This window comes from Emys orbicularis, chromosome 9, assembly GCF_028017835.1.
Source record: "Emys orbicularis isolate rEmyOrb1 chromosome 9, rEmyOrb1.hap1, whole genome shotgun sequence".
In the NCBI taxonomy this organism is placed as follows: domain Eukaryota; kingdom Metazoa; phylum Chordata; order Testudines; family Emydidae; genus Emys; species Emys orbicularis.
In genome coordinates, this window is record NC_088691.1 from 104,392,299 (window position 1) to 104,535,536 (window position 143,238).

At 47.3% G+C, this 143,238-nt stretch overlaps 3 protein-coding genes across 3 annotated transcripts; 2 read left to right on the forward strand and 1 right to left on the reverse strand.

Annotated features, from left to right (window-relative positions):
* The first annotated feature begins 3,009 nt into the window (after nucleotides 1–3,009).
* Nucleotides 3,010–13,704, forward strand: CLDN16 (claudin 16). Its single transcript, XM_065411270.1, has 5 exons — nucleotides 3,010–3,123; nucleotides 8,872–8,974; nucleotides 11,457–11,621; nucleotides 12,613–12,804; nucleotides 13,565–13,704. The coding sequence occupies exons 1-5, from the start codon at nucleotides 3,010–3,012 to the stop codon at nucleotides 13,702–13,704; spliced, it is 714 nt and encodes a 237-aa protein (XP_065267342.1).
* Nucleotides 13,705–21,089: 7,385 nt separating this feature from the next.
* Nucleotides 21,090–26,103, reverse strand: TMEM207 (transmembrane protein 207). Its single transcript, XM_065410306.1, has 5 exons — nucleotides 26,029–26,103; nucleotides 24,161–24,198; nucleotides 23,643–23,687; nucleotides 22,545–22,687; nucleotides 21,090–21,238 (listed from the first exon to the last, which is right to left on the reverse strand). The coding sequence occupies exons 1-5, from the start codon at nucleotides 26,101–26,103 to the stop codon at nucleotides 21,090–21,092; spliced, it is 450 nt and encodes a 149-aa protein (XP_065266378.1).
* A 30,294-nt stretch (nucleotides 26,104–56,397) lies between these two features.
* On the forward strand, nucleotides 56,398–117,718 carry IL1RAP (interleukin 1 receptor accessory protein). The gene is made up of 11 exons (XM_065410988.1): nucleotides 56,398–56,421; nucleotides 78,552–78,619; nucleotides 86,864–87,149; nucleotides 87,915–88,107; nucleotides 91,733–91,898; nucleotides 92,976–93,047; nucleotides 95,319–95,448; nucleotides 97,330–97,478; nucleotides 101,332–101,481; nucleotides 102,128–102,271; nucleotides 117,036–117,718. The coding sequence occupies exons 2-11, from the start codon at nucleotides 78,553–78,555 to the stop codon at nucleotides 117,716–117,718; spliced, it is 2,040 nt and encodes a 679-aa protein (XP_065267060.1). The 5' UTR covers nucleotides 56,398–56,421; nucleotide 78,552.
* The last annotated feature ends 25,520 nt before the right edge of the window (nucleotides 117,719–143,238 follow it).

Consider the following 143,238-nt stretch of genomic DNA (forward strand, 5'->3'; position numbering starts at 1 on the left):
ACCTTCTTCTGGGCTATTCATGCTGCTTCGGTAGTCCTGGCTGGCCAGGCTTCCACAGTGACTGGGGCTGGGGAGCACTAAATCCACGGGCTGACCTAAATAGATCGCGTTTAAAGCACCAGCCGGAAGTCACAGAGTGCCTAGGGGAGCCAACGACGCTGGTAACTCAAGTCTCACTTTCCATGGCTAAGCAAGTGTTACTATGTAATAATTTCTGCTTAGGCCCGATGGGCGTAGTTTTTAAAGGCTGGTCTCCGTTTTTATACCTGGCTAATATACTTGTGAACTATGATGAGGGCCACACCAGCACCTGGAGAAATTGTGCATGCAGTTTTGCACCTGTCATCATTAATGGAGGCACGGTCACTTGCACATCTAAGTACCAGATTTGTAGGCACAATCAGGTATTTACACATCTACATGACATCATAAGTTGTGCATACAATGAATGGAAGCCTGATTTAAAATCAGGCCCTGTCTGTCTGTGGCATTTCTAGTACACTCATCACTGCAGGATCGAGGCACTATAAAGCACTTTCTATTTTCAGAGTGCTCCATTAACATCGGCCAATAACCTTTGTCACCATCCTGTGAGACAGGTAAGGATCATTATCTCCATCTGATATATGAGGGAATTGAGGCACAGAGAAGTTAAGTGATTTGCCCACGTCACACACAGAGTCAGTAGCAGAGCTGGAATTAGAGTTAAGGCATTCCAGGCTCCCAGCCATGTGTTTAATCTAACTGGAGATTTGCCCATCGTTAGAGAGTTTCCTAAGAGTCTCCAGCCCACCCCACAAATAAAAACGTTAGAGAAATGGGGATTTCTGCTTGTTTGTTCCTTTGAAAATATCAGGAATTCTAATCTTAATCTTCCTTGCTTTTACTGGAGGACTCATTGGAAGTCTCAGGCGAGGATGGTGAGTACAGACGAGTCTCATCTTACGCAGGGGTTCCGTTCCGTGGTTAGCGCGTAAAGCGAAAACCGCGTATAGTCAAAATTACATTGAGTTCAATGGCGGGCGGAATCGGCCGCACTACAGGTACAGTATTAAAATTGTTATTTTTCTCTTTTTTGTTGTTGTTTTTTTTTTTTTGCCGACCGCATAAAGCTGAAATCACGCATGTTAAATGCGTGTAAGATGCGACAGACCTGTACAGCTGATTGGGAAATTTTGACAAAACGTTTTTCTGAAAAATGCTGGTTCATCAAAATGGAAACTGTTTGCAGAAAAGGGTCCCTGCAGAAGAATTCTCTGACTTGAATGAATGTTAGAAACAAAAGTTCTGAAATCGCTGAAACATCCCATTTCCACAGGCTCAAAACGAAAAGTTTCCGTTTTTCAGTTCTTTTGAAATGTAATTTTATTTCTACCACAACTAGGTCAGAAATCAAAAAGAAAAATTTTGTAATTATTGAAACAAAACTTCAATTGAGCCGAACCGATTTTATTTTTTCAGCTTGTTGGCTTGTGAAAATTTTCAAACGTTTGACCTTTTGTCCTGATTCAGGAGGGGAAAGTTTTTGGAACCTCAAAAATTCTCACCGGCTGAGAAAACCATTTCCAGCCCCCACTGTGAGCATTCTGATCCCTTGAGTAACGTGGTGGCGAGTGAGGAACCTTGAACAAGCACATCTCTTCTCTCAATTGTCTGTTCAGGCGTGTGAGATTAAAAAGGGCTTGTCTACACTGTGGTGCAGTGTGGTCTAAGGCGGTGTGACTTGTAGAGTGTGCTAATGTGTAGCACTCTACCTGCCTGTGTAGACCATGCTGGTGTGAACTAAAAGGTACCAAGTGAGCATAACGTAATCCTGGTTGAAACTGAACTACATAAACATGAGCTAGGTACCTTCTAGTTCGCACCAGCACAGTCAGTTAGAGCTAGTGCACGCTGCCGTTCACATCTCCATTGTCTGGACTGCGCCACCGTGTAGACAAGCCTTAAATAAAAGGCAAATAATTTTTAACAGTCTGAATACAAATCACTTCCTTTCTCAAAGACTCAGGTTTAATGACACGCTTTCCCTCCTATCCAGATCGTACCAGCTGTCTATTCATCTATAGCATCCTTCAGGTAAAACAGGGTAGACAGGGCCTGAATTTCGAATGAAGATGATGAGCAGACAAAAAAAGCTTTTAGAAGAATTTAGCCCTTCCATCATATGGGTCTGAATTCAGATTGCGACCAACCTAGAGCCCACTGAACTTGGAGCCCACATTTTGATTTGACTCATTTGCAATGCCCAGCTCCAGATCTGAGTTCACCCAGGGAGGGGTGGTCTGTTCACGGGGAGGGGGCGGGAGGGGTGTGTGTCCATGTTGGGTTGTCTGGGCCTTTGTCTCTTCAATATTTCTTTCCTTTTAAAGGTAACAGATTTCCATACTGAATCAGATCACCAGTGCATCTAGTCTGACATCCTGCCTCCAGCAGAGACCCAGGGGTACCTGATGGTTCAAAGGAAGGTAAAACCTAGCCTGTTTTGTAAGTGCACCCCTATCAATTGCCTAGTGCTCTGGCACGGACAGAGAGAGAGAGGGGGGCAAATTCCTCCCTGATCTCTGGGAATTAAAAAAACTTCTATCCTGAAGCTTACATTTTGATTCCTCTTCTACCACTTCCCTAGCTCATAGACAAGCTGCAAATTGTACCAACCCTGACCATCATTCCAAGGAAGTTTTGGACTCTTTAATTGCCTGCGTGCACTTTCTGCATAACTTGAGTTGCTTTTTCCCAGCCATAGCGAGTTTTACCTGAACAAATCTGATTGGCTGCAAGGGCTCGGTTGCTTCGGATGACCTCTCAGACCCTCCTCCTTCGGTTGCAGCCGGTGTGTATTGTTCTCACAGCAACATTAAGTTTTGTACAGTTGAGCATTAGTGATTGTAAAAGAAAAGGGAACTTCACTCGCTTGATGGCCGTTGAAAGGCAGGAGCAGTGAACTGAGGCCCGGAGGCTCCCTGGGAGGTGGTGTTCTTTATGCCCTGGACGTGCTGAACGCTCGTTGGGATGAGGTATCTTCTCCAATATGTCGCGTGTTTCTTCGCCTTCTTCTCTGCTGGGTTTTTGATAGCAGCCACCTGGACAGACTGCTGGATGGTGAACGCTGACGACTCCCTGGAGGTAAGGTCGAGATGAGGGTGACCCACGCACTGCAATGGGAACGTTCCTTTGGAAACCAAAGGGGACGGTCATGCTTCTTGGGGACAGGCAACAAAAAGCCACATCATGAGAGCCCAGCAGACCAGCCTTTGGGAGGCTAAAACACCCGCTGGGGTGATGGGGATATGGTACAACCCGCTCAGAGGCAACATTGATATAGGGAACCTCCATCTATAGCGAAAGGCTGAGATAGTTTAATGAGCCAGTGGTAAATAGAATGGAATGGATTTCTCCATGAAAGACTGCCAAGTGCCACTGCAGTCTGATTTTTCTGTTTACCCGTCTATAAGCAAACAAGCTGCCAGGTTGCTCAGGAATCCTACAGACTGAGCCTGCCAAGAAAATGGAGAGAGCGTAGGCATTAGGTCCCTGGTAGCTCCCGCTAGCATCATTGTTCCGCTGTCTCTCATACTTTCCCCCTATTATCTTGGGTGAAAAGCAGCTAATGACTTTGGAGAGTGGTATTTGCTCTAGCAAATTGCTTACTGCGACAAACTTCACAGCCCAGAATCTGTTCTCAGCGTCAGCGGTGTAAATGCAGAATAACCCCATTGGCTTTAACAGCATTACTCTGGATTTGCACCAATGTAAGAGAGCACAATTTGGTCCTACATTTCCAGGCCACATGGATACCCTGGATTGGTCATCTTCTCCTTGCTTTGTGAATTCTATAGATCAGATTCTGTAGAATAAAGAAGCCAAAGTGTGTACCTCTGATCTGCATAAAGAACGAGGACTACTTGTAGCACCTTAGAGACCAACAAATTTATTTGGGCATAAGCTTTCGTGGGCTAAAACCCACTTCATCAGATGCATGGAATAGAAAATACAGTAGGAAGATATATATATACAGAGAACATGAAAAGACGGGGGTTGCCATACCAACTCTAATGAGGCAAATCAATTAAGGTGGGTTATTATCAGCAGGAGAAAAAAAACGTTTGTAGTGATAATCAGGATGGCCCATTTCAAACAGTTGACAAGAAGGTGTGAGTAACAGTAGGGGGAAAATTAGCATGGGGAAATAGGTTTCAGAGTGGTAGCCGTGACCCATCCACCCCTAGTCTTTATTCAAGCCTAATTTAATGGTGTCCAGTTTGCAAATTAATTCCAGTTCTGCAGTTTCTCGTTGGAGTCTGTTTTTGAAGTTTTTGTTGTTGAAGAATTGCGACTTTTAGGTCTGTAATTGAGTGGCTTTCTGATGAGACGCACCTATGGGGCTAGCAGAACTTCAGGGGGAATGCAGAGATTGGCTTTTAGTTCTGAGCCTCAGAAATCTCCCCGTTGACATTTACACAGATTAGCAGTCTAGAAAAAGGGCAACAAAAGTAAATCGCGAGTATCAAGGCAGCAGACTGACCTCCCTGCCTCCCACCACGCAGTCCCAAGCAGTCCCCTGGCCCCCAAACACTCACCACTTTCACAAGTACACAGTACCACACAGTTCTGCTATTGCTGCCTTTGAAACCCCCAGAATGGTCAAACCCTGCTGAAGGGCTGCAGTTTTTAAAACATATGTTCTCTAGAAAAGTCTGCGCTTTGCACAATTCACTCCCGGGCAGTCTTACAGACAGACTTTCTATCTACCACCTACTTGCTAATGTATGGAATCAGAGGGGTAACGCTGGCTGGGCACCACTGGCGCAGAGATCAGAATCTGGCTTTCAGATGCCACAGCAATAACCATGGTGTTAGGGCCCACCCAGAACAGTGAAAGGGAAAGATGGTTTTCCCCTAACAAGACAAACCCTAATAGTCTCATGGCCTAGGTACTATGGTGATTGGTGCTCAGAGATCTATCCTGTAGAAAGAAACAAAACGATAATGTTCAGCATGTCGAAGTATTAAGCTCAGATACATTTAAGGACTGATCCCCAGCAGGTGTAAACGGACGTCGTCCACCTATACCAAAGCTGGCCCTGGATTTTCAGTCTATCCTTTTAGCTCTTTTTTAAATGTATTGCAGGCAGAGGTGAGAAATCCGAAGTCATTGGAAGCTTTTTCTCTCCTTGCCTCTAGCAGCAGATGGCTTGAATATGACGGGGCTTGGAAAGTTTAAAAGACAACAGGGAGACACCAGAATCTAGCTGTTGACAGTAAAGCACCTAAACATATTGACTGCATCATAACTATTTGTGCCTCGCTATTCATTTTTCACAGACCTGAATTCATTCTGAATAAAACAATTCATATAAAGGTTCCAGCCCATGAACAAAAGGCTTTTTAACCTTGCCTTCACCCTCCGACCGGGTTTCACCTAAGTGCTCCATTAACGCGGAGTTGGGTTAATGGTAGCCACTATTCTCACATACCTGCCCTGAGCGTGAATACCAAACCACGCAGCAAAGTGCCCCCAGCATTAATACCTGATAGAACGAGCGGCTTAATTCCCCTAATGAGCTCATTGCCTCTCTAAATATGGGCATGCAGGTAAATGATCAATTGCCTGGGCACTCAGAAATTGACATTGCTCCTGGTTTCAGCAGGCGACAAAGAATTGTTCAATCAGCTTTCGGTTTGCAGGGAGAGGAGCTGCGTTTCCAGTAAGAATCCCTGAGCACTTTTTATTCGGGGCTGTTAGTTTGAGCCGGAGTTAGGTTTCCTTCGTTGTGTGCATCACTACGCACGCTGCTGGGTTGGGATAACAATACCCTAGAGCAAGGGTGCCCAAACTGAGTGCACGTACCACTGGGGGAACATCAGCTTGATATTCCCTCCATTCACTTCACAACCATCTGTTAAGAAAGTGGACCACGAACCAATGACATTTGGGAGCTTCTGGGCTAGAGGCACCGTTCACTTGGGATAAGTTTGAACAGGTCTCCGAACTCTCCCGGGCCTGGAAACTGCTTCAGAAAAAGCTCTCTCGGGGGACCTCATCCCTCTCTGGTTTCAGCCAGGTTAGAAATTATTATTAACATTTTTATTGTATTCTCTAACAGATCTTCTACCATATTCATGACCTTAGTATCTGAGAGCCTTCCAACCATGCATTCCATGACATCTGTCATGTGTTTGGGTCTCTCATCCTCTCCTTAGGCGGGAAAGTGTGTGTAGGGCAGTGGTTTGTGTTGTCATTTTAAAAATGCTCTCTAGAGCTAGAGACACGCATTGCTCTATGTTTATGTTACAGAAGACATGTCAGAAATACACCTGACAGGGGTAGCTGAAGGTGGAGAGTTTTAGATCCTGGGAAGTTCGTTCCACAGTCTTGGCACGGCTCCCAAGGAAGCTCTGACTTGGTGCCCAGATGAGCTTTATTCTGACGGTAGAAATTTCCATTGTGCCAGAGGAGTGGAGTTGTCGGCACAGAACTAGGGCCCCATTCTGCTAGGCATGGTGCAAACATATAAGGTGAACACAGCCTTTGCCCTGCAGACAGAGCCGTTTGCTTGCCATTCTCTTTATTATTCAGGGAGGCGCTCAGGGACTGTTGTGATGACAGCCATGTCAGTACCTAGAGAAATACAACCTAACTAACAAGCTGAAAAGACCGACGACACAGGAGAGGTCGGGGGAGAACAACATAGTGAAGGAGGTTAACAGAGTTACCCCAGCACACAACTGGTGTAGCGAAGGATGAAACAGGCCCGTTACAATAGCACGCCAATTAGCCCCATGCTCTCCTCAACTGAGCCAGGGTGAGATGGCTCATTCCGTACTGGCTCTGCAGCAGAGGTGGATCTGGGGACGAGCTCTGACTGAGGGGTGGGGAGTGGCCGTACAGGTACAGACAGGGAAGGCAGTGCAGAGGTAAGAGGCACCCTGGAAGAATGCGGGAAGACAGGAGCCTCTCCCATGGTGTTTTGGCCTTGCCATTGCTGTCTGAATGAATTCAGGGCCAGGATTGGGGGGCAACAGTCAAAACACACCAAGACACACAAAACTTTGACTGAGCGCTCTTGGGTTAGCAAAGGGCTCGGTTCAGATTTCAGGCCCAGGGTAGAGTTTTGCACATAGAGGCGTAGATTCTCCATGGAAGCTGGTGAGTCCTGAAGCCCTGCAGAGCTCTAGATTTGGAGTATAGATCTATCTGAAATCCTTCATTTTGAAGGCGACACTAAACTTGGGGGTGAGTGGGGGCGGTGTCTGACTGTAGGCGCTAGCTGTTCTCAGGAGGAGTTGGCTGAGTGGCAGCCTCGGTCTCTGCTGTTCTCTGCCTGTGGCACACAACAGGTTAACATCCTGAGGACTGAAATGCTTTAGTCTAACACAAGTTATTGGCCTATGACCTAATGGTCCCTTCTGGCCTTAAGCTCTCTGACGCTCTGACACTAGGTGGAATAGGAAATGGAATGTGTCTAAGTGTAAAGCATTGCGCTTGAGTATCAGTATACCCCTTCGAAGGGTAGCCTAATGGCCATGGCTTAGCTAATATGTTAGAGGGAAAGGACTGGCTGAACTGACAGAACCAACATTTAAACTGTCAGTCCAGTGTGTAATAGTAACGAAAACTAGTAAGGTATTGTCTTACGCCAAGAGGGATAGCTTATATACCCAGTCATAGATGTACAGAGTATTCTCTTTCAGTATAGTGTGGTATCATTTCCCCTAGCTCAAGAGATTACAAGTTGTGTAACATGTCCTATTAACTGGGTTGGTACCCGTTATTATCTGACTACATTTAAGGCTGATATTTGGTGCGTTCTGCCATCCAAAAAAGTAGATTTGTCTCATCATCCAAACAAGAGGTACTGTTCCTCTTTCCTACAGGGGTTACTCTTTTGTTAAATTAGGCTGGGATTTCTCTGGCAGCCGTAATGCAGACTTGAGTCCAAGGTAGCACACATGTTAGCCCTGCTATACGTACGAGCAATGCCAAGAATACACAAGAGGTGCTTAATTCCCGTTGGCATATTTACAGTGCTAACAAAAATATCTTCCGTGTTAGATTGACTTCTGGGGGGTTGGGTGGGAAGGCTCAGGGGGCTGGGAATCTGGGCGAGGGGGCATGAATGGTGAATGACCTCAACCCGAGTTATGGTCCCAGGGCAAAAAGGCAGACTGGGGGGAGCCGTCATGGCTGCTGGCCACCTTGTCCACACACTCAGGAGAGGACCTTAGTCCCTGGGGATGTCAGTTCAGCAGCTGTCCCTCCCACTAAGTTCACTTTGAAACAGGAAACCCCAAAGCATAAGCCATGGGATTTTTCCCCCTACCAAATTCCTGGTGGCTAGAGGTAAAATTATACGGGGCAGAATCGTCTTAATTTAAAACAATGTTCCCTCAGAACCAAGTTATACAGTGACTTTTCAGTTCCGAGTGACCTGAGTGCCAGGCATGTTGGTAACCACCAGCCTGGGGCCTGATTCTGGAAATGGCAAAACTCTTATTGTCATTAATTATTTGTATTGCTTTAGGACCTAGGCGTCCCAGGCCCAGACCAGGACCCCATTGTGCTAGGTGCTGTACAAACAGTCCCTGCCCCAAAGATCTTACAATCTAAGCGTAAGAGAAGAGACAACAGGGGGCTGCAGACAGGGGAGCACAAGAAAACGATGAGACAATACGGGTCAGCATGATAGGTAGTGGTCTCAGTACACTGAACACTTTCGCTTGAGCAATAGTCCAGTGATGAAGACCAGCCCCTGTGGAAGTCAATGGGAGTTTTGTCATTGACTTCGCTGGGCTAAAATGTCCCTCGCACTCCCTCCTCTGGCTCCTGCTGTTGCATTGGGGTGTGCTCACCCGCTGCTTTTTTACTTCTAGGTGAGCACAAAGTGCCGTGGCCTGTGGTGGGAATGCGTCACCAACGTGTTCGATGGGATTCAAACCTGTGACGAGTATGACTCTATATTTGCCGAGCACCCCTGTACGTATGCTTCAGATTTCAATCACAAACTGTGCAGGTAGAGAACATAGAATCATAGAACCATAGGGTTAGAAGGGTTCACAAGGGTCATCTAATCCAGGGGTTCTCAAACTGGGGGTTGCAAGCTTATTAAGGAGGGGGTTTGCGAGCTATCAGCCCCCAACGCATGCAGGGGGTTCGTGCTGTCAGCCCGAGCCCTTCAGAGCTGGGTGGCTGGAGAGCAGCGGCTGCTGGCCAGGCCACAGCTCTGAAGGCAGCACTGCTCCCAGCAGCAGCGCAGAAGTAAGGCATGGTATGCGGGGGCTCGTCACTTTTTGTGGGAGTGGAGATTGTCAAAGCCTGAAATATTTTCAAAGGGGATCCCAGCAAAAAATGTTTGAGAACCCCTGATCTAGTCTAACCCCCTGCCAAGATGCAGCATTTGTTACAGATGGCTATCCAGCCTCCTTTAGAAAACCTCTGGTGAAGGAGCTTCAAACATTCCCCTTTCCAAGGACAGATTTTGTATGGTAGGCTCCACAGGAGATTTTTATCATATTGCAAGATGTAAAACTGATTTGATACTCTTAGAAACCTGAAGGCTTAGGGCTTGTCTTCACTGCAAAGTGAATGAGTCAATGAAAAGGAGCTTGTAGTTGATGACTTAATTGAAAGACGTGCCAGAAAGCCACTCAGAGACCCAGAACATAGAATGTGGAGTCAGAAATACCCAGAGTTCATCTTAGTTAATTCAGTTCAAAGGTAAATTGATGCACCAAAATCTTCGGACCATGGTTCATTTCTCAAGGAATGTCCAGTACATATTTGTGATTGAAGAAAATCAGCAGATATCAACTTCCACCCATAGAAAAGATCATTCAGGGCCTTTCCTGGGTTGCCAAGGCTTTGTAATTCCTCCCTATATAACACAGATTAAGCACAACTGAGGTTTCTCCTTTCAATCCATCTCTGTTTCATTCTGGTTTTGAAATGAAACCTCAAGCCTTTGAGAAAAGATCCCTCACAGCAACTTTGAATCCCAAAGCACGTGGATAAATTCAACCCTGGAAGTATGAAGAAAATTGATTATTTTTGCAAAATATTTCATTTGGTTTTGTGGGTAAAATCCTAAATTCTCTCACCTTTTCACTTCCCTGTGGGGAAAAAAGGGACAGAATTGGGAATTTACCCACCAAAACAAAATTACATTTTTGGAATTTTTTGTATTATTTCCTTTTTAATTTTGAAAGTTTTGTTATTGAAAAAAAATCACAAAAAAGTTTGAATAAAACAAACTAAAAAAACCACCAAATTTATTTTGAAACATTTCAATGAGCCCTAGAGAATAGGCAGCCAGACGTTCTCTTCTGTTTGAATTTCTCTTTGGCCAAGATAGTATGATGACACCGTACACTGATCTAGATACTACCACCCACCCGTGCACACTGTAATAAATCCTCAAGGTAATATCCCCTTAAAATTACGGATGAGCCCAAACCAAATCCCTAGACCCAAATACACTTCTAGAAGCAGCTATTGATATTAATTATATCTTCTTGTCCATGCCCACGGCAGTGTAAAGTTGTTCCTTATTGGTATGTCCTTCATCATCTGCACTTGAATATTGCATGGCCTACATGAGTCACCGGTGCAGTAGTATTTCTTCATCTTCCAGTCATTCTTACCCTTGAAGTATCTATGGTTAGATTAGCCATAGTGCAGTGGGATTAATTGAGGATGTGTCACCAGTTGGGGGAAGAAGCCTTCTTTATTAATGTCCAGTATACAAACAAGACTACGGATAACTAGCATCAACTACGGGCCTGTCAACTACCGTCATCCAGGTGTGACATCAGTGGTGGGGCCTAACACTGTGATGCTATCCAAAAGATTTGGGGAGGAGGATAGCTCAGTGGTTTGAGCATTGGCCTACTAAACTCAGGGTTGTGAGTTCACTCCTTGAGGGGGCCACTTAGGAATCTGAAGCAAAAATTTGTCTGGGGATTGGACTAGATACTTCCTGAGGTCCCTTCCAACCCTGATATTCTAATCTATGATTTTTATGTGGGGGACTTAATCATTTTAGAGCGCTGCATAGCAGCCACTCTCTTTTGGGGATTAAATGTGGCTGGGAAGTGGCAGATGTCAGCTGATCACCAGGCCTAAGGTTTCATGCAATACCCCTTTCTGGAGAGATTCTGCTACCCCGGGTGCTTTGATTTCAATGGGCATGTCTGGTGAAGACGCTCTGTGACGATGGGAGCACGCTCTCCCGTCAGCGTAATTACTCCACTTCTGCGAGAGGCGGAAGCTATGTCACCGGTGCGGACAGCGCTTAGGTCGCTGTCACTTGTGTCACTTGGGGGTGTGTCTTTTTCACACCCCTGAGTGCCGTAAGTTACCTCGACTCACACGGTAGTGTAGACCTGCCCCTAGTTCTTTAGCTTTTAGGATCCTGGCTGTATCTCCTTGCTGCACCACAATCCCCTACCCTGTCCTGCAGTGAAGCTGGTGCTGACCAGAGCCATGATGATCACAGCAGACATCCTGGCGGGGTTTGGATTCGCTTTCCTGCTCCTGGGACTTGACTGTGTCAAATTCCTCACGGACGAGCCCACCATCAAGCTGCGCATCTGTCTCGTGTCTGGAGTTACGTTGCTCATAGCAGGTATTTGTTCAGTATGGTCACATGATCATGGATGGCCCGATTAAAAATAAATAATTAGTGCAAAGGAGTGTGAGTAGTTTAGTGGGCTGAGACACACGCTCTGTGAGAGGAAGCATGGTCCAATGGTTAGGCTGCTAGCCAGAGAATCAAATTCAATTCTCTACTATACCACTGACTTCCTTTGTGACCCTGGCAAGTTACTTAGCCTCTCTGTGCCTCAGTTTCCCATCTGTAAAATGGGGATAAGAGCACTGCCCTGCCTTAGCCTCACAACCGGGGTATTCTGAGGCTAACAACATTAGAGTGTGAGATTCTTAGACACTAGCGTGATGGGGGCCAGAGAAGTAACTAGGATAAATAGGTGCCAAGTTATAGCATTGGCTCACTATGGACAAAGTAACTTTATTTATTTGGATTTGCACCAATATTAAAAAAGCTCTCCCAATTTCACTTCCCTCACAGATATAAAGACTCTAATGCCAATTACTGGGAGGTTTATGAATACATGTGCTTATAACGTGCTCAGAGATCCGCTTCTGTATGGCCCGGTGCATATTAGAGCTAATCGAAAAGCACTTTGTGAACATTTTGTTGGCAATTTCCTCCGGATGTGTATCCAAATTCAAAATATGCCTGAAAAACATTGACATTCAAAAACTCCTGATCAGCTACAAGTTGATAAACAAGGGATGGTGGGGCAGGGGGGAATTGCATAGATATATAATCCCCCCTCCCCCCACCACACTTTTAAGTAGAGGTTTCAAAATTTGAAAGATGTCAACCAGCTAGAGTGTCCATCACACGTTTGAGCAAGCAAACCCATCGAGTATAAACTGCCCTTGAGTACACATGGGACCCGCCAGATGAAGTCAGCAGGAGCTAACGGGAGGGTTAGGAGATGGCAGAGTATACTCCAGGAATCGTATAGTCCCGGTAATCACTGTGACCTGTCTGACAGAACTCTCCGGTGCTCTTCTCTCCTGCCCTGCAGGCTTCCCAGGCCTTATTGGCTCAGTCTGGTACGCCCTCGGGGTGTACGTGGAGCGCTCCTCCCTGGTTTTGCACAATGTGTTTCTGGGCATCCAGTATAAGTTTGGCTGGTCTTGTTGGCTCGGAATGGCTGGGTCCCTGGGCTGCTTCTTATCTGGGGCTGTGCTCACCTGCTGCATGTATCTCTTCCGAGGTAAGACCCAACGGCATCAACTAAACACAGTCAAGACGGGTTAATAATCTCGTGGGAGCCCAGAGCGATAGAACGTTGCTTAGGGGGCATCTCTGGGGCAGAGAGGAGAGCTCAAGTCTGTGTGTCCATTAGACCCTTGAATTCACTGCTGAGAATACCAGTGTGGGTCTGACTGCTGGGCTGTGGATCCTAAGCCGCTTAGAACAGGACCAAGATTCTTCACACATTTCCTATAGCTCTCCAGCGGCCTGTCAGAGGCTATTACCTTAGGATCACTCCTGATCTGACTGCATTGGAGAATGTGGCGTTCAGAGATCACTCAGTACTTCATGTGCTCGCAGGAGATCTGCTGTGTTCTGTGTCTGGTTCCGTCCAACTGGCTGCGCCAAACAACAAGAGCTTCCCAGCACCCTGCCCAGGTGCTCTGTCTGGGAAGCTCAGTCCCTAAACGCCCAGTCCCCAATATCACAGAGCCTGTATAAAAAGCTTCATCTCCTATCCAGCATCATCATGGGTGATGGTTAAGTGTGCAGCAGTGTTTTGCCTGTAAAATGGGCATAGTAATACTTTACTCATCTTTGTGAAGGGCTTTGAGCTCCTCAGATGGAAGATGAGGTCTAAGTGTAAAGTGCAATGTTATTATTTACCTTATTAACAAATTGGAACCCTCATCGCACTGTATTCGGAGGACACTTTGCTGATGGAAATGGCTGGGTCATTGCTAATCAGATTTCCCTCTTTCTTTCCTTTTGCAACACAGATGTTGGCTCTGGGAGGTTCTATTCCCCTAATTCCTTGAGGAAGATGTATTCCCCAGCTGGAACGACTGTGGCAGACACCTACTATCCATCGTCTCAGACAGCGACTGCCAAAATGTACGCAATGGACACCAGAGTGTGAGGAACAGGAAATGAGGAGACTAGAGCTCTGCTTTTATTTTGAACTGCTTATCCAGAGGCCTGGCCTCCAGCGTCTGTGAGCGGGATGCTAAGTCGCGCCTCACAGATACGTGTAGAATGGCCTATATCGGGGGCTTGAAATAAAATCATCATCTTCAGCAACAAAGCAAGAAAGCAGCGGCCAGGAAGGATCAGGAAGGCAGGGCTCCCACTGGGTTGCATTCTGAGAGGTGCTAAACACCAGCTGAATTCCATTCATCTTGCTGTTCAGCCTCAGTCAGAATTTGGCCCATTGACTTCACTGTGAGTTGGAAGAAATCAGCTCTTTGCAGGAGTGGGCACCTACATGTTGTATAAAGAAACCAAAACAATAAGAGTGGGCGGGAAATCACAGAGCTAATCCGGGTGTGATAAGGTGCTGACAGACCAGGGGGACCACACATATGGACCTCAGCTGAGAGACGGCTGGGCCGCCAGGTCAACATCTGGAATCCATGAAGTCAGGACGTAGGCGTGTCCTCTCCTTGAGAGCAACAACAGAGCAGTACAGATGGGAACGGGCTGTCCTAACCTGCACTCTCCCCTGCTGTCTGTGCCTTAGGCTCGCCCACAAATCACCAGCTGGAGAAAACGCCGTACGCTCAGATGCATTCTGCCCTGCAAAATGCAAACCTCTTCACCAAATGTTGAGTAGCTGATCAGTCCATTTGGGATTCTCTATTGCCCAGCTCTGGAAATCCTAATTCAGTACTTAACCATTCCCTTCCCGAGTCAGACAAGGACAAATTGGGTGAGGATGCAGAATTGGCCTTGTCTCATGATGAATGGATTAACTAGGAGCTGATATAACCGACTGTAAAATCCCTTTGACCTGAACCCCCTTTAAATCAAAACACTTTCTTATCCAATTCAGAGCTATTTTACTGGGCATGAAATCTGCAGCCCTTATGTAGATCTTGGGTAGGCTAGAATGTAGGCCTTTTCCTCATTAGGAAAAAAAATCATGTTTTTGACAAATTAGCTAACACAAGTTAAAACCCCAGTGTAGACAGGGCAATTTTCAACACGTTTGCTGGTAGCCGCAGACCGTGGGTGGGAGTGTCAAGTTTAACGCACCCAGTTTAGCAAGTGTTAAGTCTACACTCCTTGTCTAGACGAGTTTTAGAACACATTAGCTGGCATATGTTAGCTATTGTGGTAGCAATGCATTTTTATCCCCATCTAGACAAGGTGCTAGGCACTTCCTGTTACTATTGGAATGGCTTTCTTGGATTCAAGGGACATGATGAGTGTCCTTTAGGTGTATAAATGCAGGTGCTTTATGGAAAAATATACACTGTTTGTAAATAACCTCTTTGATTAGTTTATTTCCTTCCCTGTAAATAGATACTGATTTCCGATTGCAGCACACCCAGTAAAATGGTCTTATAATAAAACAATTAAATCTGTATTACCCATGTTAGTCTGTAATATTTCACCCTCTTGTTACTTTCCTCAGCCTCAGTTAACCATGTAAATCATATACTTTGTTGTGACATCTTACGATTAAACAGTTTGTTGATGCAGAGGTATGTATATATTTTTAAATATAGTGTTTCCCTCCCCCCCTGTTTTCATGAGTTATTTGCACCAAGCTCTGGTGATTTTATTAGAATGAGGATGTGGATCCAGAGAGCACAGTTGTACTTAAACATTTTAGAACTATAATAAAACGCACGCTGCGAAATGCATGTACTTTCCAATCCTGCAGGAATCGATTCTCCCATGGTGGTGGGAGGGGAGGAGAGGTGCTCAAGGGATAGTCCAGCTAGATCATGATCTGTGTGATATAGAGGACGTCCCTCCTGGAAATGAGGGGCAAAAGGCAGCAGCACAAATAGGCAGAGGCTTTAGGAAGAGATTGGATCTCTGATCGCTAACACTGGATCCCACTGCATATCACCGTCACTTGCTTTTCAAGATCTAGGAGCCTTTGCTGGGAGCTTTAGATGCATCCATGTTTTTTAACCTGTTCTTATTGTTTCCAAATGGCAAATGCTTCTGAAAAGAAAGTCCATACCGAAGGAGCATTCATACAGGCTGCTTTCTGCATCGATGAGTACCAAGAATGTGCAGAAGTATAAATGAGATTAGTTTGTATAACACAATGACTAAACAACAGGCCCGGGGTGCCCCACTTCTTTAAAGGGGAAACCAAAAGGCTTTTTACCTGTTAAGATTGCCAGGATATTGAGTTCTTCCTGCAGATGTTGACAGCATTTAATAATAGTGAACAAATATATAATAATCAATAATACCGCTTAGCACTGGGAGTGATTTTGTCTTCAAAGCTTCACAAGTATTAGGAAATTCAACCTCTTAACTGGCAGGTGAGTTCTATTGTCCCCATTTTACAGAGGGGAAAGCTGAGGCAGGTGGGTTAAGTGACTAGTCCAAGGCTACAGAAAAAAATCAGTGTCAGAACTGAAGATAGATCCCGGGTGCTCCTGGCTCTCAGTTTTATGTGCACATCAATAGACAACACCGCCCTTTTATAGATTCAAAGCACTATTAAGAGATACTTGAGCCCCTGTGCTGTGTGGAGCCAGCTGACTTCAATGGAGCTCTCTTTGGGTGGTACAAGTATCTGGTAGCAGGGGGCTCACGGCAGAATCACGGCCTTAGTTTCGACAGAAAGGAACCAAAGAAAAACATCTCCTGGCTTCTTTGCAGCTTGCAGCTCAACAGGCCTCCCGTAGGGCTAGATCCTACGGTGCTCAGCACTGTCAATGGGAGCTGAGGGCACTTTTCCAAGGGTATCCGATATGCACTTACAAGGTTGAGCCTGTACAGTACTTGGATTACTGTACAGTACTTCAGTTCATGTTGCGAAAAAGCTAGAAATCCTGACATCTAATGGCCCAGAGAAGAACAGCCACCTACGTCTGTCCTGCAAAATTGATTCCCCATCCTCTCCCTCTACCCAAAAGACACCATCAAACAAATCATTATAGACTATAAAACCGAGTCTTCGGATTGAGCTGGAAAACAGATCAATGAGCATTTCTGTTATTTCCTGGTTTTTTTACATGTTGCTTGTCATTCTTGATTGATTTGCAAAGTAAATGCAAAGTAATGCACATTGGAAAACATAATCCCAACTATACATATAAAATGATGGGGTCTAAATTAGCTGTTGCCACTCAAGAAAGAGATTTTGGAGTCATTGTGGATAGTTCTCTGAAAACATCCACTCAGTGTGCAGCGGCAGTCAAAAAAGCCAACAGAATGTTGGGAATCATTAAGAAAGGGATAGATAATAGGACAGAAAATATCATATTGCCTCTAGATAAATCCATGGTACGCTCACAGCTTGAATACTGCGTGCAGATGTGGTCGCCCCATCTCAAAAAAGATAGATTGGAATTGGAAAAGGTTCAGAAAAGGGCAACAAAAATGATTAGGGGTCTGGAACAGCTGCCGTATGGGGAGAGATTAATAAGATAATAATAATAAGGGCAGCGGGGTGCAGGGCTTCTCACCTGAAAGAGCAAGCAGTGCAACCCTTGCCAGAGAAGAACCAGGAGGCCAAATTCTACCCCCAAACTCCCTGATGCAGCTCCACTGACATTACTGGAGCTGCTGCCACAATCTCGCTCCCTTTGAAGTCAGCAGTAAAACGTCCCTTGCTGGCACTGACGCAGGATTGGGGCCTAGATTAATCAGACTGGGACTTTTCAGCTTGGAAAAGAGATGGCTAAGGGGGGATATGATAGAGATCTATAAAATCATGACTGGTGTGGAGAAAGTAAATAAGGAAGTGTTATTTACTCCTTCTCATAACACAAGAACTAGGGGTCACCAAATGAAATTAACAGGCAGCAGATTTAAAACAAACAAAAGGAAGTATTTTTTCACACAACACACAATCAACTTGTGGAACTCCTTGCCAGAGGATGTTGTGAAGGCCAAGACTATAACGGGGTTCAAAAAAGAACTAGCTAAGTTCATGGAGGATAGGTCCATCAATGGCTATTAGCCAGGATGGGCAGGGATGGTGTCCCTAGCCTCTGTTTGCCAGAAGCTGGGAATGGGCAACAGGGGATGGACCACTTGATGATTACCTGTTCTGTTCATTCCCTCTGGGTCACCTAGCACTGGCCACTGTCGGAAGACAGGACACTGAGCTAGATGGACCTTTGGTCTGACCCAGTCTGGCCGTTCTTATGTTCTTATTTTCTCTTTGGAAACATCCCCCCAACATGTCCAGTCTGTATTCGATTTTGCTCCATTTTGCATTAGATCCAAAAGGCCATTGTGGCGTTTCCATCCAATTTACTTTATTTATGACTTTATTATTCAATCCTTGAATGGAGTGATGAAGTGAAAGCCTCACTATGCAGCCTTCCTCATGCCACTCCTTCATTTGCGTCCTACTGGACCCCAGGCAATTAATCCTTCTACAGTTCGTTATTTATCCACTATCAAGACTTAGGGACAGCGGATCCCAAAGTCAACATATTCACCCCCTTATTGCCTCCCATGGTTTTGTCACATGATTTCCATTTCATTGCATTGTTAATGTGCAGCGGCGGCTATGTTAGCTGGAAGGCAGTTCTGGCGTGCCATCATTCATTCTCAGCACTATTACATCAGAAAGACAGGGATTTTTCAGCTGATAACTCTTGGAAACATAGCTCAGGCAAAAAGAAATCTCTTCCTGGGGGGCTGAGTGCTGCATGGGAACGTAAGGCACAAAGCAAAGCGACTGTTCTCTGGAGAGACCACCTAGGGAACTCAATCCACCCATGCTGATCTGGGACAGCTCCGAGGGGCCTGGGCCTGAGCGAAGGAGTACACCAGTGGAGCTGCTACTGGGTGGATCCACAACCCTAAATGCCTCCATGTAAGTAAGTAAGAGTAACAGTCATTCTTAAAAGAAAGCAACGGTCATTATCCCCATTTTACAGATGGGGAAACTTAGGCACAGGACAGTGACATGACCAAGGTAACACATCATTGCTGTGGCAGAGTGAGGAATAGACCCCAGGGGTGCTAGCTCTGAGCCCAGTGCCTTACCCATTACCCCACACTGCTTCTTGTGGGGCACGTAGAGATTCCAGCTATTACGACAAACCACTGGTCATAAGCGGTGTAGCTGTTCCACACCAATCTCACCGATGAGGAGGGAAATTCCTTACTGCTCAAACCCTCTTGGATCCATGCCCTGGTGTACTTTTCATGGGGACAAATGCTCAGCCCTCCCGCAATGTTACGCTGGTGGAAGGGGATAGATTGACAGCTCTGGAGAGGAAGGTCTTCCATTTCTGCACGGTACATGTACAGCATGGCGAGTGACAATGGCTACTTTCCCCATGCTTCAATACTCTGGTGGGAATTGAGCTCATCCTGGAGTGCATCCTGATCTGGCTTGAAGTTTGTAGGTTGCCAGTATGAGCAGATGTGTGTCTGTGCGTATGAGAAGTTATATACCCAGATCAGGCAGGGTAGAGTGTCAAAAACAACGTTACTGCGTTGAGTTTCCTTAGAGAGGCAAGGTGGGGGAGGGAATATATTTTTTTTTATTGGACCAACTTCTGTTGGCGAGAGAGACACGTTTCGAGCAACACAGAGCTCTTCTGCGGATGTGGGAAAGGAACTCCCAGCCTCAGAGCAAAATGCAAGTTTCCCGGTTCACTTCCCAGATGTCACCAGTATCCATCGGGTATTTGCCTCTGATGACCTTCCCCCTGTAGATAATCCAGTGAAGTAGAGACCAGTGTCAAGCATACCTGGCTCTTGTGGGCTGGGAATTTCACATCAGTGAGCCAGGCAAGGGCAGCAAGATACCATGGCCCAAGGCCTTCTCACCCCAAACATTCTCATTGAGCCCTTTAGCGGATGGACCTTCCCCCACAAACTGCTCCTGGCACCCCCATAGTGTTAAAGCAGGCTGCCTGGAGATATTGTGGTCACATATGTCATCTCACAATCATGAGATTCCCTTTGTCTCATTTTCTTTATCCCATAGCATTGTGGGGGTTATTACTGCAGATCAAGCATGCCTCTGAACACAATTGAATTAACCCATTTTATTTTTTGAATAACAAAAGCACCAAAATGTGAAACAAATCAAATTTTAAACCCCCGCAATAACACAGCAACCATAACCTGTTCTGTGTGGCAAGCTCAATTTTGATGTAACCAAAAAGCCCCTTAATCACTGTTGATAGTCTGTATCGCCCTCTGCTGGACGTTGGAGAGAAGAGTCACAATCTGTGAAATGAACGTGGATTACTGAATCTTGTGAATAAGGTATTCAAATGAGGGTGTATAATGAAAAACTGGACCCTCTTTGCTTGTTAGCATCTCCCGTAATATGACTAGAAGGTGACATTCAATGAAATGAAAAGCAGCAACATATTTAGAACCAAGTAAATAATAATAAGTCGATACAGCTTTATGCAGAATAAAATACAGACCACCTATGGAGTTCGCCGTGTTCGATTACTTATAAACTATTGTTATTTCTAAGCCCAAACCAGAATCTTGGATCTCAGCACTGGTGAGTTTAGGAAGTCAACAGGCCTGGAACGTGGCAATGGGAAAGCAGGCAGTGGTCTCAGAGGCTTCCTGGCCTTTGGGGCTGGGCCGGCACACAGAGCTGCAGTGCTGAGCGCCATTCCTTTCTGGTTCGGACAGATACTGAAGTGGAGACAGTCACAATATTAATACGGAAATCAAGAATATTTACGTCAACTGAAAATAACCAAAGCAACGTTTTACTTTGGTTCCGGTTGAACAGTCCATGGGTCATGCTTTCCCTCTGCCGCCTTTCAAGCTGCTGCATTTTGCACTGTCTGTATCTTTTAAACCGTACTACGCATTTCACGGGAGGCAAACAGTCTATCACTTACATGGGGCATATTCACATCACACTGCACAGTATAACAGTGTAACTCTAACGCTGCGTGGTGCCATGCTGGCTTGGTGCCAAATGACTGAAGCAAACCCATCAATTTCCAACTTGAGAAGCCGCTGCCTAGTCATTTCTTAGCCTTGGCTCCTGAGAGGCAGTGAGCTGTAAGCACATGGGAGGAATTAGGGTATTTAATAGGCTAAATGTTCAGGTTGAACCAAAAATGCTGGGTACAGACAGACCTAAACTTTGGAGGAGCCTGAAATTCAGATCCAGATCTTGAGCCTGTGGGGAAGGTGAAAACTTACTCTCTGCAGTGTAGTCCTTTGGAGTACAACGGAAAAGTGGGCATTATTCTATTTGCATTTTGTTTCCCCTTTTAATTTAAAAATAAAATATTTCCTCTGTCTCCTCTTCAGCCTCATGGCTGATTCTGTTCTCACACTGGTGTAGATCTGGAGTAACACGGGGAGGTATGAATCAGGCCCCTAGTATTTGCCTGCCTTCATAATATCCTCGTAGGAAGGAGGCAATCCAGTCCCCCTGGTGCCGACGCGCAGGACGGGAGAAGGGCACAGCTCTGAGTTTGGAGAGTGGGCGTGCACTCCGGAAAAGGCATATGGAGAAGCTTCACTTACTGGGAAGAGAAAAATGGAGCTTTTCTTGGTAACCATACGCCAGCCTTGAGGGAAACCACACATGGGGGACCGAGGTGACTGTGTGGGTGTGGGTGTGAGGGAGAAGGGACGATGATGATGACGTGAGAGCTATATTAGCTTGAGATATTGAAGTATCATGTGGTTCCAGTCACTTGAAAGAAAATTACAAGAGAAATCTGCCATGTACGTGCAGCAGCTGCATCTCAGGGCTCTGGGACCAGCTAACTATACATTGTGGGCTGGGAAGCTCTGAATTCAATCTGCCAACACTAGAGGAGTCAGGAGTTTGCTTTGGTGTGATTTCCCCAGAGAGCCTAGTGTTTGCTCCTACCCCCTGACCCAGAAAGCTACCAGGCTTTCCTCTTGGAGTATCAGGGCTCACGCACTCAGTCTGATGGGACATCCTTGGGGTTTCTTCTGAGGGGCGCTCATTTAAGATCTGATCCAATGCCTATTGAAGCTAATGGAGATACTCCGAGATACTCTAGAGGGGGGTCCTTTGAGCTCTTTAAGTTTGATTACCCTGTAAAGTTATTTTCCATACTGATTTTACAGAGATGATTTTTACCTTTTTCTTTAATTAAAAGCCTTCTTTTTAAGAACCTGATTGATTTCTCCTTGTCTTAAGATCCAAGGGGGTTTGGATCTGTATTCACCAGGAGTTGGTGAAAGGAAGGAGGGGGGAAGGGTCAAATTCTCCTTGTTTTTAAGATCCAAGGGGGTTTGGATCTGTATTCACCAGGAGTTGGTGAAAGGAAGGAGGGGGGAAGGGTCAATTTCTCCTTGTTTAAGATCCAAGGAGTTTGGATCTGTATTCACCAGGGAATTGGTGAAAAGTTTCTAAAAGCTTCCCAGGGTAGGGAATGGTGGCAGCGGACCAGAACTAAGCTGGTAGTTAAGCTTAGAAGTCCTCATGCAGGCCCCTACATTTGTACCCTAAAGTTCAAAGTGGGGATACAGCCTTGACATGCTGTATCCCCCTGGGTGCGTTGTGGGAGGGGCTGGGCCCAATTAACCCAGTGCCTATGTTCCATTGTGACAACATTCCAATGAATATGAGGCCTAATGATTGTTGTAAATGCCCCATGAGATGGACAGCTCTCCAGGAAGGAAGCCCACGGCAGTAACTCCCATCGAGGTGGGAGGCCAGATCACTGAATGGAACGCAGCATCACTTTACCTACCGAGTCAGTGAACTATGGCCCTGCCACTGAGTTTGGGTTGGACCGTACCGGAGCAGGTTTAGCGACAAGAAGCCCCGCAAAGATCGAGATGGAAACTAACCACCAAGAGAATCGGAGTCACTGAGCGCAAAGACGGCGAGCGTGCGCCGGGAGGGGAAGCTGCTCCGTCGTTTCAGCCAGCACTGCAGGCAGAAGAGAATCCCACAGGACAGGATCGTGGCCAGAAAGAACAAGATCAGCAACCTGAGGCAGAGACATAGACATGGGACGATCAACAGCAGGTGGCAACTGCAAAGGTTTCAGAAGTGAGAGGCAGGAGGGCAGGTTTGGGGGGAGTGAGAAGAGACCTGCTAACTAGGAGAAGGGCAACGTTGGTCTAATTATTGAAATTCTCTTGCACAAATCAAAACATTTTTGGCAAAACTTTTTTGGGGGGGAGGGTGGGGGAGGGGAGGGGGCAGTTTTTTGACCAGAGTTGCACAGACTGTTGCAGCCGATGGCCAAAGTCCCATCGGTTGCTCTTGTGCCTTGGATCAGGCCCTCCCAGCTGGCTGGCTTTTTCTGAAAATTCAGAATTTCTGCAAAAACACTTTTAATGACGAATTTTGACGTTTTTCCATTAAAAATGTTGAGCTGATCAGCTCTGCCGTCCGCAAACAGTGAAGGAGATAAGGAGAAATGATCCAGTCAGGGCAGAACACAAAATAATGGGTTGAAGCACAGAAAATTCAGGTGAAGTGTGAGGAGAAATGTTCCTTGCTATCAACTGCTCTCTCCATATCTATTAGAGCTAGGTGAAATGTTTCAGTCAAATAGTTTATTTGCTGAAAAATGCAGTTTCAGGTTGAATTTGGCAAATACAGTCAGTCAAATAAAAAATGAAAAAAATTAGAAAAAATCAAAACAGTACATTTCCACATATCCAAAATGAAACTTGGCAACTTTTTGTTTCAAAATGGCGTTTTATTTAGAAATTTAGCTAGAATTGTGTTTTTTTTTAAGGGCGAAAACACCCAAAAACATAAAAACAAAACAAAACCCACACCTCGCAAAACCAAAAACATTTTAATTTTGGTTCTACCCCAAAGTAAATTATTTTGAATTTCTTGGTTTGGTCAATTATTCACTCAGCTTTCCTGTCTATATATCAGTACAGACTTTTTTGCCAATTCTGTCTTTAGAATGGATCAGTACTTACCAGACATACCAGGCACTGAGGCTCTCCTCATTGTAATTAACACATCTAACAATTAAAGAAACAGACAATATGTTGGGACAGCGCTGAGCCCAGTGACAGGAAATCAGTTGAAGTGCCGTCCTTAAGTTGAGCGGTGGAAGAACCAGCACCATTAACGAATTTATAGTAGTACAACATTTAATTAATGGGATGTGTTTAAATGCAAATATGTATAACTGTTTTCCTTCAAATATATTGTACATCGCAATCGTTCTTTCTATGTTAACAAAACAACAAAATTATACATTATCATAAGAACCAGCTGGGTATCTCCCCTTTGTATCTCTCTCTTTCGGAAGAAAAATTAAGCTCAAACGGCCATTGTTAGCATGCTTGCTATCCCTTTTTATATTAATGGTATGAACATGGTACTCTTGTTTAGAGCATCTAGATTATTTTGTGTTTTCCGTACTTTGCATTGCCTGTAAAATTCCAAACACAAAATAAAACCAGTGGGAATGTGGAGAGTGAGTACTTACAGTTCATCAGGTTCACATTTCGGATCGGAGTCTGCTAACTGAAACACACATGTAAACCAGTCAGGGCAAACACAGTATCTTATTAATAGAATCCTTTTATATTTGAACTGAAAAGCACCTACAGACAAATTCAGGGCCTGATCTTGTGACTGTTACTTGTGTGAGCAGTCCCATTGAGTTTGTGTGCCTAACTAAGGAAGACTAACAGCCTTGATAAAGTTTCTTGGATTGGGCCCATAGTTTTTTCTGTTAATGGCCCGATCCAGCTCCTGTGGAAGTCAGCAGAAAGTCTGCCATCTAGTTTGATCAGATCCTTAGTTTTCTAATAAAAGCTGGGAGAAAAACATCCTGTTAAGATGTTTAGTGTTAACGGGTGAAGTATGTTTTTGCTAAGTGACATGCCAAAGTCCAAGAGCAAAGAGATACAAACAAGCATAAACAGAAATGTTTACAACACTGGCATTGATTTGTTATTCAACATTGGTTGCTGAACAGTGTCTGTGAATAATTGTTGGTGTGCAGCTCTTTTGCAAGACGTTCATTGTGAATGTTCAATATTTGTAATTTGAGTCGTTTTGGAATGTTTCTGTTCCATGACTGGAGGAATGTGCAGCTCTTAGAATCAGGTCTTTGTGAATCTTTGCAACTATGAATCTGAAAGTTGCTTTGGGGGAATATTTTATAACATTCATTTCAATCTGGCAAACATTCCTGCCACTAACTGCATTTTCCAGCTTATCTGTGGAAAGTGAACAAAACAGTTGATAAGCACAAGATGAATCAAATCCATTAAAAATCTCAAATGAATATCAGTGGAAATTTTGGGACATATTTTCCCAGCTCTGTTGCAGAAAACTTTAAATCAAATATCAAATTGCAGTAAAATAATGATACAGTATAAATAAAATGTGACAAATTAGATTCAGGTCCTAGATAAAAAATTATGTATAATTTGCAGATAATTACTATACTTCGTATTTCTTTTTACATGTGTCTGACAGGCATATAAATTTGTGTCCTCCTTTGAGTCAAAACCAAAAAGCTCTTTTGCATATAAGACAGATTTCTATTTGGACAGATCGCATATCACATTTCTAATGAGCAGGGATCAGTGTAAGAGCGATGTTGTACAACACCAGCAAAACCCCGAACAGCAATAAATCATCTGACAAGGCTATATAATGGGCCCAATCTGTCTGCATTGCCATTAACCCCGATGGGAGCAGAATGAGTCCCCAGGTATAACAAAAGGCTCTGTGTGTAACGAATCCTTCAGATAAAACATTATCTATGAAATTTCACGGATGATTTAAAATGAAATGGGAAACAGAAAGAGACTGAGAATTCAAAATGAACTTTTCCAGACGTGCCCTTTTCAAATTGCGCTCATCTGCCAAGTCTCACACACATGTGGGGCATCATTTTTTAATTGTTTGCCTCACTTCTGCCAATTATGAGGAGAGCAGGTGAAAAAAACTAAGACCGGATCATGTGTGGCTGTGAGTGCTTTTTATGGCTGAATGAACCCATGTAACTCAGTGTGAAGCCATCACTCCTTATGTTACTGACACACATAAATACCTGAATAACACTGTTGATAGACAGATAAACTGTCTTCAATGAAATCCTACTAATTCAGCTGGAGACATGCACTTTCTAATTTCAACAGCCATATATTGAATAAAAGGATTCATATACTAGAAGAAAAATATCAGTACATTAGATGGAATTGGTTGTGAAGATAAAATCCCAACTACTTGGCAGGTCTTTACAAATGTTGTTATTGCCAAGTTATCCCAAGAATAAAAACATGCTCAACAGAGCCCCAAAGTCAATCAAAGTCTGACCCCAGTAAAAGATTTTGTTACCTGGAATAATGTCAGACATAGGCCTCCAGTTTCTGAGATCAGCCAGGTGAGACACTGAGCTTTGGGTCTCCGCATTGCTAACAACAGAAACCCTTGCAAGGCTCTGTTTTATAGCTTCAGCTATAGGATCACATATGATCTGGGACTTTTACACATCCCTATAAATTGTCCTTTGAGCCATGGAATTCATTATCCAATGGGTCCTTGTGACTCCGGAATAATAGCCAGGGAATGAATGCCGCTTTGCATGAACACACTCAAATAGCCAGGGGTCCTAAATGAATATTAGTTTGAGGTCAGCACCTTGCAAATGTTCCGATCCTTTTGTAGCTTTCGAAAACTCCTGTTGCTAACACCTGGTTCCATATTAACATAACATTGTACATTTACCTAGACCTGCTGCAAATACAGGACTACATCCTGCAGGCCTAAGTCGCAGGAAGAGTCCTTACGCAAGTGATGCCGTTGACTTCAATGAGAGAGAGAGAGTAAGGATGTCTGGCTTACATCAACAGGGGAAAATCATGCTTGCCTGACTCACGCAAATAATTCCATCAGCTTCAGTGCATAAGCATAATAGAGTGACTAGGGTATGGCACGGAGGGCTTATTTTTGGATACATATTCTTCTTTTGTTTGTATGCTTTGGGCTTTGGAGGTTTTATCCTTGTTCCATTATTTTATCGCACATGATCTCAGAAGGGGCATGCATTTATTGGCTGTATGATATTTACTAAGCTGTATTTTAGCTGTGAGTTAGAGGGAAAGCATTTCCTTTAGGGCTGGATCCAAAGCTCACTGAAGTAAACTGAAAGATGTCCATTGACTTTGAAGGGCTTTGGATTGTGCCATTGATCTTTAATTTCTAACAGTGAAAGAAGCACTGAGAACTATTTCTTGAGCCTCTGGGGTTGTCATCTCCTTTCTCAGGGTGGATTCTGGCATAATTCCAAGTAGGAATAGGTGATCCAATTTGGATAAAAGTATAAAGCAACCCAAATCTGTGCCCATCCCTCAAGACAAAACCGAACCTTGAGAGTCAAATGTTTGGTTGAATGTTCTTCGTTGTCATGTGACTGGCATCATCCTGATCTGGTTTGAACATGGCAGTGCCAAATTAAATAGCTGGAGAAAGGATATTTCTGTGCTGTCTCCAGGCAGAGCTGAAGTGGGAAACACCCTACAGATATCATGAGAAAACCATTTTTTTGGTGAGATTTCAAACCCTCTTTTCCAGATCATAGAGGTTTGGTGAATTCAGGCAATGTAAGAATTGCATACTTATTATTATTACAATAAACCTCCACCCGGTCAGGGGTACATTGAGCCAGATGCTGTACGTACACATAGCTAGAGACACCACCTGCTTACAACCTAGACAGAGGAGGCAGTCAAAGTATGCCCATTTTACTGATAGGGAACTGAGGCAGAGAGAAAGAGAGAGAGAGAGAGACACTAAGGCTAGGTCTACACTACCCGCCTGAATCGGCGGGTAGAAATCGATCTCTCGGGGATCGACTTATCGCGTCTCGTCGGGACGCGACAATCAATCCCCGAATCGACGCGCTTACTCCACCAGCGGAGGTGGGAGTAAGCGCCGTCGACGGGGAGCCGCGGCGGTCGATTTTGCCGCCGTCCTCACAGCGGGGTAAGTCGGCTCTGATACGTCGAATTCAGCTACTGCGTATCTTAAATCGACCCCCCCCGTAGTGAAGACTTGCCCTAAGTAACTAACTCAAAGTCACAGGGAGTCTATAGCAAAGCTCAGAATCAAACCCCCATCAGCTGACTCGCAGGCCAATGCCTTAGCCATAAACTCATCTTTCCTTCATACCAGGACAGGACAGGGTCCAGTCTAGTCAGTGTCAGTAGCTGACAGTGGCCGATGCTAGCTACTTCAGAGGAAGACATAAGACTCACTTCAGTGTACCTAATACATAAGTAATGTTAAGATGGTTGAGTCTTCTTCAGCCTGTTCCTACCCAGTGCAGGTGGCTGCTATCTTCAGATGACACAGCCCAGTGGCACATTCTCCCTTCTGGTGTAGCAGGATCTATTAGCCATTCTGACGGGGCCGCTGATCTGACCACTGCAGAATGTAAATGCACACCGAAGAACCACAATTTATGCCCAGGGGAAAGTCATAGGACAGTAAACGCCTGAAGTTTGCAAGTTCCTTTAGACCCATGTTCTCAGGTGTCCTTCTCTGGCCTTGACAAATGCAGTCTTGCCCTGCTGGTATCCATTCAGAATGCTGCTGCAAATATCATTTTCTTTGCCTGTCTCTGTGCCCATGTCACCCCTCTCTTTGCATCCCTCCACTTTCTCCCCCTTCTCTATCACATCAAACATGACCTGCTTGTCTTCACTGTTGAGGCCCTTCATGGCCTAGCCCCACCCTACCTATTATCTCTCATTCAGTAGCGAGAGGTTGACTCTCACCTCCGGCCAGCCCATGATCCCAGCCTCCTTCCTCTTCCGGTTCAATTTTCAAACAATCAACTTCATGCTTTTTCCCATGCTATCCCTCACACTTGGGAGGAGCCCCCCATAAACATCCACAAAGCTACCTACTTGTCCTCTTTCAAAACCCTCCCTAAAACTCGCTTTTGCCATGATGCCCACAAAAAACTTGATAATAGTTAGACCACTGGTGTACTGAGACCAGAGCTGATCATGCCGACCAATATTGGTTCATTGTTTCCTTGTGCTCCTCCATCTGTCTGTAGCCATCTGTCGTCTCTTGCCTTATACTCAAACTAGGGCTCCTTGGCACTACAGTAGAATAATAAAATTGAGCATAGCATATTGTGCATGTAAAGCTGTGTGTATGAATGGCACCAATTTTTCAATTAATGTGCAGCACGTAAATTCATAGTATCATAGGACTGGAAGGGACCTCGAGGGGTCATCTAGTCCAGTCCCCGGCACTCATGACAGGACTAAGTATTATCTAGACCATCCCTGACAGGTGTTTGTCCAACCTGCTCTTAAAAATCCCCAATGATGGAAATTCCACAACCTCCCTAGGCAATTTATTCCAGTGGTCAACCACCCTGACAGTTAGAAAAATGTTCCTAATGTCCAACCTAAACCTCCCTTGCTGCAATGTAATCCCATTGCTTCTTGTCCTATCCTCAGAGGTTAAGGAGAACAGTTTTTCTCCCTCCTCCTTGTAACAACCTTTTATGTACTTGAAAACTGTTATCATGTCTCCTCTCAATCTTCTCTTTCCCAGACTAAACAAACCCAATTTTTTCAATCTTCCCTCATAGGTCGTTTTTTCTAGACCTTTAAGCATTTTTGTTGCTCTTCTCTGGACTTTCTCCAATTTGTCCACATCTTTCCTGAAATGTGGCGTCCAGAACTGGACACAATACTCCAGTTGAGGCCTAATTAGTGCAGAGTAGAGCGGAAGAATTACTTCTCGTGTCTCGTGTCTTACAACACTCCTGCTAATACATCCCAGAATGATGTTGCTTTTTTTGCAACAGCGTTACACTGTTGACTCATATTTAGCTTGTGATCCACTATGACCCCCAGATCCCTTTCCGCAATAATGTAACAATAATGTGAGCAAAAGGTATCTGGAAACCAAAGATCCATATGGCTTTGCTATCGATAGGTAAATGTTGCTTAGATACCAAGGATAGATGCATAGAATTGTTATTGTTATAGCATAGCTGGAAAACTCTTTGCACTTTAGCTTTGTTTGTAACAAAACAGCCAGCTCTGGTTTGTTCGACATTCATTACTAGATTGTCACTGAGGCTTACAGCCCATGACTGAAATGCACCATTAATTTCGGGCCTTGCAGATTTAACACAAAGGGTGTTGCTGGGAATGAGTTTTGCGATAATTTAAAGTTAAACATTAGGCAGTGATGCCATCATGCGCTGTAATGATTGACAAAGCTACGGTAATAGTCAGGTTTTTTCAGCTGAAGAGGTGTGCGGTTTCAATAACATTGGGCATGCAAAATCAATCCAGTTTTGTTAATTATTATTAAAGATTCTGATACGGATTCGGCTTCCTCAAAGTTTGGGCTGTTTGGATCTGATTTGAGCCCATCTCTACTTAAGGGCAAGCTTCTGCCCCGGCACTCTCAGGCCGGGATGTAGAGGAGCCAGGTTGTGGATGGAGTCCTGGGGAGGAATTCTTGCTGATTGAACCAGAGTTCCTTCTGGGGGCTTGTGGGGTGGGGATGCTGAAGTGGTATCTCTGCCATCTTCGTAGCAATGTGCTCTGAACAGCAGTATCTCTCATACATTGGAGGGGACATATGTATCAATCCATAGAAAAGGCTGAATAAGCCAGTGCTATTTGCGCAACTGTTTCTGTTCAGCTTTGTTAACTGACTTAATTGTCATATTCATTCCTGAGCTTTTCTCTAAAAAAATAAATCGAACTGCATAAAAATGTGTCCTCGGCATTGGTAGGAAAACCTTGTTACTTGTACAATTTCGACCTTCAAAGGAATCGTCCATCACTGAACTAATTTCAGATTTCTTCCTCTTGCAATTATTTCCCTGAAATTCCCTGCCTGCACTTCAGTAAGATACCATTATCAAGAACTCCAGTGCAGAACACACAGAATTGCTTCAATTAAGAGCTGCTCAATTTATCATCCCTGCCATGTCTCAAGATCCCTTATTGAAAAGTAAAAGAACGGTTTTCTGGGTTGATCTCCACCAATGCCCACCTTCCTACAGTCATAGGAAACTGACCGCATGGATACATCCATCTAATCCCAATGGATGATCCCCACTCACTGCTCTAGATGAAGTTCCCTGCCAGGACATCCTAGTATAGTGGTTCTCAAACTATGGCTCGTGTTGTCAGTCTGTGGGTCCCTTCCTGGTGCTTCTGCAACATGGGGCACATCTCAATCCCTTAATGGGGCACATCTCAATCCACCATGGACTGAGAGGTGGGAAGGTGAAGTGGGCCCATGAAAATCTCTCTTTTTTGCTTAAGGAGAGGTCCAGACACTGAAAAGCTAAAGAACTGCTGTTCTACAGAAAATTGCTTCCTGACCTCCATTTGTTGATCAATTGAAACCTGTGAATCTAAGCAACGGTCCCTGTACCAGTAGTAAGGGATCTAGGGCCCGAAACAAAAAATCAAGGCAAGCCTTGTTCCAGAGAGATCACTTGAAAATGAGCAGTAAGATTTCCAGCATAAGGGCCCAATCCTGCAAATATTCCTGGTAGAGGTCTTCCTACCATGAGCAACCCTATTGCAGTCAGTATTTTGCAGCATTGGGAGCCTAAACCCTTGGGTGTCCAGTGTTTTCTTGTCCTAGGGTTTCTCATGGAATCTCTCTCCTCTTTCCCTCCAAAAGCGCAATGTCTGCCCAATAAACCTTCAGCTCCACGGGCTTTTACTGATGACCAGGTTTTGTTTTCCTCTCTTCCGATCTGAATTGTGTCCCTCTCTCCACTTGGACTCTGGAGGCTGCCTTCGATGGGCTGTGGCCTATTGTTAGAAAGGGGCCTTTTCTGAATGACATCAGTTCACTTCCATCAAAACGACAACCCACTTTTTCCTAGGCACGGAAAGTTGTTGGTAGGTGACAAGGGCACCACCTACCGGGCAGCAAGAAATACTGCAACACCCAGCAGTCTGTGGCCATCCATTATCCCTTTTCTTAAAGGGCCTGGTCTTCACTACGGGAGGAAGATCTGCAAACCTGGAATTCACTGACACAGCTTCTTGGGAGGGGAGGAGGGAGTTTTTACATCCATCTCTCCTGCGTGGGGCAGACCCTCACGAGGGACGTTTGCCTGACATATAGGACCAGGAAGGGAGGTCTGTGAGATGGGTGGATGGACAGACACATTTAAGGTGCCACAAGTAAGGAAGACATTTATTCCCTCAGTTATTTAGCTAGTGTTAGGGAAAAACTTTTCCTTTATTTAATACTATTTTATCTCTAAACAATGTTCTGGTGTTATTCCCTACAGACAGGCATGTATTTTCCCTCCTGCCTTAGATTTTGTTATTAGTACATATAATTAAATTGGTTTTCCACCATACCTTCATGAACTTGTTATATCTGGCTAAGAGAGAAGTCAGAAAGGAATTGGTAGCCCAGTTTTGACTTGCCCTAAAACTTATGAAACATAAGTTGGACAGGGGTGAGGATAGGGGGTTCTACTCACCTCTGAACAACTTCAAGTATCCAAGAGGCTGACTAGAGGAAGGGACTGTCTCTTACGAGGCATATATACAGAATATAGCCCAACAGGGTCCTATTACAATAACCCTCAGAATAAAATCATAATGACAAATGGATTCTTTTTTCCAGAAGTCCATGGAAGCCTTCTTTCATCTCATACCATTTATCTCCTCACCAGTGGTGCTTGATGGTTAAGATGGATTCCTCCATTTTAAAAAAAATGATGTTGCATGATAGCTCATTATCATTGATTAGAACAGGAGTAAGTGCGCTGCACACTTCGGAACAGTAGAGAAAAGCAAAGGAGTCTGCCGGAGAACAAGATGGTGGAGCTGTTAAGCTAATGTGAGTTTGCTTGAATAAAGAGTCCGGGTCAATCTTGTTGATTCCTTGTGTACAACAGTCAAAATACAACCTACAACGGTGTCTTGTTTATCCCTGATCTTCTTCCAGAAGGACTATAGATAACTGTGGGACTTGCACTGTGACCCAGTCCTAGACTTCAGCCCCAAATCAGCCTTCGACACATCTCTGCATCTCGGCCCGTGCCTCAGATTTATGCACAAAGCCCTGATCTCGCTTGCTCTTGTTGGTTGGCAGCTACTTGCCAAGGGGTGTGCCTACTGCTGCAGTTCAGGCCAGGGCTACGCTATGGACTTCTGCCAGCAAAGCTAGGTCAGTCAGTGTGATGAGCTGTGATTTGTGACCAACATACTATTGCTGTGTTCACCGTAAGGGTGCTTTGATGGTAGAGAACATTGGTGTACTGGTAAAGTGCTCCTGATGTAGACCTGGCCTCATGTTAAGACAGACCAGAGTCCAGCTAGTTCTCTGAACTTTGGGCATAGCCAATATCTTCAGGCAAAGCCATTTATTGGTTGAGCAAAGTGAGGCCGTACATTCAACTGGATGGCATTTCTCGCTCTGGGTGTAATGTAATAACTTCTCAGCACTGCATCTGGTCAATCCCAACATTTCTAGGCATAAAAGGTTGTTACAAGGAGGAGGGAGAAAAATTGTTCTCCTTAAATCTGAGGATAGGACAAGAAGCAAGGGGCTTAAATTGCAGCAAGGGAGATTTAGGTTGGACATTAGGAAAAACTTCTCAACTGTCAGGGTGGTTAAACACTGGAATAAATTGCCCAGGGAGATTTTTAAGAGCAGGTTGGACAAACACCTGTCAGGGCTGGTCTAGATAATACATAGTCCTGCCTTGAGTGCAGAGGACTGGACTAGATGACCTCTCGAGGTCCCTTCCAGTCCTACACGCCTCTGATTCTATAACCCCCTGATTTTGATGAAAATTGGAAAAAACAAACGAGGCAAATGGGGGACACCCGGAGCCCCGGGTATCTGGATAGCAGACCCAGCAGCTTCAACTACCTCTGTAATTGTTGATGGCAGCCATTAACCCCTTCCAGGGTAACAACAGCCCCACATGGAAGCTCTGCCCCATCTCCCAAAGCAATTTAAAATTGTGACCCCTTGAAACACTTCTCTGCCAGACAGAAAGAACAGAACAGAGCAATGGGGGGAAGTGTGGAATGGGGGCACACACAGAGCCTCTAGTGGGGGTGGGGAAGTGGGGGACCCTGACATGGGGTGCATGGGGGAAAGGGGAATGAGGGGGCACACTGAACCACAGGCCGGGGGGGAGAATGGGGGATTCTGGCATGGGAAAGGGGGAACACAGAGCCCCTGGGTTGATGGAGGAGTTGTGGGGGTGCAGCGAGTCCCTGAAATAGAGGGGCATGGAGGCTGGGACACAGGAGGGGTTAGAGGAGTACAGGGAGCCCCCAGTGCCTCCAATGTGCAGAGCCTACCGGAGTTATGAAGTTTGTGTGTTCTTCTATCTGAACATTTTCAGAGCAGCATCACAGTCAGTTTTACTCCCATCCACATCTCCCTGGAGTTTTCCCCTCCCACCCTGATTTCTCTGTTACCTCTCTTCCAGCCTCAGCTTCCACAGCTCCATTCTCAGTGCCTGGGGTAGCCAAGCCAAGCATCTGCCCCCTGGACACCATCTCAGATGGCCCCTAAACCATTTGCGGTTACAAAATTGGATAACACAGCCCTGGGCCTACATGAGCAATGAAGTGTGCATGCAACCTCCTAGCACTGCATTCGTTACAGTCCGTTCACTTTGCTAAGGATCCTCATCAGTGGCTGCCAGTAGGTGACCAGGAAGTCAAAGATTCCAGTGCATCACCCACCTAAAGGAGGGTAAACAATTCTTCTGTAAGGGGACTGTTGCCCCCTTACTAACATTCAGTGGGGGTGTTTTGATTGGCTTGCTCCCAGTACTAAAAGGGGAAGGGTCGATGGCAAATCAGGAGCCTGAGACTGACAGTCCCCAGGAACAATGGGGAGAGGCCAATGCTCCAGATCAGCCTGATTGACAGGGCGGGCAGGCTAATCAGAGAATCAGGAGGCGAGGGAGGTCCCGTCCTCCGTGTGAGCTGGAATTGCCTGGGTCAGACTGAGTGGGGCCGAGCTAAGGAGAAAGCAGGGGCCCAAGCTGAGCTGGAGAGCAGAACCGTGCCAGATCCAGAGGGGCCAGAGCTGCAGCCCCAAAGCCAGAGCACAGCCAGGAGAGAGCAGGGGCCTGAGCTAAGTTGCTGGGAGCAGAGCTGCAGCCCCAAAGCAGAGTCACAGAAGCAGCCTGCAGAGCAGAGCTGCCCTGGGAGGAGAGCTGCAGCAACCAGAGCCAGAGAGGCCAGAGAAGCAGCCCAGGGAGCTGGAGGCAGAGCAGCAGCAGCAGCCGTGCTGAGGCAGAGTGGAGCTGGGGCTGGGGCTGGAGCAGTCCGGAGCTGGGTGCGGTGAGCAGCTGGGGAGAGTGAGGGGGACCCTGGCAGTGGGCCCAGCGCAGGGAGATACCTCAGCCAAGAGGCCTTGCAGGCCAGACTTGGAGGGGGATCGTAACCCTGACAGGGCGGGGGCGACGCTGGGAAGAAGGGTCCTGCCACCTAGAGCCTGAGAGCGTGTGGCCACCGCCAGAGCAAGTGTCCAACCCGCAGCGTCCCTGCAGCACAGCCAGGGCCTGAGAAGGAGGCCCGGGACCTACAAGGAACAGACTGAACTGCCCTGACGTTCCAGAGACACTGCTTGTGATATTCCCTGCCTCAGAGCAGGGTGATGTGTTTCCTTTAACCTTTTCCATTTTTCCTTATTCTTTTTTAAAAGTAATTGTTAATTAAATAATTTGTATTTGCTTTAAATTGTATAAAATGATCAGTGGGTCAGGGAGGTGCCCAGTGCAAAGAGAGTACCCCGGAGTGGGGACACCCTAGCCCCTGTCCTAGGTGACCACAGCAGGGTTGGGGGTCAAGCCCCCCAGGAATCCTGGGCCCAGCCTTGTCGGGGTTTACGAGGACTCTGCCAGACAGGAGAGTGGAAGGGGAGTCCTCAAGGGCAGGGAGGCCTCTGGGTAAAGGAAGTGGGAGCGAGGACTCGGATCCTTTCGTTAGCCCACTTCACCGGGGTAGTGCAGAAGCCAGGAAAGTTCCCCACAATAGCGGGACCATTCCCCCGCTTACATAATTGGCGTCACGAACAGGATCCTATCCACAGGGTCCATCCCATTGGTTTTCTGGTTAAGTTCTAGTAGCACGGTCCGGGCCTGGTTGAGCACCCTACCATGGCTGGAATTGAAGAACTACGAACCCAGTTTGCTGAACTTCAGCGCAGATTATCAGACCAAGCGGAGGCATTACAGCAAGCTAGAACTGAACAGAGAGAAGCCTTATCGCTGGCCAAGGCAGTAATAGACCAACAGACAGCAGAAGCTAAGAAACCCCCTACTATTTATATCCCACGGGAGCGGAAGGTCACGGAGTTTGGTGGCTTCCCGACTAGACCAGGAGACATTACAGTAGAGGAGTGGGTCAAGTCTGTGAAGGCAGCTCTGCGTGTGCTAAGAGTACCTGAAGAAGATCATGTGGACTTCATAGAGGAGCACCTCAAAGGCCAGGCCAAGGCCACAGTAAAGTTCATGGCAGTGGCAGACAAGAAAGATGTGGAAAAGGTATTTGAACTCCTCCTGAAAGTGTATGGAGACAAGGTACCTATTGGAACCCGACTAAAGGAGTTTTTTGAGAAAAAGCAGGAGCCTGGTGAAACTGTCCGGGCATACGCATATGACCTCCTGGAGAGAATGAGCAAAGTGGAGCGGCGAGACCCTCAGCGAGTTCCAGACCCAGATACGGTTCTGAAAGAGCAGTTGGTGCTGGGGCTCCGTGATGACTCCCTCCGACGTGAAATGAAAAGGAGGTTTAAAGAAGAGCCCAGTAAGAAGTTCCATGAACTCATGCAGGCTGCCATTATGTGGTCAGAAGAAGAGGAAGTTCCTGTGGCAGAGGCGGCCAAGCCTAACCCCCATACACGAAGAGGGGGCCTAGTGAATGCAGCTGCTGGGGAAAAGGCCCTGCCCCAAACAGAGCTAACATTGGAAAGCTTAAGTGAAGCTGTCCAAACACTGGCAGTCCAACAGGGGGAGATGATGAAAGTGATGACCAAGTTGATGAAAGAAAAAAATCCCATTAGTATGCCAAAGTATCCAAGGGCACCGGGATCCCGAAGAGCCCCACTGAAGGACGAGCTGGGAAGATACATTTGTTATACTTGTGAAAGGCCAGGACATACTAGCCGAGAATGTCCACTGAGAAGGAGAACAGAGTCCCAGGCATTCGAAACCAATGGGGCACCAGGAGCAAATGGTCCATCTACAGTAGAAGGCCAAGCAGTGGCAGAAGGATTCCTAGGCCTGTCCTTCGTGGAAAATCCCTCTGCATACAGTGTTGAGAGGAACGTGGGCAGTGCCAGCATATCTAGCGACTTCTGTAAGCGAGCATTTGGAGACTGTCTAACTGCTGAAGTATGTATAGCAGGGGTGAAGACCAGATGTTTGTTAGATACTGGCTCAGAAGTCACCACCATTACTGAGTCACATTTTCAAAAATATCTGAAGGACAAGGACCTGACCATGTACAGCACACGGTTTGTACGTCTAACAGCTGTTAATGGACTGGCAATCCCAGTGGTGGGGTGCCTTGAAGCAGACATAGAGTATATGGGCCAGACACTGCCAGGAAAATGCATCTTCATCCTGAAAGACAAAGCCTCAAAAGGGAGCCATATAGGAGAAGGAGTCCCAGGGATTTTAGGGATGAACATCATTAGTGAGCTGAAGGAGCTACTCTTACCAGGAAAAGGGACCAGGAGGATGAACTGTCACGAGCACTCTACGAAGAATGCTGTGCTGAGTAAAGTACTGGCTCGAGAGGAGAGGCAGAGTCTTTCCTTGGGCCCCACAAGGCATATGGGAAATGTTAAAGTGGGCAGAGAACGGAAGACCGTTATTCCTCCTTGGAGAGGGAAGATCCTTGACGAACACAGCTGTGTACCAGGAAATGAGCTGCAGGTGACGAGGGAGAAGGGAGGACGAGTTACCTTTCTTCAAGAAAGATGTGATGGGAGACTGCCAGTTCCAGTTCAAGCGGCACGCCAAGGGCTGATTCCTGCACATGTGGCTAACATAAGGGCGTTGCCAGAGAAACATCAAGAAGTCTTTTCTAAGGATGAGGTGACCAATTATGATGACCAGGTCAAAGGTCACCATGACAGGCTGAAGACAGCCTGGAAAGTTGCTCTCAGTACAACTAAAGACACGGCCCAAAGTAGGAAAAGGACTTATGTTAGCAAGTCCAGTGGGGCTCTCATCAGATCTGGTGACTGTGTACCAGTTCGTAGCCGTAGACGCCGGAGATGTAATAAAATACAGGACAAATGGAAGCCAAATCCCCCCACTGTGGTCACCCACAACAATCCCGAACTGCCAGTGTACACTAACCAGCCTGAACGAGGAGGTCCTGGGATAGTAGTACATAGGGACCAGTTGAAACATTGCACTCTTAGTCCAGACAGGGACCATAGGAGGCGTAGATCAGTACACCCCGAGAAGGCTGAAACCAATTGGGAAATGGTTCTAGTCCCACAAACCGAATACAGAGTGGGGCAAACCCAAACCCTAACAAGAATGGCCAGATCCTTCAAACTGACCCAGTATTACCCGAGGATAGGAAAATAGAAAATATGGGTAACGAACCGCCAGTCTTAAGAAGGTCCCAGAGGGCTAATAAGGGCATACTTCCTGTTAGATTTAAAAATAATTATGTTATTGGTTCTATGTAGTGTTTTAATGAATATTGTTATGTATGGTATTAAGAAGTAGATGTGGAATGTTAAATATGTTAAATGTTCTTTTGATAATTGTTAATGGGTTTTTAATATAAAATGATGTGGGTATATGTTGTTACTATGGGGCCCGGATGTACCGGTGTAAATATTGTGGATGTGGCAGTATTTTAGCAAGGGGGAATGTAAGGGGACTGTTGCCCCCTTACTAACATTCAGTGGGGGTGTTTTGATTGGCTTGCTCCCAGTACTAAAAGGGGAAGGGTCGATGGCAAATCAGGAGCCTGAGACTGACAGTCCCCAGGAACAATGGGGAGAGGCCAATGCTCCAGATGAGCCTGATTGACAGGGCGGGCAGGCTAATCAGAGGGTCAGGAGGCGAGGGAGGTCCCGTCCTCCGTGTGAGCTGGAATTGCCTGGGTCAGACTGAGTGGGGCCGAGCTAAGGAGAAAGCAGGGGCCCAAGCTGAGCTGGAGAGCAGAACCGTGCCAGATCCAGAGGGGCCAGAGCTGCAGCCCCAAAGCCAGAGCACAGCCAGGAGAGAGCAGGGGCCTGAGCTAAGTTGCTGGGAGCAGAGCTGCAGCCCCAAAGCAGAGTCACAGAAGCAGCCTGCAGAGCAGAGCTGCCCTGGGAGGAGAGCTGCAGCAACCAGAGCCAGAGAGGCCAGAGAAGCAGCCCAGGGAGCTGGAGGCAGAGCAGCAGCAGCAGCCGTGCTGAGGCAGAGTGGAGCTGGAGCTGGGGCTGGGGCTGGAGCAGTCCGGAGCTGGGTGCGGTGAGCAGCTGGGGAGAGTGAGGGGGACCCTGGCAGTGGGCCCAGCGCAGGGAGATACCTCAGCCAAGAGGCCTTGCAGGCCAGACTTGGAGGGGGATCGTAACCCTGACAGGGCGGGGGCGACGCTGGGAAGAAGGGTCCTGCCACCTAGAGCCTGAGAGCGTGTGGCCACCGCCCGAGCAAGTGTCCAACCCGCAGCGTCTCTGCAGCACAGCCAGGGCCTGAGAAGGAGGCCCGGGACCTACAAGGAACAGACTGTGAACTGCCCGGACGTGCCAGAGACACTGCTTGTGATATTCCCTGCCTCAGAGCAGGGTGATGTGTTTCCTTTAACCTTTTCCATTTTTCCTTATTCTTTTTTAAAAGTAATTGTTAATTAAATAATTTGTATTTGCTTTAAATTGTATAAAATGATCAGTGGGTCAGGGAGGTGCCCAGTGCAAAGAGAGTACCCCGGAGTGGGGACACCCTAGCCCCTGTCCTAGGTGACCACAGCAGGGTTGGGGGTCAAGCCCCCCAGGAATCCTGGGCCCAGCCTTGTCGGGGTTTACGAGGACTCTGCCAGACAGGAGAGTGGAAGGGGAGTCCTCAAGGGCAGGGAGGCCTCTGGGTAAAGGAAGTGGGAGCGAGGACTCGGATCCTTTCGTTAGCCCACTTCACCGGGGTAGTGCAGAAGCCAGGAAAGTTCCCCACAATAGCGGGACCATTCCCCCGCTTACACTTCCATATAGTGAAGAAAGCACTAAAGAGGTTCTCATGCATCATCACCATTATGAAGATTTTGAGGTCACATGAGGCCCTATATTACACTTGGACAATTCCATTGTTCTCCGATTTTGCCCTCCATGTCCCCTGGGCAGCCCCATTTGTTTGCTCGCGCTCCACGCCAGTGGCGGTAAAACTGGCAGAAAGCAGGGGTGAATCATTCAAGCCTTATGTCTGGTTCAGAGGAAAACCCAAGGAATTCTGTACATCAGGCAACATTAGCTATGTGTAAGGTGGATTTCTCCCTTGTACACTTTTTTTATACCCCACAAGTGCTTAGAACTAACAAGACAGCTACTTTCAACAAATAGCCAGCTATGGAAAGCTGGAATCTGTAATGGCACACTAACGGGATGTGTAACATTTTAGTACCTCCAAAAGTCTCCCGTGAGAGTTTGTAATGAAGTGTCCAAAATACCAGTTTGCAGAGAAACATCTGGCAAACAGATGTTACAGTGACGGAGGCCCTAAACATAGATCAATTGGCATGAGATCCTTCTTTCTGAATAGTTCATAGGGGAATACAGCTTTTACAAAAGCATCTTTCCAGTAACAGTCTATGGCATGTGTTTGTGAGTTTGGTATAGACTCTGCACTCCACTTTTGCAGGAGATAGAGACTCTTTGGCTTTACAGTTTTGCATTTGAGCTGGGTTGTGACAGGGTGATGCTAAGAGACTAAAGGAGGGGAAACGACGGGTTTTTTTTTTGGTCAAGCATCAGGAGGATAGGCCCATCAATGGCTAGTAACTGAGGCATGCAACAGTAAACTTGCAGCTTATTTCTGGCTAGGGTATTGGATGGAGACTCAGGAGAGCTGAGTTCAGTTCTCAGCTATGCCAGTGACTTCCTATCTGATCTTGGACAAATCAGCTGGTCTCTCTGTGGCGCACCTCCCCAGCGGTAAAGTGGGAATAAGAACCCTTCCTTTCTCCCACTCTGTTTAAAAGAGACATTCTCAAGGCAGGGACTGTCTCTCAGTATGTCTCTCCATAGGATGTAGCCCAATACTGGACCTCTTGGCATTACAGTAATGCAAAGAATTAGACCTAAAGCTCATGGAAATAAAGGCAGATTGAATGAAGGTGAAAAACTGAGGAGTGGGCCAGAAATCCAATCCATTAATCAACGGAGAGAATTTGTCCCCTTGAGGTTTTTAAAGTGAAATTGCAGCGAACAGGTGGCTAAAGGTCTGAAGCCTAAAACCATCTATTTCTGCTCAAACAGGGTCTTTTATTTTTAATCATTTTAAGTTGCACTGGTATTTGTATCTTTTCCCTGATTGCCCTTCTTTTACTGTGTTGCAAAGAGCTGAGATTTCCAGTTAAAAACTTAAATCACTTTTGTATTTTAATCCTCTGTAATTCCCAGAGCTGCTGGATGGAAAAAAGACAAGAGGAGAATAAATCACTTGCATTCCCCCCCCTGGTTTTGAGTTACTGGTAACATTGGACACCGCACGGGAGCTTTGGACTGAGGCATTAGAGTGAAATGGCACAGCCTGAAATGCATTTTCAAGTCAATTTCTTGGGCGGAATGCTGCAACATCTCCCGTCTGAGGGCCCATTGTCAGCTGACACAGGCACAGTGTATCAGAAGTCCCACAACCGCACGGCAATGGAGCGGCCAGTCTTTTGGCGCCCCCTGTAGGAACCCAAAACTAAACCTTGCTGCACCTTCCCTGCATCCTGAAATTAGGAGGAAGCCCTACTAAATTGGGCCTGGGCTTTTCAGAGGTTAATTTCCCAGCCAGGATGCAGAGGCAGCGGCCTCTGGCAGCTCTTTAGGAGCAGTTGAGAGCATTTAGGACCGACACCTTAAAAGAAAGGGAGCTTTGCTTCCAGACACCTGGCTTTTGCTAGAAGAACCGCCCATTGCTGACACAATTTGCAGCTGCCTCAGCCCTGAATGTGGTCTAACTGGCAGGGCAGCCCAGCACAAGCTGGGATTCGAGCCTCCAAGTTTATGGCTTCTGAAAACACAAACATATTTTTTAAAATAAAAGATTTCATAAGAACATAAGAACAGCCATACTAGGTCAGACCAAAGGTCCATCCAGCCGAGTATCCTGTCTTCCGACAGTGGCCAATGTCAGGTGCCCCAGAAGGAATGAACAAAACACCGCTGTGCCTGTGTCTCTTTGCTCAACACTGGCGAGATGAAGAAATCACGGGGGCACCGTGCGGTCCAGATAACTGTGTTGATGGGACATACACAACGTATATATGTAACCCACACACCTCCTGGGTGTGGTGTCTGTCCCATCAAGTGGCACCGAGACCACTTAGCGAGAGATTAATGAGTTTGCTCTACAGCCATATGGCTTTTAGCTCATGCATTGAGCTCCAGAGGTCCCAGGTTCAATCCTGCCCACCAACGACCAGGGTCTGTCAATGTTACATATGCACTGCTGCTCTGGGTGGGTACTGGTGGCTTCTAAAACACGGAACACAGTAAGTACCAGTAGAAGGCCACAAACTATTTAAAGGGATAGTACCCTGTTCCTATACACTACAACCATGGGGAGAGGCCTGTAGATAGAGAGCTAGGGGAAGAGAAAGAAAAAAACATATTTTGAAGTCTACCGGAGGGGCATGAAGGGTAAACAGAATCAATGTGAGGGAGCGCACGTAACTCACTGGCCAGGATGTGTTCTCCGTCCCGCTCTGGGCCGGACCCACAAGGAGTACAAGTCTGTTACAGCCCACATCTGGCTCGCAGATGAGGTAGGAAAAGCTGCTTCCAGGGAAGAACAATTCATTTTTCAGCCCATTGGAATTTATGAGCGGTGGCTCTTTATCACCCCGCTGTACTTAGCTGTGATGCACACATGTACTGCCATGCATCCTTGTTACTGAGAGCAGCATGTCTCCCTTTCTGTCCCCCACACTAGTCATTCATCCACCTCCCAGATCCTAACTCACCTTATTCCTGTGAGACTCCTTTGCTATCTTGTAACACCTTCCTTTGAGGCTCCCAACGTGTGTTACAGGCACCCCTCCTCTCCTCCCCACCCCCGGGCCTCTGAGGTGGGTAAGTATTAGTGTGGTCACTGTATGAGGTGGGAAACTGAAACACAGAGGTTAAGTGACTTGTCTGAAGTAGCTCCGCGTATGTCTACACTGCAATGAAAAACCCACAGCAGCGAGTCTCAGAGCCCGGGTCAACTGACTCTGGCTTGTGCTACAGGGCTAAAAACAGCAGTCTAGACATTTGAGCTTGGAGCTGGAGCTTGGGCTCTGAAACCAGCCAAGGGTGGGGGGTCCCAGAGCCCAGGCTCCAGCCCAAACCTGAATGTCCACACTGCTATTTGTAACCCCGTAGTGTTTGCCAGAAGCTGGGAATGGGCGACAGGGGATGGATCACTTGGTGATTACCTGTTCTGTTCATTCCCTCTGGGGCACCTGGCATTGGCCACTGTCGGAAGACAGGATACTGGGCTAGATGGACCTTTGATCTGACCCGTATGGCTGTTCTTATGAGCCCAAACCAGTTGACCCCGGTTCTGAGACTCACTGCTGTGTGTGTTTTTTTATTGCAGTGTAGACGTACCCTCGGTGGCAGAGATGGAATTAAAACCCAGGAGTCCTGATGCCCAGTCTCTACCCTAACCACTAGCACATGCTGCCTTGTGAAGGAAAACTTCATAGACGAGAATCTCTGGGGCCTGGAAATGACAGAGTCATTCAAAACTGTAACTGCTGGAAAGCTTAGCTCATACACACACACACACCCATGCACCCCCCCCACACATACCCACATACACCCACACCCACACACCCAACCCCCCCCCACACACACACCCCACATCCCCCCCCCCACCCACACCCACACGCACACCTACACACACACACACCACTTGGTATTTCTAAAGGCTCCCATCCGAGTTCTAATTTGTTCCTTATTCAAGTAAGCCCTGGTGTCAAACATAGCTACTAGGGGCCCAATCCTGCAATGCTGAGTTCCCATTGAAGAGAAGGAGAACAGAGGGCACTCGGTATTTTTCAGAGTCAGGGCCCAATTATTTTGTTCTGGCCTGGGCGCATACCAGGGCAGGAGGTCAGAGCCTGATCTGGCACCCACTGAAGTCAATGGGACTTCTGTCACTGACAATACCAGGAACAGGCTCGGGCCACAGTCCCCTACTGGAACAGAGTGTGAGCATCTTCGAATTTACTATTCTGTCTCCACTGGTAATTAGTTATTTACATAAAACTTTGGAGCATTTTAATTAGTTGCGCTAATTTAGAATTCACAGAAATTAAGCCATAAAAGTCTATTACATGCAACACTTATTCAAATGAAGCTTGAAATGGCACATGGTAATAGTCACAAATCTTCAGCTAACACATGGAGAAATCTGGAGAGCATAACTAGGCTTTGAATAATGCAGTTAAGTCATTGGCGCTCCTGCTACACCCGTGCGAGGTTCAGATGTCTGACCTATGGGAGGATGAACCTTTCAGACCCTAGGTCATCACTTCCCGGCCACCCGGGGTTGCAGTGACCATAGGTTGGTACCATCTGACACCTCTTTGGGGCCCCGTGTGAAGTGACTTAGTGGACACAGGTCATTTCCTGGAAGATGGCTCTCCGTGTTACAAGACCACCCTGGGACCATTAGGATAAGTAGGGGCATTGCCAGCAGATTGAAGGACGTGATCATTCCCCTCTATTCGACATTGGTGAGGCCTCATCTGGAGTGCTGTGTCCAGTTTTGGGCCCCACACTACAAGGAGGATATGGAAAAATTAGAAAGAGTCCAGGGGAGGGCAACAAAAATTATTAGGGGGCTGGAGTACATGACTTATGAGGAGAGGCTGAGGGAACTGGGATTGTTTAGTCTGCAGAAGAGAAGAATGAGGGGGGATTTGATAGCTGCTTTCAACTACCTGAAAGGGGGTTCCAAAGAGGATGGATCTGGAATGTTCTCAGTGGTACCAGATGACTGAACAAGGAGCAATGGTCTCAAGTTGCAGTGGGGGAGATTTAGGTTGGATATTAGGAAAAACTTTTTCACTAGGAGGGTGGTGAAGCACTGGAATGGGTTACCTAGGGAGGTGGTGGAATCTCCTTCCTTAGAGGTTTTTAAGGTCAGGCTTGACAAAGCCCTGGCTGGGATGATTTAGTTGGGGATTGGTCCTGCTTTGAGCAGGGGGTTGGACTAGATGACCTCCTGAGGTCCCTTCCAACCCTGAACTTCTATGATTCTATGATAGCAAGCAAGGGTGAGGCCCAGAGCCTCAAAGGTATTTAGGCTCCTAACTTCCCTTATTGAGGATCTGGGCCCAAATGATCATGGAGACTGACCTACCCAGAGGTTGGTCCTTTGAGGTCTTGCTTGGGGCGCTCTTGCATTGGACTTTGTGCCTGTTCTTTGGGTAGACAGCGAAAGACAACTCTTCAGTTTCCCAACTTTCCCCAGTCACCGGCACTACATTGAATTAAAGCGAAGTTGCAGGTGTGTGGCTAGACTGATAACTCAGTAAATCCATCTGTATACGATAGGTAGCTTGTTACAGAGTCTAAATTACACCATCCCTATTAATCCCCACATAGAGAAAAAGCCAAGGAAGCTAGATAATAGAGCAGACATTGCCATAAGATTTCATCTGCTGGGGAAAATTGCTTTCTGTATAAAATGCAGCATGTGGTGCCTCGTGGGGGTAAAAGGCTTGGTTCCACAAATCTGGAAATACCCAAGGCATACGTTTGCTTGGAAACAGATTTCTTTGGAAGAGAGGAAGAGAGTACGATACAGCATCATATCAAGCCCCGATAGTGTTATTCTTTCTGATCTACAGGCATGAGAAGAGCAAGAAGAAAGGGGACACTGGGATATATATGATACACTATCAACATAATTCACTGGTGCTGAAATTAACAGTGAGAGAAAACCCTACTTTAGTCCAGGATGAAATATCTGTTATATTCATGGATACACGGGAGACTCAGGAATATTTCTGCACAATTATCTTAAAATATATAGAACCATCTGAGAACAGAAATTATGGGCTAAAAACTGATTCATCCCATTAAAATCAATGGATGAATTTGGCTCAGCATATTAATTTGATGCTAAAAGCATGGCCCTTTTTTCAGACTGGTGGACTAAAACTCCTGAGCGGTAGTATTTTAAAAGCACAACTAGGGTTTGAGCTGCATAATTCCCAATGGGGTGTCATGCAGCTGTTCTCCCCACACACACACACCGATTTGGAAACGTAGGTTCTTCTCAGTGATAAGAGCAAGTAGGACCCCAAGAGATTGCAACTAGGACCAAAGGAATGAAAGAGAAATTCAGGATGATCCCCAGTTTCTTTGAAAATCCTCACCATTTAGAAGTAGCCACTAAATATTTTGGACGAATCATTTTCAGACTACAGGTTGTTCACTTCAACTGGTGTTCTGTGTTTCGTATCAAAACACATGGTATTGTTTCTGCTCCTTAACTGGACAACTGAAATCTTTGAATGAATAATAAATAATAATGAATAATAAGTACCACACAGCTATACCTCTCTCTATCAACATTTCTACAGTGCCAAGCACTGTAGACCATAAGCACAGCACATAGATTACAGAGAACAGCAAGATCTGCCCAGAGTTGTAATTCGCGCTACACTCCATGATGCAAAAATATTTTCATAAATACGTGGGGCTTTACTGAACACTTTTAATTCAGTTAAGTACTTAAACATGTTTAAGACCATCCATATTAAGGAAAGCACTAAAGCATGCGCTTAACTTTAAGTCCTATTGGACTTACGTGCTTTTCAGAATTAAGTGCCCCTCACAGTCTCAGCTCCATAAATTTCAGCCCACCCCTCATGGTACTTTTGATTCATGAAAATATTCTTGAATTAGGCTTTTTGCCTATTCGACCAGCTCTAATCATAAGCTGCACACGTTGCCTGCTGTCTTCATCAGTCAGTTGGCCAGGAAAGAAAAGATAATTACAGAACATTTGTTTGGTAATTGTCTAGTTCTATTTTGGAGTTTGTTTCTCATGCTAGCGAATGTGAATCCATTATGCCATTTACTAGGCTAGGAGTCAGGTGGAGGAACATTTTTAATCAGAGACTATTTTGGTTTGTATGAGAAATAACCCCGTAGTGCCATTAACGAAGATGTGTTAGTGGAAAAATCCCGCGGCTGAAAATAATGGACTAGGTAGTTTAACAGAGTTAAAAGCTCCAGAAAGAGGCTTTCTTCTTCAATAGCACAGGGGGTTCTTGTCGTTTATGAGGTGAATATTTGCAGATTTCCCCCACTCCCAAACACAGACGTCTAACTGTTTAATAGACTTAAAGGTTACTAGATGACATTAATTTTATCTCACCCTGATTTACTGTCACTTGCACAATGCAGAGCAGAACTTGTATATAGACATTTCTGTTGCTAAGTTTAATATTTTTAAACTCACTTAAATGCAAGCAAAATATTTCTGCGGTTCCCTCACAGATGTAGCAACTTGCATGGAACCTGGAGGGAGAAACACAGGTTGCAGGACAGAAGAGTTTGGAAGCAAGCCCAGAAAGGCAATCTGGATGTACGTGGCTAGAATGCTAGCTGCGGCTGGAGCACCTCTGTAAATAGTTGTAAATAAAGAGTCGGTTTAGTTTTAGAAACATGGAGTTCTTTCATGCTATTGCCCAGAACACGGTACACGAAACAACAGGGACTAGCACAACCCACTCATCCGCAGGGTCGGGAGCTGATCTGGGTATTCAGGTATCTGCTGCTCTGTGGACAAGAGCCGTTCTATGAGAATGGAGACTTTGCTCTACTTGGGCTCAGCACAGAGCGAACATGCCAGGATCATAGGGCTACGTGAGCGCAATCTTTCAATGTGCTGTATATGGTGTCTTCCATCACAAAATAATATATTAATTGATGGTACAAACAACATGTAGTGAAATCTATCTTATGTGGCCATCCAGTGGACCAGCAAATGGTCGTCACTTGCGGGAAGTAGTCTTCTAAGAAAAGGGGAATAGGCAATGTTTTTTTATTATACTTTGGGGTGGTCTTTTAAGACAGGAGGTTGCCTAGTCAGAGTGGGCTTCTGTAAAAAGTTCACTGCACATAAGCACATTAATTTGCTCACCACTGAAATGCAACCATCTCTGAGTGAAACACAGTAACTAGTTCAACAGCACACAGCAATACAGAACTAGAGGTTAGGACAGGAAGGGAAGGGAAGGTATCCATCAATGCCAGTGCTAAAGAAATGATGTATGGCCTACAGCTACATATAGCTCAAGGGATCTGATTAGTCTTCAGCTTGTACCACTGACAGTTCTTATGGACCATGCATCCCACTCTGAAAGCTGAAATGAAAACTGCAGCCAGCAGTCTCAGCCCAAGTGTCCACATCACAAAACCCACCATCGTCCCTGGTGCTAGCTAGCAGCCCTGCACGCACCCTCATCATGGAGAGAGACCAGTGATGTTTCTGGTCCATGGAGAATGAGCACTTCCTCATGCCTCTGGGGATGGCTCCTCAAGATCACTGTTAAAGTCATGTTAGCAGGGTGGTGTTGGGGAATCTTTCCCTGACGCCCCCTGTGCTGCATCTGGTCTGTGGATAAGCAGAGGACTTTGGCTTTTAGGGCTGTTAATTCAGGATCTTTCAACAGCACCAGATCCAGAGAAATTAAATTAAGTTAACTGCAAAAACTATAGAAGTCTCTCAGCACCCCCACTATAAAAATTGTTCCAGTTCCCCTGCATCTGGAGATCCACTTGCAAGTACAGGAGAGTTTCCTATAGAGGGTTCTGAGCAGTGAGGCTGCCAGCAATTCCAGCCAATTTCCCTCCACTTAATATTGGTCTAGTACATCAAGTTATACCCCCTTGGGCCACCATCCTGAGCAAACTTCCCTCAAAGGCCCTCCCTTGCAGTACTTGGAGAAAGTGATTGTTTAATCTAGCCATGCGTGGAGAGTTCTTTGATTGTTCTTCATATAAATTCAATACCTCCTCCAGTGACTTTTACTGCTGTTTGCTGAATCCCACCTCAATTAGTCCAAGTTTTTTCAATTTTCTCCCAAAGTTTCAAAGGCTTTTGTCCCTGAGAGGCTGATGATGTTAGTGCAGCTTTGCAAACATTTGCTTCCTCCTTTTTCCTTAACAGGCAAAGCAAATAGTCTTTGTTTTTTTTGCCTCTTCATTATCAGGATGGTAATGATGGGTCAACAAATTTGGGGCTTGATCCAACCACCATTAAAGTCCTTGGGAAGCCTGGGTGTTTAGGTTAGGGAATACTGGGGCTAACTTGGCACGGGTGACTTGTTAGACCAAAGTCTTTCCTAATGTAAATCCGCTGAGGTCAGTGGTGTTATAGCAGAATGAAGCTGGCTAGTCGCCTTTGTCTGATGGGCCCTTTTTTGTGGTGATGGTCGGCCATTCCTGAGAGAAAGGCTGGTCTTGTGGTTAAAGCTCTAGCCTAGGCCTCAAGAGAGCTGGCTTCAGTTTCTGACTCTGCCACAGTTTCTGTGTGACCGTGGGAAAATAAATTAAATCTCTTTGTGCTTCAGTTCTCCTTCTGTAGAATGTCAGTACTTTCCCTCATCTTCGGCCTGTCTGATCTGTTTAGGCTGTAAGCTGTTCAGGGCTGGGACTGTCTCTTACTATGGTCCTGTACTCCAAGTAAATAACAATACTCTGTCTGGAAATACACTGCTCTCTGAAATGTATGACAGCTGTGCCTTTGTGGAGAGAGGAGTTCTGCCCAGCCAAACATTTAATGCTAGTGTGAACTACTGGGGTAGCTCCAATGGCGTTACACTGGTTTACACTAGCTGAAGATCTGGCCTATTGACTTCAGTGGAGCTACTGATTTACCCCAGTGGTGGATCTAGTTGCTTATTGAAAATGTGCTGACATATAACCACAGGGTTCTAGATTTTCAGTTGTAATAAAACTGTGATATTAATATCAGAGCCCTGCTAAACCCAGGCTGCCTTACACAAATAGTGGGTAAGGTTTTCTGCAGCCTGTGAGTTTGTTTCTTTAGCTGTGTAACCTTTTAAGGGTTTTCCGAAAGCAATCCTTAACTCACTTACACACAAACTGTGAGTCTAAAGGTTAACAATTCCTTATTACTGCTGAAGGGAAATCAAAGACTTAAAAGTCCATTGTCAAAAGGATTTTTCTTTCATTTTTTTAGGGAAAACAATGAACTGCTATTGATTATAATAAACCTCTGGGATCTGCAAATAGAAATTTGTTCCTCTGTTAAATGTACAGTATATCTGTTTCCTCCATTGCATGACCACACTCATTTGTTATTTGTTATTGTTTCTGTATTGTTATTATGCAGGATGGTTGCTTCTAAGATCTGGGCCCCCAGTAGTTTTGTTTTTTAGAAAAAAGAGTATCAAAACACTTATTCTAAAAAAAAAAAAAAAAATACACAAAGAAATGCATGAGCTTTACAATCAAATAAGATAAAAGAAGTGGTATGTTATGTTTTGTGTCTACTAGCTATGTCAGTGTCCTTTAAATGGTGCCATCCTATTTAGGTGGTGTAGGCTGTCAGCATTGCTAACTGCTTTTCCTCCCTATAATGGGTAGCTAAAAACTGTGGCCTAGTACACCGGAGCAAGGTGATTTGTGGAGGCCTTCAAGCAACAATCCCAGGTTGCCACCCTATGGAATAGAATCTCACAGTAGGAGACCTACCAACATCACGGAGGAGGCTTTTATATGTTCTAACTTTGGGCAGGTCTACACTCTGGTGCGACATCGGCGCAGCTGACCGAAGGATAGCTAAAGTGATGCCAATTTTTTAAAAAGGCTCCAGAGGCGATCCCAGCAATTACAGGCTGACAAGTCTAACTTCAATACTAGGCAAATTGGTTGAAATTATAGTAAAGAACAGAATTGTCAGACACATAGATGAACACGATTGGTTGGGGAAGAGTCCAAATGGCTTTTGTAAAAGGAAATCATGCCTCACCAATCTACTAGAATTCTTTGAGGGGGATCAACAAGCATGTGGACAAGAGGGCTCCAGTGGATATAAATTTTCAGAAAGTCTTTGACAAAGTCTCTCACCAAAGACTCTTAAGCAAAATAAGCTGTCATAGGATAAGACTGAGGAAGACTGGTCCTCTCATGGATCAGTAACTGGTTAAAAGACAGGAAACAAAGGGTAGGAATAAATGGTCACTTTTCAGAATGGAGAGAAGTAAATAGTGGTGTCCCCCAGGGATCTGTACTGGGACCAGTGCTGTTCAACATATTCATAAATAATCTGGAAAAAGGCGTAAACAGTGAGGTGGCAAAATTTGCAGATGATACAAAACTACTCAAGATAGTTAAGTCCAAAGCAGACTGCAAAGAGTTACAAAGGGATCTCACAAAGCTGGGTGACTGGGCAACAAAATGGCAGATGAAATTCAATGTTGATAAATGCAAAGTAATGCACATTGGAAAACATAATCCCAATTTGATGGGGGTCTAAATTAGCTGTTTCCATTCAGGAAAGAGAGCTTGGTGTCATTATGGATAGTTCTCTGATAACAACCACTCAATGTGCAGTGGCAGACAAAAAAGCTAAGAGAATATTGGGAATCATTAGGAAAGCGATAAATAAGACAGAAAATATCATATTGCCTCTAGATAAATCCATGATATGCTCACATCTTAAATACTGCATGCAGATCTGGTTGCCCCGTCTCAAAAATATATATATTGGAATTGGAAAAGGTTCAGAAAATGGCATCAAAATGATTAGGGGTATGGAATGGCTTCCGTATGAGGATACATTAAGAAGACTGGTAGTTTTCATCTTGGAAAAGAGACGACTAATGGGGGATAGGTCCTGGGGGATAGGTCCACCAATGGCTATTAGCCAGGATGGGCAGGGATGGAAAACCATGCTCTGAAGTGTTCCTAGCCTCTGTTTACCAGAAGCTGGGAATGGACGACAGGGGATGGATCACTTGATGATTCCCTGTTCTGTTCATTCCCTCTGAGGCACCTGGCATTGGCCACTGTTGGAAGACAGGATACTGGGCTAGATGGACCTTGGGTCTGACCCAATATTGCCGTTCTTATGTTCTTAAGATGGGTTTAATTGAAAAGTCCAGATCAGACAACATTTACAACATCTGGTACATTTTAATTTCTGGTCTGGCTGGAAACAGAGTGGGGATCAGTTTTCCATGTGTTATTTTGGCAGAAAAATGGAATTAAAAATGCTTATATTGATGGATTTCATTGAAAATGTGAGTATGGGTGGTCAAAATTATTGGTGGACTGTGAAGATTTGATCCTTTAGATCTCAAATTTGAATGTGATCCAGATTGGTATGAATGGATTTGTATAATATGTGGGCAGTTAGGTGATATGACAGAGCAGCCTGGAGGGTGGAGTCCAATTCCTTCTTGGGAGGTATCCACATAATCAAACCTACCATTCACAACTGGACAGGAAGCGGAGAGCCAATGACTACTTAGACCATGGAGATTTACAGCAACTCTCCTCTTGCTCCTTGAGGACAAATATGGACCCAAATGGAACCACAGATCTGATCCTTCTCACTCTCAATTTTCTAGGGTCTCATGTTATGTCTCGAGTTGGAGTCAGAGTTAAACCCAGAAGTGGCCTGATTCCAGATCTGGTTTGAATGTGGCCCATGATGGCAGAAGTTGTCCAAAATCAGCTGACTTTGGGGCAGGGGAAAATCTAACAACGCTATGGCACATTGTAACATGAATCTGAGCCCTGAGTCTTCCGATAATCTGAGCCCCAGCCTCAGACTGACCCTAACTGGAACATGGCCTCATCTGCCTGCCCCTAGTTACAACACCTTGGGCAATAATGTATCCAACACCTTCATTTATAATTCCATAGACTATAATTTCATATATCTAGCATTTGCTTCCTGGATCAGGAGGGAGGAATAATGGATTAGGTGGGTACGAAGACAGTAACAAGCAAGAACATGTCTTCTGAGGATTATAAAACAGCCTTGGACTCACTGTGTCAGAATGATTGGATACAAAAAGAATGGGAAAACCATGTGCAGGAATCTTAAAGGATAGCCACAGAACAGGACAGGAACCACAAAACCAAGGTCTGGATCCTTAAAGATTCATGGAACTTCTCCCAACAGTTGCAGTACTAACCACAGTGTCTTGGATTAATTCCAGTGCCTTTTTTCTGCCTATTTAAATTCCCTCTGTGGTTTCATTTGGCTATGATATTCTTAACCCCATCATTCCTCACTGTTGCACAGTGTTCTTGCTGTTTGCTGCTAAACAGCTGCTGCACTTCAGCCTGAGTGAATAATAATAATAATAATAATAATTAATAGTAATTAACATCTTTTATACGGTTCCTTTCTTCCCAATCATTTCAAACTACGTATGCAATGAACTGCTCTTCATACTGAAGTGCAGTCACCTTTGGAGTGTAACCCCACTCCAAATAGCGCAACACTACCCAACAGCATAGGGCAGGGGGTGAAGAAGAACGGCAATATTAATTAATCCTCACAACATCCATGAGTCTAGGTGAGCAATATTAGCCCCATGTCATTAGTTGTTAGCATTTTTAATCTATAGACAGCAGCTATATGAAATGTTTGCTGTGAAACCACAACAGACTGGCCGGGTTTTGGATTTCAGTCCGAACCGGCTTTAACTTTGGATCATATTCCCGGAAAGCTTTGCTAATGTTCATGAGTCTTTCAAGTGAGCCTGATGTTGAATTGCATCAAGATCAGGGGGAAATTCTTCATGTTGCTGCTAAGGCCCAAGTAGTTTTGATGGAGTTCTAGCTGTAAGATTTCGGAGTTGTTTGAACCTCAGGGGTGTGTGTGTGTGTGTGTGTGTGTGTGTGAGAGAGAGAGAGAGAGAGAGAGCGAGAGAGAGAGAGCACGCAAATGTTATTATTACCGCAGATGAATGACTAGGCCCTGTACAAACCAAAGTAAAAGACAGTCCCTGCCTCGAGAACCTTGCAATCGAAGCAGACAATGGGAAGACGAGTGGGATACAACATAAAAACAAAGTGTTCAGGGTGATAATTGGACCTTGGCTTTTTAGTTCCATTTCCCCCCATGACCTCAGGACAGATGACACAGAGACAATGGAGGAGAGAGAGGGATAACCTCAAACTATGTATGTTATTTATATACATTTTTTATATGTGCATGAATCAGATCCCAAAGAAACTGTTCACATGAATGCCTGTCAAGTGGAAGCCCGGAGTTTTTCCTGGCTTGGATTTTAGACCCGCTTTCTACTGTAGGGTCACTTCACTGCAACAAAAACAATGAGGAGTCCAGTGGCCCCTTAAAGACTAACAGATTTATTTGGGCATAAGCTTATATAAATAAATCTTTAAAGTGCCACTGGACTCCTCCTTGTTTTTGTTGATACAGGGCTACCCCTCTGATACTTGGTTCACTGCAACAGTTACAGTTAGGAAAATAAATTCAGACAGTAGAGGGCGCCCTGGTCCTGATGTCATGTGCAAACCCATCATCTTCTACACAGGGCCCTCAAACCAGAGGGTCCTCTCAATTCAGGAGTAGGAAGAAAGCCTGTCCTTTATGTCTGTCTGCGGCATGTTCCCTTTGAAGAACTGCTTCCACCCACAGTTGAGAGACCTGCGATGGAGATCTCTGAATCACAGAGTTTCAACAAAGAGGCCATCTACCCCAGCAGGGCTATTGGGACTACTGTAGTCTGCAGTGTGCATGTGATACTTCTTTGCTGCAAAAAGAAGCCTCTCACAGAGCATGGTGGGTGAATTCATCCCAGAAGCTAACCCCCACTTCTCCTTTTCTCCTAGGGGGATGCATCCACCCTAATGTAAGGAATGTGAGCACACCGCCTGAAGGCATGACACCCCTCAACCCCCATTGGGGCAATACTGCAAGATTTCCCCAACTTTTGGGAATTAGTGTTCCCCTTGTGTTTAGTTACATGGGCCCAGCAGTTTGCAATGGGAGTCGGCAAAAATCTAGTAATTATAAAAGGGTGCATGACTTCTGAGTGTGCCCGTGAACCATGTGTAAAAGGCCAGGTGTGCTCATATTGCTCAGGTATTTGCATACTTGCCATTTATTAATCCATGGGCTGCTGTGAGTGAAGCTGAGGATGAGATGGGGTGGTTAGGGATGGCTCTGTTTTTATGGGACGGGTGGCACAGTGGTGGATGAAGCAGTGACCTCCACTGCCCACATGTCAATATTTCTGTTCATCTGCTGCTGGCAGGGCTGCAGAGGACAACATGCACTCTGGAGGAATTATGTTGGGGAAGTTCTCTGGTCTGTGTTCTACAGGAGGTCAGACTAGATGATCACAATGGGCCCTCCTGGCCTTGGAATCCATGAAATGGCAAAAGCAAGTAACTAACTTGCCTAGGTCTTTATTATAATCCTGACCTTTTCTTCAAGCGTCAGCTCTGGGAGAAGTCACCACGATCCTGGCTTCCCTACCCCCTCCGGCTCTGTTGCTGCAGTGAGAGACTGAGTCCCCCTAGCACGGCTCTACAGCCTCCAGCAGGCACGTCTGTCCCTCAACCCACCCGGGCCAGGGGAACCAGCTTGAGATGCCTGGCAGATCTGTGAAGCCTTCCTTATTTGCATTCATTTGAAGGCAGTTTAAAAGAATTGTGGGGACGGATTTTTTGCAGGGTGTTTTCAACAAGATACTTACACATAGTTCCAGCCCGACTTCTCCAGCTCTGTCACTCCAGATGGTTGAAGGGGTGTGTATGAGACAGGCAGGGGGCTAGGGATGAAGGGCCAGAGAACACAGCAGTCCCCCCCTTTCGCCCCCCCCATCCTTGATGCCTCAGCAGTGTTCTTCCCATTCTCCAGCTGTGTGAAGGCAAGACCATCGGGAGGGGCAGAATCCCCTCCCTGCTACGGAACAGCTGGAGCATCTGGAAGAGGAAAAAGTCTCCCTCTTTTATTATTTTTTGGAACATCGGGAAAGAAAGAATCCCCTCGCCTCCCCCACGCTGGCCCATCTGTAAGGACAGAATCTCCCTTCTTCTGCTGCACATCTGCCACATCTGGAAGGGCAGAACGACGCCTCTGGCGCTGCACATCTGGAAGGGAATGATCCCCCTGACCCCTCTCCCCTTTGCACAGGACAGAATTTCCCTTCTCGGGCTGTTCCAGAAGGGAACCATTCCCCGCACCCCTCCTCCCCTTTCCCGGCACATCTGGCAGGGCAGATTCCTGCCCCTCCCTCCCCGCGCACAGCTGGAGGGCTCGTCCCTGCTGCCGGGAAAGCTCCGCCCACCCCGCCGAGGGGAAGGAAACCCTCCTTCGTTTGCATAATAAGACGTCACTGGGGGAGGCCGGGCCAATCAGCCCCGCGGTGGGCGGAGTCTGGGCGGGGCGCTGGGCGGCGGGGAAGGCGCCGTAAGGAAAAGGGAAGAAGCCGCGGCACTCGGGCTGCTCTGCGTGCGGGACCCTCTGGCTGCGTGGCCCCTGGCGCCCCGGGGCAGGTGAGTGAGCCGGGCCGGGGGCTGGGGGCGGGCTGGCGCTGGGGCAGATGTGGGGTCCTGCAGCGCCAGATATGGGGTCCCGCAGCGCCAGATGTGGGGTCCTGTAGCGCCAGATGTGGAAGCGCAGCAGCAGCAGCTGTGGGTCCGGGCCCGGGCTCCGGATCGACTCCCCTTTGCTCAGCGGGGCATTGCGGGGAGCTGGGGGGCTCGTTTCCCCTCCCGATCCTCTCCGGGGCTGGTGTCGGGGAGCCCCCGTCCGTGACACCCCGGCTGCGAGCCCCGGGGAAGGCGGGCTGGGTTCCTTCTCGCCCTGGGCTGGTCCCTGGCGTGTAAACGGCCCCTGAGCGCTGCTGCCCGGCCATGGGCAGTCGCTCCGCTGCGCGAAGGGATGGCAGGCCTGTGTCCCACGCGATTTCGCGAACTTTCAGCCCTCTGCAGAAAACTTTGCAAACACGAAATGGGTGGGGGTTGGGTTTTTGTTGTTGTTTGTTAAATCTTAACCGTGTTTTTTTTTAAATCCTGCACAGTTTCTTTTTCTTTGTGTTCTAGCTCTGCCACAGATGTAGCCCTAGGTAAATCACTTAATCCCCCCGCCCAACCCCCGTGCCTCGTGCCTCAGTTTCCCAGTCCATAACATGGGGAAATTAATTCGACGTGGTGAAAAAAGGGACAAAGTAAATCACAAACACGGGCAAATTCGCACACACAGAAAGTCCCTTTATCTGAAAATTTTCAACCAACTCTAATATGTGAGCAGGAGGAGGGAGCAGAAAGGTTAAAAGGCTTAATTCATTTATGTTTATAATGTGTTTTGAGATCCTTAGATGAAAGGCATTGTAAGTCATCACTGTTATCATGAAATGGAGAGCCAGGTAAATAATGAGCTTTGTAATTTAATTTAATTTAATTGTTTTGTCTCAATAAATTTAAATACACCAGCTTTTCAGATCCCCAAGGTCACTTAGAATAGTAGAGATTAGGTGGAAAGGAAAGATGCACTAAACCGTGCAAGATAGATTTGATAGAGGACGCACCCAGTATTAAAATGATCATAGCGAAAAGGGCCACAAATTCACACCTCAGCTGCTTCCGCAGCACCTCCAGTATTCTCAGAAATGCAAACCGATTTGCTTTAATTCTCTCCTTTGGACTGAGGTGTGTGCAGGGAAATTGGACATGTTGATTCCTTGCCACGCGTCCAGTGGCACGGGGTGTAACTTTAATTTTCATCTGCACTTCAAGCAGAAGAGCCTTCAACAATGGCACTCTTCTGCTGTTCATGGGGAGAAGAAGGGGGTGAGGGTGGGTCATACTGAAGATAAAACATGAAAATAGAATGAAAAGGACATATCCGAACATGCAGCGTTCCCTCCTGTTTGGCAATACAGAAAACAATCTGAACCTGATTAGACGCTGGCAGCAGCCGGACCCTTTTCGCCATGTGTGCTTGTGGAGGTCAGCTGCTTGCAAATACAAAGCATTCTATAGCAGTATTTACAGAGAAAATGATGAAGTCTGGCTTGTTTTGTTGGAGCAGGGAGAAAGGCAGAGCTTGGGGACTACATCTTGTAAGCCCCGCAGTTCTGTGACCTATGTGGGTTTCACATGAGTTGATTAATAAACACCATCAGGGACTGTCTCTCACTATGTGTTTGTACAGTGTCTGGAAGAATGGGTCCCTGATTTTGAGGCCTGTAGGTGCTATTGTAATACAAAACACACACATACACACCTCTGTGGTCTTCCTGCTGGCCACTCTTTCGTGGTTCAGCTAGTGATGATGCGCTGGCAAAATGTTTTAAACGTCCTTTCCTATTTTAAATAATTGGCTTTATTTTCATTTATTTTGTCATTGCACCAACTGCTTCTTTTATTTCTGAGATCCCAGCACGCACCTGATCAGATGTAATTAAAGCCGTTAATTTTCCTGACAGTCTGTTTTTAACTCTGCTGCCTTCTTTGTGGTCCCCGGCTGGTCCCTGAGCAGAAGTCCCTGAACTTAGATTTACACCCAGAGAAGGCTTGCAACCTGAGGTCCAATATCATTTATTAACTGTACTATAGACAGTATAAAGAGCTATTTATAACAGGTTGCTCTTGGCAGCCCCAGAGTATTTGCGTATTTTATTGTCATGCACCTGGCAGAAAACATATCTAGCATGTGTATGGATGGAGCTGGGAGCCAGGGCATCACCTTGTCCAAGCAGCTTCGTGATTATGTTGTAGGGTGCTGTCACAGGCACCCTGCTTTCCTGTTCCCCACAGTGTATGTAGCTCTGGTGAGCAGTGAAAGATACAGCTGGCTGAGTGTTCTATAGGCTGCTCATGTGGAAATACCCACAGAGTTCCCCTCTGATATGGACTTATCTACCGGATTTGTCTGTTTTCTATGCCCCACTTGGGTAAGTGATTTTGCTCTGGCATAACATGGGAGAGGGGCTGGGCACGGGGCATTGGGGAGCAGTAGGCAGAGATGGGGAGGAGTGAGAATCGTACGTAGGAGGCTGGGTGGGATGTGGAGAACATGGTGTTGAGGCAGAAACAAGGGGCTGGGGGAGCGTGGGGGGGGGGGGGGGGAAGGATAGACCTTGGTGACTAGGACAAACTGAGGGGCAGCCTAGGGATGAGAGGGGTTTGGGGAACATCGGGGTAAAGGTTTGAATTGGAGGAGCGGGCAGTGACGGGTAGCTGGGGTGCATAAGGGTGAGAGGGCTCCAGGCTGGAAGGTGCATGAGGTGAGGAGGTAGGTAGGACTGGATGCATGAGGGTGAATGGAGAGCATAGAAGTGAGGGGACTCTGGGAGCTTGCCTAAGGGAGAAGAGGGGAGGCAAGGAGGTGATAGGCCACTTAGAGGCCTAGCGGGGGCCTGGGGATAAAGAGGAACCTAGGGGGCTGGGAGAGACACTGAGGCCAAGGAGTGCCCAGGTGAGCTGTAGGACCAGGGGAGGCTCAGCAGGCCGGGGATTGTCCCTTTCTGAAGCGCACACCCTAGAAGGTGGAGAAGAGAGAGAGATTTTGTCTGAACTGCACTCCGCAGGGCTGATCTTGCGAGGTGCTGTGGGCCTCCAACTAGGAGCCATGCAGTCAGCTTCTGCTGAAGTCCATCGGAGGCCCCAGCGCTGCCTCCTATTCCCTCCCATCTCTTATCATCCCCTTGAATTTTATTTCAGTCCTTGACAAGCAGAGGACGCTGCCGGCTGTCAAACCCTCTCTCCTTTTAACAGGATTCTGGGGTGGCACAGGCAGAATTTGCCCTGCAGAACGCTTATTACAGCTGATGACGTGTGAGAAGGAAAGAACCCAGCTTGTCTCGTAGAGCCCAAGCTGAGTTTTCAGGGCTGGTAGTTAGAGAAGCTGCAACCTGTGTGTGGATGTGTGTAAAATATGCCAGCCAACTGCTTCAGCCATGCTGGGCTGGTCTTTCCTTGACTCTTACAGTCAAGGTGAAGTGAAGTGCTTTAGAAAATAAAAATATATTTGCCTAAAAATACAAATGGCTCCATGTTAACAGTGAGCTGAAACACTTGCAGTGTTGAAGCTCTGAGTTCAAGACCTCCTTGGGGTGTCTTTCCCCCAGCACAGCTGGTGGTTTTCACCGACACTGAAAGCAGAGCGGAGAACTGCATCCTTGGACAGTCCTGCTTATTTAGCTGAGTTGGTAGCACCCTGTGGCTCACAGCCGGTGTTCCTTCCAGCAGTGCTGTCTCAGCAAGGTAGACCACATGCAGTGGCAGAAGGAAAGAATAGAGAGTTGTCATGTTTGCCACGCGTAAACTGACTTCTCTGTCCCTGCCAGTTCCAGGCCACCTGGGAATCTGGAAATTACTTGGAGGCAGAGCTCACGCGAATCCTTTTCCAACTGTGGAGCTGCCTGGCCTGTAACCCCAGCCCACTTCTCTTAGGGTGACCAGACAGCAAATGTGAAAAATCGGGACGGGTGGGAGGGCTAATAGGAACCTATATAAGAAAAAGACCCCAAAATCGGGACTGTCCCTATAAAATCGGGACATCTGGTCACCCTAACTTCTCTACAAGCTGCCATCAGCTGAAAGTAGCGTCATGAAATTAGGTTTCTGCTCGATTGACACCAAATATCCTCTTAATTTGGGCCTGAATTTAGGATTTTTTTCCCCAAAACATAAGGCTAATTTAATGTTTCTCTGAAAAAAGCCCATAACATTGCAGCATTCCCAGGAGGGACAAAACTTGAAACTGGAGAGACACGAAATCGAAGTGTCAGGTTTTGTTGTGTGACCGAGAAAGGCAGAAGTACAGGAAAAATAATGAAAAAGCAAATTGGCTTTTCGAAGAGTCTTCAGTTGTAGTAATCTAAGGTGTGGTCAGGACTGCAAGGACAGTTTGTTAAAAAAGAAATGTTTAATCTGTTACCGTCTCTTTAATTTAGATGCACAGTGTTTTCTTAAACTTGCTAGATTCCTTGTATTAGACAAATCAAAAAGCAAGACAGACAATTTTTGTCGTAGTCCTCGATTCTGCCGGCATTTATGCACGTGAGTAACTTTATGCATGTGAATAGTTCAATGGGACCATTCTTGTTTATAATTTACTCATGTGCATGAGTGACGGCACGACACTGGCCTTCATGCTTAGAGCTAACTGAATGTCACATTATTATTAATTATTATTATTAGGGCTGTCAAGCAATTAAAAAAATTAATCGTGATTAATCATGTGATTAATCGCACTCTTAAACAATAACAGAATACCATTTATTTAAATATTTTTGGATGTTTTCTATTTTTTCAAATGTATTGATTTCAATTACAACACAGAATACAAAGTGTACGGTGCTCACTTTATATTTATTGTTTATTACAAATATTTTCCCAGTAAAAAACAAAATAAATAGTATTTGTCAATTTATCTAATACAAGTACTGTAGGGCAATCTCTTTATCATGAAAGTTGAACGTACAAATGTAGAATTATGCACACAAAAAACTGCATTCAAAAAATAAAACAATGTAAAACTTTAGAGCCTACAAGTCCACTCAGTCCTACTTCAGCCAATCGCTCAGACAAGTTTGGTTACAATTTGCAGGAGATAATGCTGCCCGCTTCTTGTTTACAATGTCACCTGAAAGTGAGAACAGGCATTTGCATGACACTGTTGTAGCCAGCGTCACAAGATATTTACGTGCCAGATGCGCTAAATATTCATATGTCCCTTCATGCTTCAACCACCATTCCAGAGGACATGCGTCCATGCTGATGATGGGTTTTGCTCGATACAATCCAAAGCAGACCAACGTATGTTCATTTTCATCATCTGAGTCAGATGCCACCAGAAGAAGGTTGATTTTCTTTTTTGGTCATTCGGGTTCTGTAGTTTCTGCTTCAGAGTGTTGCTCTTTTAAGACTTCTGAAAGCATGCGCCACACCTCGTCCCTCTCCGATTTTGGACGGCACTTCAGATTCTTAAACCTGGGGTTGAGTGCTGTAGCGATCCTTAGAAATCTCACATTGAGACCTTCTTTGCGTTTTGTCAAATCTGCTGTGAAAGTGTTCTTAAAAAAAACGTTTGCTGGGTCATCATCCGAGGCTGGCAGAATGTGGGTAAAACAGAACAGGACACATACAATTCTCTCCCAAGGAGTTCAGTCACAAATTTAATTAACGCACTATTTTTTTAACAAGCATCATTAGCATGGAAGCATTTCCTCTGGAATGGTGGCCGAAGCATGAAGGGGCATACAAATGTTTAGTATATCTGGCACGTAAATACCTTGCAACGCCGGCTACAAAAGTTGCCATGCGAACACCTGTTCTCACTTTCAGGTGACATTGTAAATAAGAAGTGGGCAGCATTATCTCCTGTAAATGTAAACAAACTTGTTTGTCTTAGCGATTGGCTGAACAAGCAGTAGGACTGAGTGGACTTGTAGGCGCTAAAGATTTACATTGTTTTGTTTTTGAGTGCTGTTATGTAACAAAAAAAATCTACATTAGTAAGGTACACTTTCACAATAAAGCGATTGCACTACAGTACTTGTATGAGGTGAACTGAAAAATACTATTTCTTTTGTTTATTATTTTTACCGTGCAAATATTTGTACTAAAAATAATAATATAAAGTGAGCACTGTACACTTTGTATTCTGTGGTGTAATAGAAATCAATATATTTGAAAATGTAGAAAAACATCCAAAAATATTTAATAAATTTCAATTAGTATTCTGTTGTTTAACAGTGCGATTAATTGCGATTAATTTGTTTGAGTTAATCGCGTGAGTTAACTGCAACTAATCAGCAGCCCTAATATTATTATTATTATTTATTTGTTTTACCGTAGTGCCCAGGGGCCCTAGACATGGCCCATTGTGCTAGGTGCTATACAAACCCAGAACAAAAAGACACTACTTGCCCCAAACAGTTTACTGTCTAAGACAAGAGACAACAGATGGATATAGACTGAGGCGAGAGTACCAGGAAACAATGAGACAGTATTGGTCAGCATGATGCACATAACCTTATCTAGCTATATATTTATATCAGGGTTATTAAGAAGCACGCTACATTTTTCCTCAGAGAGATTTTACATTTGTTTTGCCTTTTTCTTTTTGTTTACACTTGTAGTTCTTTCTTTCTTCTTGATTGTTTTACCTTTGGTCCTAGGTCTAAATAATGACCTAATTGCTGTTAATTCCACCATAGGGGAATCAGATTTTTGAACGGGTAGAAATCATTTCTATCTGTTAGGTTAACACTAGTGGTTTAAGGTGTTACATTGTGACTTGGAACGAGGCCAAATGTTCTGTTGCTTGATTTAAGATTCTCATGGTGATATTTAATCTGGCTTTTTTAATCATTTAAGAAACCAAGAGGAATGTAGTTAGATTTACAAAATGCATTTGGGCATATGCTCAACATCCTTTTGAATAAAACCTAGCAGCTCAATCTTGCTCAGGCTGAAGTCAGTCGTTGTTTAGCTACTGAGAACAGGAACGAGCCCTTATTCCGGCAAAGGTTTTACTGAAAGACGTCTATTTTTTCAGAGCAATAAATTGCGTTTCTATTGCGCCCATCGGCTGGGGCTTCCCATGTGCCCAGCAAACCAGCCAGAGACAGTTTGTTCTAAGGAGAGTTGCTAAATAATTGTTGTTATTTAATCAGGATTTAAACCCGTGTTTTCAGTGGCGGGTAACCGGTGCATTCATCCATGACCCCACCACGGCCTACAGAACTAAGGGAATTAATTGAATATTTTGCACCTGCATGGTATTTGATAGCCTCACATCTCTAAGCACATTAAAAACATTGATTAAGATTCACACTTCCCCTGTGAGGTAGGAAGGTATTGTACTCCTTAGGTAGGTGGGGAAAATGTAGCATGGAAAGCTTATGGCCCAAATTCTCATGAGCTTCCGCTAATTTAGGGCATCTCAGTTTTGGGGGCCGAGTTTTGTAGACCCCTGACGCCCATTACCCAGTTTGAGTCACCAAGGTCCTGATTGTCAGAAGGGCTGACTACCGTGGGTGCTCTGTACCCAGGGCCGGCTCTACGTTTTTTGCCTCCCCAAGCGAAAAAAAAGAGCGCTGCCCCTCCGTAACAACTCCCCCCCGAGCGCCGCGCCACCGAAACACCCCCCCCGAGCACTGCGCCGTCGAAACACCCCCCCCGCTGAAACACCACCCTGAGCACCGCCCTGTGCCACCCTGCCGAAACGCCGCGCCGCCCTGCTGAAACACCCCCCCCCCCGAGTGCCGCCCTGCGCCGCCCTGCCGAAACACCCCCCCCGAGCGCCTCCCTGCACCACCCTGCCGAAACACCCCCCTGAGCGCCGTGCCGCCCTGCCGAAACACCCCCCCGAGCGCCGCTGAAACACCCCCCCGAGCGCCGCGCCGCCCTGCCCCGCCGAAACACCCCCCTGAGCGCCGCCCCGCCCCGCTGAAACACCCCCCCAAGTGACATATTGCCCCGCCCCACCAAAACACCATCCCCCTCGAGTGCTGCGCCGCCGAAACAAAAACAAACAAAAACCTTAAGCGCCGCCCGGCTGAACCAAAAACAACAAACCCCTCCCCCCCAGCTGCCCCGCCGAAACAAAACAAACAAAAAAACCCCGAGCGCCCCCCGCCACCCCAAGGTTGGCCGCCCCTTACAAGGTGCTGCCCCAAGCATGTGCTTGGTCGGCTGGTGCCTGGAGCCGGCCCTGTCTGTACCTCTGAAAGTCAGGGCTTAGATGTCTCACATTGGTCAACCAAAACTGGAGGAACCCTAAGTTAAGGGTCACTTTAGAAAACTTTTCCTAAGGGACATAGTCAAGGGCAAAGCAAATCATGTGCAGAGCTGGGAGCAGAACCCTAGCTCCTAGTCCCTTGCTCTGATTAGTACCACACTGCCAAAGGTAGGCACAGTGCAAAACCAAACAAAACCCCAACCAAACAGAAAGAATCCCGCCTCAGCCCACTTAGATTTGTCAGTGATTGCGGATAAAAAGCCCTGAGCTGCGTAGCAATCCTTTACCCCTAAGTCTAGGGCTTTGCAAGCAAATTGTAAATACAGATAAATGATTTATTTTCTTCCGAATGATCCCGCCCTTATTTACAAATGATTGCGATAAGGCAGGAAAATCTCTACACTGTTGCATAATTCGGTCAGGCTGGCAAAGATGTGGAGGTTGGTGCACGCTGAATAAGTACACGCTCTTGCACAAGGACTGTCTCTTGGCTCTCGAAACACTTGACTTTAGCCACCCTTGCTTGTTAAAGTTCAGCTAGAGGCAGGCGCCGGCAGGTGGGGCAGAACAGGGGTGTGGGGAATACCTTGGGGGTCTGTCTGACACTCAGACGCCTTCAGACCAATAACGTCCTCCTGCCAGAATGATGGGCTGCGCTGAGCCCGGGACCTTTCTCCCCTGCTGGTTCCCAGAAAATGCCCACCTAGCCCTTTCCTGCCCACCCACCTGCATTGTTGGGGGTGGGCTGGCAAAGCAGACTCGCTGCGCCCCCCACCCGATTCCGGGCGGGTGTCTTCAGAGAGGCGTGCAGCCTGCCTCCTCGCCCACCCCGCCAGCCGCAACGTCACTGCTGGAGTCCTCTGCGCTGTGTCTGAGAAGCCGCAGAGCATGCCGGGCGGGGGTGCGCACCGCCTTAGTGAGAGAGGCCAGGGTGTGGGCAGCTAGTCCGGGTGGCTGGGAGGGGTAGCCAAGGTGTGGGTGTGGGGAGAACAGCGCCAATGGGCAGCCCTTCGAGATCGTGGCTCAGTGTGAGTGGGGAGCCCGAGGCCTGTTCTGGGGAGGGTAGGAGCTCAGCCCAGCCATATTCATCTTTCCCTGTCCCCCAGTGAGAACCTCTCCCCCTTCCTGAAGCTCTGAGTCAGAGGAGCAGCCTGCAGCTCTCCTCCCGCGTCAGCTGGAGCCTGAGTCCCTGTGGAATTCATTAACCACATGCTGCCGACAGGGCCAGGCAGACCTGGGCTGGGAGCGCTGACTGGGCCAGGCTATGGGACTGTCCGTGTTTGGGGCAGGGACTGGCTTTTTGTGGGAGTGTGCAGCACCCAGGACAGAGTAAGAGTATGGGATGGGAGACGGAATCCACCCAGAGGGACTGGGAATTCCTAGCTCACCGAATGCAGCGTTCCTGCCACGTGGCAAACAGAGTGCGTCCGTCCCTACCGGGCTCCCTACGTTACAGAGAGTCCTAAGTGGTGGTTGCCAAAGGGGGTGAGCCTGTCGCTCCAGGGCCGCCGTCCTCCTCCTCTCTCGCTCCGTACTGAGATGGATACAGCTCAGCACCAGCGAATCATGCTGTGCAACTGGCCGTGGTTTTTCAGCCCCGCCGCTTAGCTCAGGGCCATAACAACATAAGGCAGTGAAATTCAAAGGAGCCCTTTCCATATCCACTGGGTGCACCAAACGGGTATTTGCTGATAAGCAGTGTCAAGGGGCGAAAGGGGAAATTCCGACTGTCTTTTTTGTGTGTGTGCATAGATCTTTCTAAAGGAATGCAGTGGCTGAGCAGTAAGGAGGCTGCGGGGTTTGGTTGTGGGCGGTGCAGATTTTACAGTAATAAAGCACCCACTTCCTGGCAGCTGGGACTTGAAAACCCCAGAAATAAGACACTTGGAACTGTGGAGGTTTTAGCCTGAAGTGGTTTGTCTGCCTTGTCCCTGTGCCTCGCAGCCTCTGGAAATGTCAGCAATGCATACATTACCTTTTGTTTGTCCTTCAGCTTGGGGGATAAATTCATTGACCTCCTGAAATCAATCATATTCTCCCTGAATAATAAATATTGATGATCATCACAGCATTCCGCGGCTACTTTGAGTTCCGTTCCAGCCCTCCCTGCTTGTAGGTGCAACATACCATGAGACACAGGTTCTCCTAGAAGGCTGCTCCCTAGATGCTTTCCATGGTATTTTAGGGTCCCTTTGTTTCAAGGTACATTTAATACTGCTGGTGAAGGGTGCCTAGTTGTGTCCTCTGGGCAGGTAAGTACAGGCACGGCCAGGACAAGTTTCCCATGCTTAGTGGTGTGCTGGGAATACCTCGGGGCCATCTGGAATCCCCCTTGTTAAAATCCTCCCAGCCAATTTAGGGAGCTCACCCCTCACCCCCTCCCGCCAGTGATCATCTGTCTTCAGGGCTCTTAAAAATATTTCTCAAGAGAGGATTTGTTTTGCCGTCATAATCCATCCATCCAGCAGACTTACCTGGCCACCATCACCATGGTATCTGAGAGCCTCACAATCTGTGTGGTGTTTGACCTCCCAACACCTGTCTAAGGTAGCACAGTGCTGTTATTCCCCATTCTGCAGATGGGGAACGGGCGCCCCGAGAGGCTAAGTGACTTACTCAAGGTCCCACAGGAAGTCTGTGCTGGAGAAAATCGAACACAGATCAGCGTCCTAACCATTCGGCCCTCCTTAGTGCATTAGATTGCATCACGTATCAGGTCTCTCCTTCACTCACCGCTTCCCATTAACATTGCTCAGTGCACTCAGTGTGTTTTTTCAGGAATAAAGTATAAACCTGGTCAGCAAAAATCCCACCCTCCGATGAGTTTGTTTCCCCACTGGTGTCTCCTCTTTCCCTTGTTACGATTATGAGCAGGTGGTTTTGTTTAAATGGCGGGAGGGAGGGGAATGAAAAGATTGCCCTGTCCCATACTTGGGCCCCTCAGCAATTTGCTTGGCCCTGCCCCCTTGCATGGGCTTCAACAGAGGCTAAGGGGGACCCTGCTTTGCAGGGACCCCTTGTTAAAATATTACCAGCATGTCACTGTCCCAACTGCCTCACCAGTGCTTCTCAGCCCTGACCTAGGCTGGATTTGAATTGGCTCCCAAGAGGTGAATGGGTCTTCTTTAGCTATTTATTTTCACTCTGGCTGAATTGCAAATGGCTATAGGGATTTTAAGAAAAATCAATATATAAATGACATCAAATCTGCCTTCTAGCAGAGACATAGGGCCCGATCCAAAACCCACCCGAGCCAATGGGAATCTTCAGTGGGAGTTGGAACAGACCCCAAGTTTGCAAAAGCTCGGTCCTAAAAGGAGGAATGTGTGAAACAAAGGATTATAACAGACGCAGCTTTAACAAGAGCTATTGCTGTCTTGTGTCTGCTATAAAATAAGGAAATTATAGACACACTCCAAAGAAAGATGGATACATGGTTTAAAAAAAAAAAAAGTCAGCCTTGCTTCTCAGCTAAGGTCTCAAACACTTGGGTTTTGTCTACACAGGGATTTTAGCCAGTGAGGCAGCTATGCTGCTGGTGCTGCAAATGCCTGGATGGTTTATACCAGTGCAGCTTTCATCAGGGTGTGCTGAAGTAATGGAAATCATGCTGCATGAGTGTAAACTGTGTCTGCTAGGGGTTGATACTGGTGTAGCTCCACTGTTGGCTCCCATCCCAGTGGAGAAGACGCCTGAGCTATTGAAAACGGTCTGTGTAGGCCTGGTTGCGGAGCTGGAGATGTAGCAACATGTGTGGGGTTTGGTGGTGATTGCACAGCAGAGGATGGGGAAAAAATGACACTTCATGGTTCTTGAAATGGGACATTGTGACACTGGGGAACTTTTCTTCGCCGATGTCTGGATGAGTGACTTGCTGGGTCAAAGGACGGACAGAGAATTGGAGAGATTTGTGAAGTGTCAACGTAGGGGGTAGGCAGGAGACAGGTTTCTGTCCCACCAGAATGTTTGAGATTTTAAAAAAGAATTCCTCTCCCAAATCAGGAAGAAAAAATGAATTATTGATTTTTATGCTAAATTTTCATGAACTGACAAACTGAAAAAAATTTCAGTTCAGGTCAATCAAAATGTTTTGTTCTGATAATTCCAAAATGTTTCATTTCAATTTATAAGAACATAAGAATGGCCATACTGGGTCGGATCAATGGTCCATCTAGCCCAGTGTCCTGTCATCCGACAGTGGCTGGTGCCAGGTGCTTCTGAAGGAGCAAACAGAACAGGGCAATTATCGAGTGATCCATCCCCTGTCGTCCAGTTCCAGTATCTGGCAGTCAGAGGCTTAGGGACACAGAGCATGGGGTTCATCCCTGACCACCTTGGCTAATAGCCATTGATGGACCTGTCCTCCATGTCCATGGATTTTGATCTGTTTTTTTTCTGTTTTTAATATTAAGTGAAATTTTGCAAAGAAAAGTCATTTTGAACCAGAAAACCAAAACTTTTCATTTGGAAAAATATCAAAATGTTCTGTTATGACAATTCTAAAACACTTTTTTTTCAACTGTATTGAGTTGGCAAATTCCTCAAAATTAGCTCTTTCCTACAGACAGTTCTGGTTTTGATAAATCGGTATTTTTGGTGGGGAGAAAAAAGTTTTGTTGAAAGGGGAGCCTAGACAGTGACATTTTTCAGACATCTTCACCGCCCCAGTAGGCTCCTCCCATTCCCTCCCCTCCATTGGACAGGGCACAGATTGGTCCTGCTGATAGTCCCCTTTTGTCTGAAAAAAGCCACTTCCTATTTCAAATCTGCTGATTGCAGAGATCTCCAGCAGGTGGGATTTAAATGTCATCACCCAGCCATGGCAATTTTCCTCATGCTGTAAACCACTAGTCACGGGATCTAGCCAGGAGCTTTCCTCAGCGAACATCTCCCGCGCACCAGCCGAGCTCCAGATACAAGCACTCTGTCCATTGGAGTGCTGCCTTGTCGCTTTGAAGATGTGGGTTGCTGTTGTGATCCCCTGCGTGATCTGTTTCTGTTTGTATGCCCGGGCCAGTCAAAGCCCATGCAGCTGGGAATCCTCCTTTTTTCACAGATTCCAAGGCCAGGAGGGACCGTTGTGATCATTTAGTCTGACTTCCTGTAGAACACAGTCCGGAGAATGTTCCCAACATAATTCCTAGGGCAGAGCTTTTAGAAAAACATCCAATCTTGAAATTGATCTGGGATAGAAAATCCACCACGACCCTTGGCAAATGGTTTCAATGGTTAATTACTATCACCATTAAAAATGTACGCCTTATTTGCAATTTGAATTCGTTTAGCTTCAACTTCCAACCATTGGTTCATTTTATACTGTTCTCTGCTAGATTGAAGAGCCCATTATTAAATATTTGTTCCCCATGTATGGGGCGGGAGGGGGGGATAGCTCAGTGGTTTGAGTATTGGCCTGCTAAACCGAGGGTTGTGAGTTCAATCCTTAAGGGGGCCATTTAGGGAACTGGGGTAAAAATCCACCTGGGGATTAGTCCTACTTTGAGCAGGGGGTTGGACTAGATAATCTCCTGGGGTCCCTTCCAACCCTATGATTCTATGTAGATACTTGTAGACTGTGATCAAATCATCCCTTAACCATTTCTTTAAGTGAAATTGATTGAGTTCCTGAGTCTATCACCGTAAGGCAGGTTTTCTAATCTTTTAATCAGTCTTTGGGCTCTTCTCTAAACCCTCTCCAATTTATCAACATCCTTCTTGAGTTGTGATGCCAGAACTGGACACAGTACTCCAGTTAAAATAACCTCTCTACTCCTACTCACGAGTCCCCTAGACATCCCAGGATCACATTCACTATTTTGGCCACTGTCACACCGGGAGCTCATATGTAGCTGATTATCCACCACAACCTCCAAATCTTTTTCAGAGTTCCCTGGATAGAGTCCCCCATCCTGCAAGCATGACAAAGAATGTATTCTTTGTTCCTAGATGTATACATTTAGCTGCATGAAAACACATGCACTTTGCTTGTGTCCCGCTTACTAAGCAATCCACATCCCTCCGAATCAGTGACCTGTCCTCTGCATTATGTACCGCTCCCCCAAGTTTTGTGACATGTGCCCTTCTTCACTCCCCCCACCTCCCATTTCTCCCAAAGTGTTGGATTACTTTGAATGCTGCTCCTGGTGTCAGGATCGGTTCCCTTCCCCAAAGAACAGCAAAACATTGTTTCCCTACCTGCTATTCACATCGGGGTTCATAGCGAAGGATTAACACTTTTCAAAACTGCAGGGCTTTAAGGTTATGGGAAGAAGAAGAAACAACCCTCCTTCTGCTCTGACATCCCTGATGCAGGCAGCATGCAAGAATGCGGAGCTCCAACTTGCCTTCCTGTCTGCTGCCAATCACCCGGGCCAAAGTAGAGTACTTCTGGAAGGCTTATGGGACCCTCTTGAGCCAATGCAACGTGTATCTTATTTTTATAGGGTTTATAATGAATATATAATACAGGGTTTGGAAAACATTTACCAAGCACCTACTAGCCAGAGGACTAAAGCTACTGGCCTACTGGAAAGAGCTGAAAGGCCTGGTATAAATGAAAGTAGTGTCTGACACAGTGTCCCCTGCAGAAGCAGCGATGGTATTACCTGGCCCAAGGCAGATTTCTTTCTAACTCCCAGTAGTTAGCGATTGGCTTAAGAGGAGGGTTTATATCTACTCTGTCTTGTGCCGGTTTCCTACCGGTGTAGCTCCAGTGACATCAGTGGAGTTATTCCTGACTCTCGCTGGCATATGTGGGATCCGAATTTTAATTTCTTGGGTGGGGAAAAGGGAGTCAATTTCTCTGCCTATTTTAGGTACTTCTATGGTCCTATTTCCATAGAATCTGAGTGCCTCACAATCTGTGATGTATTTCTTATAGCTAGGCAGGAGCTGGATTTTCCGTTTGATGGGAAATAGGACAAGTTCAAAATATTTTTCTGTTCTGAAACAAAAGCAAAAATTTCAAACTTGCCCATGAAATGAAATTCCCCCATGTTCAATGCAATCGAAATGTTTCACTCTGATTTTGACATTTAAAATAAAATAGAATGTAAAATGAAAGAATTTTTGAGACAAAAATTCCTGGCCACCTCTAGTATTTATCCTCCCATCGGCCCTGTGTAGCAGTGCTATTATCCCCATTGTACAGAGGGAAACTGAGGCACAGAGGTTAAGTGACTCACCCGGGGTCACACAGGAAGTCTGTGGCAAAGCAGGGAAATGAACTCATGTCTTCCAAATCCTACACTAGTTCCCTAAGCACTGTACCATCCTTTCAGTGGCGATAGGCAATTGTTTTGGGCCTTCATCAGGGCCTTTTATTCTTAACGTGTCGCTAGATCACTCTGTCTCGCTGCTTCTTCTATGTCACTGGTGACACGGGGCCAGATTCTGGGCTTAATTCGTGCCGGATGTAACTCCACTGGCTGTAGTATAGTCACAGCCGGGGTGGATTTGACCTTCAGGCGAGATGCATGTGTTTTTCTAAGGGCAGAATTCAGCCTACCTCGTTGGCCGGCATGACTGCCTCTGAGATTAGGGTACTCTGTGTGTAGTGGACTGGCCAGTGTATTCAGTATTGGATTGTTGTGGCAATTCCCCCTATTGCATTCTTAAAAGCTTCCTGCAAAGGGAGACTTTAATGAGCATACAGCTTCCCAGAGAGGGAAAGTTGGGGTCTGAAAACCCACAGCGCCTGCTATTGCTCATGCTCTCGGCACAGTCCCGTGTGACGTTAGGCTGCTCGGAAGAGCTCTCCGTGGAACGTGCAAACTCACCACACTAATGGTTTGCTTCCTGGGAGATGTGTGCGGAAACCCTGAGAAACTCGAACAAACGGCAGTGTCATTCAATGCCAAAATCGCCTCCGGAAGAGTGATCTGGTCCGAAAAAAACCACAGTAAGTCCCAGCTAAATGGAGCCCAGATGGTTTATGCTACAGTTATTCTCTTCATTGTTCGATCTACTCCTGCAGATATTGAAAAGCAAGAATGTGTCCTTAAGGGCTGAGGGGCCTTTTCCCAGCTTCCATTAGTGCATTTATCTTTTTCTTTGCAGCTGCTTTTGTTGACTGTCCCTTCCCCCCCCTCTTTGGTTCTCTTAGTTTCTTTGCTTTAATTATATTTTTTCTAGTATCCCTTGAATGCCAGGATAAAAAAATCCTAACTAAGCAACCAGCCATAGAATCGTAGGACTGGAAGGGACCTCGAGAGGTCATCTAGTCCAGTCCCCTGCACTCATGGCAGGACTAAGTATTATCTAGGCCATCCCTGACAGGTGTTTGTCCAACCTGCTCTTAAAAATCTCCAATAATGGAGATTCCACAACCTCCCTCGGCAATTTATTCCAGTGCTTAACCACCCTGACAGATAGGAACTTTTTCCTAGTGTCCAATCTAGGCCATCCTTGCTGTAATTTAAGCCCATTGCTTCTTGTCAGTCTTCAACCCTTGTCCTGTGCAAGGTGTGGGCCAGGTTCTCCAGAGGAGCTGAGCTCTGACTGGGTGTGTTATCTGTGAATGATCCGAGAAACCTCCTCTGATGAGGTGAAGAAAGGAATCCTTTCCTCCTCCCGCACAGCACTGTGCAGAGGCTGTGCCGGGCACTAGAAGCCATCCATCGGGGAAGGAATCTATGAAGTGATGGGTCTCTGGCCCTGCTGCCCCATTGCAGGGAGCCCCGGCGAGCACAGGGCATACACCCCTGTGTGCACCCCTCCAGAATTCTGGTCCCTCTGCAGTGAGCCAATTTCTATGGGAGACCTGAGAACCCAAGGGAGAAAGGGTCGTTTTGTCCTATGGGCAAACGATTGGAGCACAGGGTGGAGCCGTGAGAGCACCTAGCCTGCATCTATCACCCGTTTAGCTGGATCCTCCAGCCCAGTGCCTCCCTGGAGCCCTTCCAAGTACATCCAGGCAGTACAGGACAGAGCGAGCTGTCCTCCTGGTTGTCAGTCTCAGCAGGGAGGCCAGAGACTGAACCAGCCTCTCACCCCAAGAGGTCAGCTCCTTGCTGGCCTGGCTTGAGGTGCACTGGTGGGGACAGATAGTCGAGGGTGTGGGAGACCCGGGTTTAGTTCCCTGCTCTGCCCTCACCTCCCTGTGTGCCTTGTCTTTCTGTGCCTCATTTGCTCCACCTCCCAGGGGTGCCACGAGGATGAACGTATGAGGTTCTCAGATCCCACGGTGACGGGGGGCGGATAAGTACCATAGCGAGATAGGTGCATCCCAATGCTGCCCATTGTCTTCCTCCAGGGCTGCTTTCCCCAAGGACCGAATTCAAAGGGGAGAAATGAAAGCCGATAAAGGGATGGAACCAATTGCTCACCAAACTTGGCACACCGGCTCAATCCAGCTTGCTAGCTTTCCCACATCTGCAGTCCTCCTCTTGGGCTGAGAGCAAAGGCAGTGGGAGCTGAGAGTGCTCAGAGCTACTCAGCGCCTTGCAGGATTGATCCTGGAGAGAACTGCAGGGAGAAAGCAATGGGCAGACCCCGCTCCTGCCACTTGGAGGCTGTTATTTCCCCCCCTGAAGTGTCCCATTAACTTTAACCGCCGTCTCAGCTGGAGCACTTAGTGGGAAGTCTTTGAGGGGAGCTTTCATTCCATGTGCAGTAACGTGGCTTCGCCGCGAAAAGTAAAAACCTGTCAGGTCTTTAGAGGGGCTCAAGGACAGAGGCAGTGTAGTGGAAAATACAGCGTTGTTGTCCTTTAGAATGGGCGCAGGAGCTTTGGACAGAAAAAGCTGTCGTTACTTCTGATGGTATTTTTTGCCCTGGTGTTGGATACGTTGTAAAGCAGTGAGCGATTCTGGGTGGTGTACGAGAACTCCAGGTAACAATGCGTGTACAGAGAGCGGAGTAGCATCCTCCCGAATTTGCAGAACTCCCATTACCTTTAGTGGGGCAAGCTCCAGCAGTGTCGGCTTAGACTGGGCATTAGGGGCCTGTGCCATTGTTCCTAGGGGTCCGGCTCTTAATTGTGAGTGTGTCCTGCAAAGAAAGGCTCCCCTCCGTCACCCTGTGCTTGTTCAATGGCAGAGCAGCAGATGAGTCCCAGTCCAGGAATGGAGAAGTTGCTGTAATCTGACACGCTCTGTGTCTGTCTCCAATGATAAGATCTCCGGAGAGCCTGGAATGAACCAAACATTAATCAAACTGTTGCGCTGCTCCGGATAATGCAACTGGGAGGAAGTTGCAGAAACACTGGATTTCATACTAAAAAAAAAACAAAAACCATTGGGGCCAGTTTGTGGAGCCCTTAGGGGATGACCTTGCTCTTGGGAGTAGAGACCCATTGGCTTTAATGGGATTGTTTGGGGGAGCAAGTCCTCATCTGCACAGCTAAAGGATGCAAAAAAGAGCCCATTGAGATTATGGCTGAATTCATGTCACGATGGGCGAGGGTGTAGCAGCCCAGCTGATGGCAGTGGGCCAAACTCAGCCCTGGGGTAAGCAGGAGAAGCTCCCCTAAAGCCACTGATTGCACCTGCTTCCACCAAGGCTGACTTTGTCCTGTTTTGCATAAATGGGGAGGGAGTGGGTTCCATGAAAAGTAGGGAAGAGGGCTCATTTGTGGACTTATTTTGATGAGGAAACAGGGAAGACTTTGCTGCTCACAGAGTGGACTCTGCACACGCAAAAGAACACACAAGATGCTGTGATGTTTGTCATCGTCAGATCTGACAACAGCCGGGCGGTGCGAGAACTTTGCCCCCACTTCTGATTAAATGTATCGCCCTTCCCAGCTCCAGCCCTCTGTGCTGTCAGCTCTCTCTTCCCCACTGAGCAGTTGCGACCTCTCTCTTTCCTCCGTCTGACCGGCCTAAAAGAAGACAAATAAAGAGTTGTTTTATTGCCCGTGAGGGAGGCTGGCAGGTAGCAGAGCTGGTGTTTCTTTTTTAGCCCTGGAACTGTTCTGAATGACTCAGGCAGATATTTACGGGGCAGCAGTAATGCAGGATTAGGCTATCTGATGGCATTTCACTTTGGATGACAGAAATGCCACGAGAAGACCAGGTCTCTTCATTTTTATTGAGGCCTGGTAATTGGCTCCCAGAGGAAGAAAACAGCTCATGAAAAACAAACACAAATGTCAGGTCTCTACTGATCTCTAGTGCTCAGACTCTGGGGACAATCCTGGTACCTTCCAGCAGGAATTGGCTCCCTGCATGTTTAGAGACGGCCAACGAGAGATGAGAGTAGGACCTCATTTGTCATGAGTCCTCCCAATGCCTCCCCGGACTGGCTAGGGACCATCAGTGGGATCTTCGTGCTCTGTATCTCTGGAGCCAAGCACATTCAATGCAAACCTGCCTTATAGTGAAAGGTTTGAGAAGCTCAGTCTGTTTAATAAGAGAAGGTGAAGAGGTGATTGATCTTAGTGTTACATGGGGAGTCTTCTGAGAGTAGAAAGCTCTCTAGCGGATGAAGGCAGAACAAAATCCAATGGCTGGAAGTTGGAGCTAGATAATTTCAGGCTCGAGATAAGATGCATGTTTTTTTAACAGTGAGGGTAATTAACTCTTGGGACAATCTACTTAGGGATGTGGTGGAGTCTCCATCACTTGGAGTCTTTAACTGAAGATTGAATGTTTTTTTCTAAAATAAACATGCTCTAGCTCAACCACCAAGATATGGGCTAGATGCAGAAATTACTGGGTGAAATTCTCTGGCTTGTGTTCTACAGGAGGTCAGCTAGATGATCACAATGGGCCTTTCTGGTCTTGCAATCTATGGATCTTTGCTGTTTTTTCTGAGGGGCCGGAGATGGATAACCTTTCTTCCTCATCTCCCTCCTCATTCCTTCTGTGGGCAAAATGCATCTGATCCTACCTTCCCAACTCCACCTCCTGAGACCCGGAAGATGGCCCCTCTCCCAGGGGGGCAACAACCTTACACTCCTTGCCCCATCATCCTGCTTATTCCTTGCTAGCCCGCTTCCTGGTGTGACTGGCGCCCACCAACCTCCCTCCACTTAATCCAAAGTCAGGCGAGGTTTGGGGAGAAGCAGCAGGGTGGGAAGCGGGTGCTTTGGGGAAGCTTGCTGGGAAGAAGGAGGGGAGCGTTCCTGGGGCAGATGAGGGCGCTTGGTGGGAGAAGGGGTGGGCGGGGAGTCATCCCTCCAGGAGCCCCGACCTTAACACACATGAAAGTGGCTGCATCAGGGCTCATTGTTTAGATGAGGGTCCCTGTAGGCTCCTGCGGTTGTTCGTTAAGCGCTGTATAGAAGGCAGCGAAAGGCTGCGCGATTGCATCGCTTTGGTCTCCGTTATTAGCCAGTGGAGCAGTGCTCTTTGCCAGTACCATCCTGGCTAGGCAGCTTTGCATTCGCAGCCCGGCAGCTGCCTGCTGCCCTTTGCTTGGGACGGCAGAGAAGCGCAGGATTCTTGCCTATTTCCCTCTGCTGCTAGGAGAGGCTGGCCCAGCAGGGGGAAGCATCATGACAAATAATCTCAAATGCAGGTGCCGGAAGTTGGGTCCTTAAACCAGCGGTCCCCAACCTTTTTCATCTGGCGGGTGCCAGACGAGCCACGGAGGACGGTGGTGGTGGACGAGAGTCCACCGAGAAGCGACAACGTCAATAGGCGAATCGGCAGCATTTCGGCGGTGACGCCTCTGGACGATGCTGCTTCTCAGCGGCATTTCGGCGGATGCTCGTCCGCCGGCCAGTACGCGGGCGCACTTAGACACCCTGGCGGGCACCATGGTGCCCACGGGCACCGTGTTGGGGACCCCTGCCTTAAACCCATGACCTGGTTTGCAGAGTTGTTAAGCGCACACAGCTCCCACTGGTGACTGAACTTTTGCTGCCTTTGGGGCTCTGTGCTCCTAGAGATCGCCCCCACTGACACACACAGCTAATCAGCTTTCCCTTCGCCACTTCAATTGTCTGCCTGCCTTCCCGATCTCCTGGCACCAGGGATGTCGAATGAAGGCTTCAGTCCCACTAATTAGAGCATCTACTAAATGTAAGCTTTCATAACCTGCAGCTTCTATTCGGCATGCTGGGAAGGCCTGGAGCTGCAGGGAACTTTGCTTTTCAATGACCAAGAGGATTTGTGAGAGCAGAATGCCAAATGTCCGACGTATGTGTTGGCTCACATTCCTGTGCCCTGAAGCTGTAATGAATTGCACCAGATAGCGCCCAGGACTGGGGATCAAGAAACCCAGGTTCTAGACCTAGTTGTGGAGATGGGCTGATTTTAAAACATCTCCTGGAGTGACTGGACTGAGGGGTTCGGTCCTGGGATCTGGAGCCTTTAACTATTTATAGGTCACCGGTTCAAATCTGGAGTTGACCGAAAGCTGTTGCAATCACAGCCTAAGCCTCATTCCTAGGCGACCTGCCCACTAGATCTGGGTGAACTATTTGCATTCAACAATTTGTTTGTCAAATGTAGCCTTTCCTCCTTTGCAAATGATCAGCAAACAGACTTTGCAATGGTCAGATTGTAAAATGCGTTCATTACTCAGAATCATTAGATTAATGCTTTATGCAAACATATTGCATCAGTGGTTAGGCTGCGGGGTGCTCACTGTGACAATTGCCGAGTGATTGGTCACCTACGGGCAGGCTGCAGGGGTCCAGCACTGTGGCTTTGGAGCCAAAGCTCAAGAGATCTCTTGTTTCCCATGCTGTATGCTTGCAGTTGGCAGATGCCCATGGTATCTGTGCGTAGACGCAGCCTCTGAATGTTACACTGAGCTGAAATGGTTGAACTTGAGACCCGACTTCCACTTTCTAACTATGCTTTTGGGCTTAGGCGCCTCATGCTCCCATGGTGTCTCTATGCAAACTTTTTAAAAAGCCTTAAAATCAAATGCAGAGGTGCTGGAAGGTGCCAGAACAAAACTGCCAAGGACAAAACTTCCCGTCGGTGAGAAAAGAGTTTTGAAATAACTGGAACGTCTTTGTGTGTGTTTGTATTGACAGGATGAAGCTGTGCTGCCTCCTGCTGGTGACTTTATGGCTGTGCATGGCCACCCTCAGCAGCAGCTCAGGTAAGTGAGCTGTCAGATTTTGTTTTAGGAAATGGCAGGCAGTGTCTTAGGTTCCACTCTTCCAACTCAGGACAGGAAGCACAGACTCATCTCTGGGCCTTTGAACTCAGCAGGGATGGATTTATTGCTTTAAAATTGTTGTTGTTTTTATATTCCTGGATGCAATGGCCATCTGGGCATCGTGAAGCTTGTGTTTGCAAAACTCTTTCAAACACTCTGGTAACTAACATTATCCCATTTTACAGCTGGTAAAACAGAGACTCAGTATGGGGGGCGGTGGGCATGACTTGCCCGAGGTCACTTAGTGAGTCAGGCAGGGCCGGGAATTGAACCTGAGAATCTTTCCTTTCTGTTTGGATCCGGAACATGAGATTCTGGCCCTTGAAGTCTGACTCACGTCTCAGTCTTGGCTGCTGAGAATGGAACTTCTTGAATGGGCCAAGTTCGCATGCCAGCCTCATTGAGTCACGTTCCTAGCAGGAAATATGTTGTAATCCTCATGGGCCGTCTGGCTCGCATTCAGCTGGGCTGCTCATGAAGAGGGGGATTGTATCTGTATCGGCCCCAGGCTTCCTATCTGGGGCGAAGGAGAGATGTCGTGATTTACAGAAGGAAAACGGAAAGGGGCGGGGTGGGGGGGAACAAGCTCTAGCTTTATTAGGGAAAACCCATTAAAGAATGAACATTCCAGGCGGCCAGTGGAAGTTCGGTCTGTCCCTCGTGGGCATCGGCCTTGTTGCACCATTTACCGAGCCTGCGCTTGGATAATCCCCCCCTGAATCCCTAAGTGGGACCCCATCCCTTGCCCATTGGTGCTGTCCTGGCTCTGCTGGGTCCCGAGAGCCCCAAGCCCCCGGTGGGTGGGAAAGCGGGTCGGATTCACCCTTCCGTGCATTTCTCCCGTGGAATCAAAACTGCCCTGTCTACAATGTAGACAATCTCCCCTTCCATTTCGGGTAGGGTGCTGCTCCCTGGCAGTGCTCCAGAAAGCGTTACCGGAGCATTTCACGCCGCCGCTCGCTGCGGTGACAAATCTGGGAAGCCCAAGCCAGTCAGCAAAATCCAGTTCCCCGCAGTGCCGTGGTTTGTAGCTCCTGGCCTGTTGCCTCTGCAGGTGTTGCTGGATTGGTTTAGTTTTGTGTAATAAACCAAAGTTATAAGCTAGAGTGGCCGGGGTTACGCTTTGAGACCAGCCAGCAACGTCCATGTCTCACGTCTCTTTTGGGTGTTTTGTTTCTGTTCGACTCAGCCGTTGCTTAAAAACCTGTTAGACGCAGTTTGAGGTCCCATCGAGGTGTAACTGGATTTTGGCGGCCAGGGGCAGTAGTTGCAGTAGCCTTGTCAAAAGGTATAAGCTAAGCAGGGCTGCGCTTGCATGAGATGTCCATGGAAACCCCAGCATGCTGCAAGGAGCAGCCAATGCTCTTGCCTGGTGTCACGGGCACTGGGCTGTGTGAGACGGGAGCTTACAGAGAAGCTGTGGGAAAATGAGCATCCTGAGATCACCACATACCAGGTCAATGGAAAGAGCCCCCTGGGCTTTGGATCAACCCATTGCTCGTCCTGCGCAGGGAAAGGGTATCCTGGATTGTAGTCACGTTTGCTCTGCTCTTCCCCCTCCCCCAATTACTTTTCTGTTGTGCAGCTGCACGAATAGAGAGACCACGTGAGGGTGTGGTGTGGAGGTTTGCTGGGGAGCATCTCCCCTGTGCCATTTACCAGTATGTAGCAGGCACGGCAGTGGAACGGTCTTGGGCTGGAATGTGTGTACGAAGTTAGAATCATAAGACACAGTCGGTATGAGGGGAACAGGTAATTGCCCAGCTCCTGCTGTTTGTGTGAACGTACCCACCTTTGGCTGCTGGCGCGCACTACTGTATTCAGTCTGCCTTCTTTTCTTCCTCTGGAATTGTGACCCCAACCCTGCAATCTTGGCTTGGAGCGGAAGGTGGGGGATTTTTCGGTCATTACTACGTTCTACTTAATTGCCTTTCATGACCAACTTTTCTTGTCTCATTGATGCTGATTCTTTAGCAAGCTGAATGTGAACCTGGCTCTCTCCTCCCAGCTCAGTGTATTGCTGAGTCAAATCAGCTCTGCTTAAGATGGGAAGGCAGTGGCACCTAAAGATGGCAGGAAGCTGCTAAGTTGATAGTAGACCAGTGGTTTTCAACCTCTTTTCATTTGCAGACCCCTACAAAATGAAGGTGCAGACCCCTTTGGAAATCTTAGCCATAGTCTGTGGACCACAGATTGAAAACCACTGTAATAGAGTATTGCTCGCTGTTGCTTCTGAGATGGGTGTGCTGGAGGAAAGCGCAGATAAGATCGGATGAAGCTCGCTCTGGTGTCTGCTAGAGCAAAGCATCAGGCGCTTGTCTCCGTATCCACCAAGAAACAACCCACATCGCTGGCTTGCAGCCTGCTGTTATCGCGCAAACAAACACTTTGCAGGGAGGGCAGCTTTCCAAGGATTCAAGACAATTAAAAAGGATGCTTCTATTTGGCAATGGCGTAGTAGCAGATGCCAGCAGAGTAGATGGCTTGTCGCATAAGCAGCGCTTTGTAAGGCCATCTCCAAGATTTTAACTAGTGATGGACAAAACTGGGGGTGGGGTTGGTTTGGCAGAATTTCATTGGTTAGGAGTTTTGAAAAACAAAAAACTGAAAGGAACTGGCAAGGGCTTAGAGCTGGGTCCTACTTCTTTTGAACCACGAAAGTTTGAGGAAGTTGGGATAGAGGGTTCTGGATTTGGCATATCTGTAACTTAACCTGCTTTAAAGTCCTTCCCCTTACAGCAATTTACAAAAGAATGTACCCACTTAATAATCACATCTATTATAGCTCTGAGCGCTTTATAAAGGAGGTCAGCATTATTATCCCCATTTTACAAATGGGGAAACTGAGGCACTGATTGAGGAAGTGATTTGCCCAGGGTCACCCAGCCGGCCAGTTGCAGAGCCATGCCTAGAACCCAGGTCCCCAGAGTCTCAGTGCCCTAGCTCGTATCGTGTGTGTGTATATCTGTGTGTGCATGGGCGCTTCTGTTGGTGTGTTGTGCACGTGTGTGTGGAGGAGATGGTCTGTGTGTCCATAGGAGGCGTTCCTAATGGGGGAGTGGGGAGCATTGTGAACAAAACTGCAATGTTCCAGAATGTTTATTTTCTACTTTCCGGAGGTCGAGCGACACCGTTATTTTCCCTCCTTCCCCAGCACTTTCCTTTGTGCAGAGAGGAACCCAGCTTTGCTCAGCTTCTGAGCAGGGTCCCGGCTCCCTGCTAAGCCTCCTCACCCGTGATACAGCCAGGCTGAGCAAGGGGGCAGGTTTTTAAAGCAAGAGAGCAAAGATGATAATAAAAAAATCTGTCTGCATGCGAGGTTGGTGTTGTAACACCCACAGCCCGGGCCATTCAAAGTTAACTCCCCTCCCCCACCTGAGCTGCTTTTCCCCGTGCATCAGAGAAGAACTGTAGAAGAAGGGAGTCCTCCCTTCTCATCCTTTTCTCAAGGAACATTGAACACGTGCAGTGGCCTTAGAATGACCTTTGTCTCTGCTCTCCGGCCTCCTGGGTTGGTGGTGGATCAAGTTTGCCCACCTCCCTGCACCTCGCTTGCTCCCCGTCCCTTTCCCAGGCAGGGTTGTAAACCAGCCTCTCCCCTGGGGCCTGCAGCCGCTGAACACACTGGTGTTTACTGATGCTGGCTTTCCACGACCTGTCCCATCCCACTTCTCCTTTCCCCTTCGGCAGGCATTGTTCCTCTTGCTGACACATTGAGATAGGTTGGTGGTGTAGGGTGTTGGACTGGGACTCAGGAGAGCTGAGTCTAATTCCAGTCTCTATCATGAACACGCTGCGTGACCTTTGGCAAGTCGTGCAGTCTCTCGGGACCTGGGTTCCACCAGCTGTATAATGGGTATAACAACACGTAGCTCATCAACCCTTTGTCAATTCAGATTTTAACTCTTCAGGACCGGGACTGTCTCTTCCTGTGTGTTTGTACAACACCAGGCTCAATGGGGCTTCAGTCTCGAGACTGCAGCAGTACAAATTAATGCTAATAATAGTGACACTTGCATGCATAATTTTAAAATTAAATTGTATTGGCATCTCCAGAGTGAGTATCCATGGATTGTAACAGAGTTTCATCAGCTCTCTCTGTTAGGCATCTTTAATGTGCCCTTTGCTACAGTATCTGAGGGTCTGTCTACACAGCAAAGAAAAACTCGCGGCTGGCCCGTGCCAGCCCACTTGGGCTCGCGGGGCTCGGGTTGCAGGGCTGTTTCATAGCTGTGTAGACTCCCTGAGTTGCAGGGGCCTGCAGCCCAAGCCCAGAAGTCTACACAAGTCCTTCAAGCCACAGAGCGAATGCTAATTCCACCTAGCTTACCTCCGACAGGTCTAATTTGTGCAGGGAACGTTTCAGAGACAGGAAACTGCCTGTGCCTGGATTGTGAAAGCCAGAGCCCAAGGTAGTGTAAGCCCACGTGGCGTCAGTGGAGCTATGCCAGTTTAGGATTGCACCCTGAGTTCTGGACGGTTCTCTTGCACTGATCCCCGAAGCCCTCCTTGGTGTCGTTCTACTTTGTAGTATGTCTGGAGCTGAGCTATCCCGTCAGTATTTAGAATGAAATCCTTTGTGTTGTGGAAGGATATTCGCGGGACTTGAAATGTCCAGGGAAGGACGAAATGCCCTTGTCACCTGTTGAGACTGACATCGCCAACTGAAGTGTTATGGGCTTGCTGGCATCGGCAGTAAATACGTTTCTGAACTTCGAATGAAGCCTAACGGATTGGGGAGGGGGAGGAGTGCAGCAGGGAGCTGGCACACAAAACACTGCTGAATGCAAACACATCAAGATCAGTTTCCAGCACAGATTAAATCCCCCACATCCTGGGCAAATGATACAACCAGCTCTCTCCAAGCCTGACAAACCCAGCAGGTTCTGCATTGTTCTGCGACAGCAGCGCGCTAGTCACAGCAGCAAAGGGCATGATCAGCGTTGAGAAAAGAGCCACTGAACAGCTGAAGAGGAAGAAATGGCTTTTGTGTGTGTGAGAGATCACTTGTCCTCCTAGACAAAACCCAACCTCTCAGGCACAAGGCACCCACTATGGTAAATCTAAATCAGCCTGTGGGTATGGCCGCCTCAGCCAGGTAGGAGGGGGTAGAGGGGAGCTCGTCTCATGCCCTGAAAGGTTTATATGTCAGATGCAACACTTGCTTCTGCTGTCCAAGTTGAGATTGACGGTCCTTGGCTTTCCTTTCTGCGGTCTTGGGGCGTTTATCAAGATTTATGGAGCCAAGAGGGCTGGGGAGCAGTCAGCCTCTCTAAAGCCAGACCCCTGCTTTGTGGTGAATGGTGTAGCCGTTCTTTATCAGCATGGCCGCCTGCTGCATTTCGAGTTCGTTCACTGAGGTTTGCAGCCCGCCACCTTCTCCAAGTTGGGATTCCTCAGCGCGTCTTGACTCCTGAATCCGTGCAATGGACTCAGCAGTTGCTGGCCATTCCTTTCGTGACAGCCTTACTAAACAGTCAGGAAAATGTACCCAGCCCAGGTAACACCTCTCCTTGCCCACCGGTTACCAGAGTGATTGACAATCACGGAAAACCACAATTCTCTTTTACGTGGCCATCGACCAACACCAACCCCCCACCACACCATGGGTAGTGCTGACTTGGGAGCTCTTCCAAAGTACAAAGGATTGTTCAGGATTGCGGAGTTCATTGGCCTTGAGCCCAGAACTTCAGTATTGCCATTTTTACGTAGGTTTCTTTTCCCCTCTGGCCCTGCCATTTGAAGAAATAAAGCCGACTGACACTTACCCAGCCCAAGGGGACATAGTGAAGTCAGTGGCACATGGAGCGCAGGTGAGAACGAACCCCAGGGAGCCCTCATGTACAGTCCCCTGATCTAATCCCAAGACATCACTCCCTGTTCACAGAGGAAGGACAGCATTCCCTTCCCTTAATGGGAAGCAGAGGAAGGGATGAGGCTGTATGCTTTCTTTGTGAAAATAAATACCCATAAAGCAAATAGCAGTAAAGCTTCATCATGCATTTAGCAGGCAGTCACTGACTGAGCAGTCTGCTTTGTTAACAACTCTGAAGTCCTGACCTTGTATAAATCAAGTTGCTTGGACCTCATGCTTCTAAATAGCTTAGCAATGTATTGGTCACAGTTGGCCTTGTCCATGATGTATGTGTCCCATTCGGCTTTGAGCGTGATGCTGGTTAGCCAATGTTTTGGACTTACAGGATGAGGTTTTCAGTAGAACTCAGCATTGGCCTGACTCTGTTTCCAGAGAAGTCCCATAGGGGTTTTACCACAGGCTTCACTAGGAGCAGAGTTAGGCCAATGCTGAAAACACCAGCCAGAGAGTTTAAAGGGAAATAATTTTTAAAAATCTAGTTTCACTTTTCACTCTTTATGCCGTTTCGGGGGAGGGATAGCTCAGTGGTTTGAGCATTGGCCTGCTAAACCCAGGGTTGTGAGTTCAATCCTTGAGGGGGCCACTTGGGGATCTGGGGCAAAATCAGTACTTGGTCCTGCTAGTGAAGGCAGGGGGCTGGACTCGATGACCTTTCAAGGTCCCTTCCAGTTCTAGGAGATAGGATATCTCCATTAATTTATTTTTATTTATTTGCTATCTGCTCTCTGAAGAATGACATGACACCGCTCAGCTTGGCTTCCTGTTGACAGTCCATTTCACTAGGTTTCTCCTGCTAGTTTGGGTTTCTCACGTTCCCAGGGAATACACGTTCAGTTTTCATTGACATTTTTAGAATCACAGGAAAAACATTTCTATTCAGATTGGGCCAAATTCTTCAATTCTTACATTTAAGTAGCACTTCTTTATGCAGGCTAGTGTTGCTCAGTGCAAGGGTAGCGAAGTCTGTCCCGTTAGGTTGTGTTAGCCCCGCTCTTCACCTTGTTTGTTTTTAAATGTCAGTTTGGGGCCAGAATACTTTCCACTGTCCCTTTGAGGAGGAGGAGGATGTGCCAAAAGGGCCTGATCCCTGGCAGGCAATGGGAGACAGCAGGATTGGCCCAAAGAAAATAGGTCTGAGGACTCTGGTTTTCTGTCTAGCAAAGCTCCTCCATTCTCTGCACACATGAGAGGCTGTGGTAAATCCCCTTCCATGTGCACTGTCACGGTATCTGACGGCACTGCTGCATCTGACTCAGTTTTCTGTGTGACTCACTCTGGTTTTCTGGGTTAGCACAAGTAGGAGGCCTTGCACTCCCACCAGATAGCCCTGTTTTCCGTGTGTGTGCAGGGCCTGCCCGCTGAGGCAGGATGTGTTGTCACACCACTAGCCTCTCTCGGCTCGCAGAGGAGAATTAGGAAACACAGCGGTTAGCCAGCGCGGTGGCTTTGGGATTCACTTGTATTCCGTGTCCATTTTATTAAGGAGCTTCCATGCGGAGGCAAACACGGGGAAAAGAGATGCCTGTTAAAGAACAATTGACCTTTTGCCTGTGCTTTGTCTTTATTCCTTTGTTATTGACGAAGATGAATGTGGGTTTGCTCTGCAGCTTTCCTCCTCCCAGCCCAGCTTCTGCCCTCTGTCAGACCCTGCAGTGAGCCCCCCTTGATCCTGCTTTATGACGTGTGTGGCCATGGGAATGCATCTCAGGGCTCTGTGCCTTTTCCCATGCTGCTGCTTAGGTCTGGAGCACCCTCCCCAAAGAAGTACGCTGCGCCTCCTCCCATGCCAGGTCCTCCCGCTGTACCACCAGCAACCTTGCCCAGCCCCCATGTTTCCTTGCCTACGCTATAATAGAAACAGGTGTTTGTGTAGTTGGTGGCACAGTGCCACTGAATTCTGCAGCAACAGCCCCTAAGTCCTGCGGCAACGTTAACTGATTCTGCCACCAGGAAATACCCTACGGTCCTGGCCCCTGCTGCCCCACACAAACGCACACACAGCTGTGGCATAAAGTTCATCAAGGAGGCATTTTCAGGTAAGATTTCTCTCCATGCTGTCCGGGAAGCCTGGCTCTACCCACGCGAGTCTTGTGAGGTTGCCCTGGCAGGGACGCATATCTTGGGGAATTGTAGGAAGAACACCAAGAAGAAGCCAGGTTCCAGGTGCCCAGTATTCGGAAGGTAGCATCCCCAGCTCTGTCTCCAATGACGTCACTAGACATGTTGATTTCAGTGGGAGCAGGAACACGCGCTAAGCAGTTCTTTTCTGCTCACATGAAAGCTAAGGCATCTCTTCCTTCTGGCCCTAGAACGCTGTGATGACTGGGGAGTGGACACCATGAAACAAATCCAGGTCTACGACAGGGAACCAGCTAGGATCAAATGCCCGCTCTTCGAGGCCTTCTTAAAATACAACTACAGTACAGCCCATTCGGCTGGCTTAACCCTGATCTGGTACTGGATTGGGCAGGACCAGGACAAGGAGGAGCCAATCAACTTGCGTCTCCCAGACAATCGGATCAGTAAGGAAAAAGACACCCTTTGGTTCCGGCCTGCCCTTCTCAATGACACTGGGAATTATACCTGCATGCTCAGGTAAGCAGCGCAGTAGGCATCAGACTTTAGGGCACCCAAATGCCTTTTATATAACAAGAAAATTGTGTTGCCAGCTTAATATCTTACTGTCGGGTGATGGCCACTTACATAAGAATTAATGGTGAAAGAATGTGACAGTGACAAGAATTCTCAGTGCCAAGCCAATTTATATTATAATAATGCTTAGCACCTTGCAGACATTAATGCACATACCTCTCCGTGCTCACTGAGAGTGTCCATGGAGAGAATACTGGCAAAATCCACACGCCCTCTCCAGTAAGGCGCAATCTCTATATAGAAGTGGAGATAGCTTCAGAGGCAGGGTAATATGTCAACTGGATGCTAATTTGCCAAAGTTTCCTGACACCCCAAAAGAGTTCCAGGGAATTAAAAACAGCTCCGGGTGCAGGAGAAAATGAATGTAGCATCCCCAAAGCAACAGAGGAGATCTCAGTCTGTCTTCCTTTTTCACGTCTTAGCCCCGTTGTTTTCATGACGTTGGTAAAGGATGGTGCAGTACATGAGTTGTATTTGCATGGGGAAAACAGTCTTCAGGTTTTTCTAATGCACTGTGCGGCTGCTGTGTCTGTCTCAGTGTGTCTGTCTGGAGTTTTCCTACTTGCAAATACGACAATTCAAGCTGTATCTATCTCATTAGAGTCGTCATTTCTCTGACCCAAACTGTGACTTTTAATTTTATTTCATTCATAATGCCACATGTATAAACTAGACCACGCTAATCGCGTTTCCCTCCTTTGTGCTTAGAAACACAACCTATTGCAGCACGGTCGCGTTTCCCCTGGAGGTGGTTCAGAAAGACCAAGCTTCTTGCGTCAGCCAATCAATAAAACCCACCGAAGAGCTGTTCTATTTGGAGCATACTAACGAGAAGATCATTTGTCCGGATATTGATGGCTTTTATCCCCCCAGCGTAAAACCAACTGTCAACTGGTACAGGGTAAGAAAGGGAGTAGTGGGACTGTAGCCTGGGCCAGGCAGCGGGGTGCAGGGCTTCTCACCTGAAAGAGCAAGCTGTGCAACCCTTGCCATAGAAGAACCAGGAGGCCAAATTCTACCCCCAAACTCCCTGATGCAGCTCCACTGACATTACTGGAGCTGCTGCCACAATCTCGCTCCCTTGGAAGTCAGCAGTAAAACGTCCCTTGCTGGCACTGACGCAGGATTGGGGCCTAGATTAATCAGACTGGGACTTTTCAGCTTGGAAAAGAGATGACTAAGGGGGGATATGATAGAGGTCTATAAAATCATGACTGGTGTGGAGAAAGTAAAGAAGGAAGTGTTATTTACTCCTCCTCATAACACACGAACTAGTAGTCACCAAATGAAATTAACAGGCAGCAGGTTTAAAACAAACAAAAGGAAGTATTTCTTCACACAATGGACAGTCAACCTGTGGAATTCCTTGCCAGGGCATGTTGTGAAAGCCAAGACTATAACACAGTTCAAGAAAGAACTAGATAAATTCATAGAGGACAGGTCCATCAATGGCTATTAGCCAGGATGGGCAAGGATGGTGTCCCTAGCCTCTGTTTGCCAGAAGCTGGAAATGGGCAACAGGGGATGGATCACTTGATGATTACCTGTTCTGTTCATTCCCTCTGGGGCAGCCGGCATTGGCCACTGTCAGAAGACAGGACACTGGGCTAGATGGACTTTTAGTCTGACCCAGTCTGGCCGTTCTTATGTTCTAACAAGGAAGAGTTTAGCCGCAGGGTGGCCTTCTGGAGAGGGCAGTAGACCGGGACTCAGGAAATCTTGGTTCAGTTCCTGGGCTGTTGAATGACCTTGGGCAGGTCACATGCCCATTCTGTGCCTCAAGGTTTCCCCATCTATAAAATAGGGCTAGCCATACTGACCTCCTTTGTAAAGCGCCTGGACATCTACATCCCAATTATTACTATTAGGTGAAGAGGTTGGAAAGTGACGAGTGATTTTTGGGGGCCCGACTGGAGGCACCGCCTGAAAATTAGGCCCCTATCTGGTGTCTGCAGTTGGGTGCTCCTCACTTTTTAAAATCTTGATGTCTCCTTTGAGGTTTTCGAGATTCCGCTTGCCGTGGCTAGCGACAGGCATAGCAGTGTCCAGCTCTGTGCCTGGCAGGGCTAGGTGACACAGGGGTAAGAATGTTAGGGGCTGCATGCTAAGCCTGCGGGGAGAGAATCCCCTAGGTAGTCTCAGTGGAGATGCAGCCACACAGGGCTGGGAGGCTAAAATCGCTGATGTTTTGTACAGCGGTTTGAGATTCTTAGATGGAAGGTGCCGCAGGTGTGCAGCTCGCTGCTCCCTAACGACATTTGGGAATTAGTATATCTGGTCTAACTTCCTTTTGGGCCAAGAGGAATAGCTTCATTTTGGTGGTTTACAGGACTAATTTGTATCATCTATTGATGTTCAAATATTGACAATCAATTAGCAGAATGAAACGAAGAGCCCCACTTAAATCATTTTGCAGACAGCAAGCCGTAAAAGTCATTTTGCCTAGTAAAAGCCATTAACAATGGTATATTACCTCTGTCTTCAACTGTCACATTAAGATAAATCTGAGTTGGAAACGCACCATTCAGAAATAATCACTTGGAAAACATACAAATCTTTATCTTTTATGACAGTCAAGTTATCATCAGCATATTTAGAGGATATAAACCTTTCTGAAAAGGGGCCTGTAACTTGGCACTTGGGACAGGTTCCCTGCTTTTTCTGACAAAGAGGAAGGCTTATTAAGGTTCCTGTCCTGTGGATTTCTTTTGGTCAGTTGCTCATTTTGGGTCAAATCCTCAGCTGACATCAATCAGCGTAGTCTCATTGAGAGCAAAAGTGCTATGCCAGCTGCAGACGTGTCTGTGCAACTTGGTGTCAGTTTGTGAATAGAGTTAAGTTTAGTTCTTGTCCTTTTTTTTACTTCCGTATCTTTCTTTCTTCTGGGACCCTCACCCTTCCAGCATCTCAGCATCGCTAAGAGCTCTTTCTCTTATAGAACCTGATAAGTCAGAGATGGAATAAACCTACTAGGGTCATCTACTCCTTCGCCTTGCCTATTCAAGATTATTCCTTGCAGTACCTGCGCTCGCTGTCATAGAAAGAAGAAAAACCCAACACACGAAGGGGAGCAGTGGAGACAAAATTTTATTGAGGCAGTTTTGTTGGTGCCCGGATACTCCAGTGATTAAGAACATAAGAACATAAGTACGGCCGTACTGGGTTAGACCAAAGGTCCATCTAGCCCAATATCCTGTCTACCGACAGTGGCCAATGCCAGGTGCCCCAGAGGGAGTGAACCTAACAGGTAATGATCAAGTGATCTCTTTCCTGCCATCCATCTCCACCCTCTGACAAACAGAGGCTAGGGACACCATTCCTTACCCATTGTGGCTAATAGCCATTAATGGACTTAACCTCCATGAATTTATCCAGTTCTCTTTTAAACGCTGTTTTAGTCTTTTAAACGCTGTTATAGTCCTAATTAAAAGCATTGGAAGTGCAAAGGTGGTTAAGGTTTTACTTGCCAGCGTGTTCCATCACTTCTCTTGTAAACCTTTCCACAGCCCCATAGCTCTTGTTCTGGGACTTTTCCCCTAATCTCCAGCCAGAGGTTTTCCTTTTTAATTTCATCCCATTATACCCCTTGGTACTGAGCTAAATAATTCTTCTCCTTTCTTGGTGTTTGTACCCTCTGAATAACCTGTAGGTTGTTACGTCTCCCCTTTGTTTACTGCTTAGTTAAACTGTGTGCATTTATGCGCTGGTTTCCAGAGGTGCTGAGACCCGCAGATCCAGTTGGCTTTCGTGGGTGCTTTGAAAATCACAGCCTAAAAGAGCCTAATGGCCCAGGAGTTTAAGGGATGTTATGGCAGGAGACACTAGCAGGTGCTGTTACAGTCTCACCTGTTCGCTTTCTTACAGCGCGAGCAGCGTACAGTCCGAAGACATGCTGTATGGTTAGTTTTGTGATGTGGAATCTTTGGGGGAGCAGTTATAAACAGTAAGGGAGTTTGCTGTCTGTCTCAATCTCTCTAATTCTTGAGGCAGAGTTGCTCCCTGGGAACCAGGCATTGGCTGATATTTCTGAAAGAGGGGATTTGCCTGCAGGCTGTTTGTAGCATCCTCTGTTCCAGCACAGGTGCCTATAGTGTGAAAAAAGAAGTTAAACAAAGACAGTACCCATACTGCACATCAGTGATCTCTCCATCAATAGGAAACTGACCTGAAGAGCCCCAACAACTCATCCCGCTTGGAAGAGAGGCGAAGAGGAATTAGACATACAGTTCAATGGGAGCTGGGTGCCTGATTCCTTCCAGTTCCTATCCCAGCCTTAATCTTTCCTGAAAAGTAACTTGCTCCATCTGGGGAAACCGAGGCAAAGGGTGGACAAATGTCCCCCTCACCTTATTGGACTCATGAGATTTTGATGCTGTAGAACTTAGCCTTAGCCTGAATTGAATCAAAATCCAAATACTGCCTGCTAGGCTTATTCCAAGCAGAGATTTAGATTTGTATAGAGGGATTGAAAACAAGTTTCTGAATTTTTGTTCGAAAAATGTAAGTGTTTTGCTGTCTGCTTCTAGAACTGTGTGTTGGTGAAAGACTTCCACGACCGATTTCCCAATGGCCCAACACTCAACATTGGCATTGTCCGCGGTGCGTACGAAGGCAACTACACCTGCATTGTGAGCTACACGGAGAACGGAAGGACCTACAACCTCACCAGAAGCATAAGGATGAAGGTAGTAGGTAAGGAGGATAAAAAAACCATGCAGAATTGTAGCGGCAGAGATGAAAAGATCTGGAGAAGGCTCTTGCGGGCTCAATCAGTGACTATTGGTCCCATCTCTGACTCCTTGGCGTAAATGAATTAATTAATCTGCCACCACCAGGTGTGTATTTCGGTTTGCTGGGGTCAGCCTCCCCCGGCGTGTGAATGCCCAGGACACATCTCCGGCTGGGTGAGTAGTGCGAGTGAGGATGAGATGATCTGGGCTGGCCTCTGCTGGCATTGCCTCATCACGGTCTGTCTATGGTGATCTCAACTCACTATTAGAAACAGTGTCTCGTTTTTCCAGTGGCTGCTGTATGTTTCCTACCATCTCTCAGGCTGTATTTTAAAACTAGCAGGCTCATCTGTTCAGATTGTAGGATCTTCAGGGCAGAGGCTGTCTCTTCAGAGCTGCCTACTGTGTGCGTAGCACACACATGTGGTGCTATGCAAGTAACAAAGAATGCTCAGTCTAAGTGGCAGCAACCGCAATGCAGACCGTAAAGACCTGGTAGACACTAGAACGTGCTTGTGTCACGTGGTAACAGCTGTTCACGGAATGCATGGTAGGAGGAGAGAATACTGCTGGCAGGAAAAACCAGTTTTTGTTGTTGTTGTTTTTAAAGAGCAGCAGTAGAAAAATCTGTGGGATAGGCTGAACTGTAGGTAAAGGCCGAAGTGCCTAGATGGAGGTGATATTCCTCCGGACTGCAACTGGGCCCAGATCATCTATCCAGACAGCCCTATACTTGGGGGTTTTCAAAATCTGGATTGGGCACCAAGTTTTGTGACTGGGACCACTCTCTACTTAGATCAGCTTCTGCTCTTTGGGACATATGCACAATTCTTAGCAACTCCAGCGGGAGATGGGTACACACATCTGGGGGCTCAGGGAAGCAGGGGGTGAGTGACCCTAGTGTGCGGTCACAGAGGGTAGGGTATATGCAAATGGCTAGTTACTATAAAATAGTCTGAAATCATTCAATATCCTAACGAAGACTGATTGTGTTTTCAACTGGGACCCCGGGGTGGGGATTCTGTTTTCTGTTCTGCAGGGTCTCCAAACACGGCAATGCCACCGCAGATTCTCTCTCCAAATGCGAAAATAATCTACGAACTCGAAGCAGGTAAATCACAGCGGTAGCTGCCCACAGTGATGGGGAAGATTATCTTAAGCCATGTAATTAACAAGCACAGGGGTTCATTTCGGTTGCCTGCTTTCCCACGGCTCTCCTTCGCGTCTTTACTTGAAGAATATGGGGGCCAGGATTGCTTTGCAAGCAGCATGGGATCCTCTCTCTTTTCTGTCGCTTCCAAATTGCCGAAGCCCAATTATGGGACACGAGAACACAGCTTCAGGCAGTTCTTTGAGCAGACAGACTTACTGAAATAATAAACATGGAAATCAGGCTCCACCTGGTAGGAGCAGCTTCAGAAGCAGAGAAAGCACTGGAGAGAAGGGGGTAAAATGGGGCGCAGCTGGGGGCGTCCGTTCCTCAGAAGTGGCCAAGACAGGGATCTGCAGACATTCAGAGAACTTTCTACAGGTTTAACTGGACTTTCTCTGCCCCGTGCTGATTGTCTGGTTGTGCTAACCCTCCCCTCCCACAGTCTCCTTAGCTTATCTTCACTCCACACCTGCCCGTCTTCTCTCCTGCCCTCTCCCCCACCCCTTTCTTTCTATTTAGCCGATCTCCTCCTAAAATTATGCCCACCCTCACATAGTTCACTCTGCTGGTGTGTTTTCCCGCTTCCCCGGCCCTCTGCCTGTCTGGTCTCTTTAAATTGTTAGCTCTTCGGGGCAGGGACCGTCTGATACTCTGGGTTTGCACAGCTCCTAGCACATTCTTCGTTGATCGTTAGGCACGGACAGCTTCCGGGAGCTGCAGTATTACAAATAATAAATAAATAATAAACATGATTCATAACAAGGAGGAAGATCTTGTCCTGAAGGCACTGGATTTGGGCTCAGGAGATCTGGGTTCAGTCCCTGCTCTGCCACAGACTTCCTGTGGGACCTTGGGCAAGTCATTTACTCTCTCTCTGCCTCAGTTCCCCATCTGTAAAATGGAGACAATAGCCCCGTCTGGCCTCCCAGGGGTGTTGAGAATAAACCAATTATTGTGTGTGGGGAGGGACCCCACTGTCATGGGGTTTACTGACAGCTGGGGGTGCCTCCTCCTGGCCGCTCTGGGGACCAGCACCGTCCAGGGCTAGGGCCCCCCTTCTGCTGCTTGCTGCACATCCTACTGCTGCACTCTCTGTGACACCTGGCCCTCCGGCCAGGTCGCTGTGCACGCTTCCCCCTTAGGGGGTATCACAGTCTCTTCAAAGCCATCTTCCCAGTCACTGCCTAACTGGTGCCACTTCCACAGTGGCAGGTAGGGGAACCCGGGCCCACCCTCTACTCCGGGTTCCGGCTCAGGGACCCTCCACTCAGCAGCCACGGGCTGTTCCACCCTGGACCTTGCTGCCGTTTCCCTGAGCCCTTCCTTACCTTCCGGCTCTCCCCACTTCTCTGGGTTTGCCAGCCCCACAGCTCCCTGCTCCCAGGGAGTAACCGTAGGCTACTTGCCTCGGTAGCCCCAAACACACCTCCCTTTTCCCTGGCAGTAACTGCAGGCTGTTTCCCGCGGCCCCCTCTGTTATCAGCTTCCTGCCTTTATAAACCCAGCCCATTCCTTCTCTGGGCTTCCTCAGTCAGCCAGAGGATTACTTAAACCTCCTATTGCCCTCAGCTGTGGCCTGGCTGGTTGATTGGCCTCCTCCTTAGCCTACATGAACCCCTTCAGGGCAAGTATGGGGTGAACACCCCACCACAGGCGCTCACAATGTGGTGGTAGGAACCACTTAAGTACCTGGTTAGGGAGAGAGTTGTTTGTTTGTTTGTTTGTTTACTGTTTATTTGTAAAACAAAAGTGAAATATTCCCACTATTGCACGGTTATCAGACATTTGAAAATGTATTTTGGCCACATTCCTGGTAGTTTTTGTGTCTTTTGCTAGTTGCTCTTCAGAATCTTTTTTATTGACCTGCCTGATTATACTTTTACACTTGACTTGTCTGAGTTTATGCTCCTTTCTATTTCCCTCAGTAGGATTTGCCTTCCAGTTTTTAAAGGATGTCTTTTTATCTCTACCCGTCTCTTTCACTCTGTTGTTTAGCCGTGGTGGCATTTTTTTGGTCCTCTTCCTGTATTTTTTATTTGCAGTATACATTTAGTTTGAGCCTCTGTTATGGTGTTTTGAAAAAGCTTCCATGCAGCTTGCAGGCATTTCACTCTTGTGACTGTTCCTTTTCATTTCTATTTACACTCGGGCTATGAAAGGCCTTGGACAGTAGAAGCGATGCAAGGCTGCTGCTGCTACGTCCACTTCACCCTAATCCTCTGCTCCTAGGTGCCGAGCTGGTTCTGCCCTGCGAAGTTTACTTCACCTTTCTGAAGGACTCCCGAACGGAGCTTTGGTGGACGGTTGATGGAAAAAATACAGACGATATCACAGACCTGAAAATAAAAGTCTCCGAAAGGTAACGTTTCGTAACGTTCATTGCATAGCTTTTTCAGCCCTCTCCGCTAGCCGCACACGGGATCCCACAGAGAGAGGCCTGGGGTATTCAACAGCACTGCCCCTTTTGGCAACACCTGGAGCTCCCAATGGAAAAAGCCTGTTCAGGTTATTGGCAAGTCTCAAACTTTAGGAGCCAAGGGTCACTCGTTTCTTAGTGTTAGTCAGATCAAATCCCTTCAGGGTGCAGTGCGGCACCCGTGCGTAGTTATGATACTTAACCACGATCTGCTCATTGTTTGTCACCAAGTTTTCTTTCAAAAGAGACATTGTTAGGAGACTCCATAAGCTAATGAGAGCTCATCATTGGGAATAGCATCACAAACTGGCTAGTGTGTGCCACTGCCCTCTAAGGAACATAAGAACGGCCGTACTGGGTCAGACAGTCATCATTTTGTTCATAAGACTATTAATAAATATGATGGGTAGTAGAACCAATCCATAATTAGCTTGGAGATGAAACAGAATTCATTTGAAGATGAGCATTATCATCATTAGAATGCCATGTACATAAGAATGCAGGCCTTACTTACAGGATGGGGCACTCTCTCCTGGGAAGCAGCGACTCTGAAAAAGATTTGGGGGTCATGGTGGAGAATCAGCTGAACTTGAGCTCCCAGTGTGATGCTGTGGCCAAAAAAGCTCGTGTGATCCTGGGATGGAGGGCAGGGGGATATAAAGTAGCAGAGCGATTATTTTACATCTATTTGTTGCAGTAATGTGCAGCCACTGCTGGAATCGTGTGTCCAGTTCTGGTGCCCACAATTCAAGAAGGATGTTGATAAATTGCAGAGGGTTCAGAGAAGAGCCATGAGAATGATTAAAGGATTAGAAAACCTGCCTTACAGTGGTAGACTCAAAGAGCTCCATCTATTGAGTTTAACAAAGAGAAGGTTAAGGGGTGACTTGATGACAGTCTGTAAGTACCTACATGGGAGACAAATATTTAACAATGGGCTCTTCAATCTAGCAGAAAAAGGTAGAACATGATCCATTGGTTGGAAGTTGAAGCTAGACAAATTCAGACTGGAAATAAGGCATAATGTTTTAATAGCAAGAGTTATTAACCATTGGAACAGGGCTGTGGTGAATTCTCTGTCAATGACAATTTAAAAATTAAGATGGGGTGTTAGTCTAGAAGATCTGCTCTATAAATGATTTGGGGCAAGTTGTCTGACCTGCACTATACAAGAGGTCAGACTCAGTGACCACAACTCTCCCTCCTGGCTCTGGAATTTGTGAATCTATGACTAGGTGTTACAGTAGCACATAGGGGTTCCAACCAAGATTGGGGGTCCAGTGTGCTGGTTGTTGTACAGACACATATTGAAGGACAGTCCCTGTTTCAAAAAGAGTTTACAGACTAGACAGACAAAACGAAGTGGAGGAGAAAGGAAATCTTATTATCCCCATTTTAGAGATGGCTAATTGAGGCACAGAGAGACTAAATGACTTGCCCAGGGTCCCACAGAGAGTTTGTGATGAAGGTGGATACTGAACCCAGATCTCATGAGTCTTTGTCCAGTGCCTTATGGGAAGCCCACCCTTCCCCTCTAAAATGCCCCAGGACACCAGTTAAACAATCATATTTCGCACGCTGGCAATAAGCAAAAGTAATGCCAAGAAAATTAAACGAAACCAGTTCACAGAGCAACCAAAAGGTCAAACCGTTCTGCTGTAAACGTTCCTGTGAAAAATGAAGCAATTCCTAAATATGGGTGTGATTTTGCAAAAAAGAAAAGGCTGAATTGTGTGTGTGTGAGTGTATGTGTGTATATATATAAAAATCACAAACAGTGCAGCCAGCGTTAGCATGTGCAACCCTTTAACTTTTCTGTTCCAGCGTCGTTACTGACAACCTTGGACACAAGCAGGTCACAAAGATTCTGACCATTCCCAAGGTCACAGCCAAGGACTTGAAGCGGAACTACACCTGTCATGCCAGAAACACCAGAGGGGAGGTTCACCACGCGGCCCTGGTGAGAATGAAAGGTAATGGATTTGCTCAACCGCGGCTTAACGGATGCAGCAAGGCAAAAATCTTAGACGCATGGTCGAATGTGGAAGAAATTTCTTGGGGCAAGATGGGCCTTGGCTGAACGCGGTCATACAAGGGAATAGAGGGAGTAAATATTTCCTGCTCCCTCTGCTCCTGTGTAGCCTTCTTATTGCTACCCAGATTGCACTTCCGGCTATAGGGACGAGAGTGGAGGCTGCATGCCTGATATTCCCCACTGCGCTCAGGTGGGTGTGGAGAAAGATGGGGTGTGAAATCATGGTTCCAATCCCTCTAGGCACCAAGTGGAGCAGGGCCAAAGAGGCTAGTAAGTTGCACCCTGAAAGGAAGGAAGGGACGAACTCTCCCTCAAAGCAAGGGAGAATTCTGTCTGAGTCACGGTTCCTTGTTGGTGCCGCTTCTGGGGTGGCGCAGCGACTTGTCGCCCTTCCACGGGCTGAGCCTAAAGGCTCGATCTAGCCCTCGGGGAGCAGGGGCTCATGGCGTTCTGCCCCGAGGTGTTTTCCAGTTCAGGGGCCGGCACCAGGTTGTTACACTACGTCAGCGGTCAGACCCCTCTCGGAGGTGCCATCCAGTTGTTCTTTAGACATCTGTTATCTCCGTGGTGCATGGACACGGTTCCCATTTATCTCTGTACCGCGGGAGGAGAAGATGCATCCTGCAGCCGCCAGATCTGATGGCTTTTCTACGTTCATTTCTGCTGACCAAGCTGGGTTGTGTGGGAAGCTGCGGCCTTTTTTGTACTCTGTCTCTTCTTTTAAAGCTCGAGATCCCGGTCACTGAACTACATAAACCATTCTGCCCTAAATGATGGAAGAATATTTTCCTCCAACCCCGTGCCAAGCGGTACATGCAGTGGGTGCTGTCAGCACAGGATGGGGGAGCTTTTGCTGAGGCATGGCATTTCTGGACTGTGCACCAGGAAATCGAAAAAACCATGGGCTGATTAGACTTGCCGGTAGAGCTATGCACTGACCTCCCTTTGGAGCCTAGCAGTGGTCACTGTCCCAGGTGCTGTTCGGGCTCTTTTCCCTGCTTTAAACATGCCACCGCTTTGCAAGAGGGTCAGTGGAAACTCACCCTGGCATGAGCACACAGGTTCTTCCAACCGAAGCTGTTCACCCCTGTTAAACACAGTATTTTTAGTGTGGGGTGACCCAGGCCCTGTGCATCAGTAGAACAGGCCCGTGAGTCTGGATTTCACTTAAAGAAACAACTTTAGCCAATGTCAGATAACTGCCCTTCACTGGGAAATGCTAATCTGAGCATCCTCTCTGACCCTGGGGCCTCTTTGAAGAGAAAAGACGTTTGTGGTCTCTCATTATGGGTTTTCTGGCAGAGTGTCCCTGAGGCAGGTCACCACCTTACTGCTTCCCCGCCAGTGTGATCGGACAGACAGGAAATGCCTTTTGGACGTTGCTGGTGCTTGAAACCCTTCAAGGTCACGTTCCTTTGAGATGCCCAGAGGGAGACTAAACAGACCTCAGAGCATGAAACACTCCGCACCGTGCTCTGGTTTTGGTTCCTGCCTCGGTCACTGTGGGAGGGTGATCTAGGACTGCCAGGACTGTGGGCAAATTCCAGATAAAAAGTATAATTCGGAGACATTGACTTCGCAAGCCGACTTTTTCTAGAGCAGTTTCTCTCTTAACCTGAGAGGTATTTTTCCTGTTTCACACACCCATGTCACAGCAGCCAAAACCCTTTGTTCAGGCATGTCCGCACCAGGTTTCCTTAGCCAGGCAGACATTTCTGTTACCTCACTCACCTCAAGTGGGTGACAGCACTGTACAGAGACTGCCCGGCGGCACATCAGGAAAGACTGCTGTTTCTAAGAAGCTCCACCAGAGCGGAGTCTGCCCGGTTTAACTTATTTCAAATGCAAGATGCCAAAAAATAGACTTTTCCTGACTCAAGTCGAACAACTTTGTGGCTCCTACTCTCCATCTGTCAGCACGAGGCGTCGTCCTCTGGATTTCAAAGATCTTCATTAGCACGACGTTTGGCTCCTCATGTTCTACTCTGCTGCCGCCAGGGTTGCTGGGAGTTTAGACATGATTGACTCGAAGGAAGGCTTTCCTCACTAACGACTGCTTCACAGCTATTCTCCGCCCCTTTTCTTTATAGAATTGTCCACTCGCGACAATCTTTGTGTGTCTCTTCAGACAGGCGCCCCAGACAGAGCATGCAATTCATCAAGGCCAGAGTTTGGTTAGAGCCATCTATCTATCTGCCCACCTTAGGCTTTTCTCTAGCGGTCATCACTGTAGTGTCTATGCACTTACTTCTTGTCTCTGGATAGGAAAATGGAGATGCCTGGCAAGCTGACCCTTTGATTAGAAAACACAGCCATCCAGGACCTCACAGAACACTGTTTCTTGGCTGACTGATGCTTGACTGTCTGCAACTGTCTCTCTTTCCCTCCTGTCCACTTTGTCAGACCCCAGGAGAGTTGACTGGAAGCTTCTCTTTCTGTAGACAAGTTACTTATGTCCTCTTTTTTTCTTTCTGCTCCATTCCACAGCAGAGTGCAAGAACCAGCCAGGACCTCTGCAGGCTAAAGTCAACTAGCTGCAGACCATCACATCATGTCACTCGCGGCTCAAGCTGGCCAGGACCTAACCTCTCAGTACCATTTGCCTTATAAATGTTAACAAGTGGGCTTGTATTTCTTTTATGTTGGCTATGAAAAAATTTCCCCCTCTCCCTGCCACTGGTTTATATTCATTTCTGGCTCCTGGTTTTATTCTTCTTGGGATTGTCTCTTTCACGGTTCCGTGTATCTCTTGTACTGTTTGCTACCCATGGAGACTTGGTGGATTCTTTCAGTTTGTATATTCTCTTTCTGGTGGTTTGGTTTGTTCGCTAATAAAGCTCAGTTATATTCACGAGTTTTGTGATTCTTCTACTTACTGCTGATGGCTGTCTATCCAAACTGCCGCTGCACATGTCACTTAGTTCGGCTGTGCCCATTAAAAGAGCAGTATTTGCCTAGTGATGCCACACAGTTACCATGTTAATTCCTGTTCTAAGTATGAGGAAAAACAGGGGCATCTCAGATACTACTGTTAGCAAATGCTGGCTTCATGAGAGAGTCTGTCTTGCTTAGGACAAGTCATCTTACCTCTTTGGAAACATTTCAGTCTTTCCAGTGTTTTCTCAGAGCCTTCCTTCTGGTTCGTGACTAGAAACAGTCGGGGGATGCTACTGACATACTTGTTATCTCTTTGGGACAAGGCATGAGAGGAGCATAAGATGGTGGCCATGAGTTATTCCGCTCCAGGCTGGGGCTGTTGGTTACGGCCTGGCTTTCCCCGTATCCATGCGCCGATCACACCCACTGCACTTGCTACATGCTGTTTCCAAGGCTATGATTGTTCCTGAAAAGGCGGCTTTCACAATCGTACCCTCTGGGGCCAGCTTGAGCCTTTGGGCCCAGCCCAGAGTGAGGGCCATCCTGCAGCAGAAAGGAATTGTAACTCAGAGATTCCTCCCTGGCCTCTGTCTTGCTCCGGGAAGATGCGGGGAGTGACCCATCTTCAGTGTGTGTATGGGGAGCAGAACTGGCCCTTCAGTCATTTTGTCTCCCTTTCAATTGCCTCCTTCATGTTGCAACCGCCCAGCCTCCTAAAACTGCCCAGGGTGTGTGTGTGTGTGTGTGTGTGTTTTTATTTAGGCATTAGCCTTTGATGTCCTACAGAAACCTCCATTTACAGATGGGCTCACATTGTATTATGCCCTTCGGCTGCCTGTGATCCAGCCATGTGCCCATTAAAATGGAAGACCAGCGTATTCCATGAAAAAAGACCTGTCTGTTTTTAACCCCAGTTCTAGCTCCAAGGTACACTGTGGAACTGGCCTGCGGACTAGGATCCACCGTCTTGCTGGTGGTGATCCTGATCGTCGTCTACCACGTTTATTGGCTCGAAATGGTTCTCTTCTACCGGGCTCACTTTGGAACGGACGAAGCCATTCTAGGTAAGGGTTTCACAGAGTTACAGGGCCTGCTTCTTGCTGCCAGTCCCTTTGGTTCTGGAGATAACTTTGTGTCAGGCCATTTCTACCCCTCCAGAAGCAGGGTATCACTGACCCTAAATGTCCTTAACTGTTTTCCCTTTCGGCGTGAACGGAGTGCTCGCGAGAAGAGCCAGAGGCAGGGTCTAGGAGGGTATCCTTGCAGTAGGTGCGGCATGGCCGTGGTAGTGTAAGCTCTCCACACATTGCTTCATGGGACCGTCTCGAGGGACAGGGCTATGTTGTCCGGTCTCCGGCCTCTCTGCTAAGGGTGTGGAAAGAATGGTCTTCTGTCTCGAGCACAGAATCAGGCTTCTTATGTCACTCTGAGCTCATCCCCCAGGCACGCCGCACTGCTATTTCTTCCTATGGAGAACTGGGATGATAGTAGGTCCCTGGCTGGAATGGCGGGTTTGCTGCTGATCCCATGAATGTGTGCCAGGCGCTTTGAGTCTGGCCGAGGCTGGAGAAGCGCAGAGCCTTGTCTGGCGAGATGGCTCGTAGGTACAGGTCCCCGGCGTCTGTAAGACCGAGAGGCAGCAGGGGAGGCGGGGGCTGAATGGCGGAGGAAGGCACAGGCCGTAGCCAGTAACCGAAGTGTCTCTCTCAGACGGGAAGGAGTATGACATTTACGTGTCCTATGCCCGGAATGCCGAGGAGGAGGAGTTCGTGCTGCTAACCCTGCGTGGAGTCCTGGAGAATGAGTTTGGATACAAGCTGTGTATCTTCGACAGAGACAGCCTCCCCGGGGGAAGTGAGTATGTCCCGGGGGATGCCCGCCATTCATGCCCTTCCCCTTTAGTAGGTGGGAGGCCATGGTGATTGAGAGGAGGGTGAGAACAACCTGGCCTTTCATGTTACACTTTATTTCAAAGCAACGTCCCCCACGCCCTTAAACATCCCTCGGAGCAGATTCCGGCATCTTGCTTCACGGGATGTTGCAAACACTTGGAGCCAGTGTGCGGGGCACTGTCGTGGTCAAATGACAGTTGGTATTTTTCAATGCTCTTTCCAGGAGGAGTGCTGAACTGCGCTCTAAAAGCACCGCAAGGCAACCAGACCCCTATCCTTAAATAAAACTTCTGAACTGGCCTGAGGAGGAGAGGATAACGTTGGGGGGGGGGAGGGGGTGGACTGAGGAATAGGGGATTTATTGTACTAGCCCAGATCCGTAATCCATCCAGTGCATTACCACGTCACTGACCCTGGCTAGCACCCGCTGTGTCAGAGGAAGGTGCAGTAAACCCTGCTATAGCAGTGATGGGATGACCAGTCCTCAGGGAAAGTTTCCTACTAATCCCCATTAATTAGAGAGTAGCTCATACCCTGGAGCATGTCTATCCTTAGTAAATATCAGCATATTCATAACCCTGAATAGCAAATACTACATTTGTATTTTTGGGGGGCCCACCCATTACTGATGGACAGGGCCAAGGGACTCCACACCCGGGAGTGGCCAAATCCAGGACCCTCCTTGGATCAGTTGTACAAACCTGGGGTTGCAGAAGCAAAGATGCAAGAACAGCCCGTGCTCCAAATGCCCCATCTTCTGGGGAACCCCACATGGCTACAGGGCACAGAGGGTGCCAGTACCTCAGTAGGAGGCTAGATAAGGGCCACCGCCACTGAAGTCAATGGAAAGACTGCTCTTGATTTCAGTGGGCTTTGGGTGAGGGCCTGGCTGTGTCAGAACGTGTGCTGGTAAAAATCACTAGCTAGGGTGTTCCAAAGTAGAGGCTTGTGCACTCAGTTATCCCAAACCAGGAGTGACTCCCCTGGAGTCATACACCAGTCTGAGCAGCTGCAAGAGATCAGAATCAGACCCTGGGTCCTTTTGCTCTCCTAGTCCCATGCAGAGTCCGTTGACAAGGTGCTTGGGTGCCACCCCTTTGACAGATAAGCAAAGATGAATCACCAAGTGGGTGACCAGCCAAAGCCACTGGGTGGTTGGTCAATGCAAAGGCTGCACGAAGAGGCGAGCCGTACGCCAGCTTGTTTGTTTTCGCCAATGGTCAGGCTCTGGCAGATGCTCGGAAGGAGCAGGCTCCTGCAGCCAGCCCTGGATAGTTCAGTCCAGCAGCTGTTCACTCTCCGTTGTTCCCGTCTGCCTAGCTAAGGCCAGTGGTCAGTAGACGGAGGCCTTGCATCCCACAGGGTGTGAATGCTGAGAGAAAGGGGAAGGACCGTGGCTCCTCCTTCCTTCCACCCACTGACAATCCCAGGTGGGAGGAGGCTCAGGAGAACCATTTTTATGTCGCCAAACCATGGAGCCACAGAGCAGTTCCCACCAGGTGTTTGCACGGGTGTCACTTGACAGCATCATCTGGCCCTTTACGAAAACTTACAGTTTTACAGCAGGCTCCAATCCTGACTGGGGGCTTTGGGCACCGACTCAAAGTGAAAATAGCAGGTTAGTTCCGCCCCTGCCAAGCACCAGACAGCAGAGGGAGGGTTTGGTGAACACTGATGATTTAAGTTGTTTTGTTTTTTTCTAGGCTAAATCTTCAGGGTTTATTCTACTTCTTAACACAATTTTGAGGCAGCCGTGGGCTAAAAAGTGCAGTTCTGTGCTGCGAAGAGACTCTGTAAACTTGGCCTCTCCTTCCGCAGCAGATCTGCTCCCGGTGCCTGTTAGCAGTCAGATCAGCAAGTTGATATTTTTATGGTTTTCTGCTCCAGTTCACCTTGCAGAGCTGATGCTGCTCTGGGAGAGAGAGGTTCTGTCCCTTCTTGTGCATCAGCAGGATTGATTCATGAAGTTCCAGTCGTGTGTTGGCACAGGTGTCACTGGAAGGCATAGTTTAGCCTACCGTCTCTTTATTGCTGGTGGTGATGTACAAGAAGGAAAGAATCCAGCTTGGCTCTCAGATCCCAGGTAGGGTTTGCAGGGCTGGCAGTTAGACATAAAACGTATTTGCGGGCAGGTAAGTTGGAGTCCCTGAGAGGCGATACACTTGGAACCCCCAATGTCATTTTTGCAGTAAGCTCCAGGTAGAGCAGGTCATTAAGGGTGAGATGTGGCACAAAGCCAGAACTAAGGTCCCATGGCCCCAGAGTAGGAACAATGATGGCAGAAACAGGGTAGGCCTGTGTTGTTGGAACATGAATGGGAGGATCCTCACTCAATGAGGAAGGAAAGACGGGTAACAGAAAACGAAAGTACTTCACTTAGGAAGGAATAATCAACTGCATAAATACAAAATGGGAAACGACTGCCTAGGAAGGAGTATTGCAGAAAAGAATCTGGGGGTTATAGAGGATCACTGACTAAATATGAGTTAACAATGTAACACTGTTGCCAAAAAGGTGAACATCATTCTGGGATGTATTAGCAGGAGTGTTGCAAGCAAAACACGAGAAGTAATTCTTCTGCTCTATTTGGCGCTGATAAGACCTCAACTGGAGTATTGTGTCCAGTTCTGGGCACCACACTTCAGGAAAGATGTGGACAAATTGGAGAACGTCCAGAGGAGAGTAACAAAAATGATTAAAGGTCTAGAAAACCTGACCTCTGAGGGAGGACTGAAAAAATTGGGTTTGTTTAGCCTGGAGAAGAAAAGACTGAGGGGGGACATGATAACAGACTTCAACAAATACATAAAAGATTGTTATAAAGAGGAGGGTGATAAATTGTTCTCCTTAACCGCTGAGGATAGGACAAGAAGCAATGGGCTTAAATTGCAGCAAGGGAGGTTTAGGTTAGAAATTAGGAAAAAACTTCCTGTCAGGGTGGTTAAGCACTGGAATAAATTGTCTAGGGAGGTTGTGGAATCTCTGTCATTGGGGGTTCTTAAGATTAGACAAACACCTGTCAGGGATGGTCTAGATAATACTTAGTCCTGCCTCAGTGCAGAGAGCTGGACTAGACGACCTCTCGAAGTCCTGTCCAGTCCTACATTACTGTAATGAAGCCAAGCACGCATGGGGCAGAATGTTTCAAGAGCAGATTGGCTGGTTGCTTTAGGAAGTGCTTAACTGTTTCCTTTCCTTCTGGTGTTGGTCCCAGATGCCCATTAATTGACTACTCTCTTCCCTGCCTCGTTATGGTTCACGTCTCTGCTCGTTATGTTCCACAGCTATTTTATATCAGCAGGAAGGACAGCTCTGCGTCTGACCTACAGCTCCACTGTTCTGTTCTGGCCTGGCTCTCAAAGGGTGCTGGCTGCTGTGATTCTCTCATAACCCAGCAAATGCACATTTTCCTTGGGAACTAACTATAAATCGTTCTCTGCCTTTCACTCTGGTGTTCTCACCCCGCTTTCTCTCCATGTGCGATATCACCCACTCTGCTTCCTCGGGGACTGGTCCAGTTCAAAACAACAGAGCATCTTTCCTCTCAAAGGGTCCCAAAGCGCTTTCCAACCAGCGTGCACAGGGATTGCTTCATCCGCCTTGTGTGTGGAACCCAGGGGTTGTTTAGCACAGGACATGAGGAATATCTTGTCCCTATAAATTGCCTACAATGAAAAGGGCCATGGGAATTTCAAAGGCCGCTGGTGGTGAGTGTGTGAAGGTGGCATTTCCAGCAGCATGGTGCCCTCGCGCCGTACCAGAACTTCAGTTCAGCGTGACTCAGTGAGACAGTCATCTCTTGAGCTGGCCAAAAGTTATTCACACATTTCGGTACATGATTCAAATTATTTGGTGAATGTTTTTTACTGTTATTCAGCCAGCTCTAACCAGCATCTGCTGACTGGCCAGCACCACTCCCTGCAGCCCCTAGCCAATCCGTGGCACTCTTCCAGCGAAGAGTTGATACAGCCTTCCTCTCGTTGCCTTGTAAGATCTGGCAGGATCATATCTGAAGGTGGCAGGTCTGCAGGCAGACAGCGGTATCCTGCCCTCAGGGCAAGCCTGATCCTCTTCCTAAATTCTCTACAGAGAGAGAGAAGCAGCAGGGATCTGATTAAAAAAGATAAAGAGCTAAAGGAAATAAATCAGCCAAGTCCAGCACTACCGCTCAGCTGGGCACTGTGCTAAGAACTCCTGGGGGGGCAGAGCTTTCAGTCGAGCTCCGCCGTAATGTGGGTAATTGGCAGAGTAGCCGTCGCTTTGTGTCTGAGCGGCTGGGCTCTTCTGCTGCGTGTCCTTGCCCAAAAAGAAAAGCTCCTTGTTTACATCCCCCGGGGGGCATGGTGATGTCTGCCACCAAGCATCTGACCACAGCCATCACCAGGCGACTCTGGCCACGCCTCTGCCCTGTAGGAAGAAACGAATCTGGTGCTCGGGTCAAACAAGCATGGCCCCGAGCTGCACCGGCCTCTACGATGTGGCTCCAACCTCCTGTGCCACGCTCCGGAAGCAAAGACCATGAGAGTGCCATGGGGACGTGTGGAACAAGGAGTGCAGAAAAGGGCTCTCCTCACCCTCATGCTCCCTTGCAAAATGCACCGGCCACCTCCTCTGCCAAAGCAGGAGAATGTGCCCGAGAGGTAGTGACGCTCCATGTGTGAGCTCTAGTCCCCACCACACATCTGCCTCTCGCTGCCTCCGGCATGGACAGTGGAGTGGCTGGCATTGGTGCAGCCCGTCTCTTGGGGTGACCAGGGGAGCCAGATTTGCTAAACATAACTTCCTAGAATGAGAATCCACTAACTCCTGACAGGCCCCAGCGAATTCCTAAAGAAAGTGGGTCACCGGAATCTGCCTGCCATGCTGTGCCTGCAAGCGTACCTCTCTTTCTCTTGCTCTGCACGCTCACGTCTCTGCTTCTCTCCTGCCTGCCCATATCCCTTTGCTGTCGCTCCCTTCCAACCCGATCTAGGGACCCCTCGCCTTCAAGCCCAACCAGGGGCGCTTCCATACCCATCTGTGTGACGCAGGCTCACAGCAATGGTCAGCAGCTGCCGCCTTCTGGTTAGGTCCCCCAAGTGCCCGTCCCGGCCCACCTGGACAGCGGCGAGGTCATGTTCAGTTGCCGTGCCACATACGGCATTGCTGCTGCTCCCCCATCACACACTGCTGGGCTTCAACTCATCTACTTCTTAGGGAAACATGACAGGCCCTGAGATAGCTTTGGGCAGCTGGTACCTGCCCCAGAGCGTGCACCTGTGTGATAGGGAGAGGATTATGCTGTCCTTGATTACGAAGCAGAGGGAGATGGATTATCCCTCCAGTTCTGCTGGCAGGAGCGAATCAGACACCCTTGACGGCTCAGTGCCGTTACTTTCTTTTCCATTCTATTTTCTGCCCGTAAACTACGGAAGCTGCCGCTGCGAGATGCGCTTTCAGAAGGACTTTGCATTAATTTTGTGAAGGTGGCTAAGGCAAATCTGCTCGCTGCTGCTGGAAATCAAAGGCATCCGCTACCGTGTCACTGACTCTCACGGTGTCGCTTTAGAGACCCCACATTAAAAAGCCTGGTGCGGCTGAGGTCCCTGCATCTGGGAACACCGTGGTGGTGCCCTCGGTGTGGTGATGTGGGAGCCAGGCGCAGTAGCTTAATAATCGGTCCAGGAGAGTAGTTAGAACTCAGCAATTCAAAATTAAATTAACCCTCAGAACACCCCTGTGGGTGGATAATTACTATCCCCGTCTCACAGAGGGGGAAACTGAGGCAGGGGAGTGAAATGATTTACCCACAGGCCTGTCTGTGTGACAGCAGGATTAAACACAGATGGTCCCGGCTTCTCTTAGATCGCATCTCCGTCTAGCTGAGGTGACAGCATTGACCAGGTGGATGACACCCCGTGACAGCCGTGCTTTGCTCCATTAGATTGCGTGGCCTCCTTTTGTGTCCCATTTATAACTGGGATAAATCCAGGCCGGCCCAAAGCAGCCTCGCTGTCCACACGCGGCTGTCCCCCAGCGATGGAGACTATCACTGTAATGTGGCGCAATGGTGTTTACGTGGCACTGGCTCTGAGCGACCGCAGCCACGCTCTGCCCGTGGGGAGCCAGGCCATGTGGCTTGGAGAGAAGGGGTTGGGAGTGGGTAGCAGTTCCTTTGTGGATCAGAGAAGGCCCAGCTGCTGGGCAGGAGGGGGGTGCTGGCTGCTGGAGCGGAGGCCTGCCTGAAGTGGTTGGAATATCCCCATGCAGGTCTCACAGGGGGGCTCGACCTCTCAGGAGGGTCTGCTTTGCCGCAGTCGCTCAGCGGCGCGTTTGCCGCTGTCACTAACCAGCTCGGTGTCTTTCTCTCCCAGTTGTCACAGACGAAACTCTGAGCTTCATCCAGAAAAGCCGCCGCCTGCTCGTCGTGCTGAGCCCCAACTACGTCCTTCAGGGCACACAAGCCCTTCTGGAGCTCAAAGCCGGTCTGGAGAACATGGTCTCCCAGGGCAGCATCAGAGTCATCCTGGTCCAGTACAAAGCCATCAAGAAGAGCAAGGTGAAGGAGCTGAAGCGGGCCAAGACTGCGCTCACTGTCATTAAGTGGAAAGGCGAGAAGTCCAAGTACCCACGGGGCAGGTTCTGGAAGCAGCTGCAGGTGGAGATGCCACTGAAGAAGAAGACCAGGCGCGCTACCATCAGTGAGCAGGAGCTTTCCAATTCCTCCCTGCGAGATGTTTGATAGAGGAGGGGGTAGCGAGGCTGGGGATGGGACAAGAACGTGTCCTCTGAGGGTTTACAATGAAGAATTCCGTCTCGAGCATTTCAGAACGGCACTTCCCTACGGCGTTTCAAACTGCCCTGGTCAGAGAAGAGCTCACTGGCCACTGTTTCAAACGTGCCCCCTTTTATTTAGCTGGATAAGACTGATCAGCATTACATCCACTTTCAGGGGCTAAATATTTGCCATCCAGGAGGGGTGCAAGCACCTTTGGGGGAAGGGAGGCGTTTGCATGGGTCAGCATTCTCACTCTTGGGATCTGACCTGAGCTCTGCCCCTGTATTCTGGGACCTCGATCCCCCTTTCTCTCCTTATGACCTTTCATCCCTTCTGATTAGTGGCTCGTGGCGGTAGCCACTCCTCATAGAAGCACCGGGCCAGTTTGAACAAAGTCACCAGACTGGCTGTTATGCTTTCAGTAAGGATCCTTGGAGACGGGAGTGTCCACGTTGCTCATTCAGACACTCATGATTTCTGCTTCAGGATGGGACGTACACTACAATACATGTTCACACCTAGGACTCGGCTGGCCCGTACCGTTCCCAGATGTGTTCCCATGGGAACGACTCCCTTCAGGGACTTTACAAATGTGAAGCGATCGTCACAGAAATGTACTTATGTTTTGTTTTGAAGGTACTCTTGTGGTATTTGTTTTACAGCCCTTCTGGCAAAAGCTGGCCCAGCTCAGAAACTCATGGCAGTCTTCTGAGTTTCCAAGCCCCTGTGGTGCCCAATCCTCGGAATCGAGGGGAGTTTCTCCGTTAATACAGTGCCACAGATCCTGCCTTCACATGCACATGACCCTTATTCGTAGAACAAGCTCAGGGACTTCACAAGGGTTGCAGACGGCTCCGCTTTACTGCTGAAGAGTAGCGTCCCTGTTCAACCTATGCTGCTGGGCATTGGAAAACACTGTGGAAGGAGTTAAAGGAGACATTTTGTTTCAAAACCAAAACCCAAACCACCTCTCTCCAAGTTCTGCCCACATCTACATGCCCTTGGTACGTGAGTCAACCAGCACATCTGTTGGTGCCAGGCATGCTTGGGGTGGCACTTCGGAGAGCTCACATTCCACTGGGATGTCTGCACTTACTGCTCTCCCGGCTCAGAAGTGCAGCAGCGACAACATTGCTTGTATTTCACCGTATATAACAGGCAGACCTCAGCAGCTCTTGTTGAGACACCAGGGACTGACTCTGCACTAGGGTGACCAGATGTCCCGATTTTATAGGGACAGTCCTGATATTTGGGGGGTTTTCTTATATAGAAGACTATTACCCTCCACCCCCGTCCTGATTATTCACACTTGCTGTCTGGTCACCCTAGTCTGCACATACTTTCCAGATTTTCAGGGAAGGCTGAACGCCCCCTGCGCAGATTTTTAAGGAGTATGAAGCAATAAAGCATTTTTATTTATTCTCTTGTCCTGATTTTTGGTTTTGTAGATCCACCCTTTTTAGAACAACCGTTATGGAAGTGTATTTGCCAACCTATGTTTTGTTTCTGAATTCCCACTCTCTGAAGTGAGAAGCACCAAGGACACTAGCAGGGCTGGATGTGCAAGAAGCAGTGCGACGCACAAGGGGAGCGGGTCTGGGCCACGGGCACATGTCTGACCGGTCCTGACAAGTGTCTTTCATGGTCTTAATAGTGCCCGTTGGTGCTGGGCCCCAGTGCACCAGTCCTGCCTGCCTTCCAGCTGTTCCTTCATGCTCTCACTCTGCTCCCCCCGGTGACGTCAGTGGTAAAGCTCCCCTGTCATCAGTGGCAGCAGGGTTAAGCCAGGAGCTTTTGAAAATTCCACTCTGGGCTGCTTTACCCTGGATTAGACAGGAGGCAGCGGCACTGGCTGGAATAGGCAAGGGCTTGGCGTGCTAAGCCACTGTGCTGGAGTGTAAGCCTTTCCCATTGTCAGCTCGCTGGGGCAAGCATCTGTCTTATTACAGAGCCCAGCATCATGGGGCCTGGCTCTGGCTGGCGCTTTGAGACTCTGCTGTGATCGAAATGTTTAATATTAGAGGACAATCAGTTCTCAGGGCAGGTCAGCTCTGCCCTGCTTTCCTAGGGAAGGAGGATTGGTTTTTCCATGTGTCTGTAGATTTGTTAATCATTTACTAGTGTCCTAAAATTCTCTGCCTCCCTTGAGGCACCTAGATGTCTTGGGACATGAGGGCATTTTTGCTTTATTCTGGAATTGAGCGTTACTCCTGGCAAATGCATGTACATTGTTTGTGGCTAAGATTGTAACTCTTGGTTGACCTGTAACTCGCCCTGTCACCCGAGTAGCGTCAGGCTATCCGGAGCTGCTCACAAGCTTGAGTACCAGCCTCAGGGCAGATTGTGAAGAAATGGCACAAACCCCAAACTGGTTGTGAGTCCTATACCTAGATTTCACTAACCATCTATCTAGTGTGAACTCAAGCACTGTGACAGCCTTAACATGGAGTCACAGACAGTCCCCGTGGGCAATCCGATCTATCGTGCCACCTAGGTAAGCTTGTCCTTGTGATACGTGGTCCCTTACCCCCCAAAATCACAACAATATTCAGGTTACTCCCAGTCCCAAACGTCCAGTCACTGACCCCAGGTCAGTTGCACCCTATAGCTCACCAAAGCCAACACTGGTAGCCAATCCTATAATAAACAAACAAGATGTATTAAGTAAGAAAAGAAATGAGAGCTATTTCCAAGGTTAAAGCAGGTAACATACACACACAAATGGGTTCCGTCTTAGGTTCCAAAGGGGTAATAGAAGTTGCTGTAATATGCAAGTTCTATGTCCTTTAGGACTAACCCAGGCCAAGCCCTGGGGAACTCTTGATTAGGCTTAGAAATCTTTGCCCCTAAGAGTTCAAGCCGCACAGAGCTGGGGATTTTTATTCCCTTCCTCCCCGAGTTCAAATTGATGGGATGAGTTTACACGCAGGTCTCCTCTGCTGGGAGGGCGGGGAAAAGGGGCGAATGCAATTAATGTCTTTGTTCTTTGATGTTTCACAATGGCTCATTTGGTTTCAATGGGCCTTCTTGCAGAGCAGGGCAGGGCCTAACCCTTTCTGGAGGAAGCCAGCATTTTACATGAGTTAAAGCTCCTTTCCTGTTTGATGACTGACACAGCTAGAGGTTTACAACGCCAACACTTAATGTGACCTTATAACATGGGCTACAGATGTTAAGCGAGATTAATACATGCAGCATTCTACACATATTTCATAAAGTGTTAACACATTTTTATAAGTTTAATACCTATTTTAATAATCCTACCCCACAGCTGAGCCAGACGGGTTTCCAGCTCTGCATTCATCAGCGTTCAGTTGGGACCTAGGGGCCTTGGCATGAGCTGGCACCTGGTCTGCCAGCATCACAGCCCTGTGATGCCCATTGGTGAGACCGGGATGCACATTGTGGAGCCATTGTTAAAAAGAAACAGCTGGAATCTGTGCACTGTCCATCCAACTGGACAGGAATAGTTGTGCTGTGCTGGAGATACAGCCAAGGTCCCATTCCCGCAAAGCCTTTACGCACATACTTAGTTTTAAGCAAATGAATAGTCCTGGTGACTCCAAGTCCCGAGTGGCTTCCTGGAAGTCAACAGAACTGCTCATTTGCTTAGGATAAAGCAGGTATTTTGCTGTGCTGGGGCCGTCATCCACCGCTGGCTCTGCAGGAGGCAGTGTGGTTTCCTGCTGTCGTAAACTCCGTCTCCATGTTTTCACTTGTGATATAACCAGCACCTCACAGTTTATAAAACTTTGTAAAGCCAGGATTAACCTGTAATCAGGGCCGGCTCCAGGCACCAGCCCAGCAAGCAGGTGCTTGGGGCGGCCAAGGGGAAGGGGCGGCACATCGGGCTGTTCGGCGGCAATTCGGAGGCGGGTCCCTCTCGGAGGGAAGCACCTGCCACCGAATTACCGCCGAAGAAGAAAGCGGCGCGGTGGAGCTGCCGATCGCAATTGCGATTGCGGCTTTTTTTTTTTTTTCCCGCCGCTTGGGGCGGCAAAAACCCTGGAGCCGGTCCTGCCTGTAATGTGCATCGTTTTGTCCCATTTTTTCCTGCTGGGGCTTTGGAAACGTTAAGCATCTCCTTGCTATAAACGTAGGCAGAGTTATCTTCAAGCAGCTCTGACATCTGCATGCAGGATGGGAGGCCCCACATCACACTCCAAACACTTTTTGTTGTATTCTAAGTTGATTTAAAAAACAGCCTGCATGCATGAAATCTGAATGTCCCCACATCTCCCAGACATTAGCATCTTGCATCTCACCGCTGGCTTAGGTACCAGGAGATCCTTTGTTAATAGGCTGGTAGAGATTTATCTTAGGAAAGAAATCCCTGTGTTTAATTTTACTTGTCTGATTTAAAAAGTTTAAAAAAAAAATAATGGACCAGATCCTCCTCTGGTGTAAGTCAGCGTAACTCCATCAACATCAATGATTCAAGATGCTTGTGCCCATTCCCCGACAGGATTACCAAGAGGCAGGCAATCTCCATCAATTCAATGAAGAATAAAAGCATGCAAGTTACCATTGACGGCAATGAGAGCTGTTAGGCCAGCGTTTGGCTTTTTGAATGTCCCATGCGTAGGGCAGATGCTGGGGCCAGTCCCAAATAAGCCTATCCACTTATTTATGAATGGCATTTGGTTCCCAGTGCAGGATTTTAGCACAGCTCGTACCTTTAATTTGGTGCGTTCATCTGACTCCATGCTGTAACATTACATTAGTCAATAGATAGCTAAATGTAAAGTCCTTCATTTTATCTCACTGCGGAGGAGGACCGGTGAAGGGCATAAATCCACACCGTGTAGAGCTCAAGCATAGGAGTTTATTACACACAGTGCTGGCGGAATGTCACCTGGCTTATTAGGCTCAGAGACCCTGTCAATCAATTGATTACAATGGAATATATAGATTTTCCATGGGCGGGGGAAAGTGACGGGGTAGGCAGTTCCACACCCCGGGATAGGTTTTGCAGCAAGACAAGATAGCACATTAGCCAATGGTTAAAAGGTTACATAATGTCTCCGCCCATGGTCTCAAGTTAGCAAGTTAACATTTAATTAGTACTTTGATAAAATGTTATTAGTATAAAATATATATGTTGAATTCTGATTTGGGGTCCATAGGAATGGAGCAACTCCTTTGATTGTCCAACAGGTACATTCCTAGGGGTTAAAGCAAAGAAACAGTGAAAGTACATGACAGTACAGATTGTCTCCTTTATGTCTTAAGGCAGGGCATTGGTCCCTGGGAAGGGAGGTGGAAGGATGCCATATCTTTATACTGACGTGCCAACTTTTCATAAACTCAAGGTTGGATCTGTGGGAAGACTGTTTTCCTACAGGAGAAACACAATAGGAACAGGGATCCTTTGTTTAATTTGAAACATTGGATGAAACATAATTATTCAGTTATTGCTTCAACATCTGGCATTTCTACTGACCAAGCATATCTTAGCAAAGGCAATGTTGTCTTGTTTACCCCAGCTTTCTCTTAGCTAATCACTATTTGCTAGGCCTCTGGTCTCCAGACCAAACTCTGGACTTTGGGTCTGAAAAAGAGCTGGCACAATCCATATACCAGGTTGTTACATAAAATGCACATGGATTTTAACCTTTCAACTGGCTTTGCACACATTGGAATGGACTTTGCTTTCCATTTCATTTGCTGTTTTAAGGCCTTTTTCCATTCTACGTTTTCTCACTTTTGTGACGTATCAGTGTTGTTCGGTTATACATATATATATATATATATATATTACTTTTAAATAAAATGTTTATTTTCACTTTTGTATTTCAGTCTTTGCACGGTTCTCCTGAGTTTCATTTTACTCCATTTCTTCCTCAGCAAATATGTGTAGCCAAGGCGAAATGTTCTGTCCCGGTGGCAACATCTACTGTAAATAGAACCCTAGCGGGTGGAAGTCACCCCTGTGCAGAGACCCAGCATCATGAGGCCTAGGTACCACCTCAGTCACATGTATGCCATCCAAATAATGGTACCTATTCATGTTATAAATAGCACCCAAAGGCCCCAATCAGGGGCCCCCTTGTAGGGGCTGCGCGCACGCACACAAACACACACACACAAAGTCACTGCCCTGAAGAGCTTTCAGTCTAAAAAGACAAAAGGGAGATGGCATGGCTATTACCCCATTTTACAGATGGGGAAACTGAGGCACAGAGTAAGTGACATGCCCAAGGTCACCCAGGAAGTCTGTGTCAGAGCTAGGAATTCATCCTTAATCAAAGTCAACCTCTCCCTTAGGCGCTTATTCTCCCATCATCCATTTGTCTGGGAAGGCTTCTCATTCTGCTCAGGCTTACCTCTTTCCTATCTACATACTAGCAGGTTGTTGATGCACAAACTAGCCTTTCCAGACTGCTAGCCAAATGAATGCTTAGGTCACTAGACATACTCTAACTTTACAGCCTTTAAAGGGCTAATAGAAATGCGTCACTTTTAGATTCCTTTTGCACATAACTTTGGGGTGCTCTGCGGTGCACACAGATGCTACCTAAATGTGCAGGCACCAGACCAGAGACCTTCACAATGAAATCACTAGCGAGTAACATTTCCTGCCGGAAAAGCCAATCTCTGTCCTCCCCCCAGTCTGGTTCTGCATTGCACAGCTGAGACCAGACAAGCGTGTTAAAACTGCTGAATGATGCAGCAACGTAACCTTCCCGCGTGGCAGCTCCTAGACGTCAGGGATCTGAACAAGGGCGACGGAAGTTGCTGGGTTTGTTCTCCTGTGCAAAGGAAGCTCTTTATAGGGGATTTTTCTTCTTGTGTTTATTAAAGTTTTCCCTCCAGCACGCTCTGCCCCGGTCAAACACTACCAAGTCCCAGCTACCCTGTGCCAGATGCCATCACTCAGTGTGTGGCCAACCCTTCTGTGTTTATTACCATGAAAACCCAATGATGTCAATTAGGGTGAGTGAATTTGCTAAGTGGCACAGCCCTATTAATCCCCATCCTGTTCACTTGAAGCCATTAGTCACAACTGTTGCATTTATCAGCCACTAATACACTTTGTATAACCTGCATCATCTGAGCTATAGCCAGAAAGGCTAAGGCTGTTCCTTGGTTCAGTTCCATTTCAGTACTATTAATAGTAGTAAATACACGGGGCTTGTCTTCCACCTTTCCATCTCAGGAGCTCGCCTTACTGTACAAACTTTAATGAAGCCCTCTGCAAGGCAGGACTTTTATTATCCCCATTTTAGAGAAGGGTGAACTGAGACATAGAGGAGTCAAGGGCCAACATTTTCAAAGGTCTCTAATTTGGGATGCTTCAATTTTTGGATGTCCAATGTGAGACAAGAAGAGGTGGCTTTCTGGAGTTGGCAGGAAGCCCCCAATGATGTCCATTACAGGTGTAGCCTTCTGAAAAACAGGCTCTCGGAGCCAGATGAACTGTTTGCTTTCCTAGATTCCAAGCCAGAAGGGACCATTTTTGATCATCTAGTCTGACCTCCTGCAGAGAACAGGCCAGAGACCTGCCCCACACTAATTCCGAGATATCTTCTAGAAGACATTTGCATTGCTCTAGTGATGCAAAACAGCTGTAAACCCTATAGGCGGGTAATTCCCTACCTATCCCTTGGGGAGACTCTTGCTCCTTCCTGTGAAGTAGGTGCACCTGGCAGTGCTGGGGACAGAATGCTGGACCAGATCAAACACTGGTCTGACTTAGTATGGTTTGCTCCTAAATTCACTAGCAGCCTTGTAAAGAAAACATACCAGACAGACACAGAATCTGCCTGCCAACCCTCACCATGATGGGGATGCTGAAAAATCAGCTGTTGAGATTTGTTGTGGGCCGGGACCATGGGCAAGTAAAAGTTTGCTGGGCTGCACTAACCAATTTCTCTCTTCTCCAGCTGGGAAGGGCAATGCATGTGTCCAGTGAAATAGCCTCATTTGGCTTTGTTCTCCTCTCCCTCTCCCGCCCTTGCCTCTCTAGATACCACTGAGGCAGTTTTCGACTTCATTCAGCGAAGCCGGAGGATGATCGTGGTGCTGAGCCCCGATTACCTGACGGAGAAGAGCATCAGCTTGTTGGAGTTCAAGCTGGGCATCGTGTGCCAGAACGCCATCTCCACCAAGCTCATTGTGGTGGAGTACAGGCCGCTGCAGATCACCCATCCTGGCATTCTCCAGCTGAAGGAGTCCGTCTCCTTTGTGACATGGGACGGGGATAAATCCAAGCCATCTGGCTCCAAGTTCTGGAAGGCCTTACGCTTCGCCCTGCCCCTGAGGAGCCTGAGCTCTGGCTCGGGTTGGAACGAGAGCTGCTCCTCACAGTCAGACATCAGCCTGGATCCCGTCCAGAGGAGGAGGAGCAGGTTGAAAGGCCAGAGGGAACTGCAGAGCTCCAGAACGGGCGCTGCTGCTCAGAGCGGGGCGGCCCCAGAACCCAGGCCAAAGACCAAGCACCAAGCCAAGGAGTTCATGCCATGTCAGTGTTGCGTGACGTACTGTGACCATGGCGATAAACTCAGGCAGAAGAGCCCAGCCGTGCCCAAGTCCAAATGGGAGACTCACCTCTGCAAGCCGGTCTCGGGCGGAAACAGACTGGAGCCCCCGGCCGCACAGCTCTGCCAGTACACCGATGTGTCCAACAACAATGACGTCTGCGTTCTGTAGCCGAGTTCCCAGACCACAGCAGAGCCGCTGGGGATGCGAAGCGAATGGAGCAATGACGAGGGTTTTCGGGATTTCCCGGACTGGCTCCACTTCCTTGCACATGTCCTCATTCTTTTCCAGCCAAACGACGGCCATGCAGGAGGGCCGGAGTGATGTTACCAAATGTTCCACTCATTGGCATTTGAGATGGGAAAGACCATCTAGTCCCAAACTAATCTAGGGACCTCTGGGGCCTCACAGGGCATTCGTGGTTGGGTTGCTAAATAGATATAAAAAGACATTCAGTCTTTCCCTTATGTTGCTTTCCCCCATCAGCAGTTGCTGTAGTCGGCCCAGGGAGATGGGAGAGGGAAGAGTCCCTGTGAGGTGAATCGGAGGGGAGGTGTTGACTAAACAATCTCCTTATGAAGAGGTACAAAAGTGTGATGTGACCCCAGGCTTGACCCTCCACCTTTGAGTCAATTAAAGCTTCATTACTGATTTCCTTGTGGGCAGGATCCAACCCCAACTCCTGCCGAGGCCGGATTGGTCCTTTTCAGTGTTTCCTGTGGTGCTTTGTCATATCCTGGTTTAAAGGGACATGGTCACCGCTTTAAAAAATAACCCCCGAGACTCTGTAGGCCTTTTAGCGTGCCACTGGTCGAAGTCACCGTTAAGGTCATTGGAGCTGAAAGAGTGAAAAATAGTGTTCTCCAGACAACACTCTGGGGGTAGATTTTCAGAGGCACAGAGGGTGTGAGGTGCCCACCGCTCATTGTGCTTTCGAGAGTCTTCCCCTTTGTGCACAGGCCGTTTCAGTGGTGGCCCTGTCAGGCCAGTTCCCCCGTTGGTTGGGATGGGCCTTTCACACAGCCACTAACATTTAGAGACATGGGGTGGCCAGCCCCAAAAGAGGCGAGATAAGGCCTGAAACACACTTAAAAACCCCACTGTTGAAACGTCCTAGATTTCAAATGGACTGTGTCTCATTAAGTGATTCACGAAAAGAGCCCTTGATCACCTCCCTCGGGTCCGGCAGCAGTGTTTCCTGCTGTGCATCCTGAATTCCCTTTTCCTGTGCTTGGTTTCATCTCGACAGCCATTCCCCTCCCCCCAGGGCGGTTGCAAATACTACCACCTTCACCCCCTCAGCTGTCATTTGGTGTCACACATTGAGTTCTGGAGGCCTTTCCCTGGGAATTAATCCCTCCCCCAGCTCTTTAATCGGTCTGATTGCTTGTCTCTAAGTTAAGTGTGGCTGTTATTAATTTTTCTTCTGTGTGGGGGTATGCGTTGGGAATCTACTGTAGGAAGCGTGTGGCTACCAGCACAGAGGCTCGGTTGGGGTCAATGGACGCAGCTGCATTGATATAATTGAGTCAGTGCTGAGGGTCTGGCCTACATCTGCCTTCGATTAATACTGCCGACCCTCCCGTCATCTCTGAAAGTCAGATAGGTGGCATTCATTCCACAGCCTCTCCCCTGTGCCAAATCTTCTACCCTTTTCTCTGTCATTGAACATAACCCCCGGGGCTTTCCCATTACGATTCATGAGGAACTAAAAAACGTAGCGCACAGCTGAGGCAAACGTTAGGAGGAAATGGAGAAAGAACAACATGGTTGGGGAGGAATTCCAAATGAAACTTGAGTCTGAAATGAGCAGCCCTGTCTAGTGTGAAAATTCGAATATCCTCAAGGTCTCGCCCATCATTCCACCCACAGCAGAACTGTTTGTCCGTCTTTCTCCAGTACTGCATGACGCCAAGTTTTACATGACTCAAGCCAGGTTCATATAAAGTCACATCAACCTTGAGTGATTAAGTAGAGGAGGAGGAGTGAGGTTGTGTGTGGCAGGAGAGCTAGTAAACGGCATAGAGCTTCATTAAAAGGGAAGAAAACACACTAGCCTCCCCCGTCATGAACAGCTGGATGTGTCACCTCACTGTGGGGGAGTCTCACAGACCTGAAAATACAAGCGAAGAAATCCAAATATTTTGTAATCAATCATCGCCAGGAGCCGGTTGGGTTATTAATTGGAGGCACAGATCAGGTTTTACCAGAGAGCTCTGTCCTTGGGTGACCATGTTGTAAAGTGGTGAGTTATGTTAAGGACAGAGCTGCCGGTCAAATGTGTTGGAGAGGGTGGTAAAATTGTGAAGGGCTGTAAAAATGGCAAATTCAGTCCTTGCTAAGACAAACTCCCATCCCGCCAGGCAGGGAGGAGGTAAAATGCTAAGGGCCAAAACCTCAGATGGTGGAAATGGGCATGTAGCTCCACTGATTTCAGCAGAAGTGTGCCAGTTTATTCCAGCCAAAGAGCTGGCCTAATCTTTGATTATTTGCTATTATAACGACTGGGAGGAGAAGCCGAGTTTTGATATGTCACAAGAATGTGGACGTTCGTTTGTTGAAAATTGGTAACGCTTTGTGGCAGCTCGTGCTAATATGACTGGGATAGTTTCCTCTATCCAGTGTAGCTGCAGAGCTCCAGTGACTGAACCTTAGAATACAGTTAGGTTCATTCCCGATTGTGTGTCCCTCATCTTAATCCTTTTGGGGGGAAATTACTTCAGCACAGGATCCCAGCTCCTGGAGTCCTGTGATTTCTGTGGGAATCTTGGCTTTCATTTTAAAGAAAATTAGGGCTCTAGCCCTCATGCTTGTGTAGAAAAATGTAAAAACGTAATGCCTAACAGCTCCAAAAGCAGAAGGCAACTAAATGAGCCCCACATTTCTTTTTAAAAATCACATGAATTTTAAGGGTCTGCACCAGGGCTATGAATTGCATAAGGACTTGGGTGGGCCCTTTGCACAGGGGTGGATTCTACCCCATGAGAATAACAGTTAAACCATTTCACACTCCATCTGCTATTGGCAGGTGCAGACCTAACAATACAGTCATTGCTCTCCTCTTGGTAAAGATGCAGAGATATGCATAGACCTTTAGCGTGGTGATGGGGGTAGAAAAGGCACTTTCAGATCCATCCTTTTTTGACACATTTCTGGTATTAACATTAAAACTGACATTTTATAGAAACGCTTCAGTCTCGGCACAATGTTGTTGTCACCTTGGGCCTACTGTAGTATGTGGTATCTCACATGTGCGCGCACGCGCGCACACCCCTCCAGCAGAGCTGTCCAGTTACCACAATCAGCCAAAGTGAGTAGATCTTCCTCCTCAACTTGGGATCTGTGTACAGAATCTCCTGGTACAGTAAAACATTCAGACTCTATGGAGTTTTCCCCTGTACTGAGATTGCTGGATTGAAATGCTAATAAGTGTTTACTATACTGGAATAGATTGTTTGTTAGTTTCATCTAGACCAATATCTCCTGCCTCTGGCAAGGAGCAGCTGCTCATGCTCCAGAGGAAAACTTAAAGACATAATGCACAGAGCCTTTAGTACAATATTTATACAGACCGCTCCAGCCCCAGCTGCTGGTCAGATGATGTATTGAAGCATGAGGATTCCAAACAGAGCATGTTTCTAGGCGGGTCAGTGAAGGTGGAGGTTGGCCCACCCCTGCTTTTTTATTCTCTTCCTCCCTAGAGATCTGCTGAACTAATTGAAGCTCTGTGAAGCGCCGCAGTCTCCTTTCAATTTCACTCTGCTCCTCCAACTGCAGAGGGGGAAGGGACTTCTCATGTGCAGCAGGATGCAGAGAGCATCGGTGGGCCAAGGCAAAGACTTTGGGGCCCTTGTTCCTGTCTGGAACACACGCTGGGTGTTGTCAGCGCCTAAACTACACTTCAGCCATTTTAATCCTCAAGTTCCCAAATCTCACAATTGTGTTTTATAGGGGAAGCCTCAAGGAGGATACTCCAGTTAGGTTATCAAAGAGGAGATTAAGGCTGGATTACACTGGATTACAGGCTATAAATACCTGCATGGGGAACAGAAATTTGGTAACAGAGGGTTCTTCAATCTAGCAAAGTTATAATAAGAGTTAATGGCTGGAAGCTGAAGTGAGACAAATACACACTAGAAGTATTGTAAGCAAGACACGAAATAATTCTTCTGCTCTACTCCACACTGATACGGCCTCAACTGGAGTATTGTGTCCAGTTCTGGGTGCCACATTTCAGGAAAGATGTGGACAAATTGGAGAAAGTCCAGAAAAGAGCAACAAAAACGGTCTAGAAAACATGACCTATGAGGCAAGATTAAAAAAATTGGGTTTGTTTAGTCTGGAAAAGAGAAGACTGAGAGGGGACATGATAACAGTTTTCAAGTACCTAAAAGGTTGTTACAAGGAGGAAGGAGAAGAATTGTTCTTCTTAACCTCTGAGGACAGGACAAGAAGCAATGGGCTTAAATTGCAGCAAAGGAGGTTTAGGTTGGACATCAGGAAAAACTTCCTAACTGCCAGGATGGTTGAGCACTGGAATAAATTGCCTCGGGAGGTTGTGGAATCTCCATCATTGGAGACTTTTTAAGAGCAGGTTGGACAAACACCTGTCAGGGATGGGCTAGATAACACTTAGTCCTGCCTGAGTGCAGGGGACTGGACTAGATGACCTCTCGAGGTCCCTTCCAGTTCTATGATTCTATAAATAAGATGCACATTTTAAACAGTGAGGATAATTAGCTATTGGATCAGTTTACCAAGGATTGTGGAGGATTTTTGAAAAGATCCTGGACTTGAAGCAGGAATGAATTCAGGGAAGTCCCTCTGGCCTGTATTATACCAGAGGTCAGACTAGATGATCTAGCCTTAAAATCTATAAAACCCCCTGGGACACGTGTGTTAGGCATCCTCCACTTTTGTGTCTGTGGAGCGAGTGTCTGTTACCGTTCCACCTGTAGAGCCTGTCCCCTAAATTCAATCTCTAGTGACTCTCACTTTTAGCTCTGGAGGTCACCTGTTCAATCCCAGTATCAACTAAAATGCTGTCATCACAAAGACATGGGATTTCTCTTAATGAACTTGGGGGCAAATTGAGAAGGGACTCCAGGGACTGACTTTCAGAGGTCTTGAGCATCCCTGGCACCCATTCATACACTGTCAGGCCAGAGGGGGCTATCATGACCATCTCCTGTGTGCAAATATCCCCAAGCACTCTACACACTGGTGGTAAAACGCTGTACATATAGACTGGAGACAGATTTGGGATGTGACCGAGACAGACACAAAAAATCTGGAGATTTGCTTTGGCCCCATCACTTCTTATATCTCGCATTTACCCGTCAGTGAAATGCCGGCTCTTATCTATGGTACTTCTTTGGCTCCCACTCGCATAGTATCTGAGCATCTCACAGCCTTTAATGTGTTTGTCCTCTCAACACCCCTAGGAGGTAGGGAAGCATGTGCCAGGCAACGAACAAACACATGGTGAGAGACAGTCCCTGCTGTAAGAATCTCCATGCTTAGTCAGTGAGATCCCAGCCACCGGGACATTCAGTGGTTGGCTGTGGATGCCATGCTGACGGTGTGCTGGGCTAACATAGCTCTGTTTTCTCCCTGCCTTTCCTTCACGGTCCCTGGAGGGGTCAACACAACAGACACTCTTCAGCAGCAGCTTCATCATTTAACCGAAGCCCGAATGGGAGCATTTCTCTGCTGACAGCTCATTTCACATTTCATCAGTTAATAAATGGACTCGCTTTGGAATGTCCCTGTTATTTTCATGTCTCTGGGTAGCCACGTTTCTGGAGTACAGCAGCTGGCAGGCAGACAGCCCTGGTCCATTCTGGGATGGAGACGTGACTCTCTGTGCCAGGCTTGAATACTAATGCGGCACAGGGTCCAGTTTGGCTCCCTCTTCCTTCAAACCCACACCTTCCAGGAACACTGCCTCCCTCCTGATCCTCCCCAGCAGTCTCTCTGTACTGCCCCTTTCCTGAATTACTGATCCAGGTCTCGTTGGCTGTAAACTCTTTGAGGCCAACCCTTTGTATAGTGCTTGGACATTTACGGTGTTTTCTAAAAGCATTTGCCCCTTCAGTAGCAGTTTTTATGCAAGGATCTCCGAACATTTTATAGGGGTTAATGCCTTCAGCCCCACAACACCCTTGTGGTGTAGGAAAGCACCGATATCTCCATTTTACATGAGGCACAGAGAATGGCAGTGAATTGTCCAAGGTCACAGCAGAGCCAGGACTAGACCCCACGCCTCCCGACTTCCATTCCTGAGCTTGAACCACAAGGCCATCCTTCCTGTCAGTTTATGACTGGCATGGACAATAAATCACCCTTGGCACCTCTATATGCTTTGTCATCTACAGATCCCCACACTTTACAAAGGAAGGCAAATATCATTATCCCCATTTCATGGATGGGGAAACTGAGGCACAAAGAGTAGAAGTGACTCACCCAAGGACACATGGCAGGTCAGGGGCAGAGCTGGGACTAGCACCTGGAATTTCTGTTTCCTAGAGTAGTTGCTGTAGCTACTCGAATATACTGCTAATGCAGCCTGCCTTGGTGTCCCAGGGATACAACTGCCTCTGTATCTAACCTTGCTGGTAATAACACCATTGATCCCTTTCAATTCTCCTCCTCTGAGTCTGGTGTTTGGGCTTCCTCTTTAAATAGACTCTGACAATGCACTGGTAACAAAGCAGCATCTGGGGTTTCAGCTCGTCAAACGTTCCAGTATTTGACCGATATCCTAGGGACGTTTGGAGAGGTAAAAGCCTGGCGTGCTGACTTTAACACACTGGGCAAGGAGGAGAGCTTTGTGCAGGGAGCGTACTCAAATGACAGTGATGTGGGGGCTGCCCCGTCCTGAAACCACTAAACCCCGGATGTGTGAGCTACCTGCAGCAGGGCTGGTGAGCAGTCATCACTTCTATGAGAGCAATTCAATAGACGTGAGGATCGAGGTTTTAAAGGCCTTGTGGCAATGCATTGCCAAGTCCTGCAGCACAAGCATGTGCCAGTGGGATACTGCCTTCAAACCAATCCCATTGACTGCCCCAGCTTGGTGGTAGATTTCATATTGGAGCAGCTATGTGCAGATCACTCCTGCTGTAGATGGAAACCTGGGAGCTGTAGAGCAGTGGTTCTCATTTCTCACAGAGCTCTTCTAGGGGGTGCATCAACTCATCGAGACATTTGCCTAGTTCTACAACAGGCTACAGAAAAAGCAATAGCGAAGTCAGTAAAAACTAAAGTTCCATACAATGACTTGTTTGTATGGCTCTATAGACACTGAAATGTAAGTACAATATTGATATTCCAATTAATTTATTTTATAATTATATGGTAAAAATGAGAAAGTCAGCAATTTGTCAGTAATAGTGTGCTGGGACCCTTTTGTATTTTTATGTCTGATTTTGTAAGCAAGCGGTTTTTAAGAGAGGTGAAACTTGGGGGCACGCAAGACAAATTGAACTCCTGAAAGGGGTACAGTTCTCTGGAAAGGCTGAAAACCACTGCTGTAGGGAAACAGTAAGGATGCACTTTTGAGTAGAAGCAATTTTGTGAAGTAAAACCAATAAAGAACAATCCAAACCAATACCACAGATTGTAATACCCCTAAACTCAAACAGTGTGAGAGTGTTGGAATCCAAAACAGGATCTGGATTTGGGAGTGGCCCCACTTATAATGGGTCTAGCTCACTCCCAGATCAGATACCTCTGAATGTTGAGGGACTAGCGTTTCAAGGAGTGAATCAGCATTTTGAAGCTTTTAATAACTAGCTTTAAAAATAGCATTGGCAGGAATTAGTATTTCCAAATGGAGTTAAATGAACATTTTTCTTCCTTTCCAGAGATAAACAGTGTCAGAGAGAAAGGCTTATGCTCCATTATAAGCTATTAGTAAATCAGGCCTCCCCCAGGCACTTCTCCTTTCCCCTGGTCTATCATATTCCTCCCTATATTGTCCTTTCTCAGTTACCCCTGCTTTAGACCCCAGCCCTGTAATTAGACCCACCCCCAGAGAGCCCCACTGACTTCCCAGTGAACTATGAGTACGTGAGACAAGCCCATGAAGTGACCTTACTACTAAAGTGAAACACAAATGCTTCAGAACCCAGCATAAACCCTTTCCCACTTCTGACCTCACAGCCTCAGGTGAGTCTCTTTATACTCTACCCAATTAGTTAGCTCGTCAGTCAATTTACACTAATCAAATCAGCTGCAACCCTCCGGTGCAGCCCATCTGAAAAATAACCAAACATCCTCAAGCCAAATGGGCTCACAAATGCTTTAGGGGATTAGGTTCCCATCTACCACAACCCAGTCCTAATGAGCTGGTTACACTACAAAATGCATTCTTCCCTTGGGAAGTGGAAGGAGAAAATGAAGGTAATTGAGGATGGTTTTCCCCTGGGAAGTGGATCAAATTGTAACCACAGAACCAGGTCTGGAGAGAACGTCATGGCACATGCGGAGTACTATGTGCTTTTACAAGGATATGCACCAGTTACCCTGCTGGTGGACTCTTTATTCCACATCACTGTAGTATCTGAGGGCCTCATGATCTTAAGTGTAGGTACCCTCCCAATACCCCTGTGAGGTAAGGCAGTGCTGGTCTCTCCATTTTACAGATGGCAAACTGAGGCCTGGGGAGATACTAAGGGCCACATTTGTAAAGGTATTTAGGCACTTAATTCCCATTGGGAGATAGGTGCCTAAGTCACTTTAAAAATTTGGCCCTACGTGACATGCCCAGGGTTACCCAGGAAGTCTGTAGCAAAGCAGGGAAATGACTCATTATCTGGCATCAAGTGTCTTATCAGAGCTGGCACAGTATTATTCAGTGAATCTATATTGTTTGAATACCAGTGAAATTTGTCATATAAGATTGTCCACTAATACCTTTTTCCTGCTATTCCATCGGCTGTACCCATTATGTGCCAGCCCGGATGTTCCTGCTTTCCATTCCTTTCAACTGATTGAACATGCTTCCCATCTGTACAAAGAGCCGGATGTTTCTGGTATGCACCTTCCTAGATTTATCTGGAGATGGGGCTGATTCACAGAGTTCATCTCCACAATGCAACACTTCTGCAAAGCACAGAGTGGCTCGAGCTGGGTTTTTCTAGGTTAGCCCATTACAGAGAGAGGCCGGAGCTGGGGAGTTCACAGCCAGATCTGAACTTCAGTGGTGGGCGAGGGAGCCGGGATACAAGTCTCGATTTCAGGCCCACTGGACACAGAGGCCCAAGTTGTGTCCCTGAGATCTGTGACATCTACAACTCAGGGGCTTTCTGAGGCTGCTCTTGGTGGTGGTGATTAGAAGGCAGGATGTTGTGGGACCAGTTGGCACACCCATCCCCTAGTCCAGGGACCTGCCGAAGTCATGCCCAGAAGCACAAAGGCCAGGATCGTTGTGAGCTCATGGGCTGGCAGTAAGTGCTGCATCCTTCTTGCCAGGTGCAGATGGCAGACAGCGTTTCTGGCAGCTGTAGCTACTCAGCTACTTTGGTCTTAAGACCAAACTCTAAAACTCCCAGACTTACCGTTTGGAGTCAGACACCCCTCAGTGCTGGGTGATGCTAAGGTGGTGGCTAGCTCTCCAGAATGGTGTCCTCTTCCCAACAACCACCCCTCCGTCTTGCTCAAGTTTGGTTTCCAGCAGCTGCCTTTCATCCAGTTGCTGACCGTGGCCAGGCTCTGAGATCAGTGGGTGATGGTGCTGCATGTGGTATAAAGCGGGGTGTCATCCATGTATTGTTAGCATTCCAGTTAGTGACGTCTCATGGTGTCCTCCACTAGCTTCATCCAGATGGGTGATAGACTAGAGCAGGGGTAGGCAACCTATGGCACACGTGCCAAAGGCAGCACGCGAGCTGATTTTCAGTGACACTCACACTGCCTGGGTCCTGGCCACCGGTCTGGGGGGGCTCTGCAGTTTAATTTCATTTTAAATGAAGCTTCTTAAACATTTTAAAAGCCTTATTTACTTTACATACAACAATAGTTTAGTTATATATTATAGACTTATAGAAAGAGCCCTTCTAAAAACGTTAAAATGTATGACTGGCACGCGAAACCTTAAATCAGAGTGAATAAATGAAGACTCGGCACAGCACTTCTGAACGGTTGCCGACCCCTGGACTAGAGCCTTGGGACTCCACAGGTGAGAAGGCTAGTGGCAGAGGCGAAGTTGCATGTCCCTGCTCACTCTCAATGCAGCCCAAAAGGAAGGATTTCAGCCAAACCTCTGCTTTCCCATTAACCTTTGCTACATTTAGAAGCTAGACAAATTCAGACTGGAAACAAGCTGTACATTTTTAACCATGAAGGTAATTAACCATTGGAACAACTTACCCAGGGTTGTGGTGGATTCTCCATCGCCGACAGGTTTAAAATCAGGATGGGATATTTTTCGAAAAGACCTGCTCTAGGAATTATTTTGCGGAAGGTCTATGCAGGAGATCAGACTAGATGATCACAGTGATCCCTTCTGGCCTGGGAATCGCTGAGTCTTCCAGGTGGGACAATAATTGACTGTGATCCACGGTGTTGAATGCTGCAGATATCTACTAATATGAGGCCAGTTCGACACTACAAAGTTCAGCCAGCACAGTTGTGTCTGGTACGAGTGTGAAACCCCCCCCCCCCCCCCGCCCTTGGCGACATAGCCAGCAGAACTCCCAGCATAGACACAGCTATGTCCAGAGAAGAGGGCTTTCGTTGGCGTAGCAAACGTTCAAGTTGGTGGTGTTACCATCTCGGCTGAAGAACTCCTTCTCTCTGCGTATGCTGTATCTACACAAGGGGGTTATGCTGGGATAGGCTCTGTAGCGTACACATGGCCTGAGATTAGACAGTGTCCCCGTATTAACCGGCAAGAAGAGGTCAGCCTCAGTGAAAATGCCACTAGTGGTGAAAGTCTTGTTTCTCATCAAACATGTAGCAGTTTCCCCCGGAGAGGTGTCCATGCCTGGCCAGCAGGGGACACCATGGCGGCATTGGCAGAGCTCAGTCATAAAGGCAGAGGCTTTCACAGGTCCCGCTATGCAATATCTCCTTGCCGACCATTTCTCCTTGCCCCACCCATTCAGCAGCACCAGACTCACGCTCAATTTCTAAAAGAAAACAACACACCCTGTTATCCTGCTAAAGCCACACTTCTTAAAGGATTCATTTTTTTTGGACACGTTTTCTGGGCCGTTACGTTAACATTCATGCTGGGAGTCTCATGATATTCCTTCTATATGTAGGGCAGGCATGCTGTCCAAGCCCCCCTGCTCATCCCCCGCACACACACTTCAAACCTGACCAGTGTATCTCAAGAGAGTGGAAACTATTTGTTAAATATATTTGCCCAGAAATTATTTATAGCTTGTTCCTAATCAGCTGTAGGGAAGCACCACTCCACACTGCACAAAGACGTCCTTGTCCGAAGAAGTAAGCAATGAGCTTCGGCATGACCATTCACTTCCTCAGTGACCCCGGTGACCGTGGACCCAAATGGCCAGCAATCTGTAGCCTGGACCCTTTGACCATTACAGGACATCAAACAGGAGTGACAGAGTTAAGGGTTGGGTTCTGTCTCCTCAAAGTGTTGTCAGACAGGTGTAGAAAATATTGACCCATAACTCCATGGCATGACATTGTCCTATCATGGAGTCGGGATATAGGCAAGGCAGGTCTCCCCAACACAAATTCAGTTCAGGATTCATTTGTCTAATGTCCCTCAGATTTATCTTCCAAGTCATGTGTGAGAACCTCTGAAAACTCAGGGCTGTCCTACAGTATGGTGGTAACCTCATGGCTTAGTGTGAGCACCCACTCTCCTCGCTAGCCCCAGAACTGAGATGGGGTCACAAACACCCTGATGCCAGGAGGTGTAGATTCAGGAGTTCAGTCCAGGGGGATTCAGCTCATACTACAACTATTTCCAAATTCCTTCTCTGTATCTAGGTTTGGATTTCAAGCACCAACCTCCCTCAAAGTTCAGAGCTGTTGAGATCCAGGCTTTTGGGTTAGACCCATCACTACGCTACACTAGTCTCTTCCGTTAAGGGGGCTTTTCTCCCGAAGAAACCAGACGGCTTCCAGGAATATTGAGCATTAAGGGACTGTATTAAGGTTCAGTCTTCAGCACTGACAGCAGCTGCTGAAGGGAGACATAACATGGGCACATATGTATTCACACAAATATTCAAGAGTAGGGCTGGTCAAAAAAAAATCCATTAACACTTATTTTCAACACATAATTAGGTTTTCAACTGAACCAAACTTTGCACTGAAAGTGTCAAAAATATTTTGTCAGAAAACCAAAAATTTTCAGACAAAAACCATTTCCCCTTCTGGTCTTAGATAATTTTTGTCTAAAATATTTTGGTTTTGAGGTTTTTGGTTTTCTGAGGGGGGGGGGGGGAAACCCAGAAATTTTCCATTGAACTTTTCTACAAAAAAATTTTTTCTCCCCATTTTTGTTGATTTTTTCCATGGAGAAAGCCCCCGTTTTCTGACCAGCTCCTATTCAAGACACTGTCTTTACATAAGAATGGACATACTGTGTCAGACCAAAGGTCCATCTAGCTCAGTATCCTGTCTGCTGACAGTGGCCAATGCCAGGTGCCCCAGAGGGAATGAACAGAACAGGCAATCATCAAGTGATCTATCCCGTCGCCCATTCCCAGCTTCTGGCAAAAAAGGAACATTTTTATGATTTGAAGGAATATTTGCAGGAAGCAAATTAGAGGAGGCTAAGGGTACATCTACCCCCCAAAAAACCCCAAACAAAACTCCAGTGCCAGTGAGTCTCAGATCCTGGGTCAACTGACACAGGCGTGAGCTCCGAGGCTCCAAATAGCAGTGTAGATATTCCCACTTGGGGTACGTCTATACTTACCTCCGGGTCCGGCGGTAAGGAATCGATCTTCTGGGATCGATCCCGGAAGTGCTCGCCGTTGATGCCGGTACTCCTGCTCCGCGAGAGGAGTACGCGGAGTCGACGGGGGAGCCTGCCTGCCGCGTCTGGACCCGCGGTAAGTTCGAACTAAGGTACTTTGACTTCAGCTACGTTATTAACGTAGCTGAAGTTGCGTATCTTAGTTCGAAGTGGGGGGTTAGTGTGGACCAGGCCTAAGGCTGCTCTGAAAACCGGCGAGTTGGGAGGGTCTGAGAAAATGTGTGTTTCTATTGACATTTTCTGTTTTTTTCAATTAAAACCAACATCTATCAAAACCCACAAAGTTTTCCTGCAAGTGTAACAAAAGCTGAAATAAATGTGTGCACAATTTTTTTAAAAATAAAAACAAAATATCCTTTTCTTTGGAAATGTTTCATGGAAAATACGTCCCGGTTTTTACCACTATCGAATTGATACTAATCCCCCCTCCTTCTCTGCCACGGCTCTTTGCTTAGCACTGTTATTTTTTCCTGCCAAAGGCTCCTCCAATGGTTTCCGACAGACCATCCATTGAGCTCATATTCTGATGAATTGACAATTGCTTCAAGAAGGTTCCAGGGCAACATGTTTTTGGAAAGGAATGTGGTGAGGCTATTTTTGCATCCATTTTTCATCCATTCCTTGCCCTCAAAATAGTCCCGTCACAGTTCCGGCACACGTGCAGGCTAGAAATAGAGGGAATTTTCCTTTCCAGTGCACCCAGAGATTCCTTTCCCCATTAAGGGTGTCTGTTCTAAACTTTTCAGAATAGCATCACTCTCCCCCACTAACTACCACATCCCTCCTGCGCAGAACTAATGACCTATGTGCATAGGGAGACACTTATCCAGAGATGGGCCAAAAAAAGATCAGAACAGACTGGCTGCTTCAGGACTTTCAGCCTGAAATAGCAAATAGCTAATTTTTTTTTATTATTGACCAGAGCAGCTTGCTCAGAATTTCCCTGTCTTCTGTTTAATGACCACAAGAGGGCAAAGCAGGCCGCTGTATGATGATTGTATAGCCAGGAGGTAGCTCACCCAAGAGGCCTGCTGTCCTTGGGTCACAAGGCTCTTAGCTGGAGGCTTTTCTGCAGTATCCTGCAGGATGAAGCCGGTCTGGCTGCTGAGTGGGGCTTGCTGGATAATAGCAGCGCGGTTGGCAGATGCACAATAGCACCCAGAGGATTACCTAGGTTTACTTTTTCTGGAGGAGTTTGAATTTCACCCAGAGGCAGCCATTGTCCAATGTTTCCTGTTTCTGGGGCACAGTGTCACCATGCAGTCTTGGGTCCTGTTTCTCCTCTTACAGCGTAAGTCAGGAGTAGCTCCACTGAAGCCAACGAGGCCAAGGCGGTGTTAAACTTTACGTGCCCTGGAGGAGTGAATCGCAGACGCACGGTGTCCCTGGGAGTGAAAAGAAACTCCTTTCTGTACATGCTGTTCCTACAAAATATCGGTGCCGTACAAGAAACCACAGCTAAGCACTGAGAAGCCAGAAAATGGCCAAGTAAAGGGTGCCCTTGCAACCTTAACTCTGCCCCCTTGTGAATCTGCACCACAAGACACTTCTTTAGTTAGGCCTTGGCTACACTTGGGAATTCACAGCGCTGCCACGGCAGTGCTGTGAAGCGCAAGTGTAGTCGCGCCGCCAGCGCTGCGAGAGAGCTCTCGCAGCGCTGTATGTACTCCACCTCTCCGAGGGGAGTAGCTTGCAGCGCTGCAAGCGAGCGTGCAGTGCTGCAGGCGCTGATTACACTGGCGATTTACAGCGCTGCACTCGCTGTGCTCGGGGGGGGGGGCGTTTTCACACCCCTGAGCGCAGCAAGTTGCAGCGCTGTACAGCACCAGTGTAGCCAAGGCCTTAGTGGATATCAGAATTAAGCTGCTCCTCACTTCAGTGAGCACTACAATATGGCCTGGTGTGCAAGCCCCTGCTCCCAGAGCTTTCTGGCTCCTGACTCCTCAACCCTGGGAGCCCCAGATCCCAAGCTCTCGGGCAGCTTGCTAGGTGGGCTGCCATACAGCCAGGGCGTTCAGGCTCCCAGGGGAACTTGACAGCCCAGGAAGCTTATTTTGGTTTGGAAACATTCTTGCCGCGGGGGTTTCCAAAACAAAATATGGCCGATTTCCAGGTCCACGAAAAATGCTGAATTTGGGGATTTAATTTCAGTGGTGCGGGAACAATTTTTATAGTGGGGGTGCTGAAGGCAGAAACCATGTATGTGGGTTATTAAGCCAGGGAGTACGGCAACACCCCCGGCACCAGCATCAATGCTTAATTTCCCCAAACTCAACATTCTTCCGTGGACTTGGAGGTCTGTCTCGCAGCCAGCTCTCCTACTGCGTATTAAGTACCAGGGGTTGACACAGTTCCCAGCACTCCACACTCAGCTCCCTTCAGCTTGCAAACACTTGGAGTGGAAATCACCTGGTGTCAGCCTGTGGCAGGAGAAATGCAAACAGAGAGTTGGCTGGAACACCTGGGTGCCAAGAGCAGCCGAGCCAAGGAGGAGAGGGGGGCTCGCAGCTTCTGCCTTTCAGGAGCGTCAGCTGGTATTCTTCTGCCCAGCAAGGACCCTGCAGACACAAGGGCTCTATCCCTGAAACGGACAGTCAGCCCAGAAATGGCACCCTCCGAAGGTCAGTCCCTTGCACAGGTGAGCCAGAGCCAAAGTCAATACTGCCCGTGCATGGCCCTGCTCCCAAGAACTGTAATGGTTCCTGAGGTTGTGTAACTGCTCTGTACAAATCCATCTAGTGAAGACATTTGTTATCCTGCTTACGGCCACACCGGACCTCGTAACGAATGTGGTGCAGACAACAGGCAGGGTCAGATCCTCAGCTGGTGTTCATTGGCGTAGCAGAAGGCCAGGACGCTGAAATCAGTGGAGCTATAACAACACCCACAGACCCCCAATTGTCAGTGGCCAGGATTGAACCTGGGACCTCTGAAGTTTAGTGCAGGAGCCTCTACTGCATGAGCTAAAAGCCACCTGGCGCTTAGCCACGACTGTAGTAGTCTCATCGATCTCTAGCAGGGCTAGGTGCCACTAGAGGGGGGCCCAGCGCCACACCACGCAGGCCTGGGTTATGCTACGCTGACTGACACCAGCTGAGGCTCCCCCCCACAATTACTGTATTACGGAGAGGCAGGGGGTGCCTCATAGTTAAGACTTCAGCCAGTTTCTCTCCACCTTCGGTATTTATCTGGCCCCCAGCCCCACACCCTGAGCCCCTCACACCCGTTAGTGTATTTATCCTCACAGCCCCCCTGTGAGGCGGGGCATTAGACCGAGGGGCGACTGAGGCCCAGCACCTCAAAGAGGCTAAGGCCCTGATCCGGGCAGGAAATCAATGGACGTCAGGCACTGAAATGCCTTGAAGGATCGGGGCCTACGTGACTCGTCCCACAGGACGTCTGGGGAGCAATGAACTGAAAAATGATACAACTTTACGTGAGCTTCCCCATCACTGACCTGCAGAAACAGGCCAGCAAATCGCCTGGTGACTGAGAGTGGAAGGGAGGGTGGCTTTGCAAGGCTTCAGGAGAACGAGGTGAATGGGTTGTGACTGGCAGGTCTTTACAAACGGCTGCTGCTCGGCACTGGCAACTCGCCAATGTCTTAGTCTCCCTCCTTCTCAGTCACAGCCCCCACCTCGTTAAATCGCCTTGGAAATGCACGGACAGCCGGAGTTGAGGGAAACAAGCGGTCAATAAGCAAAGTTGTGGAGAGCTTGGGGACTGATCCTCTTCTTGTGCATTTCAACTGCCATTAATGGCAGTGGGAGAACTTACCGCATTTGCCTTGGATTTAATTGGGAGCAGGATAAGGAACTCTGGCTGCAATGTTTAAGTTTGTTTGTTTAAAATTAAGCACCACAATCCATATGCTGATTTTCAGAAGCACTGAGCAGCCATTAAGCCCAATGGGAATGTCAGGAGATGACAAGTAACCTTTTTTTTAAGCCTTGCTTTCCAAACACGGATTAGTTTACAAGGTAATGAAGCAGCCCCAGAGGCCTGGACTCCTTTGGCTATTGGTAAATTGTATGCAGAGACTCTCACTTCTAGATCTAGCGTGAGACGTTAGTTGACAGACAGTTGTGATCATGTGTTCAGTGGCCTGCTATGATCTCAAGAGCCACTTCCTAGTGGCCAGCTATCCACATCACAGAGGACACTAACTGTCTCCTTTGCTACCAGTCTCATGAGATACACTAAGGACCAAATGGACATAACAGCTCAACTTCCAGAACAGAGTTGAAGCACGGTAGCTGCGTGGCATGGGAGAACCAGCTTGTACCATCCCTGTTCATGCTCCACCTGTTCTGTGCACAAGCTGCAGAGTTCTTTCCCCATCATGCTGAATCCTTTCTCCAACACTGAGTTCATTGAACCCATTTGTAGCGAATCAGGAGAATCTTAGAGAGCTTTTTAATGTCCGGAAATTAAGCCCATGGTGGGCAGCATGAACTGACGCCACCTGACCCTACACAGGTTCCATTGGTCCCAGGAACAAACCCTCGGCAGGTCTGAAGGATCAGATAGCATCATACAATGAACTCCCTCTTTTTGAAACATTCAATGATAAATGTTTAAACAGCTGCAATTATAAGGTTCAGGGAGGGAAAGTGAAAAGGCATTGTCTTGCATTAGAGCCACAACTGGAACGGGGCCAGAGGTGAGGCGTTTGTGGGTGACCTGTGTACATTTTCATTCATTTTGCTGAATCCCCTGCATGGCGTAACTTTCTCCGTGGGAGATTTAGCCAAGCAGTCAAAAGAAAAGAAAGAAATGTGGACAAACCAGCTTCCGTGATTTATTGCCGAGGGATATTGTTCTCGTTGGGCATGAGCTAAGTATTTCCTACTTCAGCTGAGGGGGAAGGAAGGTGCTGGATGGCACGCTTTGCCAAGACACAGATCTCTATTCTTCACGGTGTCTTGTACACTTAGGAGAAATGCAAGCAGGAACTGATCTTATCCATCCACTTAATTACTGGTTTAAAAAAACGTCTTTTCTAAGGTCAAGTGAGATTAGCAAAAGGAGCCAGAGTTCCTTCCCCTGATTAAATAGGGGGGAAGTTTCTTAAATAAACTTCTTAAGTGGAGTTAGGGCTGATGAAAGTTGCGGTCCCAACAGCCATTGGGTTGGTCCACACTGCTTTGTAAACCTAGGTTTACCATTGCATGTCTCACAGCTGTGCTAACGCATCCATACTGCACTACACAGACTTTCTGACTCAGCTCTGCTGCTTAACCTGCGTCCGCACTGCAAAATGACAGGGCTTGGACCTCAGTCTCGGTGCGACTTGGGCTCTGACCCACCCCACTCGCAGGGTCCTTGGACCCAGGTTCCTGAGAACTTGCAGATCTGAGCAAGACTGATTTTGGGGGAGGAGGGATCGCTCAATGGTTTGAGCATTCGCCTGCTAAACCCAGGGTTGTGAGCTCAATCCTTGAGGGGGCCACTTAGGGATCTGGGGCAAAATCAGTACCTGGTCCTGCTAGTGAAGGCAGGGGGCTGGACTGAATGACCTTTCAGGGTCCCTTCCAGTTCTATGAGATACATATATCTCCATATATTATTATTATGTGTGGACAGAAGGGGGACTTGGTCTCCAACCTGAGTCAGAGCCTGGGCTTAGTGTGGAGTGTCGACATGCCCTCAGATACTGGGGTTCTCAGAGAATAGTTACAGCAACAGCAGTGCCAGCTTTATTAATTATTATTATTATTATTATTATTTTGTATTAGTCATGCCTAGGAGCCCCAGCCATGGCCCCCATTGTGTTAGGTGCTGTACAAACAGAGCAAAAAGCCAGTCCCTGCCCCCAAAGCCAGTCTAGTATGTCTTAATTAACCTTGGCCTGGCACGATCCCCTGGGAAGTCAGTCTTCATGGACCATTCAGTCCCTGGGCTCTCTCCTAGCAATGCCACAACATGTTGGGATTGTGGTGTTGGTTATGGAGATGTGGATAATAGCCTATTAGAAACTAGACTGAGATGACCATGCCTGGTTAATTGCAAGTGGTGTGAAGTCTCTGAGAAAGCCCAGAGCTCCTGGACAGTTCCTTTGTAGGCCGGGTGGGTAACTGATGACTGATAAACATTTCAGGTCCTGCAAAAAGTCCTTTGCCTTTGAGCATCATGTTTTCGTGATTCTCCCGAGGGCAGAATTCTGACTGAAATATGGAAATACAAAGAATTGCCGTATAGTATTCGTTACGAATCATAAAGTAACGTGAGAAGGGTGAATGAATGGCTCAGAGGAATGGTGATGGCATAGACCCCTTAAGCTGGAGGTCACTGGTTTGACTTTTCTAGTTGGTGATGTGGGAATCGTTCATACCAGCCTGGAAATCCTTATAATTTGTTGTTTTTCCTTATTTTGTTATAATATAAATGAAAAAAAAATCCTATTTGTGCAATAACAGGAACAAAATGCCAATTTTTCCCGGGGGGTGTTGGGGGGTTGCGTGAAAAAGGATTCGTTTTCCTGATTCTATGACCAACTTTTGAGCAAAGCTTGCTTTGCTGCAGCAGCCTGTTAGCATCCATGCAGGCTTTCAAGGAATAAATGGCCATTGTACCTAAAACCAGACATTCAGGGGCCCTCCTCCCCGCCCATTGCCACCAGTTCCTGATATCCAGCCACCCTACATCCCAGTGGAACCATGCCATTTGCATTACATAATCAGAACATAAGAACGGCCGTACCGGGTCAGACCAAAGGTCCATCTAGCCCAGTATCCTGTCTACTGACAGTGGCCAATGCCAGGTGCCCCAGAGGGAGTGGACCTAACAGGCAATGATCAAGTGATCTCTCTCCTGCCATCCATCTCCATCCTCTGACAAACAGAGGCTAGGGACACCATTCCTTACCCATCCTGGCTAATAGCCATTAATGGACTTAACCACCATGAATTTATCCAGTTCTCTTTTAAACGCTGTTACAGTCCTAGCCTTCACAATCTCCTCAGGTAAGGAGTTCCACAAGTTGACTGTGCGCTGCGTGAAGAAGAACTTCCTTACATTTGTTTTAAACCTGCTGCCTATTAATTTCATTTGGTGACCCCTAGTTCTTGTATTATGGGAATAAGTAAATAACTTTTCCTTATCCACTTTCTCCACATCACTCATGATTTTATATACCTCTATCATATCCCCCCTTAGTCTCCTCTTTTCCAAGCTGAAGAGTCCTAGCCTCTTTAATCTCTCCTCATATGGGACCCGTTTCAAACCCCTAATCATTTTATCAGTGTTAGTCTGTATCTACAAAAACAACAAGGAGTCTGGTGGCACCTTAAAGACTAAATAAATAAGACCAAATAAATCTGTTAGTCTTTAAGGTGCCACCAGACTCCTTGTTGTTTTTCTAATCATTTTAGTTGCCCTTTTCTGAACCTTTTCTAGTGCCAGTATATCTTTTTTGAGATGAGGAGACCACATCTGAACGCAGTATTCGAGATGTGGGCGTACCATCGATTTATATAAGGGCAATAATATATTCTCAGTCTTATTCTCTATCCCCTTTTTAATGATCCCTAACATCCTGTTTGCTTTTTTGACCGCCTCTGCACACTGCGCGGACATCTTCAGAGAACTATCCACGATGACTCCAAGATCTTTTTCCTGACTTGTTGTAGCTAAATTAGCCCCCATCATATTGTATGTATAGTTGGGGTTATTTTTTCCAATGTGCATTACTTTACATTTATCCACATTAAATTTCATTTGCCATTTTGTTGCCCAGTCACTTAGTTTTGTGAGATCTTTTTGGAGTTCATCACAGTCTGCTTTGGTCTTAACTATCTTGAGCAGTTTAGTATCATCTGCAAACTTTGCCACCTCACTGTTTACCCCTTTCTCCAGATCATTTATAAATAAGTTGAATAGGATTGGTCCTAGGACTGACCCTTGTGGAACACCACTAGTTACCCCTCTCCATTCTGAGAATTTACCATTAATTCCTACCCTTTGTTCCCGGTCTTTTAACCAGTTCTCAATCCATGAAAGGACCTTCCCTTTTATCCCATGACAGCTTAATTTACGTAAGAACCTTTGGTGAGGGACCTTGTCAAAGGCTTTCTGGAAATCTAAGTACGCTATGTCCACTGGATCCCCCTTGTCCACATGTTTGTTGACCCTTTCAAAAAACTCTAATAGATTAGTAAGACACAATTTCCCTTTACAGAAACCATGTTGACTATTGCTCAACAGTTTATGTTTTTCTATGTGTCTGACAATTTTATTCTTAACTATTGTTTCGACTAATTTGCCTGGTACCGACGTTAGACTTACCGGTCTGTAATTGCCGGGATCACCTCTAGAGCCCTTTTTAAATATTGGCGTTACATTAGCTAACTTCCAGTCATTGGGTACAGAAGCCGATTTAAAGGACAGGTTACAAACCTTAGTTAATAGTTCCGCAACTTCACATTTGAGTTCTTTCAGAACTCTTGGGTGAATGCCATCTGGTCCCGGTGACTTGTTAATGTTAAGTTTATCAATTAATTCCAAAACCTCCTCTAGTGACACTTCAATCTGTGACAGTTCCTCAGATTTGTCACCTACAAAAGCCGGCTCAGGTTTGGGAATCTCCCTAACATCCTCAGCCGTGAAGACTGAAGCAAAGAATCCATTTAGTTTCTCCGCAATGACTTTATCGTCTTTTAGCGCTCCTTTTGTATCTCGATCATCAAGGGGCCCCACTGGTTGTTTAGCAGGCTTCCTGCTTCTGATGTACTTAAAAAACATTTTATTACCTTTGGAGTTTTTGGCTAGCCGTTCTTCAAACTCCTCTTTGGCTTTTCTTATTACATTCTTGCACTTAATTTGGCAGCGTTTATGCTCCTTTCTATTTGCCTCACTAAGATTTGACTTCCACTTTTTAAAGGAAGTCTTTTTATCTCTCACTGCTTCTTTTACATGGTTGTTAAGCCACGGTGGCTCTTTTTTAGTTCTTTTACTGTGTTTCTTAATTTGGGGTATACATTGAAGTTGGGCCTCTATTATGGTGTCTTTAAAAAGCGCCCATGCAGCTTGCAGGGATTTCACTTTAGTCACTGTACTTTTTAACTTCTGTTTAACTAACCCCCTCATTTTTGCATAGTTCCCCCTTTTGAAATTAAATGCCACAGTGTTGGGCTGTTGAGATGTTCTTCCCACCACAGGGATGTTGAATGCTATTGTATTATGGTCACTATTTCCAAGCGGTCCTGTTATAGTTACCTCTTGGACCAGCTCCTGCGCTCCACTCAGGACTAAATCTAGAGTTGCCTCTCCCCTTGTGGGTTCCCGTACCAGCTGCTCCATGAAGCAGTCATTTAAAGTATCGAGAAATTTTATCTCTGCATTTCGTCCTGAAGTGAAATGTTCCCAGTCAATATGGGGATAATTGAAATCCCCCACTATTATTGAGTTCTTAATTTTGATAGCCTCTCTAATTTCCCTTAGCATTTCATCATCACTATCACTGTCCTGGTCAGGTGGTCTATAATAGATTCCTAATGTTATATCCTTATTAGAGCATGAAATTTCTATCCATAGAGATTCTATGGAACATGTGGATTCACTTAAGATTTTTACTTCATTTGATTCTACGTTTTCTTTCACATATAGTGCCACTCCCTCCCCCACATGACATGTTCTGTCCTTCCGATATATTTTGTACCCCGGAATGATTGTGTCCCATTGATTACTCTCAGTCCACCAGGTTTCTGTGATGCCTATTATATCAATATCCTCCTTTATCACGAGGCACTCTAGTTCACCCATCTTATTATTTAGACTTCTAGCATTTGTGTACAAGCACTTTAAAAACTTGTCACTGTTTATTTGTCTGCCATTTTCTGATGTGTCAGATTCTTTTTTATGTGAATGTTTCTCATCTGATCTGGCCCTTACATTATCCTCCTCCATCCTCTGCTCCTGACTAGAACCTGGAGATTCTCTATCAATAGACTCTCCTCTAAGAGAAGTCTCTGTCCGATCCACATGCTCCTCTGCAGCAGTCGGCTTTCCCCCATCTCCTAGTTTAAAAACTGCTCTGCGACCTTTTTAATGTTTAGTGCCAGCAGTCTGGTTCCACTTTGGTTTAGGTGGAGCCCATCTCTCCTGTATAGGCTCCCCCCATCCCAAAAGTTTCCCCAGTTCCTAATGAATGTAAACCCCTCCTCTCAACACCATCGTCTCATCCACGCATTGAGACTCTGAAGCTCTGCCTGCCTACCTGGCCCTGCGCGTGGAACTGGGAGCATTTCTGAGAATGCCACCATAGAGGTCCTGGATTTCAGTCTCTTCCCTAGCAGCCTAAATTTGGCCTCCAGGACATCTCTCCTACCCTTCCCTATGTCATTGGTACCTACATGTACCACGACCACCAGCTCCTCCCCAGCACTACACATAAGTCTGTCTAGATGCCTCGAGAGATCCGCAACCTTTGCACCAGGCAGGCAAGTCACCGTGCGTTTCTCCCGGTCATCACAAACCCAGCTATCTATGTTTCTAATGATTGAATCACCCATTACTAACACCTGCCTTTTCCTAGCAACTGGAGCTCCCTCCCCCGGAGAGGTAACCTCAGTGCGAGAGGCAACCCCAGCACCGTCTGGAAGGAGGGTCCCAACTATGAGAAGGTTTCCCTCTGCTCCCATTGACTGCTCTGCTTCCCTGGGCCTTTCATCCTCCTCAACAGCGCAGGGGCTGTCTGACCGGAGGTGGGACAATTCGACAGTGTCCCGGAAAGCCTCATCAACATACCTCTCTGCCTCCCTTAGCTCCTCCAGTTCCGCTACCCTGGCCTCCAAAGTCCGTACATGGTCTCTGAGGGCCAGGAGCTCCTTGCACCGACTGCACACATACGCCACCCGCCCACAGGGCAGGTAATCATACATGCTGCACTCAGTGCAATAAACTGGATAGCCCCCACTCTGCAGCTGGGCTTCTGCCTGCATTGTCTCCTAGTTAATGAAAGGGTTGTTTAAGCAAGAGGTTTTGAATGTAGTTTGGTTTATAGATTTTAAGGGGAATAAAGGGACCCCCGCTCCCTTCCCACTCCCCTTCCAAACTCCCTTGCGAAACTCCCTGTTAGCAGCCCCTGGTCGCAAAAGCTCCCTGGTCACTTGTGCGCTGCTTTATAAAGCCCTGGCCTGTGTGAATGCCCCGCCCACTGATTAAGGCTCAGCCAATTACCAGAGGCTTCTAGCTTTCAGACCTTCCTTTGAAGCTCACATTGCAATCAAACAAGTCATCTCACTAACAGTAGGATCAGGCTCTAATTGCCCTGGATGACATTAGAATAATGCCTAGCTCTTTTCATGAGTTAATCTCAAAATACTTTACAAAGGAGGTCAGTATCATCAGCCCCATTTTACAGATGGGGAAAATTGAGGCACAGAGCAGTGACATGACCTGCCTAAGGTCACCCAGCAGCAGAGTCGGGAATTAAATTGAGGTTTTCTGAGTCCTAATCCATCATACTAGCCACTAGGCCACACTATAGCACAGTCACATGAAGCCTTTTGTGCTAAATACAAGGATCTGTTCCAGCTCTTGGTCATTGGAGATTTTTGTCCCCGCATTTGATTGCAGAGCGCCACAAAGGCTTCTAAAAGCACAAGGCCTGTTTTCTCTTCTCTGCTGTCAGTAAACTGCAGAGTTACCAAACCAGGCCATTGTCGCTGTGTTCCAGCCACGCTGTATTTCTCTTCTTTCCAATGTCACCTTTTTCAGTGGACAGTATACCCTCTGAGCCCCTCGCCGTGACAGCACATGGAGTTGGTGACCCAGCGTCCCCTCAGAGCTGTAATTCAGCACAAGGCATTCCATCACTTCCCATGACAGGGGAGTTTTCGTCTTCATTTAACCTGTGGCCTGGCAACCAGCTGAACAACACGCGAATGCAGACCCCCATGTCTGTTCAGCACCGCCTACGCCCCTCGCCTCCCACAGCCATGCCAGGTTACTGTAATTAAATCCTCTCCTTCACTTGTCAGATCTGCCTCAGGTACAGTAATTATAGCTTTACGGCGACACACAAGGTGCAGGATGACTGAGCCTGAAATGTCAAAAGGAGGATTAAGTGTTCTTTACCATTACACCGGGAAAGCCAAATCTGTGTGCAGTGACCCCAAACCTTAGCCTAAATCTACATCGCTTTGCTTTAAGTTACTAGCGCTGGTGACAAATTAATCAAGTAAAATCAACTGAGACTGTTTCCTTAGGGTGGGAAAGAAAAGAAGACCGTGAGAGGAGACATGGGGCGCAGGTGATGTAGGAGGAACAGTGTCCACATGTGGGATGAACAAGGCCCCCTTGGGGTGGTAACTGCAATGGGCCATTTCGTTTGAGTAAAAGAAAAATAGTCAGTGGGAAGAATCGTGTCAGTCTGGCTGCAAGGTTCCACAGTGATCTTCTCTGCAGGATTTTTGATTCATGCCATGTCCCGTTATGATCTTTTCCATTGGTGTGGTTACATGGGGGTATTATTTCCCCACAACCTACATAGGGTTGTTGGACCAGACTGTGGCGTTTAGGGTCTGAGACATACTGCAGCTAATGGAAAGACTTCCAGCTTAGAAAAGAGATGGCTGAGATGGGGGATATGACAGAGGTCTAGAAAATCTGGAATGGGGTTGAGAAAGTGAACAAGGAAGTGTTATTTACCCCTTCACATAACACAAAAACTTGGGGGTCACCCAATGAAATTAATAGGCAGCCAGTTTAAAACAAACAT

What these genes read in the sequence shown, in the direction of transcription:
- CLDN16 (XM_065411270.1), top strand. Translation starts at nt 3,010, where the DNA reads ATGAGGTATCTTCTCCAATATGTCGCGTGTTTCTTCGCCTTCTTCTCT. An exon ending in ACGCTGACGACTCCCTGGAG is followed by an intron (nt 3,124 to 8,871) that starts GTAAGGTCGAGA and finishes TTTTACTTCTAG; the next exon opens with GTGAGCACAAAGTGCCGTGG. An exon ending in AGTTACGTTGCTCATAGCAG is followed by an intron (nt 11,622 to 12,612) that starts GTATTTGTTCAG and finishes CCTGCCCTGCAG; the next exon opens with GCTTCCCAGGCCTTATTGGC.
- IL1RAP (XM_065410988.1), top strand. Translation starts at nt 78,553, where the DNA reads ATGAAGCTGTGCTGCCTCCTGCTGGTGACTTTATGGCTGTGCATGGCC. An exon ending in GGCCCTGGTGAGAATGAAAG is followed by an intron (nt 97,479 to 101,331) that starts GTAATGGATTTG and finishes TTTTAACCCCAG; the next exon opens with TTCTAGCTCCAAGGTACACT. An exon ending in AGACAGCCTCCCCGGGGGAA is followed by an intron (nt 102,272 to 117,035) that starts GTGAGTATGTCC and finishes TTGCCTCTCTAG; the next exon opens with ATACCACTGAGGCAGTTTTC.
- TMEM207 (XM_065410306.1), bottom strand. Translation starts at nt 26,103, where the DNA reads ATGCGGAGACCCAAAGCTCAGTGTCTCACCTGGCTGATCTCAGAAACT. An exon ending in TATGTCTGACATTATTCCAG is followed by an intron (nt 24,199 to 26,028) that starts GTAACAAAATCT and finishes TGTGTGTTTCAG; the next exon opens with TTAGCAGACTCCGATCCGAA. An exon ending in TGACTCCGATTCTCTTGGTG is followed by an intron (nt 21,239 to 22,544) that starts GTTAGTTTCCAT and finishes TTCTCTTCCCAG; the next exon opens with TAAGTGAAGCTTCTCCATAT.